At 50.7% G+C, this 103,540-nt stretch overlaps 1 protein-coding gene and 1 long non-coding RNA gene across 3 annotated transcripts; one reads left to right on the top strand and one right to left on the bottom strand.

Moving 5' to 3' along the window:
* Positions 1-35,262: 35,262 nt before the first annotated feature.
* Positions 35,263-40,651, bottom strand: LOC144254867 (uncharacterized). Its single transcript, XR_013343619.1, has 3 exons — positions 40,495-40,651; positions 39,668-39,745; positions 35,263-35,307 (listed from the first exon to the last, which is right to left on the bottom strand). It is a non-coding gene; the product is annotated as an uncharacterized LOC144254867 (long non-coding RNA).
* Positions 40,652-44,910: 4,259 nt separating this feature from the next.
* Zcchc24 (zinc finger CCHC-type containing 24) lies at positions 44,911-100,531 on the top strand. 2 transcript variants are annotated; one of them, XM_077798566.1, is made up of 5 exons: positions 44,911-45,340; positions 56,692-56,892; positions 89,598-89,762; positions 99,469-99,604; positions 100,424-100,531. In XM_077798566.1, the coding sequence occupies exons 1-4, from the start codon at positions 45,095-45,097 to the stop codon at positions 99,556-99,558; spliced, it is 702 nt and encodes a 233-aa protein (XP_077654692.1). In that variant the 5' UTR covers positions 44,911-45,094; the 3' UTR covers positions 99,559-99,604; positions 100,424-100,531. The 2 variants fall into 2 exon arrangements, with proteins under 2 accessions (XP_077654692.1, XP_026246069.1); XM_026390284.2 differs by lacking the exons at positions 99,469-99,604; positions 100,424-100,531 and adding an exon at positions 95,476-99,423.
* Positions 100,532-103,540: the final 3,009 nt, after the last annotated feature.

Raw genomic sequence — 103,540 nt, 5'->3', positions numbered from 1 at the left:
CTTTTACTTTCTTAAATGCAAAGGTGACATAGTTTTAAGGGTTTTCCCTGCTTATATTGTGCTTGTCTTTTCCAAAATGCTTTCGAGGATATTTTTTATTTGCTTATCTATTCTTTGCCTCCATTGTTCGTATTAGAAGTTTTCTGGCAACTTTGAGAAATCCTTGGCTATCTGTTTGTGTGTAGTGACACACTAAAACACGTACTGGGAGCTCTGTAGGCATGAATAAGCCTGTCAACTGGTGGGTTCACTGTAGGGTGCTTGGTGGGTATCACTTTTGAATTCTTATACATCTTTTAGAGTGTGAGGGCTAATATTTCCCTAGACTGGAATCCACTAGTTCTGTGCTTTGGATGTGAGAATGGAACAGTAAGAATGAGGCCAGCATCCTAGAGTAGAAGATGAGTGGGGTTTTGTGGGCTGAGGGAGCAGGAGCCTCTATGGTCTATATTTAATATCCCACGTTCATTCCAGCACTTAATGCCCACCGATGCTGTGCCTGGGGTCCCCAAGGACAGAGGGTTCAACATTTTCTCTGTGTAAATTCCAGTTTTTTGCTAATGTAGAAGAGGAATGCTCATGAAGATGGGGGAAATCTAGGAGTGTTGCTTTTTTTTTTTTTTTTTCTAATCTCAGTCAGTATTCCTGTCTTTGTCACACTCTCTACCCTGGTTGCGTCAGTTAGAACAACAACTAAACCAGTGTAATAAACAAAAACCACCACCAACAACAATAACAACATACACCAAACATAGATCAGCTTAGAGAAAATAGAAACTTCTTTCATGTTCTTGAATAAAACATCCCCATGGTAAGCCATCAAGATGGGTGAATCTTTGCTCCTCACAGTCATCCAGGGACCCAAGGATCTTCTCTCTTGTTGTTCTGCATCCCCTGGAATGTGGTTCTCATCTGCATCATCAAAGCAGGGACAGATGTAGGTGCCTGTGTCTTCTAGTTCTGAAGAGGATAAAGACCACAGAGGAGCATGCAGTGCATCAACTCCCTGACCCAGGAATGGTGGATGTTACCTGACACACTTTTGGTTACTGAGCCACAAAGCAAATGAAAGATGTGAAATATGGATCCCACTAGGCAGTAACATGCCAAGCTGCAATTCCATTACTCAGAAAGAAGAGAACAGATTTTGTTACTCACTTAGCCCTCTCGGCCACACCCTCCTTGGTGCTTCCAATTTCTGACCCTTCCAGGATTCTGCTACATGAATGTGAGCTCCTTGGCCTCCTCTTTCCCCAGAGAGTACTTCATGTTCTTTCTCCTGACTATGAGATCAGCTGCCACACACCTTTATTTCCAGTCTCTAGAATCTTGCAGACATGTCTTCTCTGCTGTTGACTTTTCCCTGTTCTCTTGGTCCTGGGGTCATAGGTTCCGTCTTCTGTGTTCTACAAGTTTTATGTTACACCTTTAAGTATTTCTTTAGGTTCTTTTAATTTCTGTTATGTCTTGGGGTATACCAATTTCCCCTGCATTGGATATTTCTCATCTGTCTTCCATATTTACACTTTTCTCTCTAATCTTTTAAATTGTTCACTCCAAATGCATCTCTTGGTTTATGATAAGGAAAAAAAAAATCCTCCACCTATTTGTGTGTTTTCCAGGGGTGAATCTTTTGCTGCTCCAGGGTATCATTCATTTCTGGAATGTTTTTCCGCCTGCATTCTTTTCAAGATCTCTGCCAGCTCATGTCTTCTCTTCTCTTCTGTCTGGCTGGGTCTTCCCTGAGTTCTTAGGATCTGCTCAAAAACTTTGCATCATAGAAACAATTGCTTTATTTTATTTATCAATATGCTGATGGACTTGAACCTGATTTTCATTTATTGTGTAGTGATATTTTTCTATCATTCATCTGCTGAGTATTCCGACATTTTCTTATATTTATGGAGTAACTTTTTATAGACGCTGTGGTCTTCTTTGATTATTACTTATCCGTGACTGAGATGAGCTGTTCCTCAACTAGATATTTGTAAGAAGTTCACTGAGGAGGTGAGGAAGGCTGTGTTCCAGAATAGCTCGAACCTTCCACATGACACAGGGCTGTATCTGGGCTGTTTTAGCCTTTCCTTTTTCCAGGCTGACTGAGCTTGTCAGTTCCAGGGCCATTCACACTGCACGATTTTTCTGCTCTGCTTCAATGACAGAGGACTTCATGCAAATATGGCTTATGTGTATTTGTAGTCTCTCATTTAGTTCCACCAACTAAGCTTCCCCTTATCATAAAAGCAGGTATTCAGAAGGTGCTTCCATCCCTGGATTTACATCCTCTTTTTTATGACCTTAAAAGGAGAAGTGCTCAATTCCATTCACCATAGCACGAAAGAGAAGATGATATTTAAGATTAAATCTAATAGATAAAAAAATCCCGTGCACACAGCCTGGAAGCCTTGATGCTGTTGGGATGGCAGTGCTCCTCAACGTGGTCTGCAGACTCAGTGCAATCACTGAGTCTCTTTTTTAGGAATTGACAAATGTATCCCAAAATTCACATGGAAACTCAAAAGACCCCAAATAGCCAAAACAATCTTAAGAACAAAGCTGGAAGACTTGCTTCCAAATTTCAAAACCGACTACAAAGCAACGGTAATCAAGACAATATGAGACTGACGGAAGGACAGACATAAGACAATGGAACAGAATCGAGAGACTAAAAATAAATCCCTACATTTGTGGTCAATTGATTTTTGACAAGGTTGCCAAGAAAATTCAATGGGAAATAAAATTTTCTTTTCAAGAAATGATGTTGGTACAACTATTGCGCCACATGCCAAGTGGATTTCGGTGCCCTCGTCACCATAGAGGACACTGACCAAGATCTAAAACTAGAACACTTAGAGGAAAATATAGGAGTAAATCTTTGGGTTTGGCGAAGTCTTTTTTTTTTTTTAAGATATGACACCAAAAACACAATCAACAAAGTAGAAATAAGAAATAGACAAGTTGTATTTACTAAAAATTAAAAACTTCTGTGCCATCAAAAATGTGAAGCAACCCACAGAATGGGGGGAAAAACAAATTTTTGAAAATCACTTAACGGACTTGCATCCATAATATTTAAAGGACACTTAAAATGAATGATAAAAACACAAATAATCCTATTTTAAAATGGACAAAGGATCTGAAGACACATTTCTCCAAATGATATATATTTTTTTTTGTTTGTTTTTTTGTTTTTTTTTTTTTTTTTTGGATCCATGATCACCTTTTAATTGTGTTGGCTGGGAACAATTTAACAGTAACTCTTACGAGATTTTGGCATCTGACATTTAAGATAATAATAGCTTTTTTGTTTTTCTGATATTCAGTCTGTACATATATCCAAATGATATATATTTTGGTTAGATTTTTTGCTGCTGTGACTAAAAGTTCTGACCAGAACAATTTTGAAGGAGTAAAAGTTTATTTGACCTCACAGTTTCAAAGGTCTTAGGCCAGCTCCACTCCTTAGGGCTTGAAGTGAGGAGAGTCAAATCACCAGATATAAAGTTATACCCAAAGCCCCACCCCAATTTCCACCTCCTCCAGCCACGCCCTACTACTTCAGTTACCACTCAGTTCATCTCTTTCAGGGAATTAAATCACTGATTTGGTTAAGACTCTTAACAACCCAATAATTTCTCCTCTGAACACTCTTGCACTGTCTCACACATGAGCTTTCTCAGGGGGACACCTCACATCCAAACCATAACAATATACACCTAGGCAACGATTACATAAAAAGATGTTCAACACAATTAACAATTAGGTAAATATAAACCATAACCACAGTAATGCCACCTCGCTACCAGTAGAATGAATGTAATAAAAAAGATATATGTTGGGCTGGGGATATAACTAAGTTGGTAGAGTGCTTGCCTCACATGCACAAGGCCCTGGATTCAATCCCCAGCACCACACACACACACACACAAAGACATATGTTGGAGAGAATATGGAGAAACTAGAATCCTCTTACATTGCCAGTGAAAATGTAAAATAGTACAGCTTCTGTGAAAAAGAGTTGGTGGGCTCTCAAAAAATTAAACATAGAGTTACCATTTGACTCAGTAATTCAATTTATAGGTACAGACCGAAAAAAAATTAACACATGTCCACACAAAAACGATGTTCATAGCACTGTTGTTTCATAACTCCAAAGTACAAACAACCCACATGTCCTTCCACTAATAAGAGAAACATGGTCCATCCATACAATGGAATATTATTCAGCAATAAGCAGAAGTGAAATACCGACATTTGTTACAATACTGATGAACTTTTAAAACCTCATGCTAAGTGGAAGAAGGCATTCACAAATGACCATATATTATACTCCATTTATATGTCATATCCTGAACAAGTTAATCTATTACAGACAGAAGGTTAATTACTGGCTACCTCGGGCTGAGGAGGATTCAGCAGAAATAAGGAGTAATTGCTGAAGGATACAGGGTTTCTTTTGAGGGTCAATGACCTTGTTCTAAAATTGACTGTGGAGATGGTTGTACAACTCTATAAATATACTGAAAACATTTAATTGTGCATTTAAATGGTACATATATTGTCTCTCAATAAAGCTGTTTTGGTTTGCTTGTTGGTACCTGGATTAAACCTAGGGGTGCTTAACCATTGAGTCACATCCCTGGCCCTTTGTTTTTTATTTTGAGACAGAGTCTCACTAAGTTGTTTAGGGCCTTGCTAAGTTGCTGAGGCTGGCTTTGAACTTGTGATTCTCCTGCCTTAATCTCCTGAGTAGCTGGGATTACAGTGTAGAATTTAAAAAATTTGGATGGAGGGATTGAATAACAACACTACAGTGTTTTAGAATCATTCATTTGCTTGTTTACTTTTTCATTGTAAGCCCTTCCTTGGCAGGAACTATGTCTTTTTTGCGGGAGGGGGGTACTAAGGATTGATCTCAGGGCACTTGGCCACTGAGCCACATCCCCGGCCCTATTTTGTATTTTATTAGAGACAGGGTCTCACTGAGATGCTTAGCGCCTCGCTAAATTGCTGAGGCTGGCTTTGAACTCCCCATCCTCCTGCCTCCGCCTCCCAAACTGCTGGGATTATAGGCATGCTTCACCACGCTCGGCCAGGAACTATGTCTTCACCTTTTTTCCTTTGTTGAAACCATACTATATTTCAGAGGTCTTGGTACATCTAGAACTCTTCTGTCCTGGAAGCATGGGATCTTAGTTGGATGAAGGAGTGATGTCATGCAGGTTAGAAGGGAGTTTGCATTTCTGGACACTTAGAAAACGGTGGCCTCTCTCTTTCTCCCTGCCCTGGAATAGAAACAAAATGGTTGTCAGGTGGCTACCTCCTAGAGACCAGTTCTAGCAGTTAGAAGCCACCCAGCTCTGTAGAGTGACAGGAACAGTTCTAAAGAGCTCTCCCAGATGTATCTGGCCTGTGCTTTACAAGTGTGTAGGTTCCTGTGTGGCACGTGCGCTGAGCATGGATGGTGGGTGAACGTGATGTGTCTGTGATGTGCATGTGTGTGGTGGATATGTTCACTTGGAGGTGTGGCGTGTGTGAGTGTGTGTGTGTGTGTGTGTGTGTGTGTGTGTGTGAGATGTGTGGGGAGTGTGCTGAGGGATCCTCTGAATCATGTGGGGGCTCACATGGGTGGGTGATGTGTGAAGGAGGGAGTGTGCAGAACAGTGTGTGAGGGGCATGCACGTGTGTTCTTGTGGGGCAGTCAGGTCTGCGGCTGAGCAGGCCAGAGAGGACTTCAGTGTCTCCACAGCACTTGTGGCCTGGGCTCCTTCCCAGATGTGCCCCCACCATGTCTCATGACCCTTCCTGGCGTCACTTCCTGTAAGGTCAGCAAGCCCAGCCGAGGCCTCTCAGTTGATCAAGCCGGTGCCTTTTATTTTAGACATGGCCGGGATGCTTGTCTAGACCTGGACTTCACATGGCCAGGTGCCAGCTGCCCACTGCTTCTAGGCCACAGCAGCCTCCCTGAGCTCTGGCAGGACTTCTGCCCACATGAGATCCTCCTCCTGCCTGGGGTAGGGGAGCCATCTCTTACCTGACCAGAGGAGTCTCACCAATAACTCTTTTTCTTCCCCATCCATGGAAAGGTGAATGCTAGCACCTGATACTGGTGCTGACATCCCTGTGCTAGGGGCTCTAGTGCCACCTCACCTGTCAGCCTCGCACACACCTGTCCAGCCGCCTCTTCCTGTTGCAGTGCCGCTGCTCCCTGCCATCACACTCCTGACCCCTGCCCTGTGGTCCTTTTTTCTTTTCAATAGTCCTTATCACCTTCGAACATCCGCTATGGTTTGTGCCTCTGCAAATTTCAAATTGGTACCCCCTCACTAGACTGGAAGCTCCATGATGGCAGCATTGTCTTGTTTTTCCATGTGTCTAGAAAAGTGTGTGACATATAGAAGAAGATTAAAAAAGAAAGAAAAAAAAATGCGTGTTCAAGCATGGGAAGGACCTCGCACCAGCACTCCCTGGGCATGGGCCCGTGGCCCAGGTGTTTGGACCCTGTTCTCCCACTGACTGCCTGGGACAGCCAGGGACAGAGGACAGCCTCTGGTGGCTGAGGATATAAGGTCCTGTCAACTTGCCATCATCCAGACTGATGGGAAGGCGCAGCTGTGGGACCGGGGGCAAGAGGGAGGAAGTATATGCTCTGTCTATGGGGACAGGGCTGCTGGCCAGGGGTGGACTTAGTTTAGTCTGGCAAAGCAAGGGCAGATTAATGCAGGTCAGGTGCAGTTCTTTCTTCAGGGCTGGGGCTACGGCTCCACTGAGAGCCAGTGTTTGGTTAAGGGTGTGACTGGTTAAAGGGGCCTGAAGCCAGGCACAGGGGAGGTTGAGTTACACATCATCTTTCCAGGAGAACAAGACTGCTGGCCCTCCCCTGCCAGGATGCCAGCTGCCCAAAGAGTTGGTGCCTTCGTCTTTCCTACTTGGGGACTTTATAACCTACCAACCCCATTCACAAGCATGGCCTTATTTGGGCCTCACAACCACCCTGGTCAATGGTAGGAGCTGATATGCTGGTCAGCTTCCTGTGGAATGGTGGTAACCAGCCTTCCAAGCAGGTGGGCCAGCCCTGCAGGCCTGCGCCAGGCCCAATGCCAACACCAGAGAAGCAGGGCAAACCCCATGCTGGGAAGCGGAGCGTCAGGGTGGATCCCCAGTACTGCTGTAGATCAGGCAAGACGCTGCTGTCCCTGGGACTCCGCTTCTCCTCCTAGACAAGCCAAGCCCAGTCCAGCTGATGGGCTTGAGGGGGCTTCTGTGAGACTGGAACAGCTAGGTTTTGTGCCCTGTTGGACTCCAGTCATCAGCCAAGAGCTTCCAGGGGCTTTAGGGGGAAGCCCATTCTCGCCCTGCCCCCACCTTCCCTTTCTCCGCCTGTCCTCTTCTCCCTCTGTCCTGCGTCCTGGAGTCTAAATAAAGGCCAGTCCCTGCAGAGGTGCTCCTCAGGACCCGCTGCCCAGTCACCACCGGTCATCACAGCGGCTTCCTAGGCAGGCTAGCAAGGCTTCTGAGAGGACCCACATGTTAGACACAGTGACGAAGACTCTGCATGGAGCTAGACACCCCAAAGGGTTAGCAATGTCAGAAATGGAACTTGATTCAGGCTTCCAGAGACTTCCACCGGGGGCTAAGAGAACCATCCAGATGTTTACCAACAGATGAGTGGGTAGATACAGTGGGGTCCTTTCATACCATGGAAAGTCATTCCGCCATAAAGAGGAGAAGTACTGATACATGCTGCCACATAATCGAACCTTGAAAACATCATTCTCAGTGACGGAAACCAAACACAAAAGTCACGTCTTGTATGAGTCCACTCAGCTGAACCAGCGGACAGCTTTCTCCCTCCGCATCCTCACCCTTGGACAGGCGGGTTCTGCTGACGTGGCCTGATGCCGTGGCTCACGCAGTGCTTGGCATCCAGCTAGTAACTCATTCAGCTGCCCTGCCTGTTCCTGGGCCGGCACTGGGATGTAGAAAGAGCATGGGCTCCCGTCATCTCACCAATCAATCAATCAATCCTGCCTCGGCCATATCCCTTTTCTATCAAGGAGTCAAGTTTCTTACTCTCTCGGGCCCTCCATTTCCATATTTGTGAAAGAGGAAAAAGCAAGATGGTTGAAGATAAAACCAAACAAGTTTCTCAGGTAATGAGTATTCAGGAAAAGGTAATGAGCAGAAGCACACACACACACACACACACACACACTTCTGCTGGAGATGGAAGGGTGTGATAAGGGCAAGAACTGGGTGGTCAGAGGGCCAGTGTCCAGGGAGGCAGATGAAAGGGACATTAAGGAACCTGAAGTCAGGAGGGTGCTGGGAAGGCTTTATAGGTGGGGGCGCTGTTTAAACCAAGGAATCTCCACCCCAAGTCAGGCCTCCCCTGACCATGCTGGGTAGAAGGTGTCCTGGGAGGCACAGCCAGCCAAGGAGCCAGGGTGGACAGAAATCCAGACATCAAAGCTGGGCCAGAGGTTTGGGGCCAAATGAAGAGCAGCAGGAAATGGATCTTTGAGTTGAAAGGCCCAAGAAGCCCCAGGTGTTTGGGTTCCCTGAGGCTTCAGAGAGACCCAGTGGAGAGGTTGGAACCTCCTGGACTCCCTCCAGAGCCCCGACTAGCCCTGCGCTGCTGCCTCTGTGACCCTATAGAGAAAAGAGAGGAAAAACGGGAGAGGGGAGGGGAAGCCACACAGCTGTTGGGAGCTGGGGGCCTGGGAAATTGGAGCTGAGTCACAGGCCTCTGCAGGCAGGAGAGGCCACTTGAAAGGCTACCTCTGAGCTCTGGCCCAGCCTCACCAGCAGCCCAGGATTATAGCAGGCTTCTCTGAGCTCCGGACGTCTGCAGCCAGGAGTCCATTTCTCTGACTCTCAGCTCTGCGGGGCAGCCCTCTGCTGTTGAGGAGGGGACAGACAGCTGCGTCCTGGAGCAGGGTGGGGAGGGGTCGCTGACTGGCCTAAGACCTCTGATGGGGACCCAGCAACAGTACAGAAGCCATCTGGCACCTCATCCCAGAAACGCCTTCCCCTTCCCCAGAATTGTGAGCCTCAAGGAGAAAGGGGTGGGGAGAGATAAGGGAGGCAGCAGGATAGTGCAGGGCACTTAACCTACTTCTTAGCACTATCTCAAGGTCAGTCTTACTGTTTCCATGCTTCATTTGAGAAGACAGGTTCAGAGAGGTTAAGAAATTTGCTCATCATGGCCCAGTAAGTTAGTGGGCCATGATCCAGGTTGGGGTGAACCTAGTTATAAACCTTGAGTTCCCGCTCTACCTGGAGCCAAAATAATTAGAATGGGGGGCAGGTCAGAATGGAAGCCAGGGGTGGGTTGGCCTTGTCTGCATTCTGAGGCTTTGTTCGGTCAATGGCTGCATTGTTGAGGCAGCACACTGAGAAGGCAGAAGAGGTCACCAGCTTTGCAAATTGCTCCTGGATGACAGTTTAGTTCCCACCCTGCAGTGAGTCCAAAAGAAAAGATCAAGTCAGATGTCAACAAACTAGAGGTTTAGCTGAAACAAGCTAAAACAAACAAACAAAACTAGATATCTTAGAAAACACTTAGAGAGGCCAGATAATTGCTGGTACTGAGCATAATGACTTATCCCGTGGGACTTGATTCAGCCAGGATAGGCTAGAAGTTGCTGCAATAACAAATAATTTCCAAATCTCAGTGGTTCACACAATGAAGGCTTATTTCTTACATTACTTACTCAGCACAAGTCAACAGGGGGGTTCTGCTCACTGAATGGATCAAGTCAGGCTTCATCCTGCAACAGGGGCACAGGAAAGAGGCAAACTGCATCATGGCTTTTACATCTTTTGCTTGCACTTCACTGGAACAAAGGAAGTCACATGATATACTAGTCAGCTTTCTGTCACTGTGACAAAATGCCTGAGCTAAATGACTTAAAAGCAGGAAATGTTTATTTTGGCTCACAGTTTCACAGGCTTCAGTCCATGACTGGCTGGCCCTGTTGCTCTTGGATAGGTATCAAGGCAGTACATCGAGGTGGGAACACGTGGCACTGGAAGCTATTTACCTCATGGTAGCAGGGAACAAAGAAAGAGGAAAAGGAGAACCCAGGGTCATGCTATACCCTTCAAGTTCATGCTCCTATATGATTGGAAAACTTCCAACCAGGCCCCACTTCTGAGCGTTTCCACCACCTCCTAGTAACACCACAGGCTATTAACATGGGGACCTTTAGGGGACACTTGTTCAAACCATGGTATATGGCAGTATCTAACTTAAGGTGCCAGGAAGCACAACCCACCCAGTGCCCAGGAGCAGAGGGAAATGTCTGATGGACAGTACTTATGACCACCTCAAGGCCAAAGAGATGACTGGCCTGTGGGTGGATGCATTTGTGAGACCACCTAAGCATGACCTTCTCAGGAAAACTGTGAATGCCCATCCACAGAGGCCAAGGCAGGATGGACACATTGCAGGAACATGATGGAGCCTCTTTGCCATTACTGTCCTAGATAGCTGTGTGACAGTGCAGGGCAGTTAAAGGCAAAGTCTCTGGAGCCAGAGGCACCTGTGTCCAAATTCTGTTCTCTCTCAACAGCTGTGTTACTATGTCCAGATTACTTAATGTCTCTGGGCTCCAGTCTCCTCTTCCATAATGTTGGGATAATAAGAAGCCCATTGAATTGCTGTGAGGGTTAAATGAAATATTACACCTAAAGCCCACGGCACACTAGCCTGGCACACGACAAGCTCTAATCAAGTCGGTTGTACTTGTTGTTGTTCCCATTCCTACCCAAGATCCTGTGCCTCATCCCTTTCCCTGCCTCTCACATCCCTAAGAGGTCAGTCAGCAACTGGGGCAGGGTTGGGAGCCATCTGTGCGCTAGCCGAGCAGGCTGAGCATGCCTCATGACCGTTGCGTGATCTACTGAGGTAGGGGCTTCTCTAACCCACCCTGCTCCTCAATGGACTGTCCTCAGCTGGACTGCAGAGCAGCTTCCTTCTTCTGCTCATCTTCAGATCTTCCCTGACAATCCTTGACCTGATGACTTATGTCCCCGTGACTCTGCCTTTTTGCATAATGTCATATAAATGTGTCGCCTTTCTGCAATCTCTAGATTTATCCACTTTATAGAGGTGACTGGATGGAGACCTCTCTTTTGCCTTCCTCCCTGTTCAGTGTCACTGATGTCTGCTCCTTGGTTTCTGTCTTCATAATTCTAAGTTAAAGGCAAATCTGCGGCTGGGATCTGTCCCTACTCTTCACATAAATTCGAAAAAAAATCATCTTAGAGACCTCAGGAGGAGATGTGGTACAGTGAGCTGTTGGGTCAGAAATGGGTGCTGCAGGAGCACAGAGGAGGAGCGGAAGTTAAGAGAGGCTTTCTGGAAGAGGAGGGCTTGCCCTGAGTCTTGTCCACTTGGGTCTCTGCAAGCAGCTGAGCAGCTGTGGCCGACTGCTCTCAGGAGCTGCCAGACCGAACTGCAGTACCTGATTGCAGACGCCAGAGGGCAGACGAGGGGGCCGTGCTGGGCCCTCCTGAGCTCTGCAGGCCGCCAGGGCTCAAAGCTCCCAGATCACCAGGAGCTGCAGCAAGAGGGGGAACCGACGCCAGACTCTCGGCCTCCAACTCCTTGGAGGCTCGAGTCCATGAAAGCCGTCCAAAGCTGTGGTTTCCACTGCTTTTCATTGGTATTGTCGCATCTGCACTCCCGATTTCTCAAGTGTGGTCGCTCGAGGCATTGCAATGGCATCAGCTCATTAAACATGTCAATTCCAGGAATCCGAATATTTAGCACTTGGCCCATGTTCCTCTCAGGCACAAGATGGACTGAGAACCCCAGGATTGAGGCTTTGCATAATCTCAGTCCTTTACACTTCTCTGTTCTTCTCTTGCCTATTTTTCATGGCAGATAAAGGGTCTGTAATTTGGGGAACAATACTTGATTTCTGTAGATTCATGACTCACACCATGTTAAAAGCCCTGTAGCAAAAAAGCCTGCACGACTCTGTTAAACCCAGCAGTTCCCCCAAGTTATTTGACAGGGAACCCCATTTCCCATGAAGCAGCCTGGAGAAGGGCCACCCTAACCACCTTCAGGCCGGACCCCAGGGTTCCCTCCTTGATGTCCTCAAACACTACACATTGTGCCACTTCTCTACCACCCTCTCCCTCCCTGGGGAAGACTTCCTGGATCTCTGTAGCACACCTGAGGCTTTTCGGGGTCTCCAAGTTTAAATAACCCTCCCTTATATGTCATTTGGGTCACTTACTGGGTTCTCCACTTCCAGCCAACTTAGTATAGCAAAACCTTCCTTCTCCTTTTGTTCTCAAGGAGAAGTGACAATACTGACCCTGCTGGGCAACATCTCCAGGAAAGGAAAAGGCAAAACTGCTCCAAACCCCAAGTCCAGCCGATTCTCTAGCCTGAGCCCCAGCAAGTCGGCCCCGCCCCTTCCCAGCTCAGCATCTCATCCCCTGGGCTGCCTCATGCAGACACTGGTTCACTCATCACCACCCTGGGCTGCTCTCAGGACCAGCAGAGGTGGTTACACCTGCTCAGAGGGGATAGAAAGTCATTGCAGCTAAAGTCGCAGGCCACTCGGTTTCCATTATCCATCAGGTTAGTTCAGTGGTTCCTGAACTTATGGCTTTCAAAGGCCTATGCTAGAGTTTGAATGTGTCCTCCATAAGTTCATGTGTTGGAAACTTAATCCTCAAAGTCACATGTCAGTGGTGTTTGGAGGTGGAGACCTTGGGAGATAATTAGGAGTACTGAAGTCATGAAAGCGGAGCTGCCATGGTGGCATTAGTGGCTTTATAAGAAGAGTGCTAACATAATTCTTCTGTCTCACTGTGTGATGTCCTCTGCCATGTTATGATACAGCTCAAGGCCCTCCCAGATGCTGGCATCATGCTCTTAAACTCCCCAGTCTCCAGAACTGTAAGCCAAATAAACTTCTGTTCTTTATAAATTACCCAGGCTGTGGTATTCAGTTATAGCAACTGAAAACACTCAGACAGTCCATAAGCAAACCATCCCTAAATGCCCATGTGAAATGCCCACTAATGTTCCCAACTGCTGAAAGGCCCATTAAAATATTGTCTGATCTGTGCTTTAGTTTTCCCAAAGTGTGATTCTTGGGGCTTTTGAATGAGAATCACCTGGCTTTTGTAAAATAATTTTAAAACAAAATTTTAATGTTTTTAATATCAAAAATGCAAAAGGAATAGATTTTCAGAATAAAACCCCCTAAGTTAATAAATTTAACTTTATTGAAAGTTCATTATTTTTTCCACAACTTTAAAAATTTTTTTTTGAAAACAAAGAAAAACCTTACCACAAGCCAATTTGTGTCCTTGGGCTAGGGTTTGAAAAGAAAGAGTGGATGTGCCCCTACTATGAGCATAGGTCCCTGCTGAGGACTGCTGTGACTGCAGTGCCAAGACTGAGGGTCAGTTCTGGGATTCCAGTTCACACTCTGTGTAATGTAAAGACCTGGCATTTTAAATAAAAGGGAGAGGTTATTGCTGTTATCTTCTACACTTGATCTTCATGCTGATCCAAGGATTGAGAGTTTATGAAAAGTGAAGAAGTACCATCTCAGGAGGCACACAGAGTCTGCTTGAGGGGTTCAATGTCCAGCTGTTGGTGGGAAGTCATAGGCACTGCCCTGGTCAGGATGGTGAAGGGTGGGCACCTGGATGGCAGAGAGAAGAGGAAATGACCTCTGCAGATGAATCCCCAGAAGGTCATGATGTGATTTTCATTTCTCTGCAGGGATGGCCCAGGAAGGAGCAGGCTGCTGAAGTTCTTTGACTTTAGAAAGAAAAGCTGGGACTAATGGGGAGAAATGACGGAAAGGCACATTAAAGCTTATAAGAGGAAAGAAGCCTAGGAATTAACGATGCCTAAGTAATAGCTTCTTAATACTGGATGCAGAGTTTGGATAGTCATTTGGGAAGAGGTGGAGAACATGACTACATTTAAATTAAAATAATGAAATTAAATACAATTAATGAAAATAATAGTTTTATGATTATAGTACATGACATTTATTATGTTGTTTTAATACAATTACATTTTAAAACAGTATTGAGAGGTAAAACATTATCTGACTTTAGGTTTAAGATGGTAGATTGAGGACATGTGAACAAAACAGAAGTGCTTACTTTTGTGGTGTTTGCAATGCAGAAATTCCATAGATGTTATATTATCCTTAAGAAACTAGAAGAACTTAAAGTTAGGGTAAAATAAGTCAATATAAGAAAATTAAGAAAGGCAATTATAAACTATAACAAAAACAATAAAGGTAATTTAATCATAGCATACTACTGATTACATGGTAAACAATATTTACTTAATCATAAGAATGTAAATAAATGCTTTTCAGTTTCTGAAACAACTTGTAGACAAAGCTTGCATGCTTAGTGATGATTTAAGAAAGAAAAGTAAATGGAAACCATTTTGAAAATATAAAAATAAATATGTAGGGGCTGGAATTGTGGCTCAGTGGTAGAGAACCTGTCTAGCACATGGAGGCATTGGGTTTGATCCTGAGTTAAAAAAAAAAAACCAATCAATCAAATAAAGGTATTGTGTCCATCTACAACTAAAAAAATTTTTAAATGCTAGTAATTGATGGCACTCATTTTCATAACCTGCTATGTGTGACTTCAGAACTTACATCCCTCAGAAATAACTTGTCTGAGCAATTTCTCTTCTTTCCCTGTTCTGAAAACACCTCTTCCTAAAAATAAATTTTTAAAAAAGTGTACCCAATGGAATACCCAATAAAAAAATTAAAATACATGAATAGCAAATGGAATATTCAAGATGGAAAAAATGTAAGAAAAGGTGAGGTGTTAATAGCGTAATCCTCATACAGGATTGTTGGAATATTGAATAGAGTTAATTTTTTAAAAATAGAAACGTAAGTATTTTGTTGAAATACTCAAGTGTAAGTACTTGAAGTAACAGTGTATTAGACGTAGCAGCAGCAGCAGCAGTAGTGATTGTCGTAGTAAGAGAGAAAGAAAGAGATGGGAGATCAATTGACTAAACAAAGAGAAAGAGGAAAAAAGGAGTTTGCATGAACTAAATTATCATTTTCTATTACCTAAAGTTAGTAAATCAAGAAATAGATCTAGCTGGGCAAAGTGGCACATCTCAGTGACTTGGGAGGCTGAGGCAGGAGGAGTACAACTTTGAGTCCAGTCTGGGCAGTTAGCAAGACCCCACCTCCAAAATAAATAAATAGATAGATAGATAGATGATAGATAGATAGATAAATGGCAGGGGATGTAGCTCAGTAGTAAAGTGCCCCTGAGTTCAATCCCCGGTACCAAAAAAAAAAAAAAAAAAAAAAACTATAAGCATTTTATTTAGAGTTGCAGAGGCTGAACACCTAGAAAATAAAATAAATAGAGGCATGGGGGACTGAAATGGAGCCTATTAAATTTCGTGCATATATGATTACGTTAAAATGAACCCAACTATCATGTATAACTATAATGCACTAATAAAAGCATAGAAAAGAAAAGAAAAAGAAAATATAAATGGTTAAAAGAAGGTTGCCATGGAAAGGAATCCAAGGTAGGAAGAGGTTGGTCCAAGAAATTTGTTTTTCATCATAAACATGTCTAATGCTTCTTGGTTAAAACAAATACGATGTAATATACTACTTCATTTAAAAAAAATTAATTCCAAAGTGATCTTCTCCATTAAATAGATGAAGACACTGAGGTTCAGAGAGGTGAACTGTCTTTCCTAAAGTCACAATGCTCAGAAGAAAAGGGACCAAAATGAATGCCCTATTTCCTGACACCAGCTCCTTAGTGCTGTCTGGAGTGGCCCCCAAAGAACCCCTAAGAGTCCTTCCCTGGCGGCCCCTGTGACTCACCATCCATCCAGGCTGCTGTGCCGTGGCACCTGCTGTTTTCTCTGCGTGGTGGGTCCTTCCCAACTTCTTTCCCTGGCATGCGTCTGCTCATTTTTCATGACTCAGCCCCGTGTCAACTCCTCCAGGACAGTGACTCTCTTGGGTCCTCCCTGCATACTCTCCTGCCTCTACCGTAATGCTTACTTATGATCCCATGAGGTCATAAATGTTTGGTTGTCCCTCTGTCTGTCCATCTTGCCGTCTCGCTGGCTAGCCTGTGGACCCCTCAAGCAGCAGTTCGTGTCTGATTCAACACCACACCCCCCCTCTCACCCCAATGCCTGCCCCGGGGCCTCAAAAGTGTGCGTGGACTTGTGAATGGGTGGAGTGCAGGCATCTCTGACTCCAAGCTTCTGGGCTGGTGGCCCGAGCCCCAAGCCCTGGCCACAGGCCTGACAGCTGTGGAGGAGGCTGTTCTATCAGGTCCAAACTCAGCCCAAGTGACTCTCCCACCCCTGCCTTTGTGCTCTAGCCCTCCAGTTTCCTTGTCCCCCTCCCTCGTCCGGAGGCTTATCTACAAATCCCAAGACTCACAAAAAGCAGGCTTAAGAGCCAAGGAGAGCCTTCCATCTGGATTGAATTAAATCACTGACAGAGTTATGTCTCCCAGTCAGCAGGGGCTGGAGGAAGGTTTGGGAAACAGACCAGACCTTTCCTCCTTGGAGGAGCTAACTCAGAAGGAAAATAATGTGCTGGTAAGAGCTGCTCTTAGGGGTAGGAGAAAAGGCTTGGGTTACTAGCACATCACTCACTAGCTGTGTGTCCCTAGGCAGGATCTCATGGTCTCTGGGCCTCTTTTCTCACCTGGATAATAGAAGTAGGGACTGTGGTGGGGAGATTAACTGAGGCAAAGCATGAGGCTGTGTTCTGTGCAGCACTGGCTCAGAGCAAGTGCTCAGTGTGTGTGAGAGCTTTCTTCTCCTCTTTTTTTCTTTTTCTCTATATTTTTCATCACAGTTCTTTATGGATATAGTTATATTAACAAATTGTCACTTTGTTACAACAACAACAAAAAAACACCTTCCTACCCTATCCCCACTATTTCTTTTTCCCCAGAGGCAACTCTTCTATAAAACAATTTTTTCTGGTATTTTTTCCATAGTTTGAAATAACTACTTGCAGGGCTACTTTTTGACTTTCTTATTTTAAACATTTCCAACTGACTTTTTTTTTTTTATCATGGGAGATGATCCTTATTCTCCATCTCACATTTAGTCTCTGTATCTACCACTCCCTCTCCCTTCCCCCTTTTCTCTCAGACACGTGTGTGCGCGCGCACACACACACACACACACACACACACACACACACACACACTGCCGGTGTTGTTGTCCCCTGTCCTCCAATTACAATTGTGTCATCATCTTGGTTCAAGTCATTTTCATGGTTCTCATCTCTTTTGATTATGTAAACACCCTCCACAGTTGAGACATAATTTAGACCGCAGTTGCTTTTTCTCCTCTGAATGGCATTTTCCCTTCTGGAATTAATAATTACCATTCTGTTCAACTGGTATTTTTAAATGTTTGGTGTATTTTGTTTTATCTACCCAAACACCCACTTTGTTGGGTAAGTCCCTCCGTGTGTTCAGCCACATCTGAGCACCCGGTTCCCGTCTTCCTGGAGTCCCTCCTGGCCTCTGGAGCAGCTCCTCTGGTTAGCTGCTGTCTGGGCTCTCTCGCAGTTGGCTACCCAATCTTCTTTCACTCTCATCCTCCATCTCTCTTTGTGTTAGATCTCCTGCTTTCTGGATTCCAGGTCTTTCTTGGTTCGGACCCTCATTTTTGGTGGGACAAACCCTCTAGAAGCATGAGGACAAAGAGCATGTGAGGCAAATAACTAAGAATGTTCTGATTCTCCCCCACCACACACACACACGCACACACTTTAGGTTGATAGTTTAGCTGGGCATAGAATTCTAGTTTGAAAATAATTTTATCTGGAAAAGCTGAAGACATTCCTTCGCATCGACTGTGAGCTCATGCCATTCTGATGACTGGATATTTGTTAATAAGCCTATTTGTGTTTCCAGAATTGTTAAGGACCTTCTCTTTGCTCCAAGTGTTCCCATATCACCCATATCTCATCATGTTGACTTCTTGTGTATGGGTCTATTTTCACCCACGGTGCAAGGCACATGCTGAGACTTTTTCCATCTAGGAATTCATGTCTTTTCATTCTAGGAATATTTCTTGAATCATTTTTTTTGTTGTTTTTTCTAATTAGTTATACATGACAGCAGATGTATTTCAACTCATTGTACACAAATGGAGCACAACTTCGCATTTCTCTGTACAATGCAGAGTCACACTGTTTGTGCAATCATACTTACACATGGGGTAATAATGTCAGTCTCATTCCACCATCCTTCCTGCACCCACTCCCCCTACCCTCCCTTCTCTCCCCTCTGCCCCAATACAAAGTTCCTACATTCTTCTCTAGCCTTCCCCCATTATGGATCAGCATCTGTATACCAGAGAAAACATTTGGCCTTTTGTTTTGGGGGGGATTGGCTTATTTCACTTAGCATGATATTCTCCAACTTTATCCATTTACTTGCAAATGCCATTATTCCATTCTTCCTTAAGGCTGAGTAATATTCCATTTTGTATATATGCCACATTTTCTTTATCTATTCATCTGTTGAAGGGTATCAAGGTTGGTTCCTTGAATCACTTTTTTTTTAATGTTTTTCTTCCCCAATTTCTTCTCTCTGCTCCCTGGTTTCAGGCTTACCTGTTGAACCTTGAATTGTTCCTTCAGTTTTCTCATTTTTTTTTCCTGATTTCCATTTTTATATTTTCTTTCCTCTTTCTGGGAGAATTCCTAAATTTCATGTTCTTTCCTAATTAATTTATTTACTTTTTAAAAATTATATATCCCTGTTTTAAAAATTAATAGGACTTAATTTTATAGCAATTTCAAGTTTACAGAAAGTTTGAAGTGGAAGTACAGAGAGATCCTACATGGTACCTCCTCCCCCACATGTGGCTCCCTCTATTATTAACATTTGGCATTAGTGTGATAAGTTGGTTCCAACTGATGAGCCAATATTGATGTATTATGATTAACTGAAGTCTGTAATTCATATTAGGACTTGCTCCTTGTAGTGCATGTTCTATGTGTTTTGACAAATGTATGTCACAAATCAACCATGATATACTTCATGCAGAATAGTTTTACCTCCCTGAAAAAGTCCTTCACTCTTTTCGTCCTCCAACCCCTAGCATCTCTGGTTTTGCTTCTTCCCCAATGCCATGTAGTTAGAATCACAAATCTCTGAAGGCTGGATTTTTCACTTAGTAAGAAGCATTTAAGGTTCTTTCATGTTTTTTTCTTAGTTTGGTAATATATATATATATTATCACTGAAGAAGTGTCCATTGTATAAATGTACCACAGTTTATCTATCCAGTTATCTATATCCAAGGACATCGTGGTTGCTTCCAGTTAGGGGCAAATGTGAATAAAGTAACTGTGAACATTTGTATGCAGATTTTTGTACTGACCTAAGTTTTGAACTCATTTGGGTAAATAGCAAGGAGCACTATTGCTGGGTCATATGGTAAGAGTATTTTTAGCTTTTTAAGAAACTGCCAGACTATCTTCCAAAGTAGCCAAACCGTCTTGTATTCCCACTGGCAGTGAATGAGAGTTCCTGTTGTTTCACATCCTCACCAGCATTTGGTGTCAGAGGGTTTCAGATGTAGCCATTATAGGTACATGATGATGTCATATTTTCTTATCTTTCATCTATGCAGTAGTCTCCTTTTACTTACAGGGGTACAAGAGGTTCTGTAGATCCTTAAAACCACAGATAACAGTAAATCCTATGTATATTACTTTTTTTCTATCGTACCCACATACCTATTAAAAAACTTAACTTTTAAATTAGGCACAATAAGAGATTAACAAAAACAACTAATAATAAAATGGAACAATCATAACAATAGCCTGTAATAAAAGTTATTTGAAATTTATGAATTGTTTATTTCTGGGATTTTCCAATTAATATGTTTGGACCCTGGTTAACACCAGATAAATGAAACTTTGAAAAGCAGAATTGAAGGTAAGGGGAGAAACTCCTGTGTGTCTTCTTTGAGAAGGTATCTGTTCCTGCATTTTGCCCATTTCTTAATTGGGTTGTTTTCTTCTTGTTGAGTCTTAAGAGTTCTTTGTATATTAGAGGATAGAAGTTCTTTACAGGTTATATTTTGCAAATACTTTCTCCGGGACTTTGGCATGTCTTTGCATTTCCTTAACCTACTGAGTTTTTATTGCTAGTTTATGTTGAATTTCTAACATTTAATTTTTGTTCTCTGAATGTCTTTTCTTGTAGTTCTTTCTTTTTGTCTCAGATATGCAACACTTACTCTTATCTCCTTCAGAATATTCATGCTGCGGTGAATATGGGAATGCAGATGTCTTTGACATACGGAGTCTCTTTCCTTTGGATATATACCCAGTAGTGGGAGTCCTGGATCATACAGTAGTTCTGTTTTTGATTGAGGAAACTCCACACTGTTTAGCTAATCTAACAAGTTAACTTCCAGGTGCTCCCTACTTTTATTACTCCACACTCATCTGAACCCAATGTCTTTCAGTTCAGATACCTTGATTTTGTTCTCCTCAGATAATGGACCTCCATGATTCTGCCAAGGAGGAGATCAGACTGACCCTTATGTGTGTGGTGGGGTGAGTGGATCTGGGGAGTCTCATTACTTCTTAGACATTTTTAAGACATAATATATTTTATTCCATGGGGATAATTTCACTTTCCCCTAGTGTTTTAATAGCATACAAGAATAATGTCCAATATCTTTTCGTGTTATTTATTTCTAATAACTCTCTTTTAGTAAAATAGGATAGAATTATTTTTCTGATACCCTGCAATAAGATTTTACTAAAATTTGTACTTTCTGATCATCTATTCATACAAATATCCAGATTTTTCTTACCCTCAAACTTGCCTATACTGTTGGAATTTGAACAAAGCACTCCTATTAGAAACTGTTTCTATAGATTTTTTTTTTAGTTGTAAATGGATTTTTTATTTTATTTATTTATATGCAGTACTGAGGATTGAACCCAGGGTCTCACATGTGCCAAGCAAGTGCTGTACTACTGAGCCACAACTCCAGCCCCTGTTTCTGTAGATTTTAATTGATAAATTCTTCAGGCTATTCTGGATTCTAATTAGCATTATTTAATATTTATTGTTTCCACTGATTTTGTTTAAAATTAATTTTCTGTTTGGTAAACATGTCTCCTTAGGCTCTTCCTGGCTGGGACAGTTTCTGAGTTTCCTTCGTTTTGGTGACCTTGAGTACTTTGAGGAGCCAGGTATTTTATAGAACATCCTTTAATTGGGATCTGTCTGATGCATTTCTTGGGATTAGACTGGGATATGCATTCTAGAGAGAGATGGTAGCAATTGTGCTGAGGTGTTGCATGACACATGTCAGTTACACAATGATGTCAACCACACTCACGGGCCAAGGTGTTTGTTAGGTTTCTCCACTATACAGTTACTCTGGCCACTACTACTGCTCACAACAACTCTTCCATACTGGACTTTTTAGAAGGAGGTTACTGTGTACAACCTATATTTGAGGACTGGGGAATTACATTTCAACTGTTTGAACATAGAGTGTCTATATAAATCATTTGGAATTATTCTAATCAGGAGATTGAATTTTTCTCTCTCGTCTATGTATTCGATCATCATTTATGTCAGAATGGACTAAAAGATTTTCATTTTATACTTGAGTTATAATCCAATACCACTTTATTTCATTGTCCAAATTGTTCCAGCTTTTCCTATGAGGAGCCCTTACAGTTGTCATTCACGCATATCCCTATCACTATGTGTGTACTTTGTGTGTGTGCACACGTGTTTAATTGAGCCCTCTCTTACTTTCTGGCATTAAATGATGCTTATTTGTGTATTTCGGGTCCAGTTATAGAAACAGACATTTCTCCTGTTACTAATATCATTAGTAACCAGGGCTCCTGGTTCTAGTTTTTGGAAAATGATATTAGTAACCAAGATCTGGGTGCTAGGGGTGCTCAGTAATGTCGAGATGTCATGGCTTTTGGGCCTGCTCAGCTGACAGAGCAAGAATTATATGAGTGTATACCCATGAATACACATACACATGTATGTATTTCTGTATGTAACCAGTTATATTATATCTATATTAAACTAAACATGGGTTCATGGTGGTATTTCTTACTCTAATCCATTAACAAACAGATCATTCTAGGTTCTTCTCCTACTGATCTGGAACCTTCTATCCCACAGTTAAAATCAGACTCCATCTATTTACCTAATCATTCAATTCCAATATACATGAAGAGCAGTATCAGAATCTGTTATGGTTTGGATGTGACGTGTCTCACAATGTCTCACATGTGAGACAATGCAAGAAGGTTCAGGGGAGAAATGATTGGGTTATAAGAATCTTAACACAATCAGCATATTAATCTCCTAACAGGGATTAATTTGAGTGGTAGATAACTGAAGTGGTAGAGTATGGCTGGAGAAGGGAATTTGGGGGGCATGCTTTTTGGGGTGTATGTTTTGTATCTGGAGAGTAAAATCTCTTTCTGCTTCTGATCACCATGGTGGGAGCTGCTTCCCTCCATCTCACTCTCCAGCCATGATTCCTGCCTCACCTTGAGCTGCCAGGAATGGAGCCTCTGTCAATCTCTGAAACTGTGAGCTCTCAAATAAACTTTTCCTTCCCTAAAGTTGTGCTGGTTGGGTCTTTAAGCCACATCAGCGAGAAAGATGACTAAAACAGAATCATTAGCCTGTGTTCCCACGGGAGATAACTAGAATATAAATCAAGTGCACAGATCACGTACAGGGTTTTTGCCCATTAATATTACACATTCCCAAATGGACTCACTTCCAAAGTTACTTACGTGAGCACCTTTTTCCCCCATCCCTTCAGTCATTTGTGTTCCTGTACCTGTAATACGGTTAAGTCGTTTTGTCATATTCTTCATTTTGTTCTAAGCTCTGCGGACCTCCTAAATGATTTAAGAAAAAAAATTTTTTTCATTCATGTGGATTCAGCCTGTGTGCCGTAAAGTTCTATGGGTTTGACAAATTCACTGTGTCAGTATCATACAGAAGTTTTACAGCCCTAAAAGCTCCCTGTGCCTTACCCATTCAGTCTCCTTCTCTCCCCAGCAATCACTCATCTTTTGCTTTCTCTGCAGCTTTGCCTTTTCTAGACAGCATGTATTTAGAATTACATAGAATGTAGACTTTTCAAACTGGCTTATTTCCCTTAGCAATATTTTATTAAGATTCACCCATATCTTTCCAAGCTTGATAGCTCATTTCTTTTTATCACTGAACAATATTCAATTGTATGAGTGTGCAATAGTTTGTTTTTCCATTTACCTATTGAAGGACATCTGGGTTGCTTCCAGCATGTTATGAATAGAAGTGCTAGGAATATTTGCATGCAGGTTCTTGTGAGGGTTTAGGTTTTCAAGTCTGTTGCCTATCTAAATAGACTTTTGGCCAATTGTTTCTCTTTTTGGCTCCACCTTCACACTCACTTCCAGAGGAGAGAGGTGCTGCCTGTTCAGAGCAGTGTCATTCAATGCAAATCCCAACATGTGTTCAACCCACCAACCTCAACCAGAAGTGTCCCCTCTTTTCTTTCTCAGAGGGTCATATTTGAGTTCCCTGGGGATAGGATAATGTCTTAGTCTGTTTTCTGTTGCTATAACAAAACACCTGAGGCTAAGTACTTTTAAGAAAATGGGTTTATTTAGCTCATCATTTTGGAGGCTGAAAGTTCAAGACTGGGCAGCCTCATCCATTTGGACTCTGGTAAATGTCCCCTGTGGGTGGATTGCAATATGGCAGAAAAGATGGCAAAGGAACTGGCTGCATGCAGAAAGAACCAAGCATGTGGAATAACTTCACTCTATAACAAACTCCTCCAGAGAGACTAGCATTAATTCCTTTGGATGGTGGTGCCCCCAGTACCTAATTACTTTGCACTAGACCCCCACCTCTTAAAAGCTCTATCACCTCCCCAAATTGCCACACCGAGGACCAAGCTTCTAGCAGATGAATTCTTTGGGGATAGACCATATCCAAACTCTAGCTAATAGAGAGAGGCAGCATAAGTAAAATCAGGGTTGCTGTGACTCCAAGCATATAACCCTGTGCCTCCAAACCCTTTTCCCATTTCGCTATCCCAGCAGAGTCTGGCCATAGTTCTCTACCCTTAGGGCCCTGTAGGCCCAAACCCATGAGGGGTGGGGTGGGTCAGCTCCATATTCTGTGCTGGAGCCTCATAGCAAAGTCCTGTGTGGCCACAGCTCAGCCTGGGGAAGTGATCCAAATGGAGGGGAAGGGGAAATGCAGCAAGTGCCCCATCAATCAATAAACTTGATTGACATTTTTCTAGTCACTGACATGTCCACTCTCTTTTTCCTAACCGTTTTTTTCAGCAAACCTTTGGGGCAAGTGGCTGGGGTGATGAAGCCTGGAGTTAGAACCAAGCCATGAAGTGAGTGGCCATTGACTGGAATCCCCTCCTGCTGCCATGACAACCTGTGGCCTTGCTCTTCTCTCCTTTCCCTCTACCCAGTGTGCCTGCCCTGGGTGACTCAGTGTCCTCACTGATAGCATGTGTTCTGGGGATTCTCAGGTGAGGTCTCCAGACATGGTGCCCTTTGTGAGCTCTAGCTAGTGGAGAAGGTTTGCCCTCAGTGTATCACAGGCATCACGGCCACACGTCCCCCATGCCACTCTGCCCTCTTCAGATCACACCCCTTCAAATCACACCCCTTCTGGTTGACTTACTTATTTGCTCTAGTTTCTGAGGACTGTTATGTATTTATTTGGTAGCCTTTACCATGGCTATAATTTGTTAGGTCTTTGGGTGGGGGCAAAACAGCTGTGTGACTTGAGATTGAAAGAACCTGTCTGTCCTTTCCCAGGGTCCATGCTCAAAGGCTCTCGAGGTCTCCCTTCAGCCCTGAAACTCCCTTCACACAAGTACAAGTCCATCACGTGCAGGGAAGGATGATTCTCAACCCCTCGTGAAAGGGGGTTGTGGTCTTTCCACCCCGTGGTGCCTTTCTTAGGGTCTATTTTAACCTTCATCCTTCCTCCTACCTCGTCAACTCATCTCTCACTGGGGTCAAAAGCCTCCCAGCTCTCGGGTTTCCTTTTTGGAAAATACACTGGAGGTTTTTTCCCATGGGAAGGATGGAAAGCAAATCTGGTTCTTAGGATGACTCCATAGCTACGTAGCCAACGATCAAGGGTTTATGCAACGTTCTCACTGTCTGGAGGCCTGTGAGGGTAAACTGTTCCTGCTTACCAGAGAGAGCTCAAATGTCCCATCCGGTCACCAAAGCCACCCAATATCTGCAGTATTAACCTTATCTCAGGCTGCAAAGACTCAGCAGATTAGGAGCCTGAGTCTGCAGCCAGAGCATCTGGGTCTGTGATCTGACGGCTGTGCTTGCTGTGAGGTCTTGTGCAAGTGATTGATGTCACTCTCTGGGCCTCGGTTTCCTTCTCTGTGGGAGGATAACAGTGGTGTTATGTGCCTCAAGCAGTTTTTAGGGAGATTCAGTGAACTTTTAGGAAGGTAAAGGAAAGGGCTCAGAATAGCACCAGTGCTCTGCAGATGTCGGCTCCTGTCCCTACCCCTTCACTTCCCAGAACATCTGACGGGACCACTGCTTCCTCCCGCTCCAGCTCTGAAGCTTCTTTTAGGCAAAAATTAAATCCTGGTTTTACTTTTCCTTTCCTCTTTCCCCTTTTGTTTCTTTCTCATATTATTTATGGTAACTACCATTTTTGAACCCTGGGTACATGCTAGCTCCTTCTCAAAGATTATATATATATTTGTACTGGGGATTGAACTCAGGGGCATTCAACCCTAAGCCACATCCCCAGCCCTACTTTGTATTTTATTTAGAGACAGCCTCACTGAGTTGCTTAGCGCCTCTCCATTTGCTGAGGCTGGCTTTGAACTCACGATCCTTCTGCCTCAGCCTCCCTAGCCACTGGGGTTTCAGGCGTGCATCACCTTGCCCAGCCAAACATTATATTTTTAACCTTTGCAATAGCCCTGAAAGTTTTCCTATTTTATTGATAAGGAAAGTGAGCCTTAGAAGGGAAAGCAAGTGGTCCACGTCACTTTATTGCTCAGAGGCAGAGCTGGGAGTTCATCCGTGTTCTTCTGAGTCTGTTTTCCATGGCAGATTGCTTTATTATTACACATTCACTGTCTACCACCCAACCTGTGAGGTCATTCTCTCAGTTCTTTTTGTGTTGCTCTAACAGAATGCCACAGACTGGGTAATTTATAAACAATAGAAGTTTATTTGGCTCATGGTTCTAGAAGCTGTGAAATCCAAATCCATCTTTCCTACGGTGGCTCCCACAGTGTCTCAGGATGTCGTCCACAGCAGTCAGGGTCCTTCTGTTACATCCTGAGACAAGGACATGAAGTACGTGATTTGGGAGGTGATCCCTGGAAACATTACTAGGAAAATGAGAAGCTCAGATAAGGAAAGAGAGCCCATCAAGAATTATCCCAGTACAGTGGTGCGCACCTGTAATTCCAGTGGCTCGGGAGGCTGAGGCAGAAGGATCAGGAGTTCAAAGCCAGCCTCAGCAATAGCGAGATGCTAAGCAACCCAGTGAGGCCCTGTCTCTAAATAAAATACAAAGTAGGACTGGAGATGTGGCTCAGTGGTTGAGTGCCCCTGAGTTCAATCCAGTGGGCTTGAAAAAAATATATATCAAGAAAAGAAGAAAAGAACTTCTGAAAACTAGAATGAGGTCTTACTGAGAAATGTTTTGGGGAACAACATAGAACCATGTGTCAGAACTACCCTCACCAAATGGTACTGGACACTTCAGCCTGCCTGCCTCAGGAGCAGGTAGAGAGGCCTCCAGAAGCCAGAAAAAAACTCAGACCAAAATTCAAAAAATGTGAGGGGATAATCACTAGAAGGAGGACAAGGGGTAGGTGAGGGCATCAGGGCATCCGTTAGGCCAAGAAGTGTGCTTCCTCGGTCAAGCCCACGGATGGGGAAAGATCCTCCCCATAGCCATCCCACAGAAGGCCTGAGATCCACTCTGGTGTGCCCTGCTGAGGTCCCAGCCGACACCTGAACCAACCCCTAGGTTCAGGTGAACTCTCTGCCCTGACTGCTTCAGGTCACTCACCACTGTGGTGAGAAATGGGGTCATGCTGACTGGCTGAGGCCAACCAGGGCATCCCCAGGGCTGGCAGTGGGGCTGGTCCCATCAGAACTGGGTGGCAGCTGCTCTGGAATGTTGGACAGATGGGAAAGATTCTGTGGAGCAAGAGACAATGTCCATCACAGAAGTATTAACTACAAAGAAGGTAACTGAAGGAAAATAAAACTTGAAGGAGGAAGGATATGGGAACTTGGGGACTCAGGGCTCAGAGAGGACTAGGGTCCCCTGCTCATCTGTCCTCCAAGGTGACATCTGGTCTCAGCTAATACATCTCCAACAAAGGGGAGTCCACAAACCTACAGAGTAAGCCGCAGTGGTTCTAGAGACATCTACGACCACTCTTTGTGCCTTCCCCTATTGGCCCAGCCAGCCCTCTGGGGAATCCAGGACACATCTGCTTCATCTGTGGGTCCTACCGGGACATGGAAACGGTGATTACATATCCCCAGGACCTCTCTGGAACAAAATGACCACTCCCAGCCCTGTGGCCTTAGCCATGATGGTCACAGAAGAGTCCCAACATCTGGAATGGGAAGCTGGGGAAGCCCTGGGAAAGGCATTTTGGAGCTGGTGGAGCTTCGGATGAGTTTCTTCCTGAGAAGTATGGGCCGGTCTCCCGGTCAGCCAGTTTAATACTCAGAAACAAATGGCCTCTATCCTAGGGAGGCGCCCAGCTCCCCTGGGATGTTTATTTGGAGGTGTCACCTCCCCAACATGCTGACACTCTGCCTGCCTCCCACCCTGTGGGCTCCCATAGGAACTCTGACGTGCCTAGAGGTGGCCCTGTGCCACATGGCTTCAGTTTCTGGATCTAGGCTCCTTCCATCTGGCCACAGGCATCCAGACCCCCACAACCAAGGGGCCACTGCAGTGAGCATCCCCCAGTGAGTCTTGTGCTACTCAGATAAATGACTTTGAAGTTCAAAGCCCCAGTTTCCCCTCTGAAAAGCAAGAAAAGGAACCTATCCGTGGAGATATGGGAGCACAGAGCATTTGGTAGGTTCTTTACAGGTGTGTGAAGCAGTCAGGACAGAGAGTTTACCTGAACCTAGGGGTTCTTCACAGGTTCTTTACAGTGCTTTATTAGAGAAGTCTTCCCCTGATGCTCCCCTGATTATCAGAAGCTGTTGAGATGGTCACTAAGACCTTGAAATTCTTCCCCCAAGGAAACCCTCCTGCCTTCCTCCAAGAAGCCCTCACAGGTTGGCCAGTTAGGCTAAGGCCCTGCCCTCTCAGCCCTTCTTCCCAGCTTCTTTAGACAACTGTGGTTCTATCTTCCCCTCCCTTTGCTTGGGAACTGTCCCCACCAGGTCATGTGTCTATAGATGGAACCACTTGCTGTATTGCCACGCATGCCCTGGGTCTCTGGTGACCTCACACCCTAGTCTGGGTTAGACAGTGCTCTCCACTTAGATATTTTGCTTTGCAACAAGAGAAAAGAGCTGATGCATGGAGAGAAGAAGCAGGGCCCAGAGACACAGCCCATCTGAGCTCTTGGTCCAGGCATTCCCCAGCCCTGTCTGTCCCAAAGGCTAGTGGCCCAAAGCATGCTTAGGATACATGAGGAGCAGCTCATTTTTCTCAACCTCTCCTGAGGTCTAACTGGTTGAATTTGGAGAGGACATTTGACCAAGGGGAATTAATCCAGAAATTAGACTTTTCCAGTAGTTCCTGGAATTGCAACACAGAGGCGAGGTCAGATATCTGCTGTGCTAAGCTTATGAGGTACATACAGAGCTTTCAGGGCAGATGTGAGGAAACTTACCTGGCAAAGAAATAGCTATGCACGACTCCCAGAGCCTGTGAAGGTCAGAGGGAGAGGGGGAGAGGCTGGGAGAGGGGCTGCCTTGGCTCTGGCCGGCTGCCCACTCCTTTCCAAGACCTGCCCCTCCTGCCCTCGGGCACCTGAGATACTCTGCCTCTGTCTGGAAAGTCTTCTCTTTGCTCATGCTGATGAGTCAGGGCTCCTGTTCCTTGCCGTGGCTATCCTATTCCACTACCAACATGAAGAGGGTCCAAGGTCACCCTTAGGGATTCTGGGCAGCAGGTTCCTGACATGACTTTGGAGTTTCATTCAAGTCTTCTTTTTAAACTATGATATAATTTACACCCAGAAATTCACCCTTTTGAAGTATACGATTGATATGTTTAATTATAATGTACCAATAAAAAAATGAAAAGAAAAAAAAAAAGAAAGCATACAATTGAGTGTTTCTTCATGTATTCACAGAGTTGCGCAACCATCACCATCAGCAAATCCAGAATATTTTCAAGACCACAGAATGAGACCACAGGCGCATTAGCTATCACCTGCCTTTTCTCCCTATCCCTCTCCAGCCCTGGCCATGCAAAGAAATTACTTTCTGTTTCTGTGGATTTGCCTATTCTGCACATTCATATACATGGAATTGAAAAACATGATCGTTTATGTATGACTTGATTCTTCCCCTGTTGTCTGGAGGGTTACCTATGTTTACCATGTATCAGTACTTTATTTCTTCTTATGGCTGAATGAGGGTCACATATTTTTACCCATCATCAATTGATGGGTTGTTTTCCCTTCTCGTCTATGGCAAATAGTGCAACTACAAGCATTTGTGTACAGATCTTTGTTGAATACCTGTTGTCAATTCTTTGGGGTATGTATCTTGGCATAGAATAGCTGGGTCATATAGTATTCCATGTTTAATTCTTTGAGGAACTGGTTATTTATAGTGGCCACACCACACTTCACATTTCCAAAAGCAACATTTGAGGGTCCTAATTTCTCCACCTCCTCCCCAGGCTAGGTGGGTGTGGAGTGATGTCTCCTTATGGTTTTGATTTGCATTTCCCTGATGAGGCATTTCTCAAATGCCTACTGGCCATTTGCCCACCTTCTTTGGAGAAATGACTATTGAGATCTTTTAAAAATTGAAATGTCTTTTTATGAGTTGTAGCCACTCTTTTATATTATGGATATAGGTCCCTTACCAAATATATGACTTGCAAATAATTTCTCCCATTGTTGTATGTTGCCCTTTTACTTCCTTGACTATATCATTCGAAGCACAAAAGAAGTCTCCTTTGTCGACTGTTTTAGTTAGCTTTTGCATCACTGTGACCAAAATACCAGACTAGAAGAACTTAGAGCAGGAAAGGTTTATTTAGGGCTCATGGTTTCAGAGGCCTGAATCCATAGGTGGCCGACTGCATTGCTCTGAGGCCAAGGCAAGGTAACACATCACAGGGGAAGGGACTAGCAGAGGACAGCTGCTCAGCTCATGGCAGGTCAGGATGCAGAGAGGGAGAGAGGAGGGGGCCGCAGGGAAGATGCACCCCTCCAGGGGATTCTCTCCATGACACTCCTCCTGCTATGCCTCACCTCTCTAGTTACCACCCAGTTCATTCAAACTAGGATGATTTGGTTAGGTTACAGCTCTCACAATCCAATGGTGCCACATTACTACATTGATGTCACAATGCGGGGACACCTCACTTCAAACCAAAACATCTACCTTCTTGATGTTGTTGCTTGGGCCTTTGATGACCTATATAAGATACCCATCTTTTCCTTCAGTTGATTCCTTCCATCTGTTGAGTTCCAGATTAGGCCCCAGGTTTGCAAATATCTTTTCTACTCCTTGCATCTTGAATGAGTCTATCTGCCTCAGATAACAAATTCCCCCAGGAGCAGTGACCAACTCTGAAAAAACAAGCCCACACTGTGCCATGAATCAAAGCTTTTTAATGATGATCGCGATAATGACCCAAGGGTCAGTAAGCTTTCCCTTGAGTCTAACCTCAGATTGCAGAATAAATCCATTTCCTTTCCACAGTTTCTGGAGAGGACTTGGTTGTGAAGGAGAGGAGGGAGAGACCCTGACACAATGGAGGGAGTCTAGAGCTGCCACATGACTTGGAGCCAGACCATCATCAGCAAATGGCCTCCAAGCCTGGCTTTTCACCAAGCCCAGGGCTGCACTTTGAGCTGGGACAATGGCGGGGGTGGGGAGCTGGCACACCCTCTTCAACTCCAAGAGAGAAAAGGATGGTGGCTGGGCAGGGTCAAGGTCCTGGTACTGTCAGCTTGGGCTAAGGACAGCAACCCAGACAGGGCAGGCCGAGAGCAGGGAACAGAGGAAGGTGGTGCTCAGCTCCTGAGAGCTACAGCTGGTTTTGGTCAGCAATCTTGGACCCAACCCTTGTCAGATATTTGTCTCTGGGGATCTTCCCAGGCCAAGAAAGAGCAAGGCCACCTGAAGCAGGCACATTTTCTGCCAGTGGACAGGGGCCATGGTGCACCAGCCTGAGATTCCAGGCTTTCCACCCCACTGGGCATTAGCTGAACTCAATACATGTGATCTGTCATCACTGAGAGAGCTCCCACCTCATGCCTGTGCTGGACTCCATGACGCCCTCTGTCCAGGGCCTCAGCTCTGGGCCTCCAGGCTCTGGGGTTTGGATGGGTGCTTCAGTCTAGCATCCCTGCTCAACTCCAAAATCATGATGAAATACAGGCTCCTCATGTTGGATTACCATGCAACCAAGTGTGATTCTGGACAAGTCACTCTCACCTCAGGGAGATGATGTAACTGGTGTCACAGGATGACTGTGAGCAGGGTGTATGAGTTAGGGTTCTCCAGAGAAGCAGAGGCAACTGGATATAGATGGGTGATAGATAGGCAATAGGTAGGTAGGTGGGCAGAGAGATAGACAGGTAGATAGATATGAGAGGATTTATTTGGGGAATTATGTCACATGATGATGGGGGCCGAGAAGTTCCCTGATGTTACCTGTAAGCTGGAGAAGCAGGGAAGCCAAAGGCCCGGGAACCTGGAGCTCTGATATCCAAGGGGAGGGGAATATGGATGTCCCAGCCCCAGAGGAGAGAGGGAATTCATCTTCCCTCTACACTTTTGTCCTACCAGGCCCTCAGTGGGCAGGAGGATGCCCGCCCACATTGGTGAGGATGGATTTTCATTACTCAGTCTACTGATTCAAATGCTCAACTCTTCTGGAGACACTCTCATGGACATATTCAGAAATGATGTTCTACCTGCTATCTGGGCACCCCTTAATCCAGGCAAGTGGACAATTAAAATTTATCATCACATATCTAAAGATCTAAGGCAACATAGAACTGACAGATAAACAGAAAATATTGATAAACTTGATAAATATTGACAAAGCTTGATAAACAGAAAATATTGTTATCATTAACTACAGAGCCAACTCTCCATCCTGATCTTACTTTTAGGTCTTCTTTAATCTCCTCAATCAGTACCTGAGCCCAGATCTCTGTCCGGAAGACTTGACTAGCTTGTTAGTCCCAGTCGTGTTCATCTGGAGTCTTGAGGCACCTCAACTGTCTCAGCACCTCCATGCTGAACCCATCTCCCCCTGAAAACTTGCTTCCCTTCCCAGGTTCACAATCTCAGGAAGACCCCACCATCCAGCCAGGGGCCCAAGTCAGAAAGCTGGGTGTCATGCTAGGGCTTGGCTCTTCTGAAGTCCCCCTATCCAGTCGGTCAGCAGACCCTCCTGGACACCCCCAGTCCCATCCTGCTCTCTCTGCTCATGACCCATGTGCATTGAGGGCCACCTTAGGGCTTTCCAGGCACCTTCTCCTCACACACTACTTCCTCGTGTCTTCTTAGTTGCTTTCTTACCAACTCCTATCAGGCTTCTGCCTTCTATGTACCCCAGGCTCCCCTCTTGAAGATCCCCAACACCTCCACAATGCTCAAGCCAACAGTCAGTACCTGGGCCTCATCTTTCCTGAGCCATCTGCAGCATTTGACCCGAGATACCCCTTCACTTATCCTCCAAGACCCTGCCATGGCCTGATTTCCCTTGTAGCCCTCAAGCTGCTTCTCCCTCGTTTCTCTTTCTGAGACTAAGTGTTGGAGTTTCCTAGATCTTAGTTCTTTTTTACTCTTAATTTTTTTTTAGTTGTAGGTGGACACAATAACTATATATATATTTATTTTTATGTGGTGCTGAGGATCAAACTCAGGGCCTCACATGTGTTAGGCAAGTGCTCTACCACTGAGCCACAACCCCAGCCCCTAGATCTTAGTTTCTAACTCATATTTTCTACCTATAAGTTACCCCACAGTATCCTCAGGGGAATTTTTTCAGGTCCCCCAAGACTACCAAAATTGGCAGATGCTCAAGCCCCTTATATGAAATTACACAGTGTTTGGATATGGTCTATGTACATCTCTTGCATACTTTAAATCATCTCTAGATTACTTAAAATTACTATACTTATAATGGTATATACTATACCTAGGACAATGTAAATGCTTTGCACATAGTTGTTCTAGTGTATTGTTTAGGGAATAATGACAAGGAGAATAAGTCTGTCCATCTTCAGCACAGATGCATGGTTTTTTTCTCTCAATATTTTCAATTTTCACATGATTATTTTCATAGATGGGAAATCCATAAATATGAGACCAATAGTTCTTACTCAGTAGGGGATCTCATACTGTCCCGTGGATCTAAATCCTGTCTATATGTTTGTATTAGTCAGTTTTCCACCACTGTGACAAAATACCAGAGATAAACCAACATTTAAGAAGGAAAAGTTAATCCTGGCTCATCATTTCCAAGGCTTCAGTCCATGGTTGTTTGACCTAGTTGCACTTGGTTCTGTGGCAAGGCAGAGCATCATGGCGGAAGTGTCAGATGGAGAAAAGTTGCTCACCTCATGGTGGCTGGGAAGCAAAAACAGAGAGGAAAGGACTGGGCTCCAAAGACAGCCCCGCCCCCAACAATCTAACAGCCTCCCACTTAAAGTGGTAGGAACCACTTCAAGGTTCCATCACCTCCAATAGCACCACAGCCTGGCAACCAAGACTTCCACTCATGGCCTCTGGGGGACACTTCAAAGCACAGCAATGTGGACGATTCCAGGCTCTAGTCCTGAGCTTTCTTAAGATTTTGTATCTAACTGCTTCTCAGTATCTCTGATCAGCTGTCTAATGAACATCTCAAATGAACCATTTCCAGAACCAAGCTCTCCTTGTTCCTCAAGCCTCTTCTCCTGCGACCCATCTTTCCCATCTCAGCGAATGGCCACTTTCAGTTGCTTAGGGGAAAAAAATGGTGTTATCGCCAATGCTTCACAAGGAATCTTTCAGGAAATCCCGTCAGCTCTACTCTGGAATCTGTCCGGAATCCACACTCCTCACCACCTCACCAGCGCACTCGCTGTTCCCAGACACAGTGATCTCTTGCCTAGATTCCCACGGTGGCTTCCAGACAGCACCAATACTTCTGCCCCAGCCTACACATGAGCTTCCAGTGTATGAAGGCTCATGTCTGCCCACCCAGCACTCCCCACGCCTCCCCTTCCACTCTCAGGAAAAGCCACAGTCTTTACAATAGCCACAAAGCTCTCCACAGGCCCCTAACTCATCACCTCCTGCTTTTCACCTGGTCACCCAAGTCCTACTCTACGCCCCACCATGTTCCACCTTGAAGCCTTTGAACTTCCTGATTTCCGTCCTTTTTATGGTCTCCTCTTGATGTCCCCAGACAGTACTTCCTCCCTTAATTCAGGTCCCTGCTTGTCACTTTCTCAGAGACGCTCTTCCTGACTGTCCCATTCTAATAACTGCTGACTTTTCTTATCCTACTCTCCTGCTTTATTTATGACTTCTCCTTAGTACTCATCCCCACCTCCTTTTTTTTTTTTTTTATACCAGGGATTGAACCCAGTGACACCTAACCACTAAGCCATATCCCCAGGCCTTCAGCCCTTTTTATTTTTTATTTTGAGACAGGGCCTCACTAAATTGCTGAGACTGGCCTTGAACTTGAGACCCTCCTGCCTCAGCCTCCTGAGCCACTGGGATTATAGGCGTGCACCACTATGCCTGACATACTCATCACTTTGTAATATGCTATTTATCTTATAGATTTACTTGTTTATTGTCTAACCCCTCCAATAACACGTAAGCTTTCTGGGGGCAAAACTTTTTCTGTGTAAACTCTTTTATTTCTAGAACCTTAACTAATACTTGCATGAAGCAGGTGCTTGGTAAATTTTTGGTGAATGAGTGATTTCTCTCTGGTCTCCTACTGGCTGGGCCTCCCCTCCAGTCTGTGCTTCATGCTGCAGCCAGGGGGCCTGTTAGAAACATAAGTGATCATGTCACCTCCTCCCTTAGCACCAGTGAGTGGCTCCCTGTTTCCCAGCCCCAACTCTTTGGGACCAGCTATGGCCTGGGCCCTGCCCATGTCTTCAAGTCGTCTCTTCCTGCTCCACCCTGAAACTCTATGAAAATTTAAACACACCCACCCACACACACAGTCACACACAGTCACACACACACACACTCACATCCACACCCACCCACACACAAACACACACACTCACAAACACACACACTCACACACACCCACACCCACTCACACATACTCTCACACACACACACCCACACACTCACACTCACACACTCACAAACACACACTCACACACAAACACACACTCACACTCACACACACAAACACACACTCACACACGAACTACTCTGCCCTTATGATACGGATCTCCTAGTCTGAATCAACAAGACCCTGGACAAGCACAGATCAACCCAGCTTGTTGTCATTTATTATGTGCAGTAGGAAAGATTTCAGAGTGGTAAATCTGAGAGAGCTGAAGGGGCCTCCATTCATCAGAGCTGAGCTGAGCTGTGGGCCCCTTCCCAGACCCTGTTCCCGACACTCAGAGAGGCAGGTATTTCTGTAGGGCCTGGGAGACAGGGTGAGGTCCTTCCTCCCTGTCCTTCATTCTGTTCTCAAAGTTTCTCCCCAGTATCCACATCTCAGAACTGCGTAAATTCAGGAATGCTGACCAGGAGACAAGAATTCCAGGGAGGTTGGGTGTCCGGAGCAGGTGGAAGCTCTGTCTGTGGCTGCACTGAAGGGGCAGGTGTGGCCTGAGTGGAGACTGGCCAGAAGGGTTCTGCCTTTGCTGAAACTTGGTCTGTGGCATTGGGCAGTCAGATGGCAGGGACCGTTCCTAAGTTAGTTCTGTGAATCACAGTCTAATCACTCAGCAGGGAACAAAGGAAGTGAGGGTGGGATGTAGAGGAGGAAGCAATCAGTTTAAACACATCTGAAGGCATATGGAACTCCAACAGGAGAGAACACACTTTCCTATTTCTGCTATCTCTAACAAGAGTACAAATTTTGAACTCAGAGTTAACAATATCGATGTGAATTATCTATCTATCCATTCTTCCTTTCTTATTAGCATAAGAACCCTGTTGTTAGGTGTACACATTAAATCTGGAATACAAGTTGATATCTCTCATATTCTCTTGTAACTAGCTATGGCTTTGTGACTAAGTTCTGGCTTCCAAGTTATCATGGCACAATGGCTGGAACTCCAGCAGCTATTTTAGACTGTGAAATTATTTGAAGGAAAGAAGCAAGTGCATACGACATGGAGCAGAAAGCTAGGAATTTGGGCTCTGATGACACCTGCAACTTTCACACTGGCGTAGTGTTTCTCTCTTGTATGAAAGTTACCTATCTCCATGCTACTTTCATGTCCAAGAGAAATGCTGGCATCTGGCCAGAGGGCAAAAGAGAGTGGGGGGTGTGGGGTATTGACTTTTATCACAAGCCTTCTCCCTCAATAGGGATATTAATCTATTATTAATCTATGATTAGGCTGAGATTTTCTCCTATGTGAAAATGGACCTATTTGTTATTGATAAGAGTTCCAGTGGCCCTTGCCCAGTAGATATCCATGGAACCTGTGACTATTTCCTTATTTGAAGAAAGGGATTTGCAGATGTAATTAAGTTAAGGCTCTTAAGATGATACCATCCTGAACTACCCATGTTGCCTTAAATTAAATGACAAGTGTCTTTTTGGGAAATGCACAGAGAACAGGTATAAAGTAGAAGAGATGATGTGACCACAAGGACCTATTGATGTGGCCATAAGGCCACAAGTTAAAGAACGTCAATAGCCACCAAGGAGCTAAAGGCAAAGGAACATCCTGCCCAGTTGCCATGCTGACACTTTGATTTCAGACTTCTGGCCTCCAGAGCCATAGACAATGATTTTTGCTGTTTTGAGCCATCGAGTGCGTGGTGATTCGTTATACCAGCTACAGAAAATCAACATGAGTCACTGAGACAATGAAAGTGGCTGAGGTTCCTCAGGGAAGGCTCAGCATCCTGGGAGACCAACGGCTAAGTCTGGCAAAGAAGAACCTGCCCAGGAAGTGGCCAGAGAGGAGGAAAGCAGGCCATCATAGGGCGAGATGAGTGCCAGTATCAAGCACCTGAGGCAGAGCCGAGGTGTGGGTCAGAGCCGAGAACTGGACGGTTTAAACACCAGGGAGGGCAACTTTGACTTTCATCAAAGCATTTTCAGTGGATCAGTGGGAGCAGGAGTGGAGGCAGAGATCTGGGGATGAGCGGGTGTCAGAAAGGGGGAAACAGCCCGGAAACTCCCCCAGGTCTGAGCGTGAAGTGATAGAACAGCTAAAGAAAGCAGAAGGATTCTTTAGATGGCGGAGACTCAAGGATGTTCAGTTGCTGATGAAGAAACAGGAGAGAAAGGAAGGTTGAAGATACGGGGTGACTGCAAAAATAAGGTTCCCAAGCTCCAGAGAAACCCTCCTTCTTCCAAAAATAGATCCCACTACAGGTGAGTAACAAAGGCTGTGGCAGGATGTGGAGGGACCATCCATCCAGTGGCTTCTATTTAGTCTTTAGCGTGAAAGATAAGCTCACCTGCCCAGAAGGATGAGAAAATGTTAGGATTGAAAATTGTGAGAGGAAAAGTGGGGGAAAGGTTCTAAATAGGCTTTGAGAAATGCAAAGAGGCAGGGGAAGGCTGTCTGAACTCTGCTGAGGGCCAGTGAAAGCTGGAAACCAAGAATTTGGTGGCCCCAGCCTGTGTCATTGGGCAAAGGTATCCAGCATCCCTTGATAACCTAGGCCAGTCCAGAGGAGAAAGACACTGGGTGAATTGACACTGGAAATTCCGCAGGCATGTGGGACACCCGGCCAATGGGACCATTGGGAAACTAACAAAAGTGATTGATCAGGTGTACCAAGTCAGGTAAGGTGGATGGGCAAAGAAGAAAATGGGGTAAGGGAAGCTGGTGGCTGAGCTAGACAGAGAGGAGGTCAAAGGGAAATGTTTGCATTTTCAATGTCAGAGATGGAGCAGTTCTGAATGACAAATCCCAGAGCATAGTCAAGGGAAGTTCAAGGACCGAAGTGCAGCGGAAATGACAGTTCCAGGAGATGAAGCAATTAAGGAACTAAGCCGGGTTGGGTGGTGATAGGTCATCATTTATTTTATTGTCCACTTTTGAAAGTGAAGGGAGATGTTATTAATGCATCATCCACCCCAGAATAACCGGCGTGACTCGAGACTGTCCTAAGCCAGCCACATGGTGAGCCTGGTGCTTGGCCTCAGGATGGAGGAAAAGACAGGGCCCTGGAGCGAAGCTATTAGGGACAGGTGTGATTGCAGGCAACTGAGCAGAGCATAGGAAGGTGGCATGGCCCACGCCAAGAGGCTCACCAAGCGAGCTACTCAAGAGGGTTGTTTTAATCTGTATTGTGCTACTGTAACAGAAAGCCAGAGACTGAACACTTTATCAAGAGCAGAATTAGATTTCCTCACAGTTATGGAGGCAGGGAAGGCCAATAGCAAGACGCTGGTATCTGGCCAAGCCCTCATTCTGCATCTTGCAGTGAGGAAGGCCAGAGGGCAAGAGAGAGTGGGGAGTGGGCGGAGGGGTATTGGCTTTTATCACAAGTCCTCTCCCTCAATAGGGACATTAATCTATTATGGGGCAGAACCTTTGTGACCTAGTCACTTTTTTTTTAATGGAATAGAACCAAGGAGCTTGTAAATGCTAGGCAAGTGCTCCACCACTGAGCTACACCCCGAGGTCCTAACCACCTCTTACAGATCCCACTGCACAACCCTGCTGCACTGGGGATCACATTTTCAACCCAAGGGCTTTGGGGACACATTCAAACATAGCCAAAGACAGATATTCAGTGCACAGTGACTGGCCCTGATGGAGCCCCTCTTAAGTCTCTTGAGTTGTTCCAGAACAGATCTGACAATCTGCTGTCTCTCAGTCCAAAGGCTTTCTGAGTTTATTCGTCTGTCCCTTAAGTAAACAGAGGGCCTGCTCTGGTCCAGCCCTGGGTGAGGCTGAGGAGCTTATAGCTCCTTAAGGAACTCACATCCAGTGGTGCTGGTGGGAAGCAGAGGCGGGGAGGGAGGACGGCTATTTTCTGAATGTCATAGTGCCATGTGCACCCCAGAGTTCAGTGTAAAAGAGGGAGTATCTGATGGGTGTGTGAGGGTAGAGGTGGGGTCATTTTCTCATCAGGGTCTTAAAGGGTGAAAGGAGACTGGCAGGGAGGACTGAGTGAGGCTCCTCTTCCCAGGAGGGGGACCAGCACATGCAGAGAACAGAGGCAAGGAAGCCCTTGTACCTGTGGGGAAAGGCCAGCGTCTCACGTTGCTGGAGAGTGGGGTGTCCATGTGGCCTGGGGCTGGGGACCAGGGTGTACCTGCAATTTGGGTAGAGAGGTGGTCAGGAGTCAAATACAGAAAAGGTCTTGGATGCTATGCCCATTGGGCATTTATTCAAGGGGATAGAAAGACTCTGAGTGGAAAGGAAGGCCACAGGTGACCCAGGAAGCAGTCTCCACAAGCTGGCTTCCCTTCTGTTTTTTTGGTGTAGATAAGGCTTTCTCAAAATAATGTAGATCTGCCACTCAGCTTTAGGGTGGGCATTTTAATTCCCATCTCTCAAACAGGCATCCCACAAGCTGAAATATAGACGAATTCCAGAATGATTCCTCCCAAGCACCGTCCTCCACAGAGGAACACACTACTGTTTGGCGGCTGTCTCAAGTGGCCAGGCATCTTCTGAAGTGGCCAGGGGCCCTGGAAACCTGGGGTCCCCCACAAGGTAAGGCTTGCTGAGAGGCCACTAGGAAACTGTATATGACATGCCCCTCCCTTCTTCTCTCCCCCCTCCCTCCCTTCCTCCCTCCCTCCCTTCCTTTCTTCCTTCCTTCCTTCCTTCTTTTTAGGAAAGTGGATATGAAATTGGAAGGAGGGGAAGAAGGGACTGCACGCATGGTTCCAGTGTGCAGAAGGGTCTGTCCTTACTCCACTGCTTTTCTGAAGATGGCTGAGAGCCTACTAGGCCTGTTCTTGGGACTTTGAGTAGCCCAGGGGTCTGCAGGTGCCCAGGCCACACACAAGCCCTAAGCCCTGACATCCAGTCCTGCACCTTGTGCCCACCTCACACCTTCTAGCAGCCGTGGATCCACGTAGGTGCTCTCTGAGGGTCTTCCAGAGACAGGGTCTTCAGAGGATCCTGCCCTCCCAGCATCATCCTGGGGTTCCAGCAACTGCAGGGAGGCCAGTGTCACATAGCTAGAAAGGGAGCAGTCTCCAAAGACACAAGTGGCTCCCCACCATTCAGAGCCTGCATGCAGTGATAGGCTGAGCTCCCCTTCTGGCACTATCCTAAAAGCTGGTCAAGAGCCTGGGGGTGAGGGCCTGGAGTGGTCAGGCCGCCCTTATAGTGTTGCCATCTGGGCTTTGCAAGACATCTGGGACTAGTGAGGGTGAAATCTTGTTGGTGTTCACCAAACTGTGTGCCCTGGCAACAAGGGGCTGCCACTGTAAGACACCAAGGTACCGTGCGGTGGCACTGGGTATAGTATAACCGCTTTTCTAATTCTGAGTCATGATGAAGATTAGCAAGTGCCCTGGAAGGGTGGGCAAAAGGTTGAGATGGCAAATATGTTTCATCTCGTGGGCCCTTGTTCGTGGTGACCAGGAGTGCAGCGTCCAGGAGGAAGATAAGTCAGGTCCGGGCAGGAGGTCTGCATTCAGCATGTTGGTCCCTGGTGGGGGAGGGGACAGGCGCTGGCAAGGAGAGTATTTGCCATTTTACCCTCTGCTGTAAGCTGATACCTTCTGTGTCAACACACAGTCCAAAGGCACCTAATACCCGCCCAGGCACAGAGGACAGGGAATCACAGCCCTGCCGGGGTATGCTTTGCTGTTTCCTCCTGATGCAGGGGGCAAAGGCAGTTCAAGTAGATGGGGGATTCCTTTGCAGGACACCTCACCATGAGGTGTTTTTCAGAGAAAGAGGCAGCATGGCTTTGCACAGCCCTGTGCAGCCACGACTTCTCTGCTCACCTCTGCCGCACAGGCCCAAATTGAAGGCTGATGCCCTCACACAGATGGCCCGCTTCTTCTTCTCCCTCAAGCTTCTCCTGCCCCTTCACAGCTCAGAGCTCTTGATTTGAGACTCCACCACATGCCTGTCAAACCTGCTGCCCCGGCAACTTAGAGGCAGACATATCCCTGCTCGCTCTTTCCCATCTCCCTAGATAAACGGCCTACGACTATGACTGAGATGACCGGACCACCCTTCCCTCAGCACCAGCCGGCTGCTCAGATCCTCCTTCAATCCTGTTAGTCCCTGGAGAAGTAAGTAGGCATGTGACACACATTTTTATTTGTTGACTGGGCAGAGACCTGCTCAAGGACACTCGCCCACGTGTCTTTTCTCCAATCATCTTGTATCCATTGTCCAATTCTGGGGACTATGAGTGGTTGGAGTCACCAAAACAGCAGGCAGGGACTAGAGGTTCACTTGCAAGGCTTTTTCCACCAGCTGTGAGGTCAACATCTGGGACCAAGGTGTACCTGCAATTTGGGTAGAGAGGTGGTCAGGAGTCAAATACAGAAAAGGTCTTGGATGCTATGCCCATTGGGCACTTATTCAAGGAGATGGAAAGACTCTGAGTGGAAAGGAAGGCCACAGGTGACCTAGGAAGCAGTCTCCACAAGCTGGCTTCCCTTCTGTTTTTTTGATGTAGATAAGGCTTTCTCAAAATAATGTAGATCTGCCACTCAGCTTTAGGGTGGGCATTTTAATTCCCATCTTTCAAATAGGCATCCCACAAGCTGAAATATAGAAGCCTCCTAGGAGCCTGCCAGATTGGAACCCATGAAGGAAGAACTAGAATGTGGTTAGAAGCAGGTGGCTTAGTGGTTGACTCTGGCAAAGTCCCTTTCTTGTTTGGGCCTTTGTGCCTCCTCCCATGTAAAATGAGGGATTGGGCTAGAACCTCTGACATTTTTTTTTCTATGCAAGCTTTCTCGGTTTGTACATGATAGGGTAGGAAGGCACAGAGTCTAGGCTGGCCCAGTCCTCTGGTCTGGTACCTAGTTAATCACACCCACCACCCCCATCCCATAGGACATTTTGTCTCTGGAAGAGCATATGTCCCCAGCAGCCTGCTGAGAGGCCGACCTCAGGTCAACCAGTTGTTATCTAGGCCAACTGCTTGTAAATTGCTCACATTAATTGATCACCTACTGGGTACAGAGCTCAAGAGTTGAGCAGGTTTGCTGTGGTCAAGAGGAGAAGAGTACCAAACCAAAGAAGCCATTTAGGCTTCAAAGGGGAGCTAACTGGCCTCCCTTCCATCCACCGCTCTACACCCCTCCATCCAGTCATCAAACCACCTCATAATTCCCCACCATCCACTATCTGTACACCAGTGTCTGTGTAGGAACTATGGGAAGAGGGAGGAGAAAAAGAGGCAGGGCCCATTAGCGGGGTCCCCAGGTATGACAAGTACCCTCTGAGGACAGGGAAGGACCAGAAAGGCATCTTGCAGTCTCAAGCTGACAAGCTGATGGAAGTATTATTTTATGTCCAGCACTTTGGTTCTTCACCAATCCTATCACTACCTATTTATTGTCCTATACCTGCCTGGTCCCTGAAGGAATTTGGATTTGTAATCCACACTAGGGAAAAATTTCAGCATTTGACATAACAAGGCTACCTTCATCCAGAAGAAAAACAGAGTGGGGGCAGAGTGGGCTCCAGGATGGGGCTGGGTGACTCAGGGTCTCCTATGGGCTTCCCAACTGCTTGCTTGTGCAGTTGGAAAATATCACCTCTTTGAAAAGCAGTTTTCTTTTTATAAAATCTAGGGAAGATCTGCACTGTGGCTCCCTTCCCTCTATCTTTGGGAGCTCAAAGACAGTAGCAGAGTTCCAGAGATGACCCCCAATATTTCTAAGATTAAAATGGCTTTCACATTTATTTCCAATAATCTTGTAACTCCTCTTGAAAGGAACAGGCTTAACACTGTGATGTAGATGTCTTTGATGAATAATACTGAGATATGATTGGTATATGTGTTATCATTTGCCTTAAAAATTGCAAATTGTTTGATAGACAAACTCAAAAGATGGAGATCTGAGATCAAAGGTGTTCTTGGTTGTTGGGACTGGGTAGCACTTGGTCACCACTGAAAGTCATTCTGGTCCAAGCATCCATAGATGTGCTCAGCTGCCTTGCCTGAAAGGTAATGGGAGAAATCCTCCGGGAGCAGGTGGTCTGGTGGAGAGCTGACCTGCAAGATACATTTTTGGCTTACCAAACCGGAGCTGGTAAACTCACAAATATCCCCAGCGTTAGCATTAGGACCATCCCATTTTACAGAGGAGAAAACAGGCTCTCTTGCAGTCAGGCGTCACTCTGAGGTCACTCAGCTGGAAGGTGGCCGAGCTGGCACTTAAAGGCTGAGGGGAACGGCTCCAGAGCCCGACTGGAGGTGGGAGAGGTGACTCCGATCCCTGCCAGGAGGGCAGTTCCGCTGCGTGGGCTCAGTGAGGCTGAACCTTGCTGCTAGGTCCCCAGAGCTGGCGCCGGTGCTAACTACCCGGCTCCTGAGAAGGCTAAAGCCTGGGGGCTTCGGGAGGTGTCAGACCAGGGCGGGGCTCCCCCAGGCGAATCTTGGTTCTGAGGAGTAATGGGCCCCACGCTGGAGTCCTGGCGACTGGCCAAGGGACTGGGGCGGGTTGAGAATAGCGCCGAGGTGGAGGAGAGGGGCGAGAAGCGAGGCGGGCCCACAGTCGAAATAGGAGAAGGGAGAGAGGGAGGAGGGAAGGGGGCGGGGAGTCTTTCCTGGGGCAGGAACCCGGGCCCCCCTTGGCGCAGCCGGCCCGCAAAGCGATTCTGCAGATGGAAGGAATTAAGTGGGAGGGGAGGGTCCTACGGTGATAGCAAGAGAAGGGAGGTAGAAGTGTGTGTGTGGGTATGTGTGTGAGAGAGAAAGAGGGGTGAGGGACAGAGAAGAAATGATCAAACTGGACATAAGTAGAAGATACCGGAGAGGGAGAGAAGGAGACCGACGGACAGGGACAGAATAACCGAAAAACAGATCAACAGCGAGAAGAGAGACACTGAAGAGAGAGAAAGAAGGAAAAGCAAGTGAAAATGAAGTATTTGGAGAGGACTCGAAAAGAAGTGGAAGAGAGCGGACAGTAGGGATTAGGCGGGGCAGTACCGAGCGCCAGTGGTGGCCGGGCTGGGGGCGGAGGGCGTGCGAGGGGGGCCGTCCAGGGGCGGGGCCTACGCTGCGCTACATGTGTAGTTGAGCCTCCTTTCCCCATTCTCCCCACCCTGCTATCCCATATTCAATGAGACAGCCAATGGAGGAAGAGGACGGGGCGGAGTCTCTGTGGACCCCACCCTGGGAGCGGCCGCCGGAGGGGTCAGCACTGAGGCAGATAGCGGATCCCGGGCGGGGCGGGGAGGGGCGGGCGGCGAGAGGGGGCGGGCCCAAAAGTTTCCTGCCCAACTTTCGCTGCCTCCTTCCTCCGCCCGCGCGCGCCCCGGCTGCAGTCGGGGGGAGGCGGTGGCGGCGGCGGCTGCGGGCAGCGCTCGGGGCGCAGGGCATAGGACGCGAGGCGATCGCCGTCGGGGCTTGGGCGGCTGGCAGTGGGCACAGGCTCCCCGGTGCCCGCCCCTCCGCTGGGAGGGGGGCGCGAGCGGGCGGCCGGGGAGGGGCCGGCACAGCCGCGGCAAAATGAGCCTGCTGTCGGCCATCGACACGAGTGCCGCCTCGGTGTACCAGCCCGCCCAGCTGCTCAACTGGGTCTACCTGTCGCTGCAGGACACGCACCAGGCTAGTGCCTTCGATGCCTTCAGGCCAGAACCGCCCGCCGGCGCCGCGCCCCCGGAGCTGGCCTTCGGCAAGGGCCGCCCGGAGCAGCTGGGCTCGCCCCTGCACTCCAGCTATCTCAACAGCTTCTTCCAGCTGCAGCGCGGAGAGGTGGGTGCCCCCGCGCGCTCCCGCCCTCCGCCCCACTGCGCCAGACCGTTTCCTATCTGCCCGGCTCTTCCTGGCCTGGCCCCGGCCGGCTCCTCATTGCCCGACCCGGTTTGGCTCGACTTCGTTCAGCTTTGCCAAACTTGCCGCCCGAAGTCCCTGGGGCGCCGGGAGCGCGTCACCTCCCGTCAGAGTACGGCTGGGAGCAGCTCAGGCCCGGGCAGAGCCCTCCCGCCCCCTCTCCCAGCCTGGGAGCCCTGCTCGAAGCAGGCTGAGGCGGGGCAGGGGGGGTGTCTCCGGATTCTTTCCAGACAGCCGGGGTGCGGCCAGGGCGGGGAGCCCCTTCCAAGTGACTTTCCCTCGCCCAATCCTATACCCCTCCTGGCGATCGCGGACTGAAACCCAGTGCAGATTCTGCTCCGAACTCCTCTTGGAAAGGCCTAAAATCTTTTCTCCTCGACCTCCGGAGGTTGCCGACCCGAGGGGCGCCCTGGAGAACAGTGACTCGCCCAGAGGGTTTTTCCTGCTGTTCCCACACAGGGACCCTCCAGATCCATCCTTCAGCTTCTTGGCCCTCCCCCAGCCACATAGGAAGTGGTTTTTGAGGGCTTGACCCCGCAGACTGCGCTGTCCTCTGCCCTCCCAGCCTGGAAGGAAATGAAAGGGAAATCCTTAGAGGGAGTGGGGGAGGACTAGATAGGGGGAGCAGTTCCAGCTGCCCAGCGCCTTCCCCAGAAACCTGGGCCGCCTATGTCGCAAAGTCTGCCTGTTTGGTGGATTCAGTTACAAAGTCTACCGGGCAGTGCCTCTTCCCCAGCTAGATAAACACACAGATAGCCATGACCTCTTAGAACCTTTTGAGGGGTCTTCTCCAGAGCCTCCCCAGATTCCACTCCCCTCTCCTGCTGGACTTCTCATGCACTCCCCACTTACTCCAGCCTTATTTGAGAATTGCAGACAACCATCACTGGCTTTCAGTTGTCCATCTTGTGGCGGCTGTCTGCAAAGAAAGGTGCAGAGGTGTTTGGGGGCCATACATGAGGGTCACTTTCACTTTCTCTGGAGAGTCAGAGTTCTGAGAAGGTTGGGGAAGAGGGCCTGTTTATGCCAGGGAGTGCCAGGGTATATGGAGGAGGCAGAGGGTCACCCTTTCTGGTCTCATAGATGTGTTTGGCCATTATTTACCAGAGGATTCATGGACACATAAAATCCTGGCCTAAGGCCAGCACCTCCTGAATTGCTCTGTGGACCTGTGTGACTAGAACTGGCGTGGGGAGACTGAACATGGTAGAGAGAGATGAGTCTGGAAAAGCACCCTTTGGTACCAGGCATTTGTATGCCAGAGAGTAAAGCACTGTCTTTGGGGGAGGAATGGCTCTTAGCTGGGGATCTTTCTTGTAAGAGACTTTGCCACCTCTCAGGGAACTGGATTCAGGTACAGTGACTTCGGAAAACTGTGGAGTGGTTCCTCAGTGCCTGGATGTTTCCCGTTGTTGATTCTCTTACCAAACATTTTTTCAGTTCTGTGTGGGTCCATGGGCCTTTGTGGGCACAGGCTAGTGGAGGCCACAGATCAGTAGGCAGATGAGACAGTGTGTGTGAATGGTGAGGAATTTGGTGGGGAGCCATGGTAGCAGGTGATTGAGTGGCGGTACCATGATGGCAGGGGGTGAGTAGTGGTGATGGGTATGTGCCCCAAGAGTGTCTTATCCAGGGAGAAGATTGTCATTACCTGTGGATCAAGCAGGGTCCCTTCTCAGTCCCTACTATCCTCCTTCCGTTCCCACTGTATGATGGCCTTGTTCTCTACATGTGGGTCTCTGCTAAGTGGTCCTGGGAGTTTGGGGCCCTTAGGAGTCCCCTGTAGGAGTGGGATGTTGTGCCTCTTCTTGGAAATTTCTGGCCTCCAGGATCCCAGTGGTAGCTCAGTGAGAGCTGTCTGCTGTTGTTTCTGTGACTCAGTTTCCCCATGAAGAGGCCCAGCAATGCGGAAGAGCAGATAAAGGGCCAATGGTGGAATATTCTTTCATGGCTGTCTTCAGGGAGCTTCCTGACCCTCTCTGGGTCTCAGATTGCCCGTCTGTTAAAGTTAGCCTCTTGTCTCCCAGGGTAGTGTGTCTGAGACTGGAAACCTGTACAAATGAGGGAGAATGTGCCTGCAGGGGGCTGGGCTGGGGAGCCCAGAAGGGCTTCTCTTATGCTCACAGGCCAGTGGCTTCCTTGGATGGGATAGAGGGCTGTGCCTGCAGATCCGGAAGGCTCTCTTGGCTTCAGGCTCCCTTGTCCTCACCCCCCCCCTCCCTCTGCGCCTCTTAAACCCTCTCAGAGCCCCAGCTGTGCTTTGGGGACAGGCCTTTCCTGCGTACAGGGCTTAGCTGGTGACCTAATATGGCTTCAAAATAGCAACTGGCTGAGAAGGCAAGAAGAAATACCCCCCACCTCAATGCCACCATGGGGCTAGTCAGAGAAGCATCAAGTCCTGTGTGGGCTGGAGGGGACTCTATGAAGGGACCTAGGGGCCCAGAAACGTTGCCATTCTGTGCAAGGCCTGGCAGGCCTGGTGGCAGTGCCTGCGGATGTGACTTGCATGCTGACCGCTGACCACAGCCTGTCTGCGCCAGCCCCTGTGCCAAGAGCCCACCCCCTCCTGCACCACCCCCAGGCTGCTCCCACCACAATAGCAAAACACCATGAATGCAGCTGGCATGGGGGGTGAGGACATGGGGGCACAGAGGCCCATTGTACCCCTGGAACCTCAGCCATGGAAGCTGAAGATAAGCCAAGGGTTCTGAGTGGCACTCTGGCCCTGGGAACAGAAAGGGAGATGGCAGAGTTCACATGTAAGTGTAGGGGCAAGTACCAGCAGGTGACCTAAGGCAGAATAGGCACCTCATACAGTTTCTCAAAAGACCTCTGGGTCCACACACCAGGCCCCGTGAATCCTCCGTTTCAGAAACCTGATCTGTGGCAACAAGTATGTCTTTGGAGAGTGACTGGGCCTTGGCTAAACCCCTCCTTTCTCTCCAGGTGCCCTGGAAGGCAGTTCTTAGGAGTGGGGGTTGGGCTGCATGGGGGTCCTCCCTGCCAAGTTCTGTTTGGAATTTAAATTCACAGCAGTGTAGGGACTGTGGGATTCTAGTTCTGCAAAAAGTAGAGTTAAGCATTACTTTTGAGTCCCTTGGAGTCATACCCAGGTCCTGTCCTGGCTAATTCTTGTACCCCTACCACCACCACCATCATTGGGAACAATATGGCTGTCCCTCTCCGTTCAGTTTGGATTATCAGGGCAGTCTTTTTCTTTCCCTTTTCCTCCAGGGACAGAAGTAGCTGGGAAGCATAACCCTACTGTCAAGCGATCTGTACTTTGTGGGTGATGGGGGAAGGGATTTGGGATCAAATTTGTTTGGAAAACACCATGCTGTCTTTTCTTGGATTCATACAATGCCTGCTGGCACTGTCCTGAAAAATCCTACAGAATAAAACACAGTAACCATTCTTCAGCCCAGCATTTTCCATACCTATTTAACCAGAGAACATCTTTGACACAAGACACCTGCCAGTGTTCTTCTAGCATCTCCAGACGCTCCAAGGAGCCAGACAGCTCCTTCCTCATTGCATAGATCCAAACTAGGAAGCTCTTCCTGGAGCATAAGTTTGGGAGCCCTCCTAGGTTCTAGCATCATCTTCTTGAGCGTCATAGGTCCCTTCCTCTTTGCCTCTGTGGTCCCTCTGTTGGAAATTTGGGAATGGCAGCAAGGAAGTAATGAGGCACCCCAGGACCTTTAACGATTCTGCAGACACAGCTGAGAGACCTTAGAGGAGCAACTATACTGACCTGCTTTAGAAGGTCCTACCTTTGACACTTTCCCCGAGAGTTTAAATGTGTCACCAGTGCCTGCAATGGATGGAGATGAGCCAAAGGGCCACCAGTGTGGATATGTGAAATGAAGCCCCACTTCTGCCTAAGGTGGAAGTTTGCCTGGCAGGGGCTGAGAGTGGTCTCCAGGGACTAAGATTGATTCCCAGCAGCCTTTGTGGTCTCTATGGGATAGGTGGGAAGGGAGTCAGTCCCAGGGCTGGGGAGGAATGGCCATCGTAGCCCAGCCAGGAGCTGGGAAGCTGATCAGTGACTCAGACAAGGAGGCCCGCAGTTGGGAGTCTGCTGGCCAAAGCAGTCTGACCCTCCTTCCACCAGATTTATTTGACTGGGCGAGCACAGGCTAAGAAGGGGGCCACCCCTCATAGGTCTTCTGAGTCAGGTGGGAGGGAGGAAAGCAGGCAGCATTAGTAATTTGTAATCAGCCAGGTGCTGTCGGTGGTCTGTACTCAGGTGGCACTTTAATCTGGGCATCTCTTTCCTCATAACTCCCATTTTATAGAAGGCAAAATTGAGGCCTGGCAAATCACCCAGCAAGCCAGTGGCAGAGCCAGACCCAAACCTCTTCTGGGTTCCATTCAGGACTTGTGTCTGTGGCTCAGCCTGCAGCCGGTCCCCCAGTTGGCTCTCATCCAGATCATTCTCTACCCTTCCCCTGCAGGGCAGGCAGTAACCAGGGTCTCTTGTCAAGCTGTGGTGCCTTTGACATTTTGTCCTGAATCCTTGAGGTTTGAGGAGTGGTGGGCATAGTTGTGGGTGCTGGGTTTCTTCCCATGTCCTTTTTCCTGGCTTAGGAAAAGCAGAGGAGATGGACACAGGGAACCTCTAGTACTTTTGTGCCTGTACCGCAGCCTGTGCATGGCAGGCTTGTGGTCCAGATGGGGAAACTAAGGCATAAAACTAACAAAAATGATGCATCCAGAAAGTCAGCAGCTGACCCAGGGCTCCAGCCTAGGACCAGGACACCTGCTGTGCCCTATGTGTGTAGATGAAGCACACTCAGTTCTCCTCTGGCCAGCCTGGTCATCCCCAACCCTTGTCCAGTGGACAGATCCAATATATTTCTTCCTTTTAAAATATTTTTTTAGTTGTCAATGGACATTTATTTTATTTATTTATATGTGGTGCTGAGAATCAAACCCAGGGTCTCACACTTGCTAGGCAAATACTCTACCACTGAGCCCCAGCCCCAGCTCTCCAATATACTTCTTATGGCACAAGTGGTTGTCCTTCTTCCAAGAGGCTTTGCCTGGCTGCCGTGGGGAGCAGCCCTCCCTCCAGTTGCTATGGTCTGGGGACAGGTGAGTTGTAGATATTTCTTCTAACACAGCATGTCTTAACAGCTGGTCTTGTGGTGCAGTAGGCAACAGGTGTATCTATCTCAATAGCTAGATTGTCAGCACTCTGAGATCGGGAATCTTGTCTTTTTCCACTTAGCAGTTCTAGTATCTGATGCTCAGTGAGTACCGGTACTATGGATGGGTGGGTGGGTGAAGAGAGGACTTGAAGCCTCTCCCCTCCTCCATGTTCAGTCTTGACTATGTGAATGCTCTCCTTAATCTCTTAGCTTCTTATTTCATTTCAAGTAGGAAATGTTTATTGAATAGTTTGATTAATTGGAATGAGCTGACTTGGGAGATCGTGAAGTCCTGCCCCAGAGGTGTCCCAGCAGAGGCACAGATGACTGATAGTCCTGACCTTGTTTGGGATGGACTTCTTTGAGAATCTGAAGACAGCTGAAGTCCTTGTTGTCAGCACAGGGCACAGAGCACCAGCATATGTGCATGCGTGTTCATGCGGATTCATGAGTGATTTCAGATGGAGCGGGTCATGGACACCCTCATGGGATCATGGATCCCAGTTCCAGGGCCCCTGCTATAGAGACTGCAGACCTCAATGATACCTGGGACTGGATAAATATTGGGACCCTTTCCAGTCCTGGGATTCTTATTCATGCTTTGTGCTTTCATTTGACAAATATGAATAGAAATGAGAGGCACCTGGTCCCCAGGGCAGAGGTCAGAAGAGTCGTGAAACACAAGTACCTGTCAGGTGCATGGTGACCCTGATGGGGGCCGGGGGAACCAAGGCAGGGAAGAGAGCGTCCCCTGAGTCCTTTCTGCTTTGTCCCGCTGCTGCTGTCTGCTCCCCTGTTCCTGGTCCTGTCCCCATTTCTCTCTGCCCACTTCTCTCTTCAGAAAGAGCTTGTCCGTGTTGATTAGGTCAGAATCTTCTCATGGGCACTGGCGGTGCCCAGGGAGCCGTGCTTACATGTGCTGGGTGAGTGGGCCTCCAGGAGGTGACAGTGGCCAGCCCTGCCCCCTCCTGACCCTCAGGTCAGCTTTAGATCTCGGAAACTGAAGGTCTGGGGCTGGGGCTGAGTGTGGCCTCTTTTCAAAGGCTGGGAAACCCTCATTCAGGCTGTGGTTTTCCTTTGGGCCCAGGGCTGTCTCCGGTCCCTGAGGCCAGCCATGGCCACCTGTGGGTGTGTCCTGTGCACTTGCTTGACTCCAGACGGGCCCTAGGGATAGAAGAAATGCAGGTCCCCTAGGGAGAAGGGGTGAGTCATTTGTGAAATGAATGATGTCTTGTCTGAAGCAGGAGCATGGGTGTGTGCCGCCACGGTGAGGGGCGTGGGGTGGTTCGGGGGAGTAAGAGAGCAGTGGTCTGCTGTCAGAGGAGCCTCCTGTGAGGGGGGCAACTCAGCTTTGCTTCTGCCCGGCTCTTCGGCACTGTCCTGCCCACATCCAGGCCCTGGGCACTGCAGGGCTCTCCCTCGCCTTCCTGCATGCTGCTCCCCAGCTCTGCCTGCTGTCCCCGCTGTCCCTGCCTGTCTCTTGTCCCATCTCTGTGCAGCTCTTTTCCCTCTGGGCTGCTCTCAGAGTCCTGCTCCCACCTCTGTCAGCTCCTGCCTGCCCTCGCCTTCCACGGTGCCCTCCCTCTGTCCCTGGGGCACAACCCCAGCTTGGCAGGCACGCTCTGGTGAGGCCTGGAGTCAGCCCTGGAAATCTCTGCCTCTGCGCTCCATATTCCACAGTGCAGCCACCATCTCTGGGGTCCAAAACTCTCAGGCAGCCCAGAAAAGCTGGTGTCTCATCTTGCCAGGGCCAAGGGGCTTAGCATATGATGTCACACCTGGCATTTTCCTCTGGCTCCCCTTCCTGTAGGGAAAGCCAAGCCTCGGAGGCTGCGTGGAAGCTGAAATATCATAGGCCAACACCTATTGGCTGTGTTACCTTGGGCAAGTTACTCAGCCTTTCTGAGTCTCAGTTTCCAGCTCTGTACAATAAAACCAACCTTGCTCACCTAAATGTGTTTTTGCCAGGCAAAGGGAAATGAAGGAAAAGATCTAGTTACGTACTCACACTCTGTACAGTTAGAACAAACTGTAGCATCATCCCATCCGATCTTACCCATCAGTCAAGTGAGAGCCTTGGAGAAGTCCCAATAACAGGCAGGAGTGTGATATTCAGTCCCCCATATATGATGTAAGGTCCCCAGGCTTTCTGCTGCTAGCTGATGGGGTCACTGACCCAGGGAGGAAGGAGATGTGGCCTCTTTTCAGAGGCTGGCAACATCCTGGAAGCTTCCACCCAGCATGTGGGGCTGATCATGTGGGGCTGATGTCCAGCAGTGCCCAGAGCAGCCCAACCAGTTCACGAAAACTCTGAGGCCCAGCCTAAAGCCTTCAAGGTGTGACCTCACCAGGCCAGTGGGGCTCTCAGGCCCTTCCCCACCTTGGACTCTGCTGCACCCAGGACAGTAACAGGTGTAAGAAGCAGCAAAACTCATCTGCTCCCTGGGGTGCAGAAGACACAGAATCTTGCCTTCGGGGACATCCAGCTTTGTGGGACAGGAGGAGACAGGAGATCAGAGCCTTGGAGTCAATTGCAGGCAGAGTCAGGACAGAGTTGAAGGCCTAGGGAGGTCCCTAGAGGAGAACAGCAGCACACGGGCAGCAGGGCCTCCTTTGCACCCTGTTCCTGGAACCTGAGGCCTGAATCAAGGGGAGGGGTGGGTCCAGGCTGATGGGAGCCAGACCTGGAGCTAAGTCCCAGGGGGGCTTGAGTGGAAGGGCTTTGTGGGAAGCGGCAGCGTGTGCAGAGCCACAGGGAGAAAAGCAGAGTTGTCCTGTGGGGACCCTGACAGGGCCAGTTGGCCGTTGCAGAGGTGGGATCGACTGATAGAGGCTTCTGTGCCCGCTTTGTCGACCACCTGCAGATGGCAGGATGGGTGCCATCAGCATGTTGCACTCTGGGGCATCCCTCAGGACCTGCTGTTTGTACCCAAAGATCTCAGGACCGTAGGGACAGTCCAATGTGCCCTCCTTCCTGCTGCTCCATTTTATGTTTTGCAGATGGGAAACCCAAGAGGCCAGGCCCTGACCTCTGCTCTGTCCAGTCCCTGCAGGCCGGGAAACAGCCAGGACTTGCCTTTCACCTCCATGGCCTGAGCTCAAGCGGGGCTTTGGAGAGGAAACCACCCGCTGCCCCGCCCGCCCTGCACTGGCTGGGCAGGCGGCCCTCCCTGCCCTGTATGGCTGGGTCTGCCTCCCTCTGCTGCCTCTCTGGGCCTCAGTTTCTCCATCTGTAACATGGGAATGAAGTCAGGTCAGCTGAGCACTCTATCCTTTCAGCTTATAGGTGGTGTTTGTCTTGAATTGGGCTAGGGACAGAGAGCTGCACAGTCCTTGGGGATAGACTAGAGGACACTGGAGGTCGGGGAGCCGAGAGGACCTCCCTTCTCTGCCTGTGGAGCAGTCTCTGAGTAGGGGTGAAGCTGTGACCCTATGGTGGGGTGGGTGGGGCGTTGAGCTGCCAGGCAGGGCAGACTGCTCCGAGGCCTCTGGCTGCCCAGGATGCCCGAGGGGCCACTGTGAGCAGGGGAGCATGGCCACAAGGTGGGGACAGGACTTTTTTCCAGGGTGTAATTAGTGCACTTTTGGACATCCACCGAACTTCCCCTTCCTCTTGACAGTTCCCTGTCCAAACAGATCTGATTCCTGTGGACTTGCTTAAATCTTCTCCAGAAAAAAAAAAAAAAAAGAAAAGAAAAAGAAAAAGAAAGAAAAAGGAGAATAAGAGGGTTGTTATTTGTGAAATTGCACTTCCCAGCCATGAGGGTGAGTCACACCATTTGGAGCCTCAAGTTTCTTGTTTGGATGAACTTTTCTCTAAGGGGCTGGGACCATGCTGGGCTCCATCTGGCTGATTGGGGGTGGGGGTGGGGGTCTGCAGAGAGCCTTGGAGGGAAGATAAGGAGAGGCCTGAAGGTGGAGAAGTCCAGGCTCCAGAGGGCTGGACCTGGCTGCTGGCACCAGAATAGCTTGGGGAGCTGGGGGGAAATGCAGATTTAGGCTGGGGGAGGGGAGAGCAGGGAGTTAAAGTCTGCCGGGTGCAGAGTTTCAGTTTGGGAAGATGGAAATGTTCTGGAGGTGGACGGTGGCCACGGTTGCACAACAGTGTAAAGGCTCTTCATGCGACTGAGCTGTGCACTTTAAAATGGTGACTTTGGTCATGTGTATCTTGCCACACAGGGAAACATGCAGATTCTGGGCCCTCCCATGCCAAGTGGCTGCTTTGGTGGGTCTGACATGGGGTCCAGAGAACTGTTTGTGTTACAGGTTTCCCAGGCTCTCCAATACAAGTTTGAACTCACTCATTTAATCTGTATAATGGGGACAGTGACTCACAGGGTGTTGGTGAGACCAGTTATCTGAATGTGTGTGGTGTTTCCAGTGCTAGAGTGGTAAGCGTTTGGCATGTCACCACGATGGAGTCTGAAATCCATCTGAGCCCTCCCTGCACTCTGCAAGGGGATCTCCTACTGGGCTTCTACAGAGAGGGGGCCCTCTGCCCCTGGGGTGGATCACTCCATTTTAGGCTCATCTGAAACAGGAAGAGGCACTCCGGAAAATGCTGGCTGGTGTGGCATTGTCTGCTGTCCTGGCTGTCCTGATGGACCAGGCAGTGGTAGAGCAGAGTTGGGGTGTCAGGACCCATTGAGTTCTGTTTTCCAGTCACTTTAGGATGGTTATGTGAGGGCCAGGGCTGCTCCAGGTATGGCGTCTGTGTCTTTCCTTCTATGTGCCAGGATCTGATGCAAAACTTTATAAAAGGGACAGAGGTTCAGAGAGGGCAAGAGTTGTCCCACAGTCACACAGCATAGTGTCCTGAGAGACCAAGATCAATAGTGGCACCCAGTTGATGGGGGTTTTGTCTTCTAAGAGGGGAGAAACAGACCTCTAAAGATGGACACTGTAGGGAGTGAGATGAATGGGTGAGGAGCTGTACTGGGGATGGGGGACAGAGGAGGGTGTGGCCCTCAGCACAACTCTCAACTTTCCTCCTTCCCCCTCCTACACTGAGGGGGGCACAAAAAGGACTGTCCCCACCCTGGGCTGCTATGTGTCCTATCTTTGTCACGGAGCTCTAGGTTCTTCCTTCCAGGGTCCCTGCTTCCCCATCAGCTTGAAGACTCCCAAGGACAAGTCCTCTCCCCCCCATCAGATCCAAGGCTCCCCAGGATCACAGCTTACCCTTGCAAGTTCCTGGGCACCTGTGTTGGAGCCAAGGGGTGCCTAGCCCCATGCCCAGGTTGGTCTTCGGGCCACCTGTAGAATCTCCCTCTTTCTAGCCTTGGCCATTCTGTAGGCAAGGGGACCCATGGCCGATCCATGCCAGCCTCACCGCAGGGCCCCACCTTCTCTAAATTCCGGTGTGCCAGGCCGCCCGGAGCCTGGGACTCCTATAAATAGAGGCTGTATACACCAGGAGGGGCCTGGCCGCCTCTGCTTTGAAGCTCAGTGGCAGGTCTGGTTCCTGTCTTCTGGGGGTGGGAGAGGTGGGCCGCTTCCCTCCTGGGGCTCTCTGAGAGGTGGCCTGAGCCCCGCCGAGCTCCCAGACACAGACTAAAGGCTTCTGGCCACAGGAGGCCAAGTGGGGCTCAGACCCCTGTAAAATGGAATCGGCGCTGTCGGCTGCCATGCCTCTTCCTTATAAGATGGGGAAACTGAGTCAGCATGACTCAGCCAAATTTCCTCTGCCAGCCAGTGGCAGAACCCCCAAATCTAACAGGTTGCTTTCTACACCACCTTCCTACCTTGTGGCGGTGCGTAAGGGAGAATTAATTGTAATAATGATAATCATAGTCACTGTGGTCATCCCTGTGGACTGAGTGGTTCCTAAGTGCCTGACCTCATGTTAGCCTTGTAGAAACCCTGGGAAATTGCTGTCATTGGTTGGGCCCCTTGTGTAGCAGAGCTACCGTCGCCCCACGGGGGATCACTGGCTCGTCTTAGGACACACAATTCGGGATCTGGACTCAGGGGCCAGAGCCCTGGGGCAGCTGAAGGCTCTGCATAAGCTCGTGTGTGTGTGTGTGTGTGTGTGTGTGTGTGTGTGTGTGTGTGTGTGTGTGCTGGGCCATGAAACCTCCTCCCGGCTGCCCCCGCGACCCACGCCTCTGTCCCTCGCAGGCCCTGAGCAGTAGCGCCTACAAGAGCGCCTCGCCCTACGGCTCCCTCAACAACATCGCCGACGGCCTCAGCTCCCTCACTGAGCACTTCTCGGACCTGACCCTCACCTCCGAGGCCCGCAAGCCCAGCAAGCGGCCCCCGCCTAACTACTTGTGCCACTTGTGCTTCAACAAAGGACACTACATCAAGGACTGCCCCCAGGTAAGGCAGCCCTGACTCGGGGAGGGCTCGCAGGCTCCCTTGCTGACCTGGGGCAACGCTGGCCTGTGGGCAGGCACAGCGGCCTCCCCAGGAGCCCTCCCCTCAGAGAGTGGCCCCCTGGCCCTCTGGTCACCACCATTTTGTCCCCCCTGCTCTTGCTGAGACAAGGCTGCTGGTGTGGATGCAACAGAGGCCCAGCTTGGGCCTAACTAGCTGGGTGGAAATGAGTGGGGGATCCTGGACCCCAACGGGGCCCCCAAATGAGGTTTTGTGCCTTTTTGTCTCCACCAGCTCCTGCAGGGTGGGTCCCCTTACGGTGGGGCAGGACGGGGCCAATGGCCTCCTCATAGCTCTCTGGAGGCCCCATCTGCTCACACTCACTCAGAAGGAATGTGGGCTCCCGGCCAGGAAGCCAGATGTGCGCCCCCTCCTCGGACCCCACCTCTGCCTCCTCAGCCTGCAGAGATGAGGGAAGGGGGTCCTACCCCACTCTCCATTCCCCAGACAGGTCCGGGAAGGCTCAGGCACCAAGGGATTGGGCATCTCTCTTGGGGTACATGGGGGCCAGGACATGGAGGGTGCTGGGGAGTGTCCCCCCTTACCCAGTGCTTCGCCAAAGATGAAGTGGGACCTCTGGGGCAGATCCCAAACTCTTCCATAGACGTGGCTCTGGGATCCTGGGGGAAGCAGTCAGCAGCTGTCTTTTAAAATACGGTATGAGATTATTGCTGATTTTTCCCCCTGTTTTTTTCGTATTTTCCAATTATTTTATAATGCGATGCTAGTTAGATTTGATAAATGTAGTAGAAATGGAGTCCTGGAGACTCCGAAGGTCCACATAGTATTACCTTCCAGATTTGGGGAGTCAACTGTGGCCGTGTAGGACTGGGTCCAGAGCCACAGGAGGCTGATCTGTGCTTGTTGCTGTCACACACACCAAGCTCTTCTCAGGAACAGCCATCCCAGGCTTCGGGTCCTGGCTTCTCAGAGTGCAGCCCACGGACCACAGCACCAGTATTTCCTGGGGCTTGCTAAAACCCGTGAGTCCCTGACCCACCCAGACCTCACTGGGTAAGATCCCCAGATGATGTGTTCCCCTGACCTGGACACCTCACAGTGGGAGCTGGCCCACAGGGCCAACCTCAAGACCTGGTACCCCGCCTCTGGGCCCTGTCTCTGAACAGATGCAGTAAGCAAGAGGCCCTTGGCATGAGTAGCTCCCTGCAGAGATTGACCCCCACTGTCAGGGTTCTCTAGGTAGATGGGGGACAAAGGGGCAGGTAAGGAACTCATGCACTGTGATCTCTGAGCTACTCAGTGGAGTAGCTGGATTTTCACCTGGGCAAGCCAGTGTCTTTTAAAAGCTGGGGCAGAGGGTCCCTCCCTTCCCAGCCCAGTGCTAACGCTGGTTCTTCCTGTATCTGGATCATTATCTCTTAATTCAGTGTCAGAAGTAGGAGTAGTGGTCCCATTCCACAGCTGAGTCTCCAAGAGATGAAGCATTGTAGAAGGGGTAGGACAGGTATGAGGACTCTGCTCATGGGGCCTCTGTGCCCTGCCTCCCTGAACACTCATGCCACTCCAAGCTGAGTCTCCCTGTCTGTGGAGCCTCAGTCTCTTTCTTGAGCTGGCTGAGACCTTTTCCTGACCCATCCCAAACCTGATTCTGCCCGGGACCCTGAAGGCCCAGGGATCCCCTACCCATTTCACAAGGGGTAGAATGACAGAGGTTCACAGTCTTCCTCTCGTCCCCTGTCCAATGGGACTAGTGGGAACACTCTCCCACACAAGTGCTTGAGGATGCAAGGAAATGCCTAGCATGGTGCCCTGTATACAGGAAGCACTAAATAAATGCTGGCTAGAATAATTTATTTCTCCTTTGGGTTACCTTGAAAAGTGTACCTATCTTGCAAGGTACTAGGTAGTTTGGCAAGGCTGGGTTTAATTGGACTCTGTCCACGCCACCTCACCTGACCACAAGCTACAGGGTTGGCATTGGGCTAGATTCGTCCCTGAACCCCCTGCTGTCTGACACCCACCCAAGACACTTCACCAGCAGGTGCTCAGCACAAGTGCTCCTGAAGGAAGGGAATGGGTTTACAAGTCTTTTATAAGCCATGGAAGGAAGCCTGTGTTTCAAATGAATGATTGTATGAGTTTGACATAAATAATATGAAAAAGATTCTAGAATGTTCTTTTTTCGGTAACAGCCTTAATGAGACAGAATCCATTCACCATATAATTTACCCATTTGAGATGCATAGTTCAGTGATTTTTAATGCACTCAGGGTTGTGTAAACCATGACCATCAGTCTCAGAATCTGTTTTTCAACTCAGAAAAAGAGCTTCATACTCGTGAGGAATCCTCTCCTGATGGTCCATCCCCACCGCATCGGCTCACCTCCTTTCTCTCCCTCTAGAGAAATGGAGTGGTATAATAACGTGCATCTGGTGACTGGCCTTCTTCACTGAGCATGACATTCTCCAGGTTCATCCTTGTCACGTGTGCCCGTTTCTGTGATTTGGGAAGTGTTCTATCATGTTCTAGTCTCTGGATGAGACTGAAGAGAGTGATCATTAATTCTCCTTTCGAGGTCTGGCAGAATTCACCTCTGAAGCCATCTGGGCCTGGGCTTTCCTTTTGTGGGGAGATCTTTGATGACTAGTTCCATCTCTTGTTCTGGATCTGTTCTGATTGTGTATTCCTTCTTGATTCAGTTACTACAGTTTGTGTTTTTCTAGGATTTTGTCTGTTTCATCTAACTTATCTAATTTATTGGCTTACCATTGTTCCTGGTGTTCTCTTATAATCCTTTTTATTTCTGTAAGGTCAATAATAATGTCGCCCGCTTCCATTTCTGATTCTTGTAATTTGAGTTTTCTCTCTTTTCTTGGACTGATCTAACTAACTAAAGGTTTGCCAATTTTGTTGAACTTTTCCAAGAACCAACTTTTGATTTAGTTGATTTTCTCTGTTGTTTTTCTGTTCTCTGTTTCATTGCTTTCCACCCTAATCTTTTTGTTTTTTAATTTTTTTAAATTTTCATTTGTTACGTATGACAGCAGAATGCATTACAATTCATATTACCCATATAGAGCACAATTTTTCATATCTTTTGGTTATACACAAAGTGGAGTCACACATTCATGTCTTCACACATGTACTTGGGGTAATGATGTCCATCTCATTCCACCGTCTTTTCCTACCCCCGTGCCCCCTCCCCCTTTCCCTATCTATCTAAAGTTCATTCCTCCCATGACCCACCACCCCCTGCAACCCATTATGAATCAGTATCCTTAAATCAGAGAAGACATTCAGCATTTTTTTTTTTTTTTGCAGGGGGGACTGGCTAACTTCACTTAGCATTATATTCTCCCACTCCATCCATTTCCCTGCAAATGTCATGATTTTATTCTCTTTTAATGCTGAATTCCACCTTCACCTTTTAAAACATTGTGGTAAAATACACATAACATAAAATATATCATCCTAACCCATTTTTAAGTGTATTAAATACATTCACAGTGTTGTGCAAACATCACGACTGTCATTCACAGAACTTTTTTTTTTAATCTTGTAAAACTGACTCTGAGCCCCTTAATCAACCCCCCTTTCCCCCTCTCCACCCCTGGTGATCACTATTTCACTTTCTGTCTCTGAGTTTGACTTCTCTAGATGCCTCATAGAAGTGGAATCATACCATATTTGTCTTCAGGGCTCATTTCACTTAGCATAATGTCCCCGTGGTGTATCCACATCTTAGCAGGTGTCAGAATTTCCTTTATTTTATTTTTTGTTTTAGTTGTAGTTGGACACAATACCTTTATTGAATTTCCTTTATTTTTAAGGCTGAATAATATTTCATTGGATGGATATACCACGTTTGTCTGTCACCCATTCATCAATGGGGATGCTTCTACTTTGGGGCTATTGTGAATATGGGTTTGCAAATACCTCTTCAAGTTCTTGCTTGATTCTCCACTCTGACCTTTATAATTTCCTCCCATGATCTTGCTTTGGGTTTAGTTTGTTTTTTTTTTCTTTTTTCTTGAGGTAGAAGATTAGGTTACTGATCTTGTAACCTTCCCTTTTCAGTTAAGATGTTTGCAGCCAGGAATTTCCCACAAAACTGCATCCCATAAGTTTTAGTCTGTTGTGTCTTTATTTTCGTTTATCACAGAGTATCTTCTTCTTCTTCATGTGTTTCCTCTTGACCCACTGGTTGTTGAGGAGTGGGTTGTTTACTACCCACTTATTTGTGAATTTTCCAAATATCTTTTAATGATTTCTAACTTTATTCCATTGTGGTAAGAGAAAGTTTGAATTATTCATCCCTTCTAAACTGATCGTGGTTTGCTTCAGAGCACGTGGGCTGTCCTGGAGGCTGTTCTATGTGCACTTGGGAAGAATGCATTTTGTTGCTGGGTGGAGTGTTCTGAGGATGTCTGTAGAGACTGGGTGGCTTAGAGTGATGCATCTGTCTCCTTTTGCCTTGTTGATATTCTGCCCCATTCTGAACATTATTTTCAGTGGGAATATTGAAGTCTTCAGCTATTATTTTTGAAGTATCTGCTTTTCTTTAATGCTCCTTTTTTTTTTTTTTTGCTTCATGTATATTTGGTGCTTTGTTCTTAGGTGCATGTATGTTTCTAATTGTTTTGTCTCCTGATATATTGATCCTTTATCATTCTAAAATATCCTTTTTTTATCTCCAGTAATATTTTTTTGTGTTAAAGTTTACTTTTTCTGATAGCAAATTCCCAGTTTTCAATGTTGCTACTGGCTTTTCCTATTCTTTTGCTTCTAATTTGTAGCTGTGTTTGAATCTAAAGTGTGTTTCCTGGGGACACCATATAGCAATTGCTTTTTGTTATCCAGTTGTTACTGGCAGGCAAGCCGGGAAACTGCCTGCATTCCAGCTGGCTGGATTCAGCTCCCCCAACCCACGTCCCTAGCTACAAAATAAGCAAAAGATGCAAAAAGGAAAAATGATTTTTTTTAAAGAGAGAGACAGAGAGAGAGAGAGAGAGAGAGAGAGAGAGAAATTTTTAATATTTATTTTTTTAGTTCTCGGCGGACACAACATCTTTGTTGGTATGTGGTGCTGAGGATCGAACCCGGGCTGCACGCATGCCAGGCGAGTGCGCTACCGCTTGAGCCACATCCCCAGCCCCAGGAAAAATGAATTTAATGCAGTTGATCAAACTGGATAGAAACAGTTAGATTGTTTTTCTTGTCTTATAGAAGTAGTTATCATTTGTAGAAACAAAACCCAGGAGATACACATATGTAGACTTAGCTAGGCTGTGCTAGCCAGAGAGCTCACAGGACTGCAGTGTCCTTGGTGCCCACCTGGGTCAGGTAGTTTTCTATTTCCATTCTCAGCATGAGGAAGTTCAGGAGCTAAAACAATACAGAACTTCTAACTTTAAAGGGGCTCTGTTTCACAATCTGAGGATCCCTGCCTTTTGATTGGATTCTTTAATCCATTCATATTTAATGCTATGATGGAGGCAGTTGGATTTCTGCCTGGCATTTTACTTTTTATTTCCTAAGTCACTCATGTTTTTGTTTCTCTATTTCTCTCTTATTGCTTTCTTTGGCACTAATTTTCTAATGTAATATTTTAATTTCTTTAATTTTTCATGATAGTTTTAGTCATTTTTTCTAGGTCACTGTAGGGCTTATCTTATCATCTTAACTTACAAGAGTGACATATAGACATATAATTCCTACGTAGCTCTGCTCTCCAGTGTCTTTGGACTTTTCAGCCATCTCACTATGCTGAGTCTGTGTGTAGACATCTCTGTTTACCCTATTTAGATTTTATCGAGCTGCTTGGATGTGTTGATTAAAGTTTTTTTCTTTTTTAAAATTAGATTTGGAAAAATTTCAGCTATTATTTCTTTAAATTTTCTTTCTGCTCCATCAGATCTTCTCTTCTGTGGAATGATTTTTAAATGATTCAAAAGTTTTTAGAATCCTCAGTCATCCAACTGGGCTGGACTTCACCTCCCCCTAGTCAGTCCTGAGTCTGCCCATGAGCCCAGGGATCTGAGGGAGGCAGCAGAGAAGGTGAAGCCCAAGCCCTGGCTGCAGCGGCCACTCCACACTAGTGGAGTCCAGGAGCCGGGACTTGTGGCCTATGAGTTGATTCTTTTCCAACCTTAAGATTAGGGTAAAGGTGTTCAGTACTCCACTCATCTGATGAATAGGCCTCACCCGTTCCTAAGGCCAGTGTGATGGGGACTGGGCACATCAGGAAGACAGGGAGCCCCTAAAGCAGAGGTGGAAGGTGCTGGAGACCAATTCTAAATGTGGCTGAAGGGAATTCTCTCCTCATGGGAGGAGAGACCAGCGTTCCATCTCTAGCTAATGTCAGCACTGACCCAAGGAGTCTCAGGAGACAAGAGTGTCCACCACGTGGTGCTTAAAAACACAAGCTCTGCCTTCCCCACAAGGTGTGCCAGCCACTTGCCTAGAGATGATAGTAAAAGCTTCTGAACGAGTTCATCACCGAGTTTAGCATGTTATATGCATTAACTCTGTCAGTTCCCTCAAAAACCCTCTCAGGTACATGCTAGAGATCCCCAAATGCCACTGGGTAAAACTGAGGCCCAGAGACGTGACTTGCCCAAGGTCACACAGCAGGTGAGTCTCAAGGCTGAGGCTGGGACTCAGCTCCTGCTGATCCCAAAGCCCAATCTTTGCCACTTATACCCTGCAGTCACCCTTTGCGTTCAGACTTCCATCTCCACTGTCATTCCCAGAAAGTTTGGGGTTCTTCAAAAATGAGCTGCTGGGAATAAAGAGGGTCGAGGACCCTGCAGACAGAAGCCAGACCTGCCTGGTCTCACCCAGTCTGTGTGCCCCATAATGGGCCAGCATCAGGGCGCCTTCTGCCCTCTTGGAGTCAGGGAGGTCAGGTGTGGCTCGGGTGGCAGCAGACATGCCTCGACGGCAGGGGGGCACGGTTGGCATCCGCTGGCTGCCTGCAGGGTCACCTGGGTGGCTTGCCTTGGCTTCTGCACACTGATGGGGCAGGACCACAAGGACCTAAGTTGCAGTGTCCTTCTTTGAGCCCACTGCACTTGCCTATGTGGTATGACTTTGCAGCGGGGGCTTTGAATTGCAGCCCTTCCTGGGCATCTGCTGGATGCCAAACCTTTGCTGGATGAGGCCTGACCTCGTCCTCAGGGAGACACACAGAGCAGCGCTGGCCATTCTGGGTGACCAGGGCTGCCACGGAGGTTTGCCGAGTGAGAATCCAGCTCTGCCTAGGCTTCGGGGAGGCCTCGGAGAGGAGGAGGCGGGGCCTGGGGTGGGGCAGGCTTCCAGGCCAGGCTGTCAATAACTGGAATATGCTTTCTGGGCAGCGCCAGCCGTTGGCTAGGGCTGGCACTCCCGAGGGGGGAGCGGAAGGTGTGGTTGGAGCAGGTGGTGAAGGGCCTGCGTGCCAGGCTGCACAAACTTGGACTGAACCTGGAGGGCAGGGAGAAGCCATCCAAGGGTTTTCGGTGACAGGCTGGGATTAGCATTTTGAAGGATCGTGATAGTGGCCGTGGGAGGCCGGGCTGCTGGGGAAACCAGCCATGAGCAGGGATAGGAGATGGTCAGACCAGGTCCAAGACAGGGAGCGCAGAGGTTGCAGGGTGGTATTTGTGGACACCCCAGTAAACAAAAGAGGACAGGTCCCCACTCTGAGCTGGCGTTCTGTTGTTGAAGAAGGACCATAAAGTGCAAATCCAGAAAAATCAAGGGAATATCCAACGTAATGGAGACTGTGAAAATGTTCCTGGGTAGGCCCTGCCGGGGTGGTTTCTCCATGAGGAACAGGAGGGACAAGTGCCCAAGCCCCTGATACTTTTGGGGTTCCACAGAAATGTTTCCATTTGTATTTAAGGCCAGAATAGAAAGTTACTATAACAATGATGAATTTATAATGATGAATCCACCTTGGATATTTATCTTTATACTTACCCAATCAGGAACTCTATTATATGGAGGAAGGGGCCCACAAGGCAAAAGTACCTACGGATGCAAGTTCAGAGTGCAGTCCTGAAAAGAATCTGGGGGCTGCTTTCTATTGGATGGCTGTGGTGGGCCCCTCTGATGATATGACATGAAACTCAAAATGCTACCTTTTCTCTAAAACTCAGAATCCACATGTCATTAGTAAGGACCCTGATGCCGGTGTGGGAGGTATCTTGTTGTTCTCAAAGGAAACAATCTCAAATTTATAAACCAAAGATCAGAGTTCAGGTTCTAGCTCTGCATATTACTGTTCTGTGCAACCTTGAGCAAGTCACTTCACCTCCCAGGCCACCTTTCCTCATCTCCAATTTGGAGTTGATGACTCACTCAGCACCTGTGTGGGAATAGAGCCTAGGGCAGGGTGGGGGAAGTACACACAGGATCCCTCTACTCTTTCTAGCCACCTCCAGCCTGGCCCCCACCCTTCAAGTACTGAGCTGGGAGCAGAAATTCTCCAAGCCCTCAGCCTCCATCAGGCCCAAGGCATTTGGGGGGAGTAGTGGTTACTCCTTTGAGGGAGGCCTGAGGAGTGTTGTCACCTGCGCCTCCTGTGTCCGGCTAAGAGACGGGCACCATGAGAGGTCTGGGAAGGGCCCGAGCCCCGGGGAGCTGCCATTCCTGAGTCAGCCTGCCCAGGGCTGCTAATGAAATCCAGATGTCCAAGAGAACACAATCATCACCCCCACCCATCTGGCAGCTCGGGTTTCTTGGAGATTGCAAAAGAAAAAGAAAAATAGAGCAGGGAGAGAACTGAGTCCCCGAGCAGCTGAAACCTTAGAGGCGGGTGTGAGGGATGTAAAGAGTCTCAGGGTCCTGCTGGGGGAGGGGCGGAGAGGAAGCTGGCCAGGCCTCCTCCCCAGCCTGGTGGGTCTCAGCAGCCCTCCTCAGGAAGGCCCGACCCTGAGGGCTTGGGGTGTCCAGAGACAGCAAGCAGGGACGGCCAACCACGTCTGACCCTTGCCTGGACCCTGCCCGAATGGCAGCTCTGGCTAATCTCTGGGTTCAGAGGGGCTGCAGCCCAGGCAGGGGCAGGCAGAGAGGGACTGAGGGTATGTGGGCGTTTTCCTGCAGAACTTGGACCCAGGGCTAGAAGCTCTCAGAGCCCCACAGCTGAGTGTCATGGAGGGCAGAGGTGAGGGGTGGAACAGGGTGGGATCCAGGCCCCGTCCTTCCCTGAAGCCTGCCTCACACCTGACCTTAGCAAGGTGAAGATAGGTTCTCAGGCTAAAGACGTGTAAAGTCCTTGGTTAGTTAGCCCAGGTTAGACCTGCTCTGGTTTGGACATGTTTGAGTTCATGTGCTGGAAGCTTGGTCCTCAGTGTGGCGAGGTGAGAGGTGGTGGACCTTTGAGAGCTGAGTCCTAGTGGGAGGTGATTAGGTCACTGGGCACCACCCTTGAAGGGGCTTAAGGTCACTCTCCTGGGAAAAGATTTTATAAGAGAGCAAGCCTGGTCCCTCCCCTCACTTCAGTTCCTGTCTCTGCCCTGTGGTCTCTCCCTTTAAGCTCTCACCATGAGGCCTTCACCACAACCTGTGCTGGGCTATTTGCACTTTTGGCCTCCAAAACTTATGGGCTAAGTCAATCTCTCTCTCTCTCTCTCTCTTTTTTTTTTTAGAAATACCCAGCCTCAGGTATTTTATTATAGTAACAGAAAACAGACAAGACCCATCAATGAGCCAGGGGGAAACTGGGTATTTTTACAGAGTCTGAGAGGAGGGCAAGTTATAAAAAATTCTATAGAGGGAGGGAGGTGGGAAGGGAGGAAGAAAGGAAGGAAGAGATGGAGGGAAGTAGGGGAAGAAAGAAAACCCTTTGACCACTAGACAATGGAAGTAGCAGAGAAAGTGGGCTGTGCTCTCTGCACATTTTAAAACCTACAGCAGACAGGAGGAGGGAGGAGGAGGAAGGGCCAGCGTGCAGCCGGTGATCCTCACTGCCCATCACTCCTGCGGGTACTGCTGGGGATCCTCTGCCGCTGGGCGGGCTGGCCAGCCAGGGCCTGGCTGCGGTGTGCAGACACTTGGCACAGGACCTGGAATGCCAGAAGCACTTGGAGAATGTCAGCAGGGATGGGCGTTGCTGGGGGCTGCAGGGTGACTGCTGCGTGGCAGGTGGTGGCTTTGGTGGAGGTGCTGAGGGAGGGTCGTGCCCCAGGCCTGGTGTCTGGGGGCCCAGCGCTGCCCCAGCCCCTCCCGAGGCCCTCGGCTCCAGGGCCTGCCGTCAGTCCTAGCTCTGCCTCTTCCTAGCTGTGCGCCTTCAGGAGAAGGAGCCGGTCTATCCAGGCCTCAGTTTCTCCCTCAATGACACTGAAGAGTCCTGCCTCCTGGGATGCTGGGGCGGGATAGGTCACCTCAGGTGAAGTGCTGCGGGGAGCGCCTGGCCCCTCCGTGGACCACGAGTGTGAGCTGTCACCGTCGTGACACGTTTGGGAGGTCTGAGGCCTGAGAGGGCTTGGGGGTTCCACAGAGGGGCCTCCAGCCTCCCTCCCACCCTCCTTCCTGGAGAAAGGGGCCTGCCATGCCAGGGTGGGTGGCAGGGAGGCCTGTCAGGGGGTTGGGGAGGGAGCGGGAAAGGCTCTGGTGACTTTTTGGGTCACCCAGGTTTGCTTCCAGGTCTGTGGCCTGGCCTATCCCACAGGATGGGGAATGGAAGCCCTGCCCTGCCCCGGGGGCGGGGGAGGGGCCTCAGGAGGAGGCTGAGGGGTCATGGAAGGTGCCTGCTCTAGCCTGTGGCTGTCAGCGCCCCTCTGGGACAGGCCGAGGGTGGGCTCACCAAGTGTCCACCCTGCCTGGCCCAGAAAGAGGGAGCAGCTGCCGGGCTGGGGGAGGGATGCGGAGTGGAGTGCAGGGCGTGGGGCTTCGGGCAGCCTTCCTGCTGTCTGGCAGGGCAGGAAAGAGCCTAGGAGGGTCAGTTTCACATCCTCAGCGGCCAGTTCTGCTTTAGACAGGATCACAGATGGTGAGGAGCCTCCCAGCCCCGGGACTCTCAATGTGTCTGGGTCTCACCTTCTCCATCCTCTGCCCTGGGCCTAGAGGGAGAGGGACGCGAGCAGAGTGGGTGGTGGGACCCATCCCTGGACTCGAACTACTTGTGAGGCCGACTGAGTGGAGCCCTGGGGTGAGAAACCGCATCAGTATTAGTCAGCTGTTTGCAGCTGGCCTTATAAAGACATTTATTAAGCGGGGAACCCAGAGACTCACAGTGCAGGTGCACGGCACAGCTCTGGCAAGGGCCAGGAGGGAGAAACCCAGCTTGTGGCCTTTTATAGCCACCCTCTCAGAACCACCCAGGAAAACGCCTTTGCTGCCTTTCAGGGGTGCACCTCAGTGATCCAAGGACCTCCCCGTAGCACCATCCCTAGGACCAAGCTCCCAACATATAGCCCCGTGGGGACACAAGCCACTTCCAAACCGTGAGCTGGCTAGCTCCCCAGTGCCACCTCCTGCAGGCAGCTTTCTCTGGTCTCTCCTGTTCTTCAGGCAGCAAAGACTGATCCCTGCAGAATGCTAACGCGAGGCTCAGCATCCATCTTGTGAGGCCACTGGACCTCCCGAGTCTTATCCATCCCGTTTGTCCACTGAGGCTCATGGGCCTAGTGGGAGGGTCGGTGCAAGGGGAGGAGAGGCAGCCCGGGCTGCTGCAGCCTGCAGCGCTCCCCCTTCCTTGCCTTCCCGCCCCAGCAGCGCTAGCCACAGGCACTGGACAGCGGAGCCTTTCCAGCCTCCAGAACTTTGCTCCTGCTGTGCCGCCTGCCTGGGGTACCCTTCCTTGGTTTCTCCTGTTCCCCCCAGAGCCCAGCCAAGCCACCTCTGTGGGTGTCCTCCCCCCACCCCCCGGCCAGGTCACTGCAGCCCTCAGGAGTCCGGTCTGTGGCCTGGCCTATCCCACAGGCTCAGGTCGCCATGGAGAGCCAGAGCAGGGGCTAGCACAGTCCCCCCCAGGCCCCTGGAGAGCCTCCGAGGGCCTCGGTCCTCCTAGGCGAACTGGAGGCAGGACAGGGAGTTAGTTGCAGGATGGGGATGGGATGGGGATGGGGCTGCTCCTTGCCGAGGTGTTTGGTTGCCATCAGCCACAGGGGACTTTAGAGGTAGGAGGACAGCCAGGTGACCTTGAACAAGCCCCTCCTACCTTCAGCCCCTAGCTACACCGAAGTGTTCACTCTATATGGCGGACCCAGGAATATGCCCCCAGCCTGTCCCTTGGGTGCTGTGTGGATCCTCCAGCTAACCACGGAAAAGTTCCCAGCAAAGTTGAATGAAGGAAGGGGGTCCTCAGAAGAAAAAAATTTTATTTGTGAACACACAAAGTCCTGCCTCAACGTCTACTCCTTGGCTCAGCAGCAGGGGCAGCACCAGGAGCTCATCAGAGCTGCAGAGCACTGTCCCCCGCCCCCCAGGCTGCAGAAGCCAGGCTTTCACAAGCTCTCCAGGTCACTCATGGGCACATTCAAGTTTAGGAAACACTGTTCTGCAGCATCCTGACTCCTACTTCCCCATTCCTGGGGGGTCAGTCCTTGGGCTTCTTGCTAGAGCCTGATAGGGGATCCTGGCTGGAAATTCCCATCTCACTGGAGAAGACACCCTGGCCCAGCAGGACTCCTGTTTTGGAGGCTGTTTATGGAACTAGGATTGTGTCGAGGGCACTGAAACATCCAGAGGCCTTGACAGCCTCTGTCCATCTAGCAGTCCCCCATAAGGCCACCCCAGTTTATTTGGGAGTGTGGTCCCCACCAGAGGCAATGAGACTGCAGGACCTGGAACAGGGTTAGGGATGAGGAACCAGATCAACTTGGAGGCAGGAGGGCAGGGCTTCCCCTGAGCAAGCCAAGGGCATTTGTGCCCACAGTCTCTATCATCATGCAGCAGGGTACTGAGAAACTGCAGCTGGAATGTTTCGGGTTAGACACAATGAGCAGCTTCCTAATTGACCAGGAACAAAGTAGCAAAAGTCCTGAGGGTTCCACCCACTTAAATATTGGCCCTGTTGTGGGAGGTCAAGAGGCAGAGCCAGAAGGGGTTCGCAGCAGTCCTCTGTCCAGCCTCGCACCTTGAGATCATTGACCTGGAGGCCAAGAGACTTGTCTGGGGCCATACAGCAAGCTAGTGATGGAGGCTGGGACCCTGGTTTCTGACTGCCTGTGCCTGGGGCTTCTCTTTACCCCAGGCCTCCTGGTGGGCTTTGAGCGTGCAGGGGAGGGAGCCTGGCAACTCTCTGTGGCTCACTCTGACCTGACCTGCTTGGTACCTAAGACCCCTAGGGACGCCCTGGGGGCAGGGTCCTGTGAGACAGGTGCAGTGATTTGAGGATAGAACCCCGGGAGCCAAAGGGGTACAGGTGAAGGAAACAAGAGGCCCAGGCGGATTGATCTTGATGTAGGGGCTGGGGAACATCACTGGGGTCCTCGGGCCAGTGACTTTTAATTGCAGTCTGTTTCCCCGTCTGTAATATGGAGGAGAGATGAGACGAGGTCTGTGGTTCTCAACAGAGACTTCACATTAGAGTATCCTGGGGTGTTTTGATTTGTTTATTTTGGGGAGTGCTGGAAAGTTTGATTCAGTAGGTCTGGGGGAGGCCTGGCCACGGGCATTTGGTCAGCTCTTCAGGTGATTCTGATGAGCAGCTGGGCAAAAGCACGTGCCCAGGTCTGAAATGGTGTGGACCTCAGGCAGGGGGTGATCAGGGCTCTGCAGCCATGCAAAACCATCTTATTCTTCTGAGTTGTGGCAGTAAAGATGACAAGGTTCTGCAAAAACGTTGCAGGGGGTCCTGCTTCTACCACCTTCTGATGTTCATCCCAGATTCCTAGACTGTGTGATCACTAAGTTTTATCACTCAGCCGGGCTGCCCACACTGGGTGACTCTGACGCTCAGTTGTTCTGAATCGTGTGGTTTTGAGTCTGAGTTCCTCCGTCGTCAGTGCAGATCAAGATGGTGTGGGGCTGAGCCTCCCATGTGTTTCTGGGTGTCTGATGTGCTCTTGTTATTGTTCTTTGAAATGAAGATTCTCCACGTCTGTGATCATAACACGTTATTAGCCTGAATTCTAGAGATTCCAGGCATCTAAGTTATTATGGCACTAGCATTTTGTAAAATTCTAAATTCAGCAACACTGTGAAGTATCATTCCTTCTGGGCAGTCGGCAGCCAGGGCCCAGGGCCTGGCCTTTGTCTCCCTGAGACAGGGCAGTGATTGTGTGAGCTTGGACATGCGCCCCCTCCCTCCTGGTCTGGAGGGCCTCTCTTGGGAGAAGGAGTCGGGGTGGGGAGAGCAGAGACCCCCATGGAGCTCCCTTGGCTTTGGCTCTTCCTCCAGCACTGGCAATGGAGGAGTGGAAGGCAGAGCAAGTGAGAGGGGCACGTCTGACCATGCAGCAGGCAGGACAGCAGGATAGATGTGCAGCAGCAGCTCTCGATTGCTCCTTGCATCAGTTCCATCTCACAGTACAGTTGTCAGTCCCCAGGGTGCAAGATCAGGCTTAGACGGTAGAGGCTTTTGCACCTAGAGACCTCCCTACACGCACACACACCCCCGACTCTGGATGGGAGAACTGAGGTCCAGGAGGAGGTGACTGCCCTGATAGAGTTAGTGCCCAAGCCCAAGACTCCTAATTGCTGGCCATCACGACATGGCCCTTTGCATGACCCTTCCCAGGCCAGACTTTTTGCACAAAGCCATCAGCCTTCTGTAGGACTGACCTTCAGGTCCCCCTGAGGTGACAGGAGCCAGCTCCGCGACTCAGGATTACTCGTGTACAGCCTGTAGCCTGGCGATTTCACCAGGCCCAGGAGGGGATCTTGCCGTCCCAAGTGACCTCCTGGGCCGTTTCCTCCCAGCCGAACCACACAGGCCTTGGTTTCACTCCCCCAGGACTTGTGCACGAGTGTGGCAGCGCCTGGCCTGCAGGTCAGGCAGGAGACAGGGTGGGCTGGGAAGAGTCAGGTGTGAGCTGTCCCTCGCTCACTGTGGGACCTTGAGAAAGTCCCTACACAGGGACTTTCCTGGCTGGGGGCTGGTGGATCCTAACTCACAGAGTCACAGTGAGGATTTCACGAGGTCTCACACAGGCAACGCTGGCACACTAGGAGGGAACAGGGGCTTCCATGACCACCTCCAGCTGCCAATCTCAGCATAGAACGCATCTTGAACAGGGGCTTGCATTTGCTGGAGGAGACTGGGGGGGCTCGCTTATGCTCACTCAGAGGGAGCAACTATGCATTTCAGACTCCCTGGGGTTTTCAAAAGTTTAGCAGGCTAGTGCAGGAGGGTGGAAAGGTCTTGGATATCTGAGATTCTAGGCAAGTATGAAGACGTTGCTGATGATGATGGTGATGGTGATGCAGGTGATGATGGTGATGGTTATGATGGTGGTGGGGGTGGTGATGATGGTGATGATGGTGGTGATGATGATAGTGATGGTGATGGTGATGACGGTGGTGGTGGTGGTAATGATGGTGATTGTTGTGATGATGATGATGGTGGTGATAGTGATGGTGGTGGTGGTGATAATGGCTACTATTTACCAAATTTCCAAATATGTGTTGAGTACTTTGCACTCAAAAGTATAGAAATTCTTCACTACCCACCAGATAGCTATTGCTATCCCCAATTGAATGTTGGAAAACTAAGGTTCAGAGACATTCACAGACTTCCCCAAGCTCTTAATAAATGACATCAGCAGGATTGGAACCTGGATCTCCAGAGCTACACAGCCAGAGCTCTCCCTTGGCCCATGGTGGGATGAGAGGCTGAAGGGCCACAAGTCGGACAATGGCCAACCTCCAGTGGGGCCACAAGCAGGGCACGCCAGGGAAGCAGATGATTTTTTTCAGAAGAGCTGGGGCTATTGTAGTTTCCCCTCCTTCAGTGTAGTCACAATTTTCCATGTGGCTCTTGCTGTCACTTTGGAAATTCAGAGCTACCTGTGATGAGCCCTGAACCTCCTCCAGCCTGCCTTGGCTGGTGAAGAGGGGCCTAGAGCAAAGGCCTTTGCACAGCCACACGCACACACACACACAGAGTACGTGTGCACGCTCTCAGGAGGTCACCCTGGCGCACCTTGCAGCCCCACCAAGATCTGGAGGTTAGCTGCAAGCTCTGCCAACCACCTCGCTTGGAGTCCTGGAGTCACTTGCTCTGCTCTTGGGCATGTGTCCTCTTTCAGTTGGTGATGGTAGTGGTAATGGTGATGGTGGTGATTGTGGTGGTAATGGTGATGGTGGTGATGGAGGTGGTGGTGGTGATGGTGATAGAGGTGTTAGTGGTGATGGTGGTGATGGTGATGGTGGTGATGGTTGTGATGGTAATGGAGGTGGTGGTGGTGATGGTTGTGATGGTGATGGAGGTGGTGGTGGTGATGGTGATGGAGGTGGTGGTGGTGATGGTGATGGAGGTGGTGGTGGTGATGGTGGTGGTGGTGGTGATGGCGATGGTTGTGATGGTGATGGTGGTGGTGGTAGAGATGGTGGTGGTGGTAGTGATGGTGGTGATGGTGGTGATGGTGGTGATGATGGTGGCGATGATGGTGATGGTGGTGGTGATGATGGTGATGGTTGTGGTGGTGGTGGTGGTGATGGTGATGGTGGTGGTGGTGGTGATGGTGATGGTTGTGATGGTGGTAGTGATGGTGGTGGTGATGATGGTGGGTGGTGGTGATGATGGTGATGGTGGTGGTGGTGGTGATGGTGGTGAATCTGGCTGGTCATGGAGGGAAGTACATTACCTGTTGCTCCCTGTGTATGCACCGTGTGCCTGGCAGGCCCAGCTCTCTACAAAGGCCCAGTGCTCCAGGTGGCAGAGCCAGGAGCCTTTCCCCAGGGTTTCCTCGTGCCAAGGATCCCGGTGGCTCTTTTCACTCCTGGGATTCCAGTCTTCTGAGCTACTGGGAGTCAGACGAGAGCTGGAGAGGGTCAGTGCCCAGTAAGGAGCACATGGCATGAGCTCCAGGGCCTGGGGACACTGTCTTTGCTGAGGACTTACCCAGGTCTCTGCCCTGGTGCCAGCCTCCTGGAGAGGTGGACAGTGGCAGACTGAAGAGCCCTCCCCTGTGGCCTGGCAAGGCAGACCCTGGGGTTCAGGCCTTCTCAGACACATGACAGGGTCCCAGCAGAGCATGGCAGCTCCAGGAGGAGTCGGGGAGTGTCGGGAAGCCGCCTGGCCTTCCTCCCTCCCCACGTTTGCTTCAGACTCTTCCCTGGCACTGGTCTTGGTCCAGGCCTGAGCTACTCCTGCCCGTCTGGGCTCTGGGGCTGGAGACCTCTCACCTCCCTGGCCGCGGCCACCCTGTCTGCTGAGCACAGGGCCAGCGGGAAGCGCAGCCAGACCCTCGAACTTTGTGATGCCCCGTTCACACTGAGTGACCAGGAGGGCCTGGTGGCCTGCCCTCGGGGCTCCAGTTTCACTCTCTCCTGGGTTTCCTTCCACTGTGGACTCAACACCTGTCCCGTCCATTCCTCCTTCTTGGCTCAGAAGAAACGTTCTGGGGCCTGGCCAGCAGCTGGGAATGGTGGGGAGCCTGGGTCTGCCTCGTGCCCTTCTTCGCGCGGCCTGGCTGTCTCTAGCTTGGCCTGCCCTGCCCTGAGCCGTGTGCCCACCTGCAGGGGAGCCCGTGAGTGTGCCATGAACACGTGGACGTGAGAGAGACAATGTGAATATAACACTGTGCGAGGTGCCTGGTCCCCCTTCATCTTGCACAGGCTCAGGTGACCATCAGGGACAGTAGCCACCCTGTGATGGGGTCCCAGGGGCCTCCCCATCCCCCACTGCCATCCCAAGGCATTCTGATATCCAGACCTTACACCAGCTTCTGTAGCCACATGGAGCCCTCTCCCCTGTGACTTACCTGTCTCCTCCTGCACTCCCTCTGGCCTCTCCAGCTCCCCAAACACAGGGCTCTGCTCTTCCCGAGCAGGTCCCTCAGCATGTGAACCAGTGCTTGTGTATGTTACTTCGATCTGTTCACTCATAATGTATTTACTGAGCACCTACTATGCACCTAGCTCTGTCCTGGGTATGAGGAAGTCTACTACAGAGAACAAGGAAGACAAGGAAAGATTGCAGCTAGTATTTTTGTGGGGTGACAGTAAAGAAACACACATAAATGGATAGGCCGTGGTGCAGGTTAAGTTCAAATAGGGTGGTCAGGGACAGCTTCTCTGAGGATGGGAAGAGAAAAATAAAGAAGCGAATGGTATGGCAGTCTGGGGGAAGGGTATTCTTGGGAGGGAACAGCAAGTGCAAAGGCCCTGAGGTATGGCAAGGTTGTGCATGGCCTGTCTGCTCCAGCTCAAGGGACCCCAGGCTTGTTGGGAAGGGCTGAGACACAGAGTTAGTTAGAAATGTCCCCACCATGGCTGGCCCTCCGTTCTCCCGCCTCCTCCCCCAGCTGGGCAGTTCTTCTCTGGGGAACACAGATGGGTGCTTGTCTTGAGAGCTCCCCCTCCTCCTGCCACTCTGAACACTTGCAGTGGGGACAGGAAGTGTTGGCCCTCGCCTCCCAGCTGCCCGAGTGGGACGCCACCGGGCCAGGCCAGCCTGCTCAGGGAGGGACAGAGGGCCTATTGAGCCCTCTCTCTGGCCCATCAGGGACAATAGCCACACTGAGGACTGGGAACATCAGCCGGCATGCTGTCCAGGAAGCTGCCGGGCCGCCGCCTCCCCCTTCCGTGTGCCGCCCAACTCTTTCTGGCTCTCTGCTTAGCTTCCAATCTCAGGCTGAGAGAAGGGTCGGGATGGCCACGGTGCCCTTGACCTCCTCCCGGAGGCTCCCTGCCTTGTGCCACACCCATGCTGGACCAGGGAATCAGAGGCCCTCCGAGGTCTCCGCCTGAGGGACCTGGGAAGGAGCGAGACACACAACCTCAGGGAGCATCCGAGAGCTTCCCACACAGGCGCACAGAGCGCGGTGGGTGGGTGGGCTGCGGGGAGGCTGGGAGGAAGGCTTCCTGGAGGAAGAGGCATGAAGCGATTCTGCAGCCAGGACCAGGCTGGGAAGGCCCAGAACCCACGTGTCAGCAGGGCGAGAGCAAGGCTTGTCACGAGTCCAGAGGAGGAAAGCACAGTGGCCAGGCCATGTTAGGATTCACACTCTTCTCAAGGCTGGGTGCAGTCTAGTGGTGGGACATTTGTTCCAGAAGGATCTTGAGGAGTCCTGGACCAGGAATGCTGACACAAGTCACGTGGCCTGTACCAGCCCCTAGCCCCCAGCTGCGGGAGGAGGGCATCCCCACCACAGCTCTTGCCAACCAAGCTGGCGGGAAGCTTCAGAATCCTTCTCCACACAGTTCTCTGGTACCTGCCAGTTGGAGTGGACGCCCAAGATGAAGCCCTTGCCTTCCCGGGCCCACCCCGTCACCTCGTGGACAGTTGAAGAAACTGAGCCCAGGCAGTGGAGGAACTTACCCAGGTCACAGAGGGTGCTGGGGTGTGTGCTGGGGGCAGGAGGGAGATAAGAAATGTTCGCCTTTAAGTGTTTGAAGTGGTAAAACTTCAGATACTGGGAATGGCCCAGATGGCCCTGGACTGACCCTGTAGTGTGACTGCCCTCTCCAAAGAAGACCCCGTTAGCCTTGGCCCTAGCACCCCATTCCTTCCTAGTTCTCAGAGCAGCTTGGATAATTTGCAAGAGATCCTTGTCTTGGTCCCTCCCCAACTCCCGTAAGTTCACTGGAAAGGGGTGGTGTCTGTCTCATTAACCACCTACTCTTGGTTGTACCCAGTACCTAGTTGTTGAGGGTAAGGATGGAGGGCCCCATGGCTGGCAAGAAAAGTGTGTATGTGACAGTCACCCAGTGCCTTCTTCACTCCTGTGCTGGTCCTTTCGCACCCCCTGGCCTGCAGAGGACAAGCAGGACCCCTGGGGCAGGTTGGGCCCAGGCTGATCAGACACATGCCGGTTTGTGGAAGGCACCCAGCCCAGCCAGGCAGCCCCCGAGCTACCGCAGGGACATTGAGGCCCAAGGAGCTAAGTCAAGAGCCGGGGATCTAGTAGGCAGAGCAGGGAGCTAAGCCCAGGTCTCCTGGCTTTGGCCAGGCTCCTGGGCACCCATCCTGGCCCCCATGCCTACAGCTCCAGGGCTGATTTTTCCCGACAGCTGGGCCCACTGGGAGCTGTGTGTGACAGGGCCAAGGCAAGTGCCAGGGGCACAAGTGGGGGCAGGAGGTCCCTGCAGGCCGGGTTCTTTTTCCGTCTTGCACAGACGGGGCCACAGCCCCCAGCAGCCAGGTCTGCTCTGTGGTCATTACTGGCAGTGATGGCTTCCAGATGACAAGGAGTCACAGGCTTGGGATTGGGCCAGGAGTGCCAGGCCAGCCCTCTCCCAGCACCCTGCTGCCAAGACACCACCTCCAACACCCCTAGTCCTGCCCCTAAAGAGCTGGCCCTTCTGCCCAGCCCAGGCTGCGGCCCTCTCAGACTTGCAACCAGCCTGCTCCTGCGCTCAGCAGCCCTGGGCCCTGATCCCAGCTCCCTCCCACCCTGACTTCCTGTGAGGCTTGAGCAAGGCACCTGCCTTCTTTGTGACTCAGTTTCCTGAGCTGTAGGATGGGCATTTGGGGGCAGTGTGGAGACAGCTCCTGACAGACACTGCTGCTTCCACAGACTGATTAGTCGTCACCAAAATGGGACTCCGGCTTCCCCGGGGACTAGAGGTGCAAACTCTGGAGACGACCCCCAACCCACTGGTGAGGCCAGCTGTCCGTGTGACAACAGTGCCCCAGGTGTAGGCTCAAGGTACAGGCTCAAGTATGAGTGAGGAAAATGTTGTGCCTTGAAATCAAGCCTCAGGCACCTGGAGTCAGACGAGAGCAGACTCCCCCGCTGTGAGGTGCACAGGGTTCGAGAAGGAACCCGCCAATATCCTGGTGAGAAAAGTGGACTGCAGTTCCCTCCATGGCGCATAGTGGTGACCGCACTGGCTCAGGGCAGCAGTCAGCACCCAGCCTGGCCGGCCAGCTCCCACAGCACCTGCAGCCTGGGTGCTCTGTGACGGGCATGGCATGAGGTCAGGCCTGCAGCTGGCGACCTGCACCACTGTAGCAGCTGCGGGCACAGGAGGGTGCTGGTTTCCTTTGGTAGGTGTGAGGGATTACAAGAGAGGGCAGGACAGTCAAGGAAGTTTCTAGAAGTAAGTGCAATTTCTACTGGAACTCACTGGGGCAGGATATGCAGCTAGTGGGACTGGGAAGTGCAAAGGTGGGTGTAAGAGTGACCCCCAGCCAGCCAGCCCCACTCTGGGTATGCACTCCCTCTTTTTTCTTGTCGGGGCACTAGCAGGATTATTTGTGGTGTGGGGGCTGCCCATAGACAAGGGCACAAAGAAGGTCAGAGCTGGAGGCCAGGCCGGAAGCTTGGGTTGTTGTGGGAGCGAACCAAGCCTTGGTTTAGATCCCAGCTCTGCTACTTTCAGGCTGTGTGACTTCAGGAAGATCTCTCAACCTCTCTGTGCCTTGGATTCCTCATCTGTAGTGGGGATGGAATGGCTGTTGAAGGTGATCCTGCCCACAGCGGCTGTCAGAGTTTTGCTTCTGGGGGTACCTGGGGCCCGGGAGGGGAACCAGCCATTTTGGGGACACTCTAATCTCCTGCTTCCTACAGAGCTGCCTGCACCAAACCGTCTGGGGCCTTGGGGACAGTGGGACGGGGTCAGTTTTGCACTGACTTCCCAGCCCTTGGGGTCAGGAATGACCTAGCTGCAGGGTAGGGAATGTCAAATGGAAAGGTCATGGCTCGGCAGGGCTCCACCCTGAGGGGAAGAACCTGTGAGGTCTGCACGCCTGGCACCCCACCTCTTGTTCTCTGATTCCCAACACCAGCCGACCCCAAGGAATCATGGGAAGAGCTGGCAAACACTGGGACCGCCACAGAAACCTCTTAACCCCTGCTCTGCCTGAGTCCAGTTACCACTAGTGACCTTAACACCAGTCGATGGCCTTCTGGACCTCGGGCAGCTCATACAGCAATGAGTGGTTTGGACAAGAAGGACCAGGGTTCAAGGCCTGTCACTTCCTTGCTTTGTGACCTTGGACAGGTGACTTAACTTCTCTGGGCCTTCGGTTTCTCATCTGGAGCCATTTCACCATGGAGCTGCCTCCATGTCTACTGCATGGCCAGCCTCTGCACCCGGTGGATGTAGCGCAGTCGGTACCTATGTTGTCCTGTTGTCCTCAGCTCCGAGAGCTCCAGAGCTCACCGGTCCTCAGAGGTGAAGGCTCGCTTCTCTGCCTACCCCTCGCTAGCCAGATGAGGAAATGGAGGCCCCCGCCAGGAGGTGATTTGTGTGAGGACGGAGCCAAGTCTAGAAGTCAGACCTACAGCCTCCCGCCAGGCAGCCCTAGGAGCCCAGCCCCCGGCTCCTGTCAGAGTAGCCCCAAACTGCTGACTCCAGCGCTTCACCAGCCAGGACAGACCAGAGCTCTTTTCTGGCACTCGGCCACCCTCCATGCCCTTCCCCCATCGCTATTTTCAGCTGAGCTCCCCTGTCCCCTCCTCCCGCGCTGTGGCCCTCACACCGAAAACCTCCTGGTGCCCTGAGGACTGCCCTTTACCCACCACCTTCCTGCCCCCGAGATTCGTGTAGTGCCTCCCCCCAGCAGGTACAGCGGGCTCCCCACGGCCACCTTCTCCAGGCCTCCCCAGGGCAGCCTCAGACACAGACCAGGGACCAGGCAGCTTATGGAAATGGCGCTGCCAGCCAGGGTGGTCAGCAGAGTCCAGAAGGGGCGTCCTAGGAGAGGACAGAGCCCACCCAGGGTCAGCCCCACGCTGCCATCTCCTGCCTGTGGGGCTCCTGCCCCATCCTGGTCCCTGCTGTCCACCTCTCCCATCACGACATCTGCTCGTGTCCAGGGACCCCTCCAGCTGCTGATGGGTCCTGAGGTCTGGCAGGGCCTGGGGCCCCAAGAGGAGTACGAGGCAGTGAGGGCCCCAGAGGGCCACCCACGTACACAGAGGCTCATGGGAGTCATCATGGAAGCTCTCCTGTGTCTTTAACTTCAGATGAAATCTCTGAGCCGGATGTCCTAGCCAATCCACAGCCAAGCAAGGGGTGCAGGCCACAGCCTGGGAGTTTGGGGAGCCCAGCTTTCTTCAGGGGAGATATAGGAGGTTCTCGGCTGGAGAGCCAGCATGGGACTCCAGGAGGGCAGTGGACACTGTCCGGGGCAGGGAAGTGAGGAGGGTGCCCTAGAGATTGTCCTTGAAGGACACCTGGTCATTTGCTGTGTGGGGGGGCATAGGGATCCGCAAGAGCAAAAGCAAAGGGCGGGGTGGGGGGAAGTGACTTGGGTTTTAATTCAAGCTTCAGTTTTGTAGAAGGGATTCGCAGAGGCTGAGGTTAGACGTCAGCTGGGGACAGATGGGGAAGGGGCTCCAGCACCCTGTGCGCCTCCTCTCTGTCCTCCAGTGAGGGGGGACCCTGAGCCTGAAGTGGCTGTCAGAGTACCTGAGGGGGACCTGGCCAGGCTGGACTGGGGTGTAGCAGGAGAGAAGGGGGACCAGAGGGGAAAGCACTTGCTGAACAGACAGGGACGCAGGCAGGGAAGCACGGGGACCTGGCTTGCCACAGCGCCACTGAAGGGATCAACAAACCGCTGGGTGGTTGCAAATCTCAGATCCACCCCTACGCAGCCACCCACAGTCACATGAGGGGAGGATGCCCGTGTCTTTTGCAATGCCTGTGATTCGGATGTTTTCCACCCTTTGGCCTGGCCCCTCTCCCACTCCCTGCCCTCGCTCCGCTCCGTGGCTGGTTGGCGGGTGGAGGGAGGCCAGAAGCAGGAAACAGATAACCAGGGAGTGCTCGCCTGTGCATGTGATTCAGAGTCTTCGCTTTCAGAAAGGTTCTGCCTGAGATTCCTGCAGATGGCCTGGTGGTGGTAGTGGGGGGCAATTGGAGAGAGGGGTTCCTGGGCACAGCGCCTGGAGACCTGCCAGGGGCGCACAGGTCCTGGGAACCTGCGTTCTGTCCCTTCCTAAGTCTGTTTCCTCTTTCCCTCAAGTTGATTGATTTCCCACATCACCCCGTGCCTCTCTTGGGTGCCTCTCCTCACGTCACACCCTGTCCCCTCTGCTCTGTGGGGCCCGCCCCGCCCCATCCCTTATTCCTGCCATCGCTGCTCTCTCCCCCCTCCTGGGTCTCCTCCCTCCCCTCTGTCTTTTCCTTTGCTCTCTGTCTCTATCTGGCCCCTTCGCTGCTCTCCACCCCCCTGCCCAGCTAAGCCCCCTCCCCAGGGCTTTCCTGAGGCCTTTTCCTGTCACTGTGAAAGCTCCCATTGTTCCCTGCACTTTGACAAACCCTAGTGTTGTGGAATCAGGATGGCATTTTTGTGGTGGCTTTGGGCTGGGAGTGGGTTGGGAGGGGTGCCGAGGAGGCTGAGCCTCTTGGGCCCATGCTGGGCTGCGGCAGGAGCCCAGAAAAGAGGAGAGGGCCTGGGGCCAGGAGGGCAGGCCGTCTGCGCTCAGACAAGGAGGCCCTTGAGGCTCTGGAGGAAGCCAGGGTGGCCGCTCACTGCGTCCTTCCTCCCTCCCAGCATCCTGCGGGCCCCTCGGCCCAGCCCACCTGTCCCTCTGACCGGCTGCTTCCTCTGGGGCATCCTGCAGCCTGCAGCTGCCTGGGACGGGCTAAGGCCAGCAGGGCCTCCCAGGGCATGTGTTGTGTGGACACGTAATCATGGGGGTCTTGGGAGGGCCCCCAGCCATGCAGCAGAGCACAGGGAGGAAGGGAAAGCACAGGTTTGGGCACCCACCACCCTGACCTCGGATCTGACACCCCTGATTACCAGTCGGGTGATGTCGGAAGCTGCTGCCCGTCCTGAGCCTTGCTCCTCGCCTGCCGTTAGGGACAGGAGCGCTGCCTCTGAGGGGCTGCTACAAGGATTAGAGATGACTTCGGGTGTCACCCACTGGCCCTGTGCCTGTCACCTAGGGGGCCTGGGGGGCCATTGCCTGAGGATGTGGGTCTAATGTGTTTCCACAGATTCCACAGAGTCTGAGCCGGGCTTGAGCCTGGGTGGATCACTGAGGGGTGTGGTGTGGGTATTGGGCCATGACTGGGGGAACAGTGATGGGCTGACCCTTTTGAAGGCCCTAGACTTGAGCTCCATGAAGGCAGAGTGTTTCTCGCTGCATTGTTTGTTTCCATATCCCTGAAATTGTCCACAAAACCTGGTACGGGTGCGGAGGGGGTGTGGAACAAAAACACGTCTGCCGTGTGAATGAATGGGTGCGGCCGAGGTGTCAGCCAGAGGCGGTTGTGTTCCTCAGAGCAGCTGGACTCTGGCTCTCTCACAGCCACCTCCCGGGGAGGCTGTGCACTGGGTAGAAAGTGGCACTTTGACACTCTGGCATCCGGGCTGGGGCTCTCTGCAGGTTGCTTGGCCTCCCTGGGCCTCTGTGCTCCTGCCAAGTGGAGGGCTGCGGAGAGGCAGCTTAGGAAGTGCTAGTATGTCGTAGGTGCTCCCTGAAGGTCAGTGTCCCCAGCTCCTCTGAAGCAGTCTTCTCACTTGGCAGACGAGGAAATTGAGGCTCTGAGATGGACCTGGGAGAGCCAGGGCCCAGCTGGGCATCTGGTGCTTCCAGCACCCCAGGCTCAAAGAGAGACAGCAGGGAGAGCCAGAAGAGGGGTTCCAGAGGGGAAGTTTGGGTCTCTGCTAGGGAGGCCTCCAAGAAGGGCCAGCAGGGCCACACAGAGCCCCAGGCTAGGCCATGAGCCTGTGCTTAGCCGCTCCTCACCTTCTCTGATGCCCCTCAAAGCAGTGGGCCAGCTGCCCCTCGGCCTCTGCTTCTTTAACAGGGCAGAACCATCCGAGGAGACTCCCGAGACCCAGGGCTCTTCCTCTCTGGGACGCTGGACTCAAGGCCAGGGCCGCGGGAGAGCACACAGAGGGGCAGGACCGGGCGGCAAGGAGCCCAGCTTTGCTTCCTCCCCAGACACTCTTGGCTTCAGCCAGAGCCTCTCAGCTGGACGCAGGGGACCACGCAGTGCTCTGCAGAGGGGGCGTGCGATAAGGCTGCCAGGCACACACTGGGCTGCGGGCCTCTGGGGAGGCAAGTGTCCCTGCCCTGAGGCCAGTCCCACCTGGCGTTCTGGAAGTGGGGAAACTGAGGCCCAGAGAGGGGAAGGGATGCCCCAGTTTGCCAAGACTTGGGACAGCGGCCCCCTCCTGTTTCTTCCCATCCCAACTTGGACTTTTTCCTTTGTGTGATCCTGGTTCCCAGAAGTTGAGAAAGTCAAGTCCAACAGCCACAAGCCCTCAGCAACTTCCTGCCACCCCCTCCTGCCACCGCGTCCTTGTGATGCTCCACACCAAACCACCAAAGGCCATCATGATCATCATCTATGAAAAAGAGACTGCCAGTCCAAAGGGACCCTTAGGGACCCCCTGCACCCTGAGAATGACTGACTGCGGAAGGACATCAGGCAGGGGGGCAGAGCAGAGTGAGCAGGCTATGTCACAGGACCATGGGGACTACTTCTAGCTTTCCTGAACCACACAGGAGCAGGAGGGGTGGAGGGTGGGGGATGCCTTCTGTGACTGAGAGCAGGTAGCTCTAGGACATGAATATGGTCCTGCGGAACCAGCAGCCAGAGGCCCCTCAGTGTTCCATACCAGCCCCAGTGTCCACACTGCAAGGGGCAGGAGTAAGGACAGAACTGCCCTCCTCACAGGGTCCCTATCACAGGGAGAACACAGGGCGCCCCCTGGTGGGCAGGCAGGGTCTGCAGACCATGAAGTGGGCTGGTCAATCACCCCAGTCAGTGAGTTGGGCCCACTCAGGGAAGACAGCTCCTTCATTAGGATCGACCATCAGCATAAATGAGGCCACCCCTGCCCTGTCTCCTGGAGGCAACCTCTGAAACTCTGGCTGGCTTCCTGCTGGCCCCATTCTTTGCTTCTTTCTCTCCATGGTTGTGGTCCTCACAAAAGTCATCGCCACCATTTTAATGGCTGAGTTGTCCTTCGTCCAATGGGTGTAACAGAATTTAGAGAACCGGGGAGCTGTTGTGGGATGTGGAGCTTGTCCAGGGCCTCATTGTTCTCAGAGCTGTGGTGAACATCTGGAGCACCCCCTTGGTCCACATGTCTAATCATCTCATTAGGACAGTCACCCAGAGAGGAGGAAGGAATGGATATTTTTTTTAAAGCTTGAAGCCTCATAGCTAAGTATTCCTGAAGGAATACAGTAGGAAAATCTATCTGGCCGGCCCCGGCCCCAGCAATGTCTGACAGTGCCCATTCTCCCACCTGTCCCAGTGAGCTTCACCAGCTCCAAGGTCAGGATGACAGAGTCAGAAGTTCCCTGGAGGAAGTGACCTTACCAGGCTCAACTGCCTGACCAGGACAAAATCCCCTCTGCAGGCTCCCTGCTAGTTGCTTCTCCTGTCTCTGCTTGCATACCCACAGCCTCAGGGAGCTCACCACCACCCAGCCAACCTTGAAAGATCCATGAACCGAAGGGAAGAAAGCACGGAACCTGAATTCTGAAGGGTGTCCCCATCCTCCACCTTGTCCCAAGCTGCTGCCTGCCTGGGTAGCTCCTCCCTGTCCCAGGCCCAGCTTTGCCTTCTCCCTAGCCACAACCACCCACTTCCAGGATGCTCTGCGGCAGCCATTCGAGCCCCAATCTGAAGATCAGAGGCCACTTCCCACTCGCCGCTCTGTCCCTGATCCACCGTGTCCTCAATCAAGTCCCCTTGCCTTTTGTGTCCCCAGAGGGCCTGTCTGTGCTCTCGGGGGTGATTTCCAAGCCCCATTGAGCGGTGCAGGGTTCCTGGCAGAGTGATTCTCAGGGCAGGGGGAATATAGCAGGGACCTGGGTCCTAACAACTTGCCCCAGGTCCAGGCCACCCCAGTGGGGGCCCCTGCAGAGCCAGGACTGTATGTTTCTTGCTGAAGTTTACGAGAGGTCATGTCTTTCTGGAAGAAGGCAAGGGGAGGGTGTTGGGGGCAGAACAGCCTTTGTTCTGCTAAAAATGCCTTCGGTCTTTGGCCCTGCCTCACTGGGAGCATAAACAATGTCAGGACGGGCCCTTCCAGGAAGTGCTCCTCACTGCTGCCCGCTGTCCACTGACTGGCCTGTCTTCCCTTATCTACTGCCTCTTCCTCCTTGCTCAGTGGGCCACCTACCCCTCTGTCCTGCAGCGGGCAAGGCCAAGGCCCAACCCTGGCCTGGCCTGGGCTAGAGGCCCTAAGAATGTTCTCCAAAATTCCTGCCTGGAGATCTTGCCTTCCAAGAGCAGGCTGTGGCTTCACTGCATGGGGGACACACGTGGGGGGGTTTGACAGAAGGGGCAAGCCAGGTGGAAGAGCCTTACCTCTTCCAAAAAGGATGCTTGTAGGCAAGTCCTGTCTCTGCCCTGTGCCTCAGTGTCACCAGCTGTCAAGGCAGTCGACACTGTTCCCTGCCCCCCAGTGCTCTGGAAAGAGCTGCATGGCACTGGTGGTCAGGGAGCCCCACCAATTCAGTCTCTTTCCCTCTTTCCTTGTCCTCTGCCAGCACATCTCCAAGCTTCCTCTTTCTTGGTTCTTCCACGAGAATACCAGAAGGTGAAGACACCTAATGCCACCCCTTCAACCCTGGGATAAACAGCCCACCTGCTACCCAGGTGTCCCCCCCTGTCTCTGGAACCTTCCTCTTAGGTGCAGTCCGCAGATCTCGGTCCTGGCTTCTGTATCATCTGCAAAGCCTCAGCTCCCCCTGTGCTGCCGAGGGAGTGGGACTGAAAGAGCCGATGTGGCCAGGCCCTGCGGTGTGCCAGGACTCTGAGCTGAGACCATCACATGCCTACAGCCTCCCCTGCACTTGGGAGGCTGGCTCTCCATCATCATCCAGTTTCTAGATGAGGAAACCGAGGCACAGAGATGTTGAGTGACTTGCAGAGTATTCCCCCAACATAGTCACATGTGGAGCCAGCTTGTGACATTGGCATCTGGCCCTGGAGTCCAGGATCTGAGACACATCCAGAGTGATGGGGTGTCAGTGCAGGGTCCTCCCAGGGCCTGGCCTGATGGTCATGGGAGCAGCAGGCCAAGGATGCCTGGGCCTGCGTGAGGCCAAGGGCCCTCGACCTGCCTACTGGAAGGGCTGCATATCTACGTCAGAAGTGAGGCCTGCTTCTCCCTTGGTCCACACTCTGCACCCCATTATCTGTGTGGTTTCTTTCCCACTCATTTCTGAAGCAGAAACTCCCCGGGGCTAAAATTGATGGTCTCTCTCTAATCCTGCAGTCTTCATGCTTTGCTCTGCTGAGTGTCCTAGGTGACCTGACCTCTCTCCTCTGGTACCTTGACTCTTTCCCTTTGCCCTGACTGTGTGAGGCCAGGCACCAGGTCCTGTCGGCTCTGTGAGTCAGGAGGCCCACAGAACAGATTCCTGCAGAAGCAGGCCAGGCTGGGGATGTGCCCCAAATTCCCATCTTCATCAAGGAGTCTCAGACACCCCTGTTCCCTTGTCCCCCTTAACATGTAGGTGCTTCTAGGAGCAGAGAGGAGAGCCAGCCGACAAGGGATCTTACTGCAGAATGGCAGGAGAGGAGAAGGGAGGCTGCTCAGCGCTATGAGTACCAGGCCCCAGTGGAGAAGGTGGCCCTGGGAGGGTCAGAGGGACACCCCCTAACCTGAGAGCTACAGAGATCAAGGTGCCACCAGAGACTCAGGTTAACCCCTCTATCATAAACCCAGCAGCCTGACTGCAGACTGAGCCTTCTCCCCAGGGTAGCCCAGCTGCTACAAGGTCCAGTGAGGATCCCAGGGGCAGAAGGCAGTGGACCCAAATCAGGGCAGTGTTGCTGTCACTTTCTAAGTTTAGATTTACATACTCAGCACATATATCCCTCTTCAGTATTTTACGTGAAATCCTAGTAGGCCATCACAAGTGGTACCGTGGCTCCTGAAATTTAAAAATATATATAGAAAAATTTCAAAAACATGATTGCCAGAGGAAGAAGTTATTATTTTATATGCCACTGTTGTTCTGTATTAATCCACAATAATCACAGTGCTAATGCTCCTGTTTTACCTTCAGCCTGCCCTGCACTGTTCTTAGAGTCTGTATTATCAGAAAATCCTCAGAAAAGTCTTCAGTGATCATCACAATGCTTATCCTTATTAAGTAACTTTCCCAGGATCACAGAGCTTGGGTTTGGATCCAGTCTGTGCTCTTAACCACAACGCACTACTTAGAATTTGGGCAACTACTCAGGGAAACTACTATGGACACAGGTCAACTTGTGGCCCAGGGTTTCTTAAACTTAATGGCAAGGAAATTCTCTGGGGCTCTTGTCAAAATGCAGGTTCTGATTCAATGAATCTAAGGGGGGCAGGGCTTGAGAGTCTTCATTTCTAACAGGCTGTGAAGGGATGCTGTCACTACCCTCTGGGGACCACGCTTGTTCACAGCGCAGAGCCTGTGTTTAAACCTGTCCTAAACTCAGAGCCTGCATGGGCCAAGCAGGCAAGATAAATAGAGGGAGCCGCTGGTGGAAGAGGGGACACGGAGGATGCACCTGAGCCATCCAATGGTCATCCACTCCTCGGCCCTCATCCAGCAAGAGTTCTAGACCAGCGTGGTCTTGTTTCTATGTGAAATCTCCTATTTCTAAACAGGGGGTAACCAAGCCAACTTTGTAAAACACTACAGTGCAGAATTGAGTGCTCAGAGCAGTTTTATTTATAATAGCCCCAAATCAGAGACAGTCCAAATGTCTATTATCTGATGAGTGGGTAAATGAAACAGCATCGTAGTACAGTGGAACAGGAATTGGCAACAAGTAATGAAGTACTGACGTGTGCTTTAACACAGAGGCACCTTTAAACAGTAAGTGAGAGGAGTCAGAGACACAGGGACAAACATTGTATGTTTCCACTCAGATGAAATATCTAAAATAGGGAAATCCAGGAGATAGGGCTGGGTGTGTGGGGAGAAGGGGGTTGGATAGAGAGTAACCATCAGTGGATTCAGGCCTACTTTGGGGGATTTGACAAAAGTGTTCTAAAATTAGATTGTGGTGAAGGTTGTACAACTCTGTGAATATACTAAAAACCAGCAAATTGTCCACTTTAAATGGGTGAAATGTAGGAAATGTGAATCCCATTTCAATAGAGCCATTTTTAAAAACATGTAGAAGAGAACTGGCTTCTTTAGTATGTAAAGTGCAGTTACAAATCAGCAAACCCCAGCAGGAAAAAAAAAAAAAAAACACAGAGAATATGAACAAACAGTTCACAAAGGAAAATTTTTCTGCTTCTTTTTTCTCTTTCTAATTAGTTTCTTTTAGTTATACATAACATTTGGGTTAGTTTTAACATGATTATACAAGCATGGAATATGATTCGATCTAATTTGGTCCCCTGTACTTCCCCTCTCCCTCCCCTCTGTTACTTCTCTCAACTATTGATTTTTCTGCTATATATTTGTAGGTTTTTAAAGTTAGTGCCTTGTGGATGTGCATAAAGGTGAGATTCACTGTGGTATATTCATACACATCATAGGGAAGTTACATCAGGCTCAATCCCCCATTATTCCCATTTTTGTCTGATGGTTCTTAAATACATTTAAAAAATCCCTCTTGCTCATAACAAAAGATGTACTAGTCAAGGCAACTCTGAGATTTTCTACCTTTGAGATCAGAAATACCATAGTCTCCCCGGTCTCCCTCTTACCAAAGGAGATACGTTTCAGGGCCTCAGTGGATTCCATGGACAGCACCAGATCCTATAATTTAATGTCTTTTCCATCTTAACTAAGCACTTTTAGGGCACTCTGACCCAAACTTTTGTAATTTGAGTTGTGACAGCAAAACTAGCATAAGTTCCTTTCTTTCTTTCTTTTTTTTTCTTCACAGTTCAGTGGTCAGAGGATCTGTTCTTACCATAGATTTTAGCAACCTCAGCCTACTTTTCTTTTCTTACTGAGAACTTCCATCTTTTCATGTAAAGGAAGTACTCTTTGGCTTTTCTTTGACATATCTGAATTGCTGGTATCACTACTCTTGCACTTTAGGACAGTATTAGGTAAAATAAGGGTTTCTTGAACAGTCACTTTCATATCTTGGCAGTCAGCCAGATAACCAAGATGACTACTAATTGATAAATGGTAGGCAGCATATACAGCATGGATACACTGGACAAAGGAATGATTCATGTCCAGGGTAGGACAGAGGGATATTTCATCATGCCACTCAGAACAATGTGCAATTTAGCACTTATTTGTTTCTGGAATTTTCCATTTAATATTGACCATAAGTAACTGAAAGTGAGGAAAGCAAAACTACATTAAAGAGGAGATACTATAATTGAGACTGTTAATGGGATGGGGTGTAGCTCAGTGGTAGAGTAAGCACTCGCTTAGCATGCAGTAGGTGGTAGGTTCAATCCTCAGCACCAGGAAAAAAGAAAAAGAAAAAAGGAAAAAAAAAAAAGTAACTCCTGGCCTTCCCTTAGTACTCTACTCCTTGTAGAGCCCCCTTGTCTGTTCTCCGCTGTGTGCATGGAGTTGTCTCCCAGGCTTGCGATTCCTGGTGCTCTGGAGGTGACCTTGTAATCTCTGGATTAGGGACAAAAGGTGTCTGCACACACAGACACAGAATATGCAGGCTGAAGCAGAGGCCATGGGACCCTGTGGGGACTTGTGGACCCATGGATCCTAATCCCCTGTGTTTGCTTCTTGTCCTCTAGGCACGCCCCAAAGGTGAGGGTCTGACACCGTACCAGGGCAAAAAGCGCTGCTTTGGCGAGTACAAGTGTCCCAAGTGCAAAAGAAAATGGATGAGCGGAAACTCCTGGGCCAACATGGGACAGGAGTGCATCAAGTGCCACATCAACGTGTACCCACACAAGCAGGTGAGCCAGCTGCCTGATGGGCGGGGCGGGGTGGCCCGGCCGCAGAGGGTGGGGCATGCTCTGAAGGACAATGGAGGAGACTCTTCCGTTATTGGTCCTCCTTTTGGTACTTGTACAGTGAGGATGAGGCCAGATCGTCCATTCTCCCCTTGTTTCACCAGAAATGGGGTGAAGGGGGAGGGACAGCCGCTTCCCCAGGACAGGAATATGATAAAAGTGCAACTTCAGCAAGATCCTGAGAGCTGAGGACCCAGGTGAATTTTAAAACTAATGAATGGGAGTAATGAATGGGGGTGCTGCCCTGAAACCGTTAGGGGGCCAGCAGGGTGCTGCAGCAGGAGGGTCCCCTCCTCTACTCATCCAGTGCACACGTGTGAATGGGGTGGGAAGGGGTTGAGGGCCCTACTAAGGCAGACCTCAAAGGGATAGCCACTCAGAGGAGGTGTTCTGTACCTGGGGATCAAAAGGAGGGGGAGTAGGCCTGTCATAAGTGGGGGGATGCATCCTAGGAAGAGCTCTGTAGGAGCAAATGCTTGAGGCTCTAAGGATTTGGGGTGCTCAAAACCTACATCTGGGTGAAGGAGCAGATGGAGAGGAACAGGGTTGGAGCTAAATGGGAAGGTCACCAGAGCCTGGGGCGGATACGTAAAGGACCCCAAGAACAACAGGACTTTCGACTTCATTTTAAGACGATTAACCCAGGGGGTGTGCAGAGATTGGTCTAGGAAGGGTCCCCCGGGTGGGAGATGGTACTTCTGAGTTGAAATCACCAATATGTTTGGGAACAGTGCCCCACCCCCCAGGCCAGATGGGCCTCGATTTGCATCCCAGTTCCGTCACGGAGGACCTGGGTGTGCTGTGTTTGCTGGACTCCCAGGCACCCTCTAAGACTTTCTATCTGTTCTTTCTCAGACACCCCATGGGGTACAACTTGTTTCCCCACTTCACAGAGGGGGAAACTGAGGCATGGGGGTGTAAGTGACTTACCCAGGATCAGGAGAGAAGCTGGGATTCATGAAGAGGGAACAAGTCTAGGGCTGGAGGACAGCAGGGGACCTGGCAAGGTAGATGGGACCTGGGAGTAGTGAGGGGAGCAGGGAGAGCAGGCCACCCTGGCTGGCTGGGGATGGGAGATGGGATCAAGCCAGGCCCAGCTTATCACCTACAGCAGGTGGGACCTGGCTCTTAGCATTGGCTCTGTCTCCTCAGTCGCTGTCCTGTGTCCTGCTGGCCTCTGTCCCTTCCCACCATCCCTGGGCCTGCCCATCACCTCCATCTTACCTGCACAGCCAAGCACAGCCTGAGTGACCACCCCACCTCCATCTCCATCCACAGGATTGGAGCCTTCAAGGGCCCAGTCTGGAAGGATCTCTCCAGGGCCTGGGGCTCCCCCTGCCCTCTCTCAGTCACTCAGCCAGTGTTTGTGGAGCACCTACTGTGTGTGCGGGAAGACTGAGGTCCGGAGAGGAGATGGGCCTTGAGCAGGGCACCCAGCCAGCATGGAGGGTCCTGGACCAGTTCTGTCTCCCTGGTCTACTCTCCTGGGCCTTTGTGCTTCTCAGTAAGTCACCAGCCGGGAGCAGGCTCTGGGATAGCACCCCTCCTGTCTTTCCAGCAGGCGGGAGCCTTTGGTGAGCTGAGGACAGGGCAGAGCTCCTCCCTCTGCCCCCAGTGGAGGGTTGTGGTGGATTTCTCCCACCCCGCCCCCGCCCTGACCATGCCACAGTCCCTGAGAACCCTGCGCCACCCGCCCCAGCCACATCTGTTTCCTGTCAGGCTCCAGCTGTGGCTGCCCCTGCAGACCCTGCCCCCCCAGGAGAAGAAAACACTAAGGGGCCTGCCTCTCGCAGGGGCGGGGCGACTGCGCAGGTCAGTCCCAGCTGCTGCATGCTTTCCCCTCCCTCGAGGGGAGTCATCCTGACAGCTCCCCCTAGCGCCCCCTGGCAAGCAGGCCAGGGCCGGGCAGCCAGGCCAGGGCCCACGCAGGGAAGCAGCACCAGCAGGTCATGGCCAAGGAAGGAGGAGCACAGGTCCGATGAGCTGGGGGCTGGGGCTGGCCAGGGACTCTCCGGTTCCCCTGCCCCCAGCCTGCCCCTAATCCTGCATAATACTAATGATCATACATGGTATTAGTACTGGCCAACATTTCAAATGCTCTCCACATACAGGCACCATTCTCATCACTTTACATAGCTTATGTACCCCTCAAACAACCCTATCAAAAGTAGATGTTCTTGTGCCCTGTTTTATGGAAGAGAGGACTGAGGCACAGAGAGGTTAAAGTAACTTTCTTATGGCCACACAGCAATTACTAAGTTTTGCAGAGCTCTTTATGGGTATCAAATTCTTTAAGACAGTCATCTCATTCACTTCTCTCTCTCTCTCTCTCTCTCTCTCTCACACACACACACACACACACACACACACACACTCTCTCTCTCTCTCTCACACACACACACACACCCCTAAGCAAAAGGCAGCCAATATTTCTAACCTCCCATCCAGGCTACAGAAGGGCAAGTTGGCGGGTTTCTGTTCTCACCACTAAAAGGCTCAGGGGTCACTCCAGGTAAACTGGGCTGACTGGGCTGCACGAAATAACCACACAAGAGACACAAATACCTTTTGGTTTGGGGTCGTTGTGACAGCTCCTCTGAAGTTAAGGGTCCACAGGAAGAGAGCAAGAGCACGCGCTGACCCCTTTTATTGAGGAGAAGCTATTCAAATGAGGCACGGGGTCAGGTTTCAGGGGGCTGAGTCTATCTTCAGGATGTCCACTGTCAGCAGGTTGACTGACACCAGGGTAGGCCACACCCAAGGGCACAGTAAGAGAAGGGGACACACACAAGGCACTTCTATGGAAGATTCTATCCTAAACAGGGCAAGGGATAATATTACAAAGGAACAGGTGAGCACAGCTTCACCCAGGAGCTGACACACCCATGCAAGAGACACCGACCCTCGCATGCAAGAGACACCGACCCTCGCACCCAAGAAGGGTGGGGAAAACTCTGCCACATTTCTGTACCTCTGCACCCAGCCAGGGAGTGGACTCAGTCACGTGTAAGGTTGGTCTCCCACAGCAAGTTAAGGTTCCAGAGGAGAAATCCTCCCTAGTAGCCCTCAGCTGTTGGGGGGCCGAGCTGGTGTGCGAAGCTCTAAGTCTAGTGATATCATGTCATATGGAGACATTGCAGAAGACACCAACAGAGGAGTTTTCCAGCAAAGTCTGCAGGATGAGCTGGACAGGGTTTCTCGGGCTCCAGGGAAGCGCTGCTCTTCCCCTGGTCCTGCTCAGCCTCTGACAGCCCCTGGATGAGACCAGAAGGCAGGTGCTCCACAGGGAGGATGCAGCTGGACAGGTGCTGGTGAATCCCAGGGGTGCCCTGTGCTTGTGAAGGGGCACACCTCCCAGGAGGCAGAGCAGTGTCAAGGGAGGATGCTGCCCTGGGGACAGAGAGCCAGGGACCTAGGACAGTTAGAGGGAGTGCATGAGATCTGGAGCGGGCCCTGGTCATAAGCCAGGCCGGGGGCAGCTAGGGGCCTGGCTAACAGGCGCAGGTACTCTGGGGGCAGAGGGTCTGGCTGCACTTCCTCCATGAAGGCCCTGGATGAGACTCTGGAATGTCTTAGAGCCTCAGTTTCCTCATCTGTGAGGCTGACAGTCACACACCCCTCACTGGGCGGCCTAACTGAGGTGGCAGCTCTTAGCCAAGTGAGGTATAAGCCGGGGGAACAAGGCAGGGCCAGGCCTGCTCACTGCGTCCTCTCTGGACCCTTCTGTGCCATTGGCTGAGGGAGGCACAGTGGTCAGAGGGCTGTGGGGGAGGAAGAGCACAAAGGGTGGCCAGAACCCAAGCTTTGGGGAAAGATGATCAGACCATCCTCTGGGAACTGAGCAGGGAGCCCGTGTGGCCCCCATGTGGCTGAGACCTCTAGAATGAGGGTCCAGGGACCCAGATTTCAGCTCAAGGTCAAGCAGCCATTTTTAGCACAGGCAGGGAACTAGCCAGTGGGCTCAGCCCATGGGGAGCTGCCGGTCCTGGACCCAGTTCTGTCTCCCTGGTCTACTGTCGGAACAGAACTGGCACTTGAGATCCAACACAAAGTCAAACTCCATCCCCTCCACTGGCCAGGAAAGCATCCAGAAGGGAAGACACCCTCTGAAAGCCCCTGGACTTGTGGCCCAGGCTTCCGCCCTTCCCCCAGGCCTTTCCTTTGTGGCTTAAAGCTTGGAGGCACAAACCAGGAATCCTCTCTACCCACAGTCTTCAGCCTTACCTGATAGAACATTCCCACCCTCCCATTCCCCCAGCTGTTCCCAGTGTCGGCTCAGGTTCAGGACAGTATCTAGCAGGAAAGCCACTGTGCTACTTTTGAGCAGTTCACCGTCTGGCTGAGGGGACAGTGCGCCCCTCAGCTGCCCTCCCTTGACCATCCTGGGTCACATCACTGCATCCAAGGGTCCCTCCCCACACACTAGCCTGCAGTTCCTGGCCCCTCTCCTTGGTGTGTGGCCCCAGCTGGCCCCGACTAGCTTCCTCTGAGTCCACTCAAGGGACCCTTCTGCAGGGTCTGAGCAGGGGCTACACTGGAGGAAAAGCAACATCTCTGTGAATGAGCCAAGAAGCTGTCTGCTGGGGGTGCTGCTAGAGGCCTCCAGGATGTTTCCAGGGAGACAAGCCTTTGCTGGCTCTTGGGGGGCAGGAGGGGAGGGATCAAGGGAGCAGGGGAGCTCCCAGGCTATCAGAATTGTGCTTAATGCTGCCCAGTTTACAAACAGCCGGAGGTCTCCGGGACCCTCCCCAAACCCATGGGTAGTGCTGTGGGTAGCCCAGTTTACAGATGAAGAAACTGAGGCTCCCTGCAGTCTTCAAGTCACCTCCCTCCTCTGGGCCTCAGTTTCCCTGTTAGAAAACAGTGCAGGTCCACAGTCATGTCATGAACAGGGCTGGCTCTGGGCTGTGGGGTGAGTCCAAGCCCCAGATGCTGCCTTCATACAGCTAAGGCTCACTGAGCTGAGCCAGAAGCTGTGGCTGTGTTCAGATGAATCTCTCCTTGACTCCTAAGGCCACTTGAGCAGGTGGGGGAGTGGCTCATGGCCAAGGAAGACATGCTGGATGCTGGGACTCAGGAGATGTGGGTGGGGTGTCCCTCGCTCTGGACATGGTTTCCTCATCTGGAAATGTCTGTGTACCCCTGTTGTGCCTTGATCCTGGACTTTTGTGAGCTTCAGGTGGTGGCACTGGTGGGAGATCAAAGTGGCATATATACCCAGGGGTCCAGGTATAAGACACCCCCTGCCCTGCATGCTCCAGCCCCAGCCCAGCCACAGAACCCTGCAGACAGGCAAGAGGCGGGCAGGAAGGTCGTGAGCATCTGGGCTGGACTGCCTGTGTGACAACAGGCGCTCTCTCTCCCCCATCCCTCTTCCTCCCTCCCCCCACCTCCCCCACCCCCATCCCTGTGTGTATCTCTGTGTCTGTCTGTTTCTGTGAATGTGTGTCTCTCTACCTCTTGGTCTGAGCCCCTCCCTGTGTATCTCTGTCTCTGTCTCTGTCTCTGACACTCTATCTGTACCTGTTCGTCCATCTCTCTGTGTCTTTTCCCCTGTCTCTGGGCCTCTCTCTGCATCTGTCTCACTCTCCCTGTGTGTCTCTGTGTTTCCCTGTCTCTGTACCCTTCTGGGGCCCTTTCCTCCCCCTCTCTGCAGAGACCCCTGGAGAAGCCCGATGGCCTGGACGTGTCTGACCAGAGCAAGGAGCACCCACAGCACCTCTGCGAGAAGTGCAAGGTCCTGGGCTACTACTGTCGCCGCGTACAGTGAGCCACCTGCAGCGCCCCCTGCCGGCCACGCTGCCTCCCCTGCCCTGCTCCCAGGGGCTGCATGTCCCCTGGCCAGGGGGCTCTTGGGGTCTTTGTCTTGAGTGTGTTGACAAACAGTGTTACTGACATTGCTGCCCCAACAGGCTGCGGGAGGCAGAGGCCCGGGGCTCTTCACAGCCTGGGGGTCTGTGGAGGCCTAGGCCCTACAGAGTCCTTGGTGTTCCCCTGGCTCTTCTCTTCTGAGAGTCCCTTTGGAGGGAGCAGCCTTGTATTGGCCACAAGTGCACTAAATTTACTGTGAATCCCAAAGCCTGCAGGGGACTACTTCCCCAAGACCAGCCAGGCCAGCTTCTCTCACCCAGAACCTTTCGATTTGCCCTGTATGAAAAGTCACTTTGGAAAGCCCTATCAGTCAGTCCTAGGTAGCAACCACGGGGGGCAGATGCTTCCTCCGCAGCTGCTGGGGAGCGGGCCTCTGTGCCCTGCCCACACTGAGCCCCAAACTCTGACCATCTCTGATGTCAGTGCATCACACCCAGGAGCTGCACCCGGGGGACCCAGAGGGCAGAGGCAGGACAGGGAAGGCTCTGAATGATGCTCCAAGGTATGTCCTGGGGCATGTGGGGAAGCACCCCAGTGACCCCCAGCAGCACTTCCCACCAGCTGGGTGCTGTGAGCCCTGTTCCCTGTTCTGCCTCTTTCCTCCCACCCACACCAGGTGCTGCAATCCCACCAGGCTGCCAGATGTAGCACAGAAAATACTCTGACAGGAAGGACACAGGCCTGGCATTCTGGAGATGTACCATGTCACCTGGGGCAAGGACTTCTCATCTCCAGCCTCAGTTTCCCCACGATTTAAGTGAAAGAGTAACACTACAAAGCCTAGAAGTCCCCCAGCTCTGATGTTCCAGAAGTAGGCTGGCCCCAGGCCATGCTCCAGAACAGAGAGCTTTTTTTGGAAGGAGTCCCCTGGATGGTGGGCGACACCTCCAGGAGCCCTGTACTCCATACCACTGCCCCTCACTGTGTCGCCTGGGGAGTCACATTCTCCCCTTCTGCCCCCTGCAACTCCGCTTTGACTGTTGTCTCCTCCCTGCAAACCCCCCCATCCTCCTAACCCAGGTCTCCCCAGCCCTCACTGGGGCAACCCTGAGACAAGCCACAGAACCTCTCATTTGGAAAAAGGGGACAATGATTGCCTACCTCCCAAGGGATCAGAGAGGCCTCTTGGCACATCACATGGTCAGGGAGACCACCGTTCTGGCAGGCAGGAGGGCGCCTCCTCTCTCCCCAGTGAGAAGCCCCATTCCTATTGTCCTCTCCCCCTGCCCCCGCTGGGGGAGGGAGAGAACTGGCTGCCAGGACTGAGTCGCTTGATTTTGCCCCAACATTTTGCCTCTGTGGGGAAAAAAAAAAATCAGACCATGAAATGGGCCTGAAATTCAGTGTTTACCATGGCTTGAGGACACCCATCCGGTGCCCAGTCGCCTTTTGTTTTCAATTGAAAATGTTTTGTGCAACTGAAGAGTTACAGTGAAGTGTTAACCAAGGGTCCAGGGAGCAAGTGGACGAGATGGAGAGTATCTGCAGCCCGCTGGCTGCAAGGAAGATTTTGGGGCCATATCCTCTGAGCACTTAAGAGCCGTTTTTGAGCTCCCTCCTTGCTGCGTGTAGGGATGGGGGATGGACTGAGCACCCAACCACCACTAGGGATTGCCTCTGAGCCTGCCCCAGCCCAGCTGCTGTGTTTGGGTGACCTGGGTGGCCTTGGCCCAAAGCTTTTGTCCCTAAGGAAAAGCTGTTGCTGTCAGTCATCCTACTGGGCCTCCAAAGAGAAACTTTGCCATGGTGGCAGTATGCTAACCTCCACTGTGAGGACATGCCAGACATGGGGACCGTTGGCCCAAGGATGCCTGGGGCCTGCCAACTGGGCTGCAAAGGTAGGGAAGCCCACACTCTTAAAAGAACCGGGATTCCAGAGCACAGGAGGCCAGAGCCAGCCAGAGATGGCCTCTCACCCCAAAGTGGCCTTTTTGGTGGCCATTGTCCTAACATCTGTGCAGCAGGGGCTGGGCTATCCCTCCTGGGGTGGCCCTTGGAGGCTCTTCGAGGTCAGCAGGAGACACTGCTGTCTGGGCCAGTGCTGTGAGAATTAAGTGCTCAGTGGACCTGGGAGCCCAGGAGACAAGAAAGTTTTGTGGTTTTAGTATGTTCAAAAGGGACAACTGCTTGCAGTCAGTAGATCTAGCGATCTAGTTGGGAGATAATGGTGTTTACCCCCCATGAAGTATTTGATAGCTCTACTTGTGAATTTGTATTTATTTTGCATTATACTTGACACAGAAATCCTTTTTTAAAAAAACAAAAATACTATGTGTGTATTTTGGGAAAAAAAACTCATAGATGTTAAAATTTCTGCACAGTTACCAGTTTTTCTCACAACACTGAATTTGGTAGCTTCTCCCGAAAAATCTTCACAGTGATTTTTGTCTGTATATATTTGAGGGCCTTTTTTTTTAAAAAAAAAAAAAAAAGAAAGAAAGAAAGAAAAAAGAAAAAGAAAAGAAAAATATGTTTGCCTGATTTTTTTGAGACAAAAAAAAAGAGAGAGGCATTTTCAAATTTTCAGAGCTTTCAGGAGGGCAATAGAATATCAAAGAAAGATTTCTGGAAGTATTTTGCAAACCTTCTGGTTGAGCAGCAAGAAAATATTTATGGTGAGAAGTTTTCTTTTTTCTTTTTCCTGTTATGGTTTTGGATTTTTTTTTTTTACTATGCTTTTGTCCTGTAAAAAGTATGCAACTGAACTACATTAAGAAGGAAATATTGTCTACATAGAATATTATATGAAGTTGGTACATAATTCTGATGAGAAAAAAAAATCTTTGCAATTCTCTAAGCCATGTTATTGTTATTCTGTTATTGTTTTCCATGGATGAAAATATCAGTATTAAGTAGCCAGCATATTATTCAAATGTTTAGACTTATTAATATGTTCTTGTCCTGTATTTATATGTATGTGTATTTTGGAAAGTATTCCCTTTTTTAAGGGGAGCTATTATTAGATACATATCGAAAAAGGGAACCGTGACCCCTTTGTGCCTCTTCCACTGAGGATAACAAGCACAGCGTTGTAGTCTCTTCCTACACCTCCTTGCTAGGAGCTTGTCATTACACTTTTATTAATTTCATGGGCAGCACGGGGAATGGACAGGGGAAGAGGGAAGCATTTGATGACCTAGCCCCTCCAGGGTCTGCCACCCCTTGGCCCGGTCCGCAGTGCCCAGGGAGGGAAGAGGAAAAAGCAAGCAAGAGTCCCCAAGGCCCCTGTCTGGAGCTTTCTCACCTGAGCCGGGTCTCGCCCCATGCTCTTTGAACTTGGAAATGTCATCGGAGCCATTACGCCTGCCCTCCAGCATCTAATCAACTTGAATCTACTCTAAACAAATATTTAATCCAGCCTCACTACATTCTAGCCCAGTGCAACAACTAACCCTGAATTGTGGGGTGTTCCAGCCTCTAAAGAGGTGGCTGAGCCCCCCCACCCTGGGGCTGGGAGGCTGGTGGCAGCGGGGATCTTTGCTCTCATCGCCAAACTCACTGTTGGACCCCCCCCCCCCATGGTGACCCTGTCCGTGTCTGTGTCTGTTCATGTGTGTGTGTGTGTCCAGCTAAGAAGACAAACAGAACCCGTGGGCCCTGGCTGGAGGGCGCGAGGGTCAGCCCCCCGCGCTTCCCCCGGGGCCGCCCGCGGGGTGGCATTCCGTTGTGTGCCTTACTCCTGGAGACTGTACGGCTTGCCTAAGGAAATGTAGCCTTCCGCGCTGTATTAAAAGGATTTTGGAAAGCAAAGAGGCTGGGGGTTTCCTTGTTTACACAGAGCACCGGGAGGAAGCTGGACGACACAGCCCAGCCAGAGGGACTTGGGGCCGCCCTCCGACTTGTGCTTGCCCTGCCTCCACGCCACTGACCTGCCTCCTCCCAACCCCTCTGCCACCAAGTGGACGCTCTCCAGGGTGAGGCTCTCCCCAAGTCAGGCCCCAGACTGGGAGAGATTGTCAGCAGATTAGGTCACACGTTAGCTCAGCCACGGGACTCCCGGGTAACCATATATAGGAGCGAATCTGCCACGGCATGGCAGCCCTGGGCCCCACTGCGGCTGCTCACGCTGGATCCTCTCGTCTGAGATGGGGGTTTGAGCCCCCTGACATTGGGCATCACACCCTGAACCAGTGAAGTGTCCAGGGGAGAGGGAACAGTGAGTTCCTCCAGGAGCAAGGCCAGCACTGGGCAGGACTGGGCCCCTGGTAGAGTGTCCCAGACGGGAGCCACAGAGGAGCAGGACCATCAGAAGCCAGGTGTCTGCAAAGCCCTCTCGCCCAGGATCAGTGCTCTATTCCTTCCCAACCTTGCCACTCACCAGAGTCACCTGTGTGTGTATGGGGGGGGGGGGGTCACCTATGGGGGGACTTTAAACATGCCAATGCTCTGGCCCCATCATAGAGATGCTGAGAAATCTGCCTGGGCTGTCCTCAGGTTCACAAGACCCTCCAGATTAACACACTGGGCCTCCAAGCCTGAGCCACACTGGATTTGTGGCAGTCCCTCGAGGTTCCATGGGGCTGATGGTGGTGTCATCAAGGAGGCCCGTGGGCATGGGGTTCCAGCCCCACTGAGGGGCATCCAGACCCCAGACCAGCTAATTGTGGCAATCTAAGAATAGTGCTACCCCGTGGGGAGGGAGGGGAGAGAACTGGAAATCCCACTTGACATGTGAAATTTTCCAAGTTTTAAGTTTTGGCAACTAGTTGACAAAACATTTAAATCCTGTACAGGTGAAAGCAGAGGACTGTGGACAAGCCCAGGCTTCCTGACTGCAGACTATGAAATGGAGCAAACAAAATGCAAATCTTTGGGGTCAGGGAACAGGGATGCAGGAGCAGGTGAGACAGGCAGGAACAGGTTCCTGACTCTAGAAGCAGAAGCCCTTGTCTGATTTGGGGTGCAGAGGCCACCAAGACTTTTCCTGTTTATTGGCATAAAGAGGATTCCCATCCACTGCCCTCTCTCAGGGCACACAAGGCAGGCAGGGCTGGAGGAGGACCCAAAGTAGAAGGCGCCAGTCCAGCCAAGTGTGTGAGTGCAGAGGGTGCCCTAGACACCAGAGAGAGGAGGAGACTCCACACCAGGCTCTCTGTCAGCCAGGGGACCCTCCAGAGCCCTAAGAGGGGTACAGCGCCCAGGACACTGAGCCTGTCTCTGTCCAAGAGTGCTGAGACCTCTGCAGGGCTCCTGCCAGGCCAGCCCTGCCTGTCCCAGCTGTGTGACATTGCAGTCTCCCTCATTCACTTCTATGAGATAAAAACTCAGTGAAGGAGAGACCCCGCATACTGCTGGGCACCCAGGACAGCCTGGCTCGGAGGTGACCTCTTGCTTCCATTGTCTGTGGCTCAGGCATAAACATCCTGCTAGGGATCACACAGCAGAGTGAGAGGGGCCAGGCCTCGAACCCAGGATCCCATTTGCTCACCTCAGGCATGGCCTGCCCAGCCTGAGGCTTCCGGGCTGTGGTGGGATCTTGGTTGAGTGCGTGCCTCCCTGTGCATGCGCCTGTGTGTTTTGTTTTTCCAGAAAACAAACCTAACACAAACAGCCTGAATTTCGACATCTCCTGCCTGGTGGAGCTGTGGAAACCAGTAATTCCCCTGGACAGGAAGGATTTCCGGTTGGACTTAATGCCCACGTCCAGAGGCGGCCAGCTGCTGAGGGGCCCAGGAGAGAGCAGAGTCCATTAGAGAAGGGACATGGGGGACCCAAGAGGATGGCCCAGTTCTGGGAGGAAGCTGAGGCCCCATAGGAAAGGTGTCTCCTGGGGTCACCCGTGGACATGTGGTAGAACCAGGATTTGAACTTTTCGAGGTCTCCCTTCCCACTGCAGTGTTTCAGAGACAGATCTGGGACTGACCTCCAGTTAGCAACCCAAACTCAGAATTGCCAAGGTGGGACAAGGAGTGAAGGCCCCAAGAGCTGGGGTGACCTTGAAGAACAAGAAGACCAAGAAGGAAGAGAAGGAGTAGGAGGGCAGCTCTGATCATGATGGTTATAGGGTCATATAGAGCCCCCTGTGTTGGTCCCTGACATAGAGCAGAAAACCAGACCAATACCCAGGCCAGAGAGGTAGATTTGTAGGGCCCACCCACCACAGCACCAGATCCCAATGGGGGCTCAGTGTCCTCAGGCACTTAGGGAAATCGGGACATCCTGAGGTCTGCAGTGGACAGCCAGGCTGCTCCCGCCCACAGCACAGCAGTGACCACTCTGCCCTGAGGTGGGAACCACTGTGGTATGGCGGTTCCTCACGCCAGGAGGCTGTGTCTAGATGGCCATCCAGACTTTCTGGCCTCATGCAATCCCACAGGAGCCCAGGGAGGGGATAATATGTCTAGGGCAGGTGGAGAAACTGAGGCTGGCGAAGCCCCTGACATCCAAGCCCTACAACCTCTGCTCCACTCTCCGACCTCCACGGTGTGCTGTTTCTGAACCTGACAAGGGGGGCTGAGTGAATGTCTATGAGCCCATTCGGTCTTCCATGAACTGCCACCTCTGGGCCCTTCATCCTCAGGACTAGGCCTGGTGCCTGGCTAGGGCCAGCCCTTCATGGGCTGAGCCGACAGGCCCCACCTGCCCTCAGACTTCCTGACCCTGGCTCCCCAGGGCCTGGAAAACCCGGGGCCAGGCATCCAAAGGATGGCTGTCCTTCAAGCTGTCATCCTCCCGGGGTGTCTGGGAGCAGGGACAAGGGCAGGGAGGGGCCAAAAGGAAGTGGGGTAGTGGCTGAGGGTAGGCTCCCCTCTCAGTCAGGCGTTCTGGCTGTTCCCCAGAGCTCTGGCCTGAGCCAGGAACAGCCTGTCCTCAGCTCAAAGGCCCCTCCAACACCGCCCCCACCATTGATCCTAAGGCTGGATTCCCAGCAGAGAGGTTAGAAGCACTTCCCTGCCCCCACCCGACCCACTCGCGGGTGCACACACACGTTCGCCTTCTCCCCCACTAGTACACAACTGACACCATCGCACACGCAAACACGCATTCACAGACACCTCACAAGCCCAGCTGCAGCAGGTGGAGTGCCTGGGGCTGCCTCTGAGGCCAGCTAGGCTCTGCTGAGGGCGGGGTCTGCAGCCCAGGCCCCCAGCCTCTACCCCTCCCTTGTCCCCTCTTGGCCAACGCTCACTTTAGGGATGAGGAATCACTATAGGGAGATCAGCTTCCTGTGAACCTGCCCACCTCCTCCCCCACAGGCCTCTGTCCCTCACCGGAAACGGAGGAGCCAGGTAGGCCAGAGAGGCCAACCAAGCCTCAGCCCAACACAGCGAGCAAAATCCTGTGCTCCTACTTCACACACTGGAAGGAATTCAGGTTCTGTGAGGTGTGATAACGACACTGGGATCCCATAAGAAAAGTCCAGGACAACACCTGGGCTTTGTTTTCAAACAATCCAGAATGGCGGGGGTGGGGGCGCGGACAGGGGGTGCTGTTGAAATGAGACTGGCCAGCTGCTGAGGAGCACGGCTGGGAACTGGAACTGCAGTACTTGATGCTCTGCTCTCCTCTGTGTCTTTTCCACACCTGAGCAGGAGATGAGCTCACAGGTGAGCCAGGCCAAGGTGTCCAAGGCAGACAGGAGGGGTGGGGGGTATAAGGCACATGCTGTGATTAACACGCATCTTTTTTGATTCTTGCAACATTTTACACAGGAGGAAACTGAGATTCAGAGAGGTTGAGTGACTTGCTTAAGGTCACAGAACTGGCAAGGAGCAGAGCCCACATTCTCCTCCCAAAGCTACCCCCCTTCCCAAGTCCCTGCCTCCAGGGGACAGAGGTACAGAGTCCGATCCCCCTCTCCTGCTGCTTCCTGCAACTCCCACGCAGCCCATGGGTCAGCAGCCTTACCC

Source organism: Urocitellus parryii, chromosome 5, assembly GCF_045843805.1.
Source record: "Urocitellus parryii isolate mUroPar1 chromosome 5, mUroPar1.hap1, whole genome shotgun sequence".
NCBI lineage: Eukaryota > Metazoa > Chordata > Mammalia > Rodentia > Sciuridae > Urocitellus > Urocitellus parryii.
The sequence above is the reverse complement of the archived record's forward strand: the minus strand, read 5'-3'. Positions and strand labels throughout refer to the sequence as shown.

Excerpts from the sequence above, each read along its gene's own strand:
- Zcchc24 (XM_026390284.2), top strand. The coding sequence starts at position 45,095 with ATGAGCCTGCTGTCGGCCATCGACACGAGTGCCGCCTCGGTGTACCAG. Across the intron at positions 56,893-89,597 it reads ACATCAAGGACTGCCCCCAG|GCACGCCCCAAAGGTGAGGG; the intron begins GTAAGGCAGCCC and ends CTTGTCCTCTAG. Across the intron at positions 89,763-95,475 it reads ACGTGTACCCACACAAGCAG|AGACCCCTGGAGAAGCCCGA; the intron begins GTGAGCCAGCTG and ends CCCTCTCTGCAG.